The 144,179-nt window shown below is 36.1% G+C and overlaps 1 protein-coding gene across 1 annotated transcript; it reads left to right on the plus strand.

The window, feature by feature from the left end:
* Nucleotides 1-2,149: 2,149 nt before the first annotated feature.
* Nucleotides 2,150-58,472, plus strand: RFX6 (regulatory factor X6). Its single transcript, XM_033103143.1, has 19 exons — nucleotides 2,150-2,429; nucleotides 2,726-2,882; nucleotides 5,652-5,775; nucleotides 7,495-7,556; nucleotides 18,928-19,005; nucleotides 20,136-20,163; nucleotides 35,933-36,040; nucleotides 39,556-39,633; nucleotides 39,748-39,861; nucleotides 42,023-42,072; nucleotides 44,270-44,429; nucleotides 45,378-45,522; nucleotides 48,105-48,214; nucleotides 49,853-49,970; nucleotides 51,438-51,560; nucleotides 52,244-52,450; nucleotides 53,726-54,238; nucleotides 55,056-55,268; nucleotides 57,655-58,472. Exons 1-19 carry the CDS (start codon nucleotides 2,207-2,209, stop codon nucleotides 57,828-57,830), a joined length of 2,787 nt encoding a protein of 928 aa, XP_032959034.1. The 5' UTR covers nucleotides 2,150-2,206; the 3' UTR covers nucleotides 57,831-58,472.
* Nucleotides 58,473-144,179: the final 85,707 nt, after the last annotated feature.

Here is a 144,179-nt window from a genome sequence, read left to right on the forward strand (position 1 = left end):
TTATCATTATATGTCTCTAAAACATTGGTCTCTTGAACTCAAATTAATTATAATAATCACAAAGGGCAATTTAAGATGATGACAGCTCCCCCCCCAACCCCCCACCCCCGTTTTTTGAACACTGCTTTCATTGCTTCTCACAAGTTTGAAATGGGTTGGCATTAATTCTTCTTTAAACATTTGGTATAATTCACCACTGAAGACTCTCTTCCTGGGCTTTTTTTTATGTTGGAAGTTTTTTCAGTACTGATTCAATCTCTTTACTTGTTACAGGTCTATTCAATTTCTATTTCTGACTAGAAGGACAAAGAACTTATATTTTATTTTCTTAGGCAAATGGTTTACTTAAAATTAAGGCAAAAAGTTCATTGAGGGCCTTAAATGATCTTGGTTTGTGTTTCTATTGATCAATTCAAGTGGATAATTGCCAGGTATTCATTTAGTGGCTGTATGACTTAAACACACACACACACACACACACACACACACACACACACACACACTCACAATCAACCTGAATACCAAGTGGTCATTACTTTTAAAAATTCAAAAAGAAATCCCAGTAACTTTCCCAATGTTTCTCTGCTGATTATGTGATATAAGTCGGCAGTCTTTTTGTGTACACACAGTTAATCACCAGAACTTCCTTTACAGAATAAGTCTGAGGAGATCTCTATAAAGGGGGAACATTCTAAACCTTAGTATTACCTGGTATAGAGCTAAGCCCCATGGACTGAAAAAGCTCTGAGGCTTTTGGTGGCCTGGGTAGAGGAAATTGATATACAAAGTTATCCCTGGGGGGAGTATAGCCTCAGATCTTTGGGTGCATGGTGGGTAAAGGGCTCCAGCCTGAACCCAGCTGTTTTCTCAGTAAGGGGAAAACCTTTGACAGAGAGGTGATGCTTTTCCTAACAAGCGGTGCTAAAAAATGGGAAAGGTTTAAAGTACACCCATAATCTTGGCTTCTTAGTAGACAAGGTAATGTTTTTTCACTGTATTACTCCTTTCCATAATTCGCCCTTCAGCTATCTACCATTACAGGTCCTATTTTGTTTTTTTCTATGTTAAATGTAGATGTAATGAAGTTTCATATTAAATTCAAGTTCAAGGGTGACTTCTCTTTCTAATACCGAAAAGGAGGCTGACAGGTTGTGGGTTTTGGTAAGGCAACGTGAACCAAAACAGGATCCTTGCTTTTTGGATAGCACAGGGCATATTTGTCAAAAGAACAGACGATGGAAGGAGTGAAAGATTATGTGGTGGTCAGGCAAAATCGTCCTGAAGTTTCTACTGATTTCCTCGTCTTAAAGCGAGCACAAGTTATCATTTTTACCAAATGTGACTCTTGCGATTTTGGATTGGAAATGAGATATTGCGACTTCATTTTCATTTCAAAAAATGTCTGATGCACCACCTGGAGGTATAAGATGAGGGATCCTAGGGAGGCGTTTAAATCACAAAATACTGGATATGCAAGCGAATGCATCTTCCTCCAAGCTCAGGGCCAGATCCTCAAGGAAAGCATGGCCTGGGATTCTGAGCCCTTGTGCACCTGCGAGGGGGGCAGTCTGAACACGTGTGATGGGATGGCGTCTGTCCCCAAGTCACCGAGAAGAGCTCTCCCAACCCCTAGGATTGCCCGGGGAATAAATAAACCCGGCCCAAGTATTGCCTAACACATTGGTGCTCTGGGGTCCTCTACTCCCTGAGCCGGCAGTCAAGGCTGCCCGGGTAGGTGCATCGTTTGTCTCCTGAGACTAGGGATGAGGACAGCTGCTCTTCTCCGGAAGAAGACAGTGGAGCTTTCCCTGGTCTTTCTGGAAGTTTTAGTGTGAAAAGTGGCCTCGAGGCCAGCCCAAGCTGAGAGGAAGGGAGGAGAGAGGGGCTGGAGATGTGGGGAATGGCACTCCATTGCTCTGGCGAGACCCACGCAGGTGAGGAAGCGAGTTCCGAGTCCAGCATCTGTCAGGACGGCAGACAGGTGGAGAAGGCAGTCACGCCTAGGCGCACCCGGTTCCCAAGGCGATCTGGGTTGTACCTGTGGACAGCCTTCCGTCTCTGAGACAGACGCTGCGGGGATCCCAAGCCTGCGCCCCCGCCCCTGAGGCCCAGGTCCCCAGCCCCGCCCCGCCCCGCCCCGCCCGGGCTCCAGGCTCCTCCGGGAGCCGGCCGAGCTGCGGTGCCCAGGTCTCCTGCGGCCAGGAGGATGGCCAAGGTCCCGGAGCTGGAAGACGCCTTCCTGCAGGCGCAGGCTTCGCCCCAACTTTCCCCCGAAGTCCAGGACGAGTGTTGTGTGCAGCTCCTGAGCAAGGGCTTGCTGGTTTACCCCGAGGAAAGGGTATACCTGGCTGCTGAAGAGCAGCCTGGGGGCGTGCTGGGCAGCGGGGAGAAAGAAGACCACCCAGAGCTGCGGATGGGAGTTAAATCAGGTGAGTGCCGTGCTTCCTCCGGAGAAGCGGTTGAGACGTGGATGGTGTAATCGGAAAAAGGGCATCCAATAATAAAAACAAACACATCACAAAGATACAGATATGTAGAATGTACTGTTTGGATCTTTGTATTTCTCCCAGGAAAATATTTATTAACTAGAAATTAACTCTAAGGGATTTTGCATAGGTCTCCCCCCAGGCCCGCACAGGCCACCCTGTTTAATAGGTACATTTAGAGGGTACTTAATTGATTTTATATTCTGATTTTCTTTATTGTCCTTTCAACTTGCAATCAGAAATGCATTTAAGCAACGGTAACTTTTCCTCTGAAGAAGAGGATTCGGACAGTCCCGACAGCAAAACCAAAGCAGCCGATCCACACCTTTCTCAGAAGAAAACCATCACACAGATTATGAAGGATAAAAAGAAGCAGACGCAGCTCACTCTGCAGTGGTAAGACTCGCTCACAAGGGTACACTTAAGCACCTGTTGAGTTTTAAAAGTCAGTATCTTCAGAATCTTTGCTTTTCTCATTTTGCTTCTCCCTCAAACTTGTTTTGGGGGAATTCAAACTACTGATTAGAAATTTATCCCCCCAATATTTTTCCACTGAATATTTGACATAGAGACATACTCTGATACAGATGAAAAATGATCTGCAATACAAATAAAAACAACATCGCTTTGTTCATTATTTACTAAGACTAAAATTTATTCAAATGTAAGCAATTATGAATGTTTTTATGACTTATGTGCTTAATATGCAATAAATTCAGTCCTTATGTATGTATTTGGTAGCTTTGTGTTTATAAAACATGACTCTTAAAAACAATTTAAGAGGAGGAAGAATCTTACTACTGCCTTTATCTGTAGGAGGGCAAATTAAAAATTGTGTATTGGCTATAAGATGAAACGTATTTGAACTAGGAGACATAGAAAAATCAGTTAAGATATCACTATTAACTTAAATAAATGTTCAACTATTTTTATAGCACCTGTCATATATGATTTATTATAGTGAAATATCACAAATTGGATTTTGTGGAAAATCTTTTAAAACCAATAATTTATCAGTAGGCTCTCTACATAGAAACCTTTTGTAAATTGATCTAAAAGGAAGAGGGATCTGATGTAAAAACATAATATTAAAGTTCCCCACCTAGTGTGAAGAAATAGGAGTACAAATTTCTCCCTAAATTCCAAATAGTAAGCAAATAAGTAAAAAGGCCTGTTCACTGGTTAGTTACATTATCTGTTTTATATGATAGAAATGTATGATCTAAATCTTAGAAAAATGCAATAGAAAAAACAGGATACAAAATCTAGTAAATTTTTTATTTTTATTTATTATAACATTGAGTTACAATTTGCACACACTAAATTTTTGTGATTATATACCTGAACTCTTTCAAATATTTGCAGTATAAACCAATGGTCTACTAAAGTTATAGCTTTACTAATGAAGTTGATGCACACTCATTGGTTAAGAATACACTAGAGCAGTGTATTGAGCTAATAATCTGGAATATTTAGGATACAACTACTTCCATTAAGATAATTGGGGCAAAAGTTTTTTCATTTTAGATATGTTATGGAGGTCTTTTGAATTACTTCCATTTTTTTTTTTTTTCAGTTCAAACTGAGTGAATGGGAACAAACTTAAGTTTATATTTTATAAATACGAATGCATTATGATTATGGAAAAAGAAAGTCATACTCTAAATTAACATTGTACTTAAGTCTAGTATTATTCAGTAATTTGAAGACAAAGACAATGGCTACAATACATCAAAATAGCCAGGTGAAAAGTGAGCATTATATGCATGTCATTAAAATATAATTTGTAAATAGTTGACTGTTTCGCAGTGATTTTCATATTTTTTTTAACGATAAAATACTGTCTTTTGTTGTTGTTGTTGTTTAAATTTTCCACACTTTCTCCCAGAAAGAGTGGTATAAATTAAAATAAGAACCTAAGTGAGTTATTTGTATTTTGAGACTTTTCCCTTAAGGTTATAGATTGTATTGGGAATGGTAAAATTAGAACTGAAAATTAAAGTGGGAAATCGGGCTAACTCCAATTTTCATGTCAACGAGGTGTTTGGTTTTATGCAGGCAAATCCTACTTGGTTTTGGTTCTTTTTTTTTCTTCTTTTTAGAAAAATGGATGTCTGTTTCTTACCTGCTTAGGGAACTATCCTTTAGCATTTATCTCATGTACTTTGGGAATATGTTAAATCAAAGATCTTGAAGAGTTCCACTCAATTTTAATCTGAATGTATACTCTATACTGCATTGTCCCTATAGTAATAATTATGATTTTACTATACATAAAATGGGTATAAGTAAATTTTAGCCAAAATCACCTACTGAATTGTTAGGAAAACTGGGAATAGAATCTACAAATTTTGATTTCATGATTGCTGTTCAGATATTTGTAACCCTTAAATATATATCATTACGTTTATATAAATTGTGTTTAATTGCAATCATAGACATACAAATTAAATAGAATCATCTCTAAATTTTCAGTTTATATCATTATATTTATAATATGGAGTTGAATTTATATGTCATGTATGGAGGCATCTATAGAAAATTACATTATGTTTCCAGTGTACAGTATGTTTTAGATAATTATAGTGTGAGTATAGCAAAAAGGTGTAGGGATAATGATAGATCAGTGTCATTTCAGATTTAAATGAAGTGAGTTTATTTTATGTATTCTGCAAATAAATGCATTACAACATTTCCCTAATGCTTCAGGATTCAGAACTAGGTTTGTGACTGAAAGTAAGCGAATGTAGGTATTTGCCATCCTGAAGCCTGGCAGCCCTTTAGTGTTGAGAATGTTCCTTTAAACAACCATTGTCTTCAATTTCATCATTCGTGTTTGTATGTCACAGAGCAAACTGTGATCAACAGTGAGGGTTTATCTGGAAATAAGACCTATTCTTTGGGGTGTGGACCAGGCAGGAGTGGTTTTATGTTAGCAATAGCATTTTAACTGCAATAGTAGGTGTTCATTGGGATTTTTGCTCTTCTGACATTAATCCTTGTGATCTGATTTTGAATAATATTCAGAATAAAGGAAAGCTGCTCATGTCTACCCCTGAACTCATTTCTTGAAGTCTGTATTCTGGGCATTAAATCAATATGAAAGGAGAATGAAAAGGAGAAATAAAGAAAATGTTTGACCTAAACTTTTGGCTTTTTTCTTAGGCTTGAAGAGAATTACATTGTATGTGAAGGAGTTTGCTTACCACGGTGCATCCTTTATGCACACTACTTAGATTTCTGCAGGAAAGAGAAATTGGACCCCGCCTGTGCGGCCACCTTTGGAAAGGTAAGTGACATATATTGGCTATACTACTTTACAACTAAAGTCATATCAGTCAGATAGTGTGAAAACAAATTCATCTGAGGAAGTTTTATTACAGAATATTAAGAAATTTGTTTTTAAAGCATAAATGAAATCTCTTAAAGGGCTGTATTTGGAACTACTATATATTTTACCTTGATTTTGCCTACTATATGTTTTACCTTCAACTGTTATATGTTTTGAATATTAGATCTTTGGCTATCAGAAAAGTTAATGTGACCTTAAAGGAAACTTCATTTGAGCAATTACATTTCCTTTCAAAGAGGGATGCGTTAAAGAGTATGATGTGGCCTGTATTGAGAAGCTAAATTAGGTGGAGGTGACAAGTATCTTGTTAATGCAATTGTTGACTATGTTTATTATTTAGCTAGTCCAACTATGTGAGTTTTTAACAGATTTCTATTCTGTTACAAGTAGTACTCCTAATTCTCCATTTCACTCTGAGTATGTTTCCACTCCAGACTCCAAGATGTCGTGATGGGATTGGTTATGTTGTTTTTATTTGTAAATATTCCTTTCTACCCAACTTGTATGTTTAGGATGAGAATTTATAAAACTGACATTACCATACTTATATATGTTGATCTCATTTTGAGAATCAGGAAACCCTATCAATCTCTTGGGAAAGCCTTGTTCTTTGAGAATCTTGTCATGTTTTATTGTCTAAGAATCTAGGATATCCCAGAAAAAAGCTTTAGACAACTTAGGTCTCAAACACTGCACATCATATAAACGAAATCCAAATTCTAGCCTGTAGAGGGACTCATTGCCCAGAAAATAATGAATACCATGGTCTGACATATCAGTTTTTAAAATAATTTATTAACTTACTTAAAAACCCTATCTGTTTATGAGAGATAGTTTGATATGATGCATAGTAATCCAGTGATTTAGGTTCTAGCCTACTCGGTGACTTGTTGTGAGACCTTCTGAAAAGTAGTTAACCTCCGCAAAATTCAGTTCACTCATCCTATAAAATGAGGAGGTTGGGTAAGACAACTTCTAATGCCCATTTTAGCTGACTATTTTATGAGCCCATCTTATGGCAGTAATTCTTAACTGTTTGGTGAGTCATGAAACACCTTGAGAATCTGATAAAAACTACAAAACCAGTTCCCAAGAAATTAACACATACATAAAGATCATGTGTGGATCTCCTATGATCCAGGTTAAAACCCCTGTTTTACATAGAAGAGATTTTTATTCTTTAATCAGATGCTATGATTCTTCTTATTTTTAGCAAGTTGGGAGAAAGGAACACAGAAAAAAAAATTTAAACTGTTGGGGAGGTCTGGTGAAGCAGAGAATATTTCATATGCCCTTTTCAGGGTTGGAGATGGATATTTAATTGTGGGTAAAGCTCTGGATAGAATTATTATAAAGACACCCAAATTTTCCCACTAAGTAGATAAAGTAGTAATTTCTTTCGTAGTAACATCTAGCAAAAGCAGATATTGGTATAATTTACCTTGGAAATTGGGAAAAGGGCAGTAGAACAGTCTCATCAAAAAAATATCTCCCTGCTTCTGCTATTATTGCTTATCAATATGTGTCTGATACTACTTTTTCCAGACTAAATATTTATTCAAAGTTCAACATTTACTTTCTAGAATTAATTAGTTATGAGTGGCTTGCAATAGAGCCACACTTTCTAAAAACTAAACTAATTGACTTTCTTTTTAGACAATTCGCCAGAAATTTCCCCTCTTAACGACACGGCGGCTTGGAACAAGAGGCCATTCAAAGTAAGACACATCAATAAGCACATATCAGACATGTAAATACAATACGTTGTGTGTGAGGATTGACACAGTGCAAAATAAGTATTGTCTTTATCAGTGAATAGAGCCAGGTATTTTCTTCTTGATGAAGCAGACTTTTACCCACTGTAAGAACTAAAAAGAAAAGTGGATTTTAGTATAATGTTTAAAAAGCAAATTTTACAGAGAAATCATAATATATTCTCTGATGAAATAATTTAAGTGAATCATTTTCATAATCTTAAAGCCACTCCTGAAGGCACTAGCATCATGAAAGGGAAATGTACATGGCTAAATAAGTGACCAAATTGAATTCACAACACTCCGAAAGAGCAAGGCTGAAAAGCCGGGGGTTGAAGCATGGTTCAGGTTGTTCCTCTGGTTTTCTTTCCCTGATAACAATTTCTTAGTATCTCTTTCTTTTCCCTTCAAGACAAATAACATGCACAAATGACCCCTTTGGTCATCTATTAATGTAAATATAAACATAAAATAAGCTGTCACATATTCCCTGTCTTGGTAACTTGAGCTTTTCTATTCTCTTGTGGCAATCTCTATAGAACCCTCAGTTACAGGTTCTTATTCATGAATTATTTACCCTTTTCAGTTTTTCCTTTTCTTCTGCCTACAAACATATCCAGATCTCTTTCATGTTGATAAAAATAAAATCATGTCAAACATGCTACACGACTCTTCCTAACTGCTGTGTTGTTGTTTGTTTTTTTCCCCCTCTTTGCTATCTCTTGAACGAGTAGCTATCTGCTCACTTTCCTTACGTTAATCACATGTCTCTGTCTTAGTCCATTTCCTTACCTGGGAAAAACCCCAATGGCTCATTTTTACTGTAATTCATCTTCCTTGGCACCTGTCTAGCATTTAAACCTGCTTGTAATGTCCTCTTAAATAAGTACATAAAACTTCAATGGTGGCTTCTCTGTCACAGCGCTGCCAGGTCCTCTTCCCTCCTTGACCTCTCATTTTCTAGCTTGTCCAGTGTCTCCTGCCCTAACGTCTAGTTCAGCGCTGTCCAATGAAGTATAATGCAGCTGCTTAGTTACTTAAAAAATTTCTAGTAGCCACATTAAAGAAGTAAAAAAGAAGAGATAAAATTGATTTTCATGTCTCATTTAGTCCAACGTATCCAGAACATAATAATTTACTGTGTAATCAAAATAAAAATTATTAATAAGCTATTTTATGTTCTTTTTTTTTCCTACTAAGTTTTTGAGATCCAGTGTGTATTTCACATGCACAGCACGTCTCAACTCAGACTAATCACATTTCAAGTGGTCAATACTCACATGTGACTAGTGGCTAACCTATTGTCTAGCACAGTCTTAGTCACTTGCCAAAACAGAGGTTCCTTTTTTTTGGACTTCTCTTGAATCTGTCTCTCTTCATTCTAACTTTCATAACCTGGCCTTGACTCCATCTCTCCAGTTCATTCAATACCCTTTTTTCCAAACTGACCTTCCAAAGTTCAGGTTCAATTATATCTCTCTTATGCTCAGAGACGTTCACCAGCTCATAATTTCTACTATTAAAGACAAACTTTTCTCACCTTGGCATTATAGATCCGTTATGATTTAGTCCAAACCCATTTTCCTATCTTATAATCTAGCTCTCAGCATGTAGCGTATGCTTTCCCCAAATTATTGTCCCAGTTTTCATTGCTTCACCCTCAACTGTCACTCTTTTGCTTATGCTGTCTTCTTCCATTGAAAATTATTATTCCCTATAGGTATGTTGAAATCTTACCTATTTAAAAGAATGTCCCATGAACTTCTTCAGAATTTTTTCTCAGCCTCTTGATTTAGTGTAGGTTCTTTCTTTGTACTCTATAGCAATTTATTGTATTGATACTTATCTTAATATGAAATTAACTTATTTCTTCCCCTCAATAGATACTGAGTATTTTGAGGGTAGAGACTTTGTCTCATACTCATATCCCATCTGCTGTTTGATAAATAATACATTATCAATTAGTGTTTATTTACTTGATTCCAATTAATGTTAACAGTATTGTGGCATGAGAAGGAAAAATAAAAACGCCAGGTTGAAAGACAATATTGGTTTTATCCTTCTAACCAAGTCAGCTGTTTTTCAAAGTTGACTTAATTTATCTGGCTGATTTCTACTGAATTTGATTTCTGCTGAATTGTGTGTGGAGGAAAGATCAGATAGTGTTTGAAGTAGGTAGATAGTAGAAAAAGAGGCAAAGCAATGCAGAGAAATCCTCTTCACAGAATCTACAAGAGGGCAGTCAGTCAGGCTGTAGAGAAAGTCAATTAATCCTAGAAGGAGCCTTTAGGATTAGGGATGAATCATTAACCCTGTCCTTTGTAACACAGTGAGGCTCCAGTGTTTAGGTTTATGTAACAATAAATGGTGGTGACTTCAGGCCATTTGTCTGATAGCTAAGAGCAGACGTGCCCCGAGAGCACGCCGATTTGAATTTTCTTCTATCTTTCTGATGTGCCATTGCTTTTTATAAAAGCAACTTGCCTATTATATTTTTGGTATTTTGATATCATGGGGAAAAAGAAATTTTCCATATGTAAACTTAAGATGCTGAAAGATATGGCAGGGTGTAGAGTTTGTGAACCTTGTAATTGGTAATGTCTTGATGTAATTATTCTTAGTCAGGTAGTTTTCCTGTTTTTGTTTATTTCCAATACCCTTAGATTTTTGTCTTGAGAGACAGTATATATCAAAAAGCAGCATAGCCTAGTAGTTAGGAGCATGGGGTTTAAAGTTGGACAAATCTAAGCTTTAATTCCGTGCTTCCATTTAGAGCTGTATGACATTCGATGAATTGTTCAACTTTTCATCAGTAAAGTAGGTATAAAATATCTATCTCATAGGTTTATTGTGAAAAATGAAATAAAGTATAGGAATGGAGAAATGAATTTACGTACTTTCAAACTCACTACCCTTAGTAATATAAATAAATCACTCAATTCATCCAACTATCAGCAGTGTAGTTATTACTTATTGAGCACTACTTACACACACACACACACACACTGTAATCCGACAATACAAGATTGAAATTCCTGTGTTTTACAAACGAAAAAACTTGCAGTTCAAAGATTGACTTGCCCAAGACCACACAGATATTATAAAATAACAATATTGGTATTTAAATCAAGGTTTATTTGGCTCTAAAGTTTGTGCTTTGTCAACTAGTAAAGCCTACTTCTTATATTAGTCATAGCAACAAAACAATTGTTTAATTAAACTTTTCAGTTTTTGAGGTGTAAATTGTATTGTTTTTTTCTAAGTTTTTAAAATTTATTAATATAGTAGATTCTTTTTCAAAGAGCTAACAACATTTTCTCAAGCCTCAATCATAAGGCATTTTAAATTATTCTATATTTATGTAGATATATTTATATTTCATATAACAGCAAATTTGTAGTACAAACACAATTTTTTTTTCTGTTTTTCACTTTTGTTCTAAACATTTCTATATGTTGGTGTATTCACAATCATCATTTCTAACAACTATTTAGTATTTCAAAAATTTACATTTTATGAAATATTTTTATGTCTATAGAAATATTAACAATTGGTGAACCAGAAATATAGATGAAGAAGTAACTTTAATTAAAAAAAAAAGAAGTGAGCCTATTTTGGAAAAAATAGGAATTTATGATTTCTCCCAATTTTACTAGTAATTTTGCAAAATGTATTTTATTGTATCTAGTATAGTGCCCCAAGCATACTATCACTGCACGTTTTTTTGAATTATTTCAAAAATATAAATAAGTTTGGTATTAATTTATTTTAACTTCTGTTTATTATATATTAAAAATATTAATAAATGTAAATGACAATGGTCATTTAAAAATATGAGTTCTTAATTTTTGGCAAATTCTCATAGGATAGCTAGGGTATATCCAATCATTTCATTAGCGTCTTTCTCACAGAATTTATTTTAGGATCATGATTAACTCAAAAGATTCTTCTGTATTGTGGGCACAAGATGAACCACTGTTTCTAAAACTGTCCTTAAATGCTTTTAGGGTCCATGGAACAATGTCACTCTCCAGATTTTACTGGTCCATGTATGAAATCCAAAAGTTTGGGAAACACTGATCTATGGTGACAAAGAAATGGTTAGTAGAGTCTAAAAAATAGGAGTAAATTCTGTCTATTTTCAACTTCTGTTTCTCTAAGTTCTGACATAACTGAGTATTAAAATAGTCCTCACAGCTCACTTTTGTGCAGTAGTTATCTCTTTCATTCCTCAAAAAGTGAAAGATGAAAACAGTTTAACTGAATAAAATGAGCCCAAAATTTATTCAAAAGGAAGAGAGAAAATATTTGAAACAGGTGGATACATTAAAAACAAGAACAAAATAAAATGGACAGAATCACTATGTCGGGCCAGACATCACTCATTGTCAAAATTAGAAACAAAAACTGAATAATTTGTTTCCAGTGGCAAGTATGATGTTCCTCATAAGAAGCCACTACTGCCAATAGTTATGGAAAACGGTCTCTAAAGATTAACACTTGGGTCAGAAATCCTCTCCCTAGCGCATCTAACCGAAGTGTGCCTTTAGGACAAAGCCAGTCAAGTTGAAGGCAGCATTAGCAGCTCAGCCTCCATCTTTTCCTTCACTTTTACCATCTTCTCCCTGTCAAAAAACCCAACAATTCCAATGGTGTTTCTGCCCATTCTCAACCCCAAGATAAAAACTTACTTTACTTTTGTATTTTTTCAATCTTCTCTTTGATTTACCACCAATGCCAAAAATATACACCTGGTTTCTTTTTCTGTGCAATATTTTTAAAATGAGATTTTGAATAAATAAAAATGAAATAACATTCTATAGGTACAAAAGAATAATGAAAAGTAATTCTTGCTTATTTTATGTTATAAATATCTCAAGAATGATTGATCCATTCATATTTATATTGATATATAAAGCATGGTGCTAAAGAGTTTTTGAGATACAAAGAAAAGTAAGATAGAAAAAGTGGTGTCAAAAAAGTTTCACTATTAATATTCACTTATTTAATAAGCATTTTACTGAGTGTCCTGAAACTGACTAGGCCCTAGGGATACAATGATGAGCAAAAAGAGCCTACATTGCATCCTTACTCAGAATAGTGGAGTAAGGGAGAACACAGTTAAGTAAATTCTATGCACATGGTAGACTGTTTGATTTGAAGTTACATTTTAATTTCTTGTAGACTTTGATCAGTCGAATCTTGGTTTTCAGACATGACGGACAAAAGCTATTATCTCATTTATTAGTAGTGATTTAGTGGGTTAATAAAACTGATATGGCAGCTGCTCTTATCATAGTAAGTTATTGCAAGTCCCTGAACAGCTTAATCCCATCATTTCCTTATCAGTTATCATTTGTGTGGTGTAAACTAACATTAGGGCTACTAGCTCAGTGGGAACATATGTTTCAGGAATTCTATATAATGACTGAAATGGAAGAGAAGAAATATAGGTGTAGATATAAATAAATCAGCAAATGAAGAAAAGTTTTAGACACAATGTAAATTTTTATTAGTAGTAAGAAGAGCAACAATTATTTCATTTGTCCTATTAAGAATCTCTTATATTTTATAACATGTTAACTTTAAAACGTGGACACAAAAATTAATGAATAAGTCTTCTTTATTCCTAAAATGTAAACGATGTAAGGCTAAGGACAATTCATGTTAATGAATGAGTACAATTTTGTTATCACATCACAAAGACTACTTGCATTATGAAAACATTTTCTTAGAGAAATTAGCTAATCATACTCAGGGCTTTTAAGCACTTATGCATTTTCTTTATTAGAAATGGAAAAAATAGATTCTCATAAAGAGAGAATGAACTGTGAAATGTTTGGGAATATTTGTTCAGAGTAACCTACAAGATAGGCTTCAGGTAGTGGTATATAAATTAAAACAACTAGTTATCAAACAGTGAAAACGTCACTTTTTTACTGAATATGCATGAACATATGTTCTTGTTACACTAGAGTATTTCTGGCAAACATTTTCTAGCAAGTTTATTTTAGGGAAATATATTAATAACAAAATAAAGCTATAAAATGTTGCAAGTGAGATGAAAAATCCATGTACACATTGCATGAAATTGCTCCATCCAGTTTTATGAGGTTTATCTTTAGCTATTAAAAGGACAGAAAGCTGCTCATTTACTATCTCTTCTCTGTTCTCAAAGACACTAAATCATCACTCAGATTATAACATGTACCTAGTTAAAGTAAAAGGAAGATTGAAGGAGAAAAATTATATTATCGGCTCCAGAAAAACTGGACATAAAATGTGCTAAAACATTATAATGGTTATTGCAAAATAGAGATTTATATTCCTAGAAACATTCTTTCTACCTAAATACACAAATTCCATGCCCTTTATACATATCATTTAGGTATACAACTTTTATTCAACCCCCGTAATTTACTGGTAACATGGAAATACACAGTACTGAGAGGAGGTTATTGAGAAGTATTGGCTTTAAGAGAATTTGTGTTTGATCAGTTCCCAAAGGATACACTGACTCATCCAATAAATGAGAATTTTTCTTTACAGTAATGTCTAAGGGGGAATGAGGTCTAAGGAAAAGATGCAATTCTCTTCCTCCAAATCTTATAGTTCAGTGGGGCAGATAAGCCATGTATACACCTACCAGTGGTATATAATGTATACAGCTACATGGAATAAGTGACCAGGAGAGGAGTTCAAAGGACAGAAAAATTAGTTTTACCTGAGAGACCAGGCAAAGCTTCATGCATTAAAGCTATGCCTTGAGCTATGGGTAAGAAATGAAGACATGAAGGAAGCACGGCATTCCCAACAGAGAGCACAGCAAAGTAAAGGCACCAAGGTGGGAAAGTTATTTACTGAGTTCGCAGTTATTTACTGAGAACAAGTACTTCTGACAGTAATAGAGAAGTTTACACAGTACTAGTGCTGGGTTAAAGGAGTTGTAGATTTACTCACATCATGTTAGACAAGAGATTCTTTAATCTCTACCAAATATAAAATTGTGCTGATATTTTAAGTATGTGATACTATATGTATGCCTTTTATTGATAAATTTCTGTTTATAAAGTTTCCTTTATGACACATTGTTATTTTTAACTTTTTTATGTTACTAATTATTTATTCAACAACTGTTTATTGGTTTCCTCTTATCGGGAGCTTACCTTCCAGAGGGAGTCCTTGTTTACATATGGAATTTCAGATATGAAACATCCACATCAATGGTGTAGTTCTTAATGATTCATGTTAGTTGTCGGTGCTTAATATGATTCATGCTGAACTAGAAGAGGGAATGTGTATGCTGAGTGCAAACATATTCAAACTATATTTCACTTAAGGATTCCTAATTATAAATAAAATTGAGATGTAAATCTATCTATAGCTAGCTAGCTATATCTATCTATCTATCTGTCTCTATTAGCTATTTATCTATCTGTCTATCTATCTATCTATCTATCTATCTATCTATCTATCTATCTATTGCATCTTGAGTAAGGAAGCAACATGGTCTATTGAAACAAAGAGTGCTCTATGGAGCTGTGGGTTTGAATTGTGTCTTCAAACCCATAATTTCACGGAGACTTTTCAAACAAATCACAACCTTTTGAATCTCTGCTTTGAAATAGAAAAAATACTTTACTTGTAGGCTGATGTGGAGATTTGAGATGAAATATAATAAAGTTCTTTGCATGTAATTAGGTGCTCAATTAATGGTAGCTATCTCTATTATTACCTATTCTAGCACCTGCTCTAATTTTAGCTCATATTAATGAGGTATTGCAATTCTTTCTTTGAGTGCTTTTCTCCCCAACAAGACTGTCAAGTCTTCCAGGGCAGAGACCCTTTCTCCCTTTCTGAATCCTCAGCACCCAGCACATCATAAGCACTGAATACACGTTTGAGGAAAACAGAGTTCACTCTTTCACTTGTTTCCTATTGGCTGGCATGTTTATTAGATTGTACTGCTAGAACATGCTCAGCTACACCAACATATCTAGATGAGGTATTGCTAATGAGAAAAGGACACGCTGTTTCTCGTTGATAAGGTGGAGTGTAAGCCAACCAAGTTGTGTCTGATTACAGCATCATTTACATTGGAACTATGAATAAAATACATTACTTAAAAAGGACTTTTTAAATTTTGGTAGGTATAAAATCTTGACTCTGAATGTAGGTAGAGACATTAAAGTACGCGTATTTTTAAAGATATTTTGCTCTAATGAATGAAAGACAAAATAATATAGTCATTTTATTAAAAGAAGGAACAAATGAATTGTGTGATGAAAAGATCCTTTTCTTAAAAGTCATAAGTAAGAAAAAATTACAAATCCACATTATTCAGTATTTATTGGGTCCTAAAGGGTGTTACAATTTGCACCAAAAGTGATTCTCAGGTGACTTTAGAAAATGGAAGAAAAATGTGCCTTAGGCTTGGCCAGTGTGGTCACTGTTCTGTGACTGGCAGGTGGTCTGGTTCAGGAAGCTATGGACTAGGGTAGATGTCAGAAGCATACATGTTCCTGAACTGATTTTTCATGTCAGTGTTTTTATCATTGTGTTGATAACTAGCACAGTGGTCAGGACACAGTATACCCTCTAATATTTGTTAAACTCATGGTCATCCCTTGACCTGTCTTAATATTTTTGTCTACCAACTGTGAGGGCAATGTACTTTTGTCTCAATCTGCATAGCAAACTACTTTACCACAGCATAATATTTACATGTTGAAAAAAAGGTAAATGAGAAAGAAGATAAAGTTATAATAAAAGAAGATTATCAAGTTTTAAAGCAATGCTTAACATATATTGCTTCAGCAAGTGACTAAAATGTAGTTGTTTAAGCTATAGCATCTATATGACACACAGCAAGCTTTGCAAAAGAATATGAAATTACAATATACTGTATTTTCACTGTAATAGATTTCTTTGTTTTCCAACATTTCTTGCTTTATTTCTTCTAATATAAAGGCATTTCCTTTGGTATCTTAGTTCTAAAATTTAGTAAAGGAAATATTAATACTTATTTCAGACTCTTGGTTCATTAACTAATTCTAATATACTTGACTGAATATCATCAAAAATCTGCTTATTTGTTTATGATTTTTAGGCATTTTCCTTATCTATTCCTATTAATAGAGCTGCTTTTGGTAAGGTCTTAATGCTTTAAATAAGTTTCCTTCTTTTAGTTTCTAATTAGAGGTAAATCAGAACAATATTTTGGAGTTTCCATAAGGTTCATATTTTCTCCATTTCTCCCTTTGTTCCAACGTACCGTAGAGGTTCTTTCACATCATCTATCAGACGGTTATTTTCTGTACTGTAAAAATCGAGCAGCTATGATCCTCCTCTGTTCAGGGTAATAGGCTACTATTGTCCTTCTACCAAAATTGAGGACTTGAAAACTTGTTCCTAGTCTGCCACAATCACAAAATATCTTCATTTATCTTGATCACCCTCTGTTACTATTTCTCAAGTATAACAGCTTTCTCTGACAATGTTTCTTATTATATGTAATTTTTTTCATATTTAAACATTTTCTCTCCATCTCAAATGGCGCAGGGTCATTAGAGGCAGCTTCTGTACCACAGCCCTTAGAACCTAACGGGAGAGAACCTGTCTCAAGGCCTCAGACTTTAGCAATCTGTTACGGCTCGCTGTTCCCCTCCCTAGGAGTCAAGGAGTCCACAGCCTGAGTGAATGTGTCCATGCACAGACCACGCCCCTCTTCTAGCCCACAGTCCAGGTTCTTCAAACAGCGTATGGCCTGCCTCCTGGGCCTGTGCAGGGCTCTTCCCCATCAGAGGGCGTTCTGCTCCACCAGAACATAGACTCGAAGAATGGGCAGGGGACAGCTGTTTGGTGTGTATGTGGATGGATGTTGGACATGGAGGCTGCGGTGATCATAAGAGGCTCCTCACAGTGAACAGGGGAGCAGAGGCTGAGAGGAGAAGGGGGCTGAGGCTGGCTCTTCTCCATCACCATGCTCCCACATGGAACTCCAGGAGTCTAGGAATTCTAAGTTCAATCCTAGCTTCCAAAATATTATGGAAGTAAATTGCTAAGATAGGAGGACAGAGACATTTTATTTAGCAATATGTTAGCTTGATTTGTGTATTTAAAAAAAATAGATATATGGTATGTAGGCCTCCATTTGTGCTCTCATCCTGGACCTTGAATACATGTAGGGGTGGAATTGCTCTGCCAAGTGTCTTCTTTATTGCTGAGGTCAGAAAAGGGAGCTTGAAACTTAGATCCTTTATTGTCCTGTCCGCTTTAAACTCAGATGGTGATACTAAGAATTGAAGTATTAAATATGGTTACACTGGATTCCCTTTATTCTCTTTCATTGCATTCCTTCCCTAATCTTAGATCAATGCAAATTGAAATGGTAGATAACCAAATAGGTTTTGGTGCTACCTAGGGGAGGTGGGGAAAAGGGAGAGTGAAAGAAAGCAGAAGTCAGCAGGCTTTGGTCACCTTCACTAAATACCCATTTGACTAGCTTTTGTATAACATCTGTAGCATTTGTACTTGGGTGTATAATATGTCAGGAGTCTGCAACTTAGGAGAATATGCTACTTGAGACTAGGTGAGATGCTATTCTAGATGCTAGATGTCTGTGGCTCAGGATACATAGACACTTTTATAACAAATTACTCCTAACGCTGTTACATTCCATGTTTCCTATTTCCATTGATTCATGACATATATAGATTTTCCCCCATTGTTGCACAAATGTTTGAAGTGAAAATGACAGTGAGTTGGGCTTCTCATTCTCATGAGGAAAATGACTTTTAAAAACGTCACATGCTTGATACATATTCCTATTTATGACATCAATGTCTTCCTCACAGATAACATCACGCTCTTTTCTCCATCCAATAGGTACACTACAAAGGAAGCCTACCATTTTCTTATTCAATTGACTAAGTTCAAATTGCACAGAGCCATTTTCAAACAGACACACTCAATAGACTTAGAGCCAATGCCTACATTTACAAATTTAAGTGCCGACAGTTAAATGCTTACAATTACAATTTTAGTTTATTTTTGGTTTTTGAAACCCAATTTTTAGGGGTTTGAAAAGGATTGGCAGTAGGTAATTCTCCTATCGTTTTCAAGCCTAGAGCCAGAAATACGAGGATAAGTTAGATTCGTTACCATCAACGTGGGATTCAGCACATTAAGATGTTACTTGAAAATAATCAGGAAAGGAAGGTGATCAGTAGGTTGCAGTTCTTACTTGTGGGTTACTTCAGTTATACTTTAGTGTCTTTTTCCCCTTCAAAAAACTTCTACATTAACACAGAGCTGGTTCCTGTCCTTGCTCTAGGTATCATTATTATGGGATTGGCATCAAAGAAAGCAGTGCATATTACCACTCCGTTTATTCTGGAAAGGGCCTGACAAGGTAGAGTTCCACTATCTTCAAGACGAGTTCTCTGCATTTCTTTAAATATTCATAATATCTATTAAATAAAAAGACTTACTAATTTTGCGTATTGAAATGTTTGCTGTTAAGGATCAGACCTTAATTTCGACTTTGTATGGACATATACAGTGGTCTGGATTACTGAGATATTTACACAATTTGCAATCATTAATGAGAAATTAATGGTGAACCAGGTACATCAGAGAGATGAAAAGGAAAAATCAGGGAAGCAAAATTGCTTTAAAATTAGTATTTACTTATAGGCCGAATCTGTTTTCTGGCTGTATTCAATAAAAATAAAAGCAGAATATGTAAATTTTTTCCCTAAGAGATAACTTTTTTTAAAGATCTATGTCTTTGGCTAGTATTTTACAAAGATAAAAATTTTATTATAATCATCTCTAATCACATATATGTTGAATACCAGCTTACCTTAGTAAGGTAAAGCTACTGAAATGTTTGAGTCTCTGTGAAAGGAAAAACATAAATGAATATAAAGAACACACTAATCTCTCATTAACTATTAGGAAGAGGTTATTGACAAGTGAGGTGACATCCAATGAAACCAGTAATAATACACAATTATTATTTTTAAATTCTGGAGCTCTGAATAATTAAATCTGTATCTGAGATGACCTCATGGAATAATTTACCAAGAACTGCTCTTAACTCTCAAAAGAATGGATTAGTTTTCAAAGTATCCTCTGGAAAAAAATAATTTTAGTCACCTGAGTCATACTAAGATGAATTCAGATATTATTACAAAGAAGATAATGGTAGCTTACTAGCCACTACCCACTGTAAAGTGTAAATACAGGCCAGAACACACACTAATATTTAATATCAAGTGTTCTTTGTTTGCCTCAAATCTTACAAGATTCCCTAAATATTCTTCATTTTACTTTCCTTAATAAACTTATTTTTTCAGTCAGTTGAGAAAGATGCTTGGGTTCTTTTGAAAATCAAACAAATTTCTCTAGATTTATTTCATTAATCATGGTATGAATTTACTACTTTGTAGGTTCTCTGTATTTCCTTGAGTGCTTTACTGTATATATATATATATGTATATATATATATAACTAATGAAAAATGTACTGATTTTTAAGGTTTTCTGGAAGCAAGCTAAAGAATGAGGTAAGAATTCTTTTCATTTCTATTTTACATCTGCTGTAATATGTATTACAAGCTGAACAATAAGTGTTAATCACCCTCATTGGCAAATATAGACATAAATGTTATTTATTAGGATCCCCTTGAATGATTGAGGACTTTAGACAGAGCAAAGTTAGACTTGGGGCAACTGAAGATTCTTTACAAGGACCTACTGAACAACTTCCAATTAACCTAGTAGGGATGATTTTTCAATTTGTAAGCGACTGCAAAAAAAAAAAAGAAAAAAAAAATTACTGACCCAAGACATTTTTGTTTAATTATAAGCAGAAAGCCTAAAGTTGAGGTTACGGAAAGGACTGGTATTCGGAATATACCTATTTAGACAAAACCTTTAATGTTATCCAGAAGTCCAAATTTATGCTATGGTTTGTTTTAACCTCTCTCTCTCTCTCTCTCTCTCTCTCTCTCTCTCTCTCTCTCTCTCTGTGTGTGTTATTCAGTTTGCTGATCTCTTCTGCAATGGTGGGGTGTGGTTGGTGGAAGTAGGAGCTAGGGTATATCATACACACACACACACACACACACTTTTTCCCTAGACACCCCTCCTCCTCCTTGCACCCAACCAAATCACAGATCAGTAAACTGACTTTATCTAATTGAGTTAGATTATCATTAGGTACAGCATGGCTAATTAGACACATGATAAGGCCTTCATTATCCTCAAGTTAATGAATCATTAAAAAGAGGTGCCACAGAACTAAGGGCACATGATAATGTGTTGTGTGGTAAATCTAGACGTCAGGTAAATTGTAACTCCATTAGTTTGGTGAAATGATGCAAACATATTATCTTAATAAATAATATTAAGCCCCCAACCCTCTGAAATGACCAATTTCTTTCCACCAGTGTTTTTAATGCAGTTAATGGCTAATTACATAATAAAACCCTCTAGATTGCTCTTTTTATTATTAAATAATAGCTCTTTATGAGATAAACAATTGTAAAAGTGCAAAAATATTGACTTAGAAATATACTTAGAAATATTGACTTAGAAATACATCAACAGGAAATTTAAGTAACTTCTCTCAGGTGTTTTTTCTACCACTTTGGTGAAGCTGGTGGTACTGGCAAGCCAACGGCTAATATAGCATGTGTATGGCAAGCCTTGTTTTGTAGAACAAAATAAAAATGTTTCTCAAGTCTACTGTTTCCTCCTCAGAAGAGTACACTACAAATTTAGGTGTAGATTTTGTCAACAAAGTAAAAATAAAATACATTGGTTGGGCTATACAGCCTATTTTTCTAAAGATACCTGAAGCAGTAATAGAGTATCATTGTTATGATTATTTTAGAAATTAATACAATTAAGGACTTTCTAAAGACTCAGAACTATTCTAGATACTTTTCAAAAATGATAACAAACTATTTTTTTAACAAAGTTAAAGTAAAAAGCAAAATATATGGCGACCAACCATACTTTGCTCAGGATCTGAGACTTTCAGTGTAAACCTGCATATACTTCCAGTCATTTGAACGTTAATAACTGTGAGATAGCGAAAATAGGTGTGAACATTGCCAGTTTACAGCTAAGGAAACTGAGACTGAGAGATGTATTTGCTTTTCAAATAATATTGGGTAAAATTCTATTTTTAAAAACCATGGTCATGATAATTAATCAATAGATTACAGGCACTGGAAACAAAATAGTGAATGGATAGATTTGATCCTTTACAGTGTTGCAGGAAAATATATCTTATTAAACAAATAATTATAAGTAATAATAAAGAGTGTCGTGGGGGTTAACCTAGTTTAAGTGGTTAAGGACATTTCCCACGGTAAGTGACATTTAAGGAAAGAAGTGAGAGTAAGCGGGAGTTTGGAGGAGGAGTACAGTAGAGGAAGAGAGAGCGAGAGTGGTCCAGACAGAAGGAACATCATAGGTTAGGGTTTCTCAGCCTTGGTATTATTTACATTCCGGGCCAGATAATTAATTCTGTGTTTTGGGAGATGTCCTGTGCCTTGCAGGATGTTTCGCAGCATCACAGTGTCACTGGCGTCTACCTACCAGATTCTAGTAGCAACCCCCCTGCCCCCCTTGTGACAACCAAAAATGTCTCTGACATTGCCAAATGTCAGCCACTGGCATATGGGAAGGCAAGCAAGAGGGGCACTATGTTATAGATATATGGATAGACTGGATATGAAAATATCTGGACTTGGATAATAACCCTGGAGATGGAAAGGAGTGACTGATTTTTCACTAGGAAACACTTGGAAGAGAAGCAGGTAGAAAGAGTAGAAATATAATGGGTTCAATTTGGAACTTGTCATATTTATTGTGTTTGTGAAATATCCAGTGTAGACTTGATCCAGTGGAGATGTGGGCAGTTGGATACATGTGACTGGATAAGAGGATTGAAATATTTAGTTTGGTAGTGACTGAGGCCATGGTAATGGGTAAAAATGTCTAGGGCAAAAGTGAATGAGAAAAGAAGGGGTTATAAGAAAAAAGTTCTAAATAGTGGAGTAGAAAAAAAGGGCCAGCAAGATAACCGAGGAGAATTTAGACAAGTAAGAAAAAAGGAGAATATAGTGGCAGAAAAGCAGAAAGAAAAAAATGCTTTCAACAGAAGGGAATGGTTACTACTATTACCGAATTGTTGCTAAAAGGTCATCAAGACATAGACTGGAAAATATCTGTGGAATTAATTAAGTAGAGATAATGAATGACTTCAGGGAGAACATTTTCAGTGGACAGCTGGTTTGTAAAATGAGTGGGAAGTGGTATTGAATGTAGAAACTTCAGTCAAGTGGAGAGTGATAATTGGAGGAGGACTTTTGAAATTTAGTGGGTTTTTTTTTTTTGCAATTTTTTTTTTTAATTTAGTTTTGAAGGATGATTAGATAATTGTTCTTATGTTGATAAAACAGATCCAGTAAAGAGTAGAGATTATAGATATGACAGAGAGGGAGGGGGAAGTTGAGAGCACAAGGTCAGTGAAGGGTGGGCAGGAAACAGCTTCAGAATGGAGGAAGTGGCCCTAGACAGAAGAAACACTTCTTTCATTAAAACTGTAAAGAGGAAAGGGTAAGTTCAGATGCAAATATATTTGTAGATTTTGTGATAGAAAATTAAGGTAGTTTGGTAGTTTCAGACTTCTCTCAGGAATTAGTAGACAGGTCAGCTGCAGTGAGTGAAAATCACAGGAAAACAAAGGAATTTGAAGAGTTTAAAGAAAGTCCCAAGTTCCTCTCGATCAGGATGCCCAGACAGAATGTAGCCCTAATGCCATTGTATATAAGCAATGAGCTCTTTCATGCATCTAAAATGGTACTAGCTAAGCTCTGTCCTTGGGAGAATTGAGAAAATGGTAATCCAAATCCTTTTCTCTAGGACTTCCTTTTCTCACAGATCCCCTGTTAAGAAAGACTGGGAACAGTCTCTGAGGAAGGCAAGAAAAGTAGGACATTATAAAATTTAAATTGCAGACCCCAGCATAAATGCAAAATATTTAGGAGCAATCATAGTAAGGGAAGCCTATTACCTGTTTGAACAAAAATACAGGTATAATAGAAAATTTTAAATGAAAAGACGTACCACGTGCTTGGATAAAAGTGCTACATATTATAAATGTGCCAATTCTTCTTAAATGAATTTAGACATTTAATGCTCTAATAAAAATTGGAGTAATTTTTGAAAATGATAATAATGTCTATAAACATGAACTAGAAGAATAAGCAACAAGTAATATTTTAAAAGAAATGTAAACAAGAATAGTCAAAAGGGGATTTGTCTGGTAGATATAAAAATATTATATTATGACATGATGATACTGACCCAACTGTAGCTAGAACACATCAATAGCAGAGATAAAATACCCCCCAAAAGATCTTAGTATATATAAGAATTTAGTGTATGATCAGGAGACATTACAATGAATGAAGAAAATATTTTTCAATGAATTGTCTTAAGTCCTTTATGGAGGAAGATGGAATACCAAATAAATAAAGTTCTTCAGGGCACTGTGTTAGAAAAATAGACAAAATATTTCTATACCTCATACCTTTATGAATTTCATATAAATTATCAAATATAAAAAGAACAATTAGAAGAAACATGTATCTACATTTCTGGATGGATGGAGATTTCAAAGGAAAAAATAAAAACAGAAATTAAAAATTTCTTTGTATCAAAAGAATCATATACAAAATTTGAAGTCAATAAACAACTAAGAAAAATATTTTCAGCAAGTATTACAATGGGATAATATCTTTACTACACAAAGAAATCCTATCGATTTATAAGAAAAATATGAACACCACAATCAATAGCAAAAGACGTGAATAGACAATACACATAAGGAAGAAAGGCCAATAAATGCATGAAAAATGGACTACCAAACAAATAAAAATTAAAATAACATTTTAAGTTATAAAGTTATCAAATATTAAAAATTATGAAGCAGGTAAAACTATGGTAAAATAAGCTCTTTCATATCTACTGGTGAAGACAGAATAAATTTTCTGGAAAATAGTTGCAAGATCTGTATCTACTCTTTAAAGCCTCATACTCTCTCTCCCACTAATTTCACTTTTGTGTCAATCTCACATAAAGAAATAATAAATATGGACAAAATATTATGCAAAAAAATTGTTATTGACTACAGTGAAAAAATGTATGCAACCTAAATGTCTAATAATAAAGAAATGATTACATGATTTATATGACTTTTATGGGACCAAATATTGTATCATTTATTAAAAGCCTATTTTAATGACGTGAAGAAAAGTTAATTAAGAAAAACGGATACAAAAGCAAATACATGTATATGGCTTCAAATATGTAAAATAAAACTGGGTATTTAGATATCATATCTAAGTGGTAGAGGATTAATATCTCTAAGTATGCTGTGCACTATGGTAGCCTCTGTCCACGGGTGGCTATTAATTACATAAAACATTCAGTTTCTCTGTTACATTAGCTACATTTCAAGTGATTAATAGCCATATGTGGCTAGTGATTACTGTATTGGACAGTGCAGATATAGAACATTTTCATCATCACAGAAAGTTCTATCAGAGAGCACGGTGGAATATGTAAAGTATTCAACTCAAGAATAAAAGACAACTTAATAGAAATATAGCAAAGTATACAAGTAGGCAATTCACACAAGATGAAGAAGAATGACTAATAAATAGTGCTGGTGATCATGGCGCTCATTCTGATTGACCAGGTTCTATAACATTTGGTCAATAAATATTTTAAATGCCATTTCTGCCAACATATGTAAAGTACTCAATCTAAACTTTAATCAGGGAAATGCAAGTTAAAACTATAATGAGTAGTTATTTCACTATTATTGGAATAGCAGAAATTTAAAAAATCTAAAAATATAATTGAGAATGTGGGGAAAAGGAACTCTTGTAAATAGTACGAGGGATAGTAACTAGTAGAGTTAAAAGTGCACACACCTTATAACTGTATTCCTAGAGAAACCTTCACACTGTGTGTAAGGGGGCATGTATGAGGATGTTCATAACAGTATTGTTTATAATCTCAGAATATTGGAAACTAAATGTCCATTATGAGATAATGTGAAAATACATTTTTATGTATCTATACAAGGGAATGATATACTTCTTTGGAAATGAGTGAACTATAAGAAACAAATTCAATTTGTCAAAACCTAAAGTTGAGTGAAGAAAGCGCATTGAATTTAGAAGGATGCGTAATGTACGGTACGATTTTTAAAGCAATAGTATTTATTTATTAGTATTAATAGTATTTAATAAATAAGTAGTATTTATTATTTTTAAAGCAATAGTATTTAGCAATATTTAAGAATATCTACATATGAAAACCAAATCTAGAACATTAATTATTTCTTGTGAGGAAGGAAGGGAATGAGATTAAAGAGAGCTACAGAAGCTGCTTTTAATATTTCAAATATCTACTGTCTTAATCAGGGTGGTGAGTATATGGGTATTTATTACTTTTTATCTATATATATTTTAAAAATTTTAAATAGTTCATAGTATAAAAGCAAACAAAATCAACAACAAAGCAAAAAAAAGGAAAGAGGATGCTAAGAGTAATTATCAGTCAGTGTATAATTTTGGTTGTTTTCAATTTTTTTCACAAATGTAGTATTTTATATTTCATTTCTTTTAACTAGCTAAGGTACTGAGTTGCCATTATGTCTTAGGGAAAAGTCCCTCGATTTCAACAAGGAAGTTTTCCTGATAGCTTGAGTTTTCTTCTTCTTAACATCAACCATTCATGTCCAGTTTAACAACTTTGTACCAAGATAAATAACAAATCCTCCCTTCTTGGTATATGCTTTTCAAATATTTGTAGACTGTTATCATGCTCTCTTTTAGTCATCACTTAGACAAACTCTGCAGCTTAACTCCTTTAATCTTTCCTCATAAATCAGACCCTCTTGCCTTCTAATCATATTGTTTCTTTTCTGTAGGTTCCTTCTTATTTTCTTTTGGAAATAAGATTTTTAATAGTTTACTCAGGAGTACTGAAGTCATTAGTTGACCAAAAAAAAAAAAAAAAAAAGACCAGACTTGTGTAGCTGGTCTACGATATGGCGCTCCTCCTTTAGTGCAATTAAAATGGGAAACATATTAGTTGGAATTGAAATGATTATATTTTACTTTTTTTTTCCAGTTTATCAATCCCTCCATTTTTTGCATGTTACATGTTCTGGACAGATGTTATTATTTGATTTATACCAACTCTGTTCACAATTGTTAACATATATAAACAAATTACATTTTTAAAACTTTTTCTTGGGCACTTTTGCCTCCTATTATGTTTTACACATGTTGCTAGTTTCTGTTACACAAAACTGTTATTTAATCAACATGAAAGCTTTAAATAAGTACTAAAATAAAAGATATATACATATTTTTATTTAATATGTGTTTCCTTAGCACTCTAACATTTTTATTGGAAAATGTATTATTTGTAACACACACACATGCAGACACACACACAATTTAAAAAAATAACCATAAGATAAAGACGGAAGACCTACCCCATGGTTAAAAGAGAGAAGTTCTCTGTGTGCCTCCATCCCAATCATTTCCCTCTTTCCCTGCCTACCAAAAGTTTCTGCTTTCCTGAATTTGGTGTTAATCACTCCTTTGTTTTTCCTTGAAGTTTATGACTTAAGAATGAAAACTTAAACATTGTGGTGATGATTGTACAACAATATGAACACTTAATACCATTGAACTGTATAGTTAAAAATGATTAAAATAAATCTTATGTGTTATTTGCCCAGTTCATTATTACCCAATGTATTATTTATTATATGCCCTAGACAGAAACGGATTCATTTTTTTCTATGGCTTTCTGCTTTCATTCAACATTAGGTTTTGTGATTCATCGATGTTAATACATGTAGTTCTAGTACCTTTATTTGTACAGCTGTATAGTATTACATTTTATGAAAACATATCACAATGCATTTATTCATACCACCATTGGTGGAATTTTTTTTTTTTTCTGGAAAAACAATATTGCTATGAACATTCTTCAAGTGCATGTGTGTAGGAGTGGAATTCTGGGTCCTAGGATATACTTATGTTGAACTTTACTAGTTAAGGTCAAGTTGTTTTTCAAAACAAAATGTTGTATTAACTTATGTCTGTTGATCTTTGTGTGAGCATTACTTGTGCTTCACATTCTCATAACACCTGACATTGAACATTTTAGTTTTTGCCAATCCAATGGGTGTAAAATGTAATCTGTGGTTTTCATATGAAAACTGTTATTGAGAATTACATAAAAAATAAGAGCTTGAATAACTTTTTGGATTTTTATTGCCCAATTCTTTTCCATGACATAGTGGTTCAGATCACATAATTTTTCTATTTTAAAAATTTGATTCTTAGGAGTTCTTTATGTATTCTGGACACTAATATCCTATAGGTTATATGTTGTAAATAACTTCTTCCAGTTGGTGGCATGACCCTACATGTTGGTGGCATGACTGTACAGCCCCTTTTGATGAAGATAATTTTTAAATTTTATGGTTAGTGTTTTTTGTATCTTGTTTGTTAAAATCTGCATATATTCTAGATCATAAATGTATTTTTTGCATAGTCTTCTAAAAGTATAAAGTTGCTCTTAACACTTAAGGCCTTATTTCATCTACAATTGATCTGTTTTCAGTATTTTGTGCTAAAATACACATAAGATTTGCTATCTTAACAGTTTTTAGTATACAGTTCGGTGGCATTTAGTATACAGTTCAGTTGCACAACCATCACCGTCCAGAGAACTCTTTTCATTTGGCAAAACTGCAGTTCTATACTCATTAAACAATAACTCCCCATCTCCCCTTTTCCCAGCCCCTGACAACCACCATTCTATTTTTTGTGTCTGTGACTGTGGCTACTCTAGGTATCTAAGTGGAATCATATTATTTTTGTCTTTTTGTGTCTGGCTTATTTCACTTAGCATAGTGTCCGTGAGGTTCCACCATGTTGTAGCATATGTCAGATTTTCTTCCTTTTTAAGGCTGGATAATATTTCATTGTATGTATATACCACATTTTACTTATTCATCATCTGTCAGTGGACAACTGTGTTGCTATCATGGTTTAGCTATTGTGAATAATGCTGCCAGGAACATGCATGTACAAATATATCTTCAAAACCCTGCTTTCAATTATATATTTCAAATGGGTATATACCCAGAAGAGGAATTACGTATGTTAATTGCATCATATGCTAAGTCTATTTTTAATTCTTTTTTGAGGAAACGCCATGCTGTTTAACACAGCTGTACCATTTTACATTCCCATCAACAGTGCATAAGAATGTCAATTTCTCTACATCCTCACTAAAATTTGTTAGACCTGTATATGTATTTTTCAATTGTAGCTGTCCTAATGGATGTGAAGTGGTATCTTGTGTGGTTTTAATTTTCTTTAATTACTAATGTTGAATATTTTTTGATGTGCTTATTGACTATTGATATTTCTTCTTTGGAGAAATGTCTATTCTAGTCCTTTGCCCATTTGTGAATAGAGTTGTTTGGTTTTTCTATTGCTGAGATTTACAAATTCTCTATCTATTCTGGATATTAATCCCTTATCAAATATGGTTTGTAAATATCTTTTCTCATTCCATGGGACTACCTTTTCACTCTGCTGATAGTGTCCTTTGATGCACAAAAGTTTAAAATTTTTATGAAGTCAAATTTGTCTATTTTTGCTTTTGCTACCTGTGCCTTTGGTATCTTTTCCATGCAATCATGGCCTAATCCAATGAAGCAGGGGTGTCCAAACTTTTTTCAACGTTTTTTACCAAGGGCCATCTGCGGTAAAATACACAAACAGCCGGGCCACTCACTTGAGGTGAAATACATATTGCCTCATCTGGTTTATTTAAGCCAACTAAATATATTTTTGGAATTTGCTGCGGGCCAATTAAAAATGGATAGCGGGCCGCAGTTGGCCTGCGGGCCGCAGTTTTGACACCCCTGCAATAAAGCCTATGTTTTCCTCCAAGAGTTTTATAGTTTTTTGTCTTATATTCAGGTCTTTGATCAGTTTGGATAATTTTTGTATGTGGTGCTAGGTAAAGGTCCATCTTTAATCTTGCATGTGGATATCCAGTGTTCCTATCCAGTGTTCATTTGTTGAAATGTCCTTATTGTCTTTTTCCCATCAACTGGTCTTGGTGCCCTTGGTGAAATTCATTTCACCATATAGATGAGGATTTATTTCTGAGCTCTCTGTTCTGTTCCATTGATCTATTTGTTTGTGTTTATGCCATTACCATGGGGGTTTTGTAGTAAGTTTTGAAACAGGAAGTGTGATGCCTTCAAATTCTTTTTAAAGATTGTTTTGGCTACTTGGAGTCTTTTGAGTTTCTATATGAATTATGGAATGAATTTTCTATCTGCAAAAATGTCATTGGGATTACATTAAATCTGTGGGTCATTTTGGGTAACATTGACACTTGACATTATTAAGTCAACGTGGGATATTGTTCCAGTGTTTTGTGTCTCCTTTAATTGTTTTGCCATGCTTTGTAGTTTTTAGTACACAAGTCTTTCACCTCATTGGTTAAGTTTATTCCTAAGTATTTTATTTTTTTTGATGTAACTGTAAATGGAATTGTTTTCTTAATTTCCTTTTTGGCTTGTTCACTATTAGTATAAAGAAATGTAACTGATTTTTGTGTTTTGGCTTTGTATCCTGCAACTTTGCTGAATTTGTTTCTTAGTTCTAACAGTTTTATTTGTGGAATCTTTAGGGTTTTCTATATATAAAAACATGTTTATGAACAGAGATAATTTTACTTCTATTTTCCCAATTTGGATTATTTTCATTTCCTTTTCTTGCTTAATTGCTCTGGCTATGACTTCCAGTACTATGTTGAGTAAAAGTGACAAGAATGGACGTCTTTGCCGTGTTCCTGATCTTAGCAGAAAAATCTTTCAGTCTTTCACCATTAATATGAGTTATCAATAGGTATTTTACATATGCTCTTTTATTTTTAGTTTCTTACTTTGTAAAGTGTTTTTCTCGTGTCTAGGTGTTCTATCCAGTATTGGCATCTCCAACTGTTATTTTAGAATTATTTTTTCCTTTAATTCTACTAGTTTTTGCTTCATATATTTTGATGGTCTTTAGTAGATGTGTAAATGTGTTAATTGTTATATCTTTTGCTGTATTGAATCTTTTATTAAGATATAATGTCCTCTTACATAATATTTTATAATTTAAAGTCTGTTTTATATAATGTTAGTGTAGTCACCCTTGTTTTGTGTTGATTACTGATTGAATGGAATATCTTTTTCCATCCTTTCTCTTTTAACCTATTGTGTCTTTTAATCTAAAGTAAGTTTCTTGTAGACAGCATATAATTTTTTTCTTTTCTGCCAATGTCCTTTTTTTTTTTGATTGGGGGAATTAATCCATTTACATTTAAAGTAATTACTGAAAAGGAGTGACTTCCTTCTGTCATTTTGCTATTTGTTTTCTGCATGCCTTATATTTCCCCTAATTTCCTGCATTACTGTCTTCTTTTGTGTTTAGCTGATTTTTCTGTAGTGAAATATTTTAATTCTCCTATGATTTGCTTTGGTGTATTATTCTATAGCTCTTTTCTCTTTGGTTATCATGGGATTACATTTAACTCCTAAAGTTATAACAGTAAAATGAAACTACCAGCTAAAGTTCATAATATACAAAATTCTGCTCCTTTATAGCTCTGCCCCAACGCCTTTCAATTACTGATATCGCAGAATTTCTTCTTGATAAGTTGTATGTTCAAAAATATACACTTTTTTTTTTTTATAATACATCAGTGTCTTAAATTATGTGGAAAAGAACGTGGAGTTACAAATGAAAGTTACAATAATACTAGCTTATTTACTAATGCTTATTTTTTAGAAAAATATATATGTTAGATCATATCTTAAATCATATCTTAAATATATATGTTAGAGCATCTCTTAAATCATGTAAGAAACAAAAATGAAGTTACAACTGTTGTTGTAATAGCAGCTTGTATAATTGCACATGTATTTACCTTTTTTGAGATCTGTATTTCTTCATATGATTTCATATTACTGTCTAGTGTTCTTTCATTTCAACCTGCAGGACTCACTGTAGCATTTCTTATAGGATAGGTCAAGTAATAAAAAAGTTGTTCAGCTTTTGCTTATCTGTGAATGTCGTGTGTGTGTGTGTGTGTGTGTGTGTGTGTTTGTATGTATGAATGTCTTAATTTCTCCCTATTTTTGAAACATAGTTTTTCCACATACAAAATTTTTGGTTGACAGTTTATTTCTCTTAGCACTTGGAATGTATCAGCCTGGCCTACAAAGTTTCTGCTGAGAAATCTGCTAATAACTTTATTGAGGATCCCTTTTATATAATGAGTTGCTTCTCTTTTTCTGCTTTCAAGAGTCTCTATCTTTTGAAAGTTTGCTTATGATGTGTCTCAGTATGTCTCTCAGTTCATCACACTTAGAGTTTGTTGAGCTTCTTGGATGTTTGTATTCATATCTTTCATAAACTTGAGACATTTTCAGCCATTATTTCTTCAAATACTCCCCTCCTCCCCAAACCTTCTGGGACTCTCACAATATATTGGTTGATGTGCTTGATGGTATCCCATAGGTCCCTTAGATTCTGTTTACTTTTTAAAAATGTTTTTCTGTTCCTCTGACTTGATAAGTTCAATTGTTCTTTCTTCAAGTACACTAATTCTTTTTTCTGTCTATTCAAATCTACCTTTCACTCCTTGTAATAAATTTTTCATTTCAATTATTGTACTTTTCAGCTCTAGAATTTCTTTTCGGTTCCTTTTTAGGTTTTCTATCTCTTTATTGATATTTGCTATTTGTTCATACATCATTTTACTTTCTCCATATCCTCCCTTAGTTCTCTAAACATCTTTAAGACAACTGTTTTAAAGTTTTTGTCTACTTGGTATATCACATGGTCTTTGTTGGTTATAGTTTCTTTGGTTTATTTTTTTCCTTTGAATGGACTATATTTTCTTGTTTCTTTGTATGCCTTGTGACCTTTTGTTGAAAACAACATTTGAATCTAATAATGCAGTAACTCTGGAAATCAGATTTTCCCTCTTCCCAAGGGTCTGCTTCTTGTTTTGTTTTATTTTTTATTGTTGTAGGCTGTCTCCATACCAAGATCAGCCTGAGGTCTTTTAGGCCTTCTCGGGTCTTCTCAGATCTTTTCTCAGCCTGCACCTTTCCTTGGGTATGTGCAGTGACTTTCTAATTTCTCCCATAAATTCAGTTGCTTTTGCATGTCCCAGTGTTTAATATCTGGTTTTCAAAAGAGGGGAATAAACAAAACATGAAGGGAATGAAAAACAAACCAATCTTTTAAGTCTCCTAGAATTCACTATAGCCAGTATGGGGGGCTTGCAAAAATGGCAGGTAGGGTGAAAAATGGCTACCTGTCTCTGTGTTTGTACCTCCATGATGAGAAGCAGCAATTAGTGATCAGAACGAAGATCCCTGGTATTTGGAGCATAGGGTCCTTATTACCCACCCTGGTTCCCATAAGCTATGAGCAAGATGCTATTGCAACTTGTGTGCTCTCTGCTGAGGGTGGAGGATGGTAGCTACTACTGATCTAAAAGCTGAAATTGACCCACATTAATTGCAGTTTATGCTCCAAGACTTCACTTGGAAGTCTTCAACAGACTCCAGAGTTCCAAAATAGTTATATCTGATAGATCTTGCCAGTGCAATTGTTATCTTGGTGGGGAGACATATTCCTGTTACTTCCTACTCCACCATCTTTCTAGAATCCTCCTCCTCTAATTGATTTTTTTAGTGTAAGATGAGATAGAAAGCCATTTTTATTCCCATGATGCCAATTTTATCATGTATTCATGGACCATTTCTTGGCAAATTTTTTTCATTTCGTTTTTCTTTTAGCCTATCCCTATGCCAATATCACTGTTTTATTTATTTAAGCTTTATAATACATCTCCATATCTGGTAGGCAAATCTTGCCAGGTTTTTCTATATAGTAGTGTTGTATCTATTCTTGGTTTTTTGCATCTCCTCATACATTTTAGAATCAGATTGTTATATTTCACAGAAAATCCTGATGGCATTTGGAATTGTGTCAAAGAAATAGATCAATTCATGTTGAACTGACATTTTCACAATATAAAATATTCTTATTAATAATTTCTTTAATAACTTTGGTAAAGTTTAGTGATTTTCTTATGTTTTGCACTTCTTTTATTAGACTTAGATGTATTCTAATATTTATTATTTTATATAGTACCTTTTTATTGCATGATCTTAATGTTTGTTCCTTGATTTTAGAAATTGAAATGAATTTTACACTGATCTTGTATCCAGCAACTTTGCTAACAGTATTTGTTAATTGTAAGAATTTTTGTGTAGTTTATTTTAGTTTTTCAATATAATCAACCATATCATTATATTTCAATATAATCAACCATATCAAGCTAGTTTTGTTTCTTTCTTTTCAATACTTAATTACTTTTTCTGGTCTTATTGCTCTGGCTATTAACTCTAGTACACTGTTGATTAAAAGAAGTGAGAGTGGGCAACTTTATCTTATTTGTGATTTTTAAGAGAATGTTTACAGTATTTTACTATTGTGTATGATATTTGCTTTAGTTTTTTGATAGATATTCTTTATTGAATGATTAAGGGAGTTTTCCTTTCTATTTGTAGCTTACAAAGAAGGAAGGAGGGAGAAAGAGAGGGTGAGACAGAGAGTAAAGGACAGAAAGAGAGAGAGAGAGAGACAGAGATTCATCAATTGAGATGATTGTATAATATATGGTATCCCCCCTTTTTTTCTGTTAATGTGATGAATTTAAAACTAACCGGCTATTATCATTCTAATACAATGCTAGATTTGGTTTGTTAATATTTTGTTTGGTAATCTTTCAAGTATGATAAGTGATATTGGCCTAAATTTTTTTCTTTTTTTCCTGTTCTTGTCTAGTTTTTGGCATAAGCATCCTGAAATGAATTGGGAATGGTCTTTCTTTTCCATTGTCTAAAAAATTATTTTAAGTTTGAAATTGTCTATGCCCTGAATGCTTGATAAAACTCACTGGTTAAATCTTCTGTTTTTATTTTCTTTGTGGAAAATTTTTTTTATTATTAATTATATTTCTTGATGGAAATGAGACTATTCTCATATCCTTAAATTTAATTTAATACAACACTATATATTGTCATTTTTTGGTTTATATTTCTCTGTCTCACTTTTCCTATCTCACAAATTATATCTTGGGATGAATAAACATGATTTTCCACCCAAGAGAAAAGATATAAAAAAGTATAAAATTTCCAAAAATTAGAATTTACGTGCATTTTTGTTATGTTTATTGAATATTATTTTCATATTTTGCCAAACCTTTTCCTTCCATTAAAATTAAAATCTTTATTTTCTTGCATCCTATTATTTTCTCCTATTTATTGACAGTATCATTCTTTGACAGTGCAATGATAATTGGTTCATAAATGACAAATCCAAAGCATTGAAAACCTTTGAAACTTATCTTGAATTATTAAGGCTGATTAAATACAGTGGATTAAGATCAACTGTGTTTTTGTATCAATTTAGGATAGTTATTTATGTAGTAGTTCTTTACTCATTTATTAAAAATTATTTAATCAGAATAATCCTTTTCCTATCCATACTTGAAAATAAAGGCTAACAAGACTCACATCTAAAACTTGATAGAGATGTGCTTTCACAAGTGATTCAAAAGAAGAAATATCTGAACTTCGAGTGGGGAAAGGTTGAGGTGGGAAAGTCCAGAGTTTTACTTTGGGAATTAGAAGACTTAGACTCTAATTACAATCTACCACTAATTATCTCTAAGACTGAATACATTAATTAAGTTATCATCTCATTTACTTAATTCATAAATAAAGAAGTTGGATTTGGCAACTCTCGATTCTCTCTTAGTTAAAATAATTTCAATAGCTCTAAAAGTAAATCTTTCAAAACTTATGTCATTAACAAATGTGAACCAAAATCTCAGAAGTTATATAAACTGCTCAGAACTAAAATCCAGAATAATAGGAAAAATATCCTGAAACTATTTATGGTTTGGAAACAATAATTCTGCTAACATGTCTAGTTTATTCATTACACAGTTTATACATAGTTTGCAGGATGAAGAAGAACGAAATTTTATGGGTTTCTATTTTATTAAAATTGTATTTTGGAGCCATATAGTTGATAATGACTTTCTTTTCATTTTTCTAAATTATAGGGTGGCTTCACTCGTAAATACTCACTTAGCTCAAAAACTGGAACACTTCTACCAGAATTCCCCAGTGCTCAACACCTTGTGTACCAAGGATGCATTTCTAAAGAAAAGGTATCAATTAAAGCTACTTCTCTATTGATTTTCTGATATACTGATTCCATATCTCACTTTGCTAGGAATCTCATGGCACTTGCGGGATGCAATCAGAAATCTGCATAATCAAACGTAATTGACTGATTTATAGGAGTGGCAAGTGTTTACTAACATTGATTAAACACTTTCCAATTAATTATTTACCATCTCCATGCTAGTATGTCATTAGAAAGTAATAAAATAAACCTTAAAAGACTAAAGATTATTTTTTATTTGAAACTCAATACTAAGGAATAAAATACTAGAATGTGTCTATCACGTGCAGTTTCTTTAATTATAAACTTTAAATTTTTGATTAACTCCATTTAATTTTAGTAAATAGTCATAAAGCTCTCTAGGACAGAATCTGTGTCTAAAACTGAGGGGAGATACCTAGATGAATGTAAGAACTGCACTAGATGATCATAAAAGTTCTTTGCATTTCTAAAATTCTGTGCTGTCTTACATTTGAAAATTTTTTCTGAAAGGAAGAAAAATTTGTCATAGGATTCAGTTTATAAATAATCCTCAATGTAACTTTTCAATGCTTATGTAATAAAATCTCAGGCTAAATCCTCTATTTCTGAACTCTAGAGTCATTTACTGGGTACCTACTAGCTGACTAATAACAACATCCATTATTAAATCAGGGCATAATGATTTCTACATTCTTCTCTTAACTGAAGTTCATTTTTCTTTAGCATTTGAGGAACACACCTTTGATAGTATAGTATATTAAGTCAGCTCGTATTTCCGAGTGGCAAAGATGGAAGAATATGATTAACTAATGTCTAGCTATATTACTTTAGTAATGGCCTTTCTGTAGAAATTAGAAGTAAAATTACACATTAATGAAAAAGTCTATTGATAGATAAGTAGATAACCCCAGAAGAATGAACTTCTGGGGTTCATTCGGGTAACAGACATACTTTCCCAGTTAAGTCAAGGCAAATTATTGGCGGTTATTCTCAGGTGCTGACTCCAAGCAAGTCTCCTAAAGTAAGTCCACTTCCCACTATTCTCCTCTCCCGTCACATTTTTAAAGGTGATCACATCGTGTTTTTTTTTACCCTATGGATTTAATGTGTGATAGTATGATTTCAGATTTTAGACACCTCCAGTAAATTTAACATGTGGAAGTTTGTGAGGAAATCTGTGGAGATCAGTGGGACAGCAGGGAACACAGACCTTTGGGGGAAGGTATTGTGGGTTACCTTTGTGGACAGGGTTGCTTACATGCAAATATTATAAAGATGTTCACTGTGTAAATATACCTGGTTGGGGAGTGGGGTGGGAGAGCAACAAAGGTAAAAAAAAAAAAGAGGTGAGGAAAATGTTCCAATAGTTTATTCCAGTTTCTCTGCAGCCTCCAAGGAATTCCTTACCTGTCAACTTGATAAACTGGTCTACAGATCATTTTTCACTCAGGTATCCAGGTGCTTATATAACCCCTGGTTTCTAAATCCGTTCCCAGTGGTCCTCGAAGTGAGCACCAGGGACTAAAGTAACAGTCCTCGTTGTCCCTTGAGGGCACTGGGCCCTGCCTTTCACCTCCTTAGCAAGCAGCCAAGTTCCCCAGGTAACTTGACAGTTTCTAGAAAGAAGGGTGGGGCTGAAGCTCAGCACTTTAAACACCTACTTTCTTGAGGCAGAAAAGATGGGGACTGCCGAGTGAGAAGTTGGCTCCAGTGAGGGGTGTTGGCTTAAGCCAAAGGCCTGATTTCTGCCTTATCATACTGTCACTCAAGGCAGTTGCCACCCCCATCACATGCTCACTGCCTTTACCGGACACATGCCTTGCCTCTGCTCCCGCCCTCTGTAATATGATGTTGATTCTCAGAAAATTGAGCAAATTTGTGTTTATAAATAATGCCAAGTATAGTGCAATGAAAATTTGTTGTCCTAAGACTATGTAAATATTAGGTAAACAAATGAAGTACCAATAGTAAAATTAAAATTTTTTGATGATTTGTGTATAAAGAATACATTTTGACACAAATAGGTGGAAATAACTTGTGAAGGTAAATGCCTGTACTTTAGTAGACTTCAGGGTTCAAAAGGTTAATTTTTTGACAACCGTTATGAATTTCTTTCTATCTTTCATGCTGCCCCATCTTAAAATAAAATATTATCGCCTAGGTATAGAGCATGTCTCAATGCATTAATGGTGATATATCCTGTTAGAGGTATCCTGTAGTCAGCGTACATCCTTGAATGTAGATTGGTAATTTGCATGTCCTCATTATACAGCTTTGAGCTAAACCATAAAGATGTGTACTGACCCTGGGCTGCAGGGATAAAAGTTAGAGAGAAAAGATGAGATAGAAAATAACCATCACCATCACCACCCTAGATTCTATTGGTATAAAAATAGCTAACATCAGTAAATTTCTTAACATATAGTATGGATTACTCCAACCACTTGACAGGTGTTAATTCATTTAGTTCTCATGACAATCCTATTAGATATTTATTGTTATTGTCATCTCCATTTTACAAGATGAGGAAATTAAAACACTTACCCAACATCACATAGATAATAAGTGGCAGATTAGACCTGACATTCAAATCCAGGTTGTCTGTGGGCAAAGCTCATACCTTTAACCTCCAAGCCGTGTTCCTGTTCACGCAGACCATACAACCAGAAATAGGTGGGGACATTTCTAGCTTATAAAATAGTTTTAAATTTGAATATTGGTAAGTTGCTAGAATATTATCTAGTTCTAATCCATTCCAAATTTTAGAATATGTTTAAAACTTTATGCAATACAAATACCTGTGGTAACATGGAAAAAGACTTTTCATAATAGACCCTCAATTTTCAAATCTTTTTTGGGTAAATGAGTTATTTCATATTGTTACTAATTTTAGTTAATATCTGGTAAAGGCGTTACTGTGTACCGGGCACTGTTCTATGAGCATCGTCTTATTTCATCTTCTTAACACCATATCAGTAATATATTATTACTGTCCTACTTAAAGACAAAAGGCCTGGGGTTCAGAGACTAAGCAACCTGTACAAAGTCATACATGGGAAGCAGTTCAGTGGAACTGGGTACCCAAGTTTAGCTGACTCTAGAAGCAAAACTGGAAGCCACCACATCACACTGCTCAAGCACCCACAGAAAATAACTGAAGAGTTGGTGTAGTTTACCATTTCATGTTTATTTCTCCAATCAAAGGTAATTTTCTGATTAAGCAGGAAATGACAGTGTTGCTTTGGCATGTAGCTCCTTACACATCACCTCTTTCATTGTTTTTATAATACTATACTATAATTGTCCATTTGCTTGCCTTTCTCCCTTCATACAGCAGTAAGCTCCTTAAAATAAGAACTTTTTCTTCATTTTTGATCCCTCAGTATTAAGTACAATGCCTGGTACAAAACAGGAACTTAAAAACTGTGTGTTGAATGAATGAACAAATGAATGAATGAACAAATGAAGACAGTGTTGAAAAGGTGCTTTGGTTAAGCTTGTTCTTCCTTGAAATAGGTTGATACCCTCATAATGATGTACAAAACTCACTGCCAATGCATCCTGGACAATGCAATTAATGGAAACTTTGAGGAGGTAAGGGTGACAAATAATGCTTTGCTGGCTATACTATATATACTTTCTTGTCCTATTCTTTATATGAGTTCAAGAAAAAAATCTTAATGTACATAATCTTTCCTCTGCAATTAGATCCAGCATTTCTTATTACACTTTTGGCAAGGAATGCCTGATCATCTTCTTCCCCTGCTTGAAAACCCTGTTATCATTGACATTTTCTGTGTTTGTGACTCAATTCTTTATAAGGTAAGCTCTGGGATGTCTTAAACACAAACCATATGTTTCTTTTAAGAGCCTTCTATCGAAATTTTTGCAATATGTTTTCAATAAATGCGTTATTTCTGGCCGGAGAAACACCATTAATTTTTTTTTCAGATGAGAAAGTAGGCAGTTTAATAGTGTATGTTTAATAGTGTATGTATTTTAATGTAAATTTACATGAACTAAAACAAAATTAATTTCTGTTTACAGCTGAGAATAATTCTAAACATGACATACTAATACATGAACACTTTGTTAATTTTTATTAACTGTTTAAGATGTTTTCAGGTTAGATAACACAGTGGTTATCAATGTTTTTGGGAAAGCAGAATTAAGCACTCTCATGGGATTAATAACTTGAAAATCTTTGAAATTTCTCTCTTTAATGCATTAATGTCATTTCTGTTCTCAAACCAAGTAAAAGTCCCAGAGTATCTGCAAAATATCATGAAGACATCCTGAACAAAGATGAGATGAGCTGGTTGGCCTTCTAGCCAAACATTTAGCAGGAAGGCAGAGAGGCTAATTCCCTGACAATCTGTTCCCTAGTTAGAGCAGAACAAGCTAACGAGAAAACTATATTGAAATGTGGGTACTTTAAAGTGAGTTCGTCAACATTTACCTGATAAATTGTCATAAGAGAAAACCAAAGCTTTCCTTTGGCAAAAACAATCTGAGTTAGCAAGAAAACACAAGCTGGCACCTTGTTAAGCATTAAGGAAATAAAATCCTTCTAAGTTAGTTGCAGAAAAATGAAGCAGAAGCTAGATAGACTTAGTCCAGATGCAACTCTGCAGACCAAGATGTGATACATAGGGGGTCTTGAAGCAGAATGGGGGAGACCTTTTTTCATCCTCTGTTCCTCTCCCCTCATTACAGGGTAAGAGAATGGAGCAATATGTGCAGTATATTCTCTATCTTTAGTTCAAGTCAAAGTTGAAGGACAAAAGAGAGCAAGGATTGTCTCATTTTTCTGGGTTGAGTAAGAATATCATTATTTAGAGGGAAAAGGATTAGTTTGCACTAATATTTAAGATTTGAGAGCATAACCATGAAGGGGAAGGAAGGTAGCTCCAAGAGTATAAGAAAAAACTTGGGGGTTGGGGGGGGTCGCGGCCAGTTAGCTCAGTTGGTTGAGCGTGGTGGTAATAACACCAAAGTTGCTGGTTTGATCCCTGCATGGACCACTGTGAGTTGCGCCCTCCTAAAAAAAAAAAAAAAAAAAAAGACCCGGGGCTCATGCACACGTATTAACCACCATCAAGATAAAGCGGTTGGGACTGTCATTCAGTGACTCCAAGAGATATACTTCCCCCCGCCCCCCCCCCGAATGGTCTATTTCTTTGACTCCAACACAAAAATCCTGAGTTTAAGTACCTTTAAATAAACCAAGTTTCTCCTCTTAATGGAGAACCCACGGAGGCACAAGTGAGCACTGTAAATAGAGGAGTGAAAGATGAGCTTCTGCCAGATCTTCATCCCCCCTAGACAGTGATCAGCTTTTAGTCCATAAAACAGTACATCGTTGCCAAGGCCAATCCATTGGTGACTCACATACTGCATATATAATTACTGTACATGAGTATACAGAATATGTGTGCATTTTGCTGGTAGACTAAACAAGCCATCATAGATTAGTGTCTACCCACGTTTAGAAATATCTTCTATAGACCTCTTGGTCCTCTTTCCCAGGTTGGCCCACTCACTTCATTAGCCAGCCTAGAGGATCTGCACTGCTCCTGTCTCATCTGGTTCCCAACCTCCTTTATTCATCATAATTTTTCCTGAGCTGGGATCAGTCAGCACTAATTTCTTCTTTCCACTAGTTCTCATGTTACCCATGTTTAGGGCTCAGTCTAGCCCTTTCTTTTCAGTGCTCTTTCTGTTCTTATAATTAACTCTCTGTACCTAGTATGTTAGAGTCACTTGGTTAACCTAGTAATTTTAATGATTTTCCTCCTCCCCCTGCCTTTCACACACACACACGCCTCATGTATTCATTCATTTTAGAGATAAAAGTACAACTTTCAGAAAAGAGTAAACATGTTATTCTCTTGAAAACTAGGAATAAAAATAATTGACAAATAATATGTCTTTCTATAGATATTCTAAGTATTTATGTTAACTGTCTTTTGCTGTGATTAAGGTTCTTACAGATGTACTCATTCCTGCAACAATGCAAGAAATGCCTGAAAGGTAGGTTCAGTCAATAAAATATGATAGTTTCTTAGTATAGGGTTTAACATTATACATCACATTAAAGGAAAACATTAAGTAGAAATTGATTCATTTACCAACATTATCTTCCTGTTCCTGTCCCTTTGTTTTAGCTGGAAGAGATGTGTCTTAATCCTAATATTTGAACCTCAGTGAACAAAATTGATGGAACATCCTGAAATCCCTTTAATTTGAGAGGTGCCCAAGTGAAACATAAATATTTAAGTGTGGTTGACCTTCAAAACACTAAGTTTATTAATGGAGACCGGCTAGAGGAAGATAGATGGGGATAATTCATGGAAAATAACCACAATGATAAAACTATAAGGAAAATTATTTATCTTTATTATTAACTTTGTGCTTAATTGCAAACTCAGGAATAGCACAATGGAATTACTACCTCCTTTTAACAAAAACTAAGATCTCAAATAGTTTATTGACATAATACCTGAAGATTTTTCAAAAAGCATTTTCCACCGTGAGAACCAATAGAAACTTTAAAAGAAGCCATATTTTTCTTTGAAAACAAAGTGTAATTAAATAATGAAATTTATTTTCGTATTTTAGAGCACAAATACATGTGGGCATAGTTGGTACTCAATAAATATATGCTGGTTAATAAACAAGTTTTATTTTTGATTTACTCTTTCCTTCAGATTCTGTTTTTTTGTATCATAGTTGATAATGACCTGGTCAACAGTTTCTTTAAAATACGAATTTGTAGTCTTTAAACATCTAATCTATGCTCTGAATTAGGTACACTTAACACTTCCATGTCACAGCAGAATGGCTGTGCTTACTTAGTGGCAGGCATCCAGCCATGTGACTAATGGTTGAGTTTATTAAACACAACACAAGCTTTGAGACTTTGTATAAATTATTTCACATAGTTCCCACAATATGTCTTATTTGTTTCCATTAATCTTTCTTAAACGTATGTATCACACACATTTATTTCAATGTTTAATATTAGAAGTGTTCTGGGTCTTCATTTAGAAGTTTGGTGATGTTTCTGTGACCAGGAATTAACTCTTCTTTATATCAGTCTATGGTAAAATTGGTTTTGTTGTACATTGTTTTGCTTAAAGTAACAGATTCCAAAAATCTATTGATGATCTTAAGTGAGGACTTACTGTATACATTTTAAAAAATGGAACCATAGTATACATACTATGGCAGGATACTGTGAAAATCTTTCCTTATCAACAAATATAAGATCAATATTAACTTTTTAAATGGTTGTATAGATTTCTAGCATCTGAAAAATACTATCTTTAAATGTATTTAAACAATTCCTTATCATTGAACAATTGAAGTTTTTAAAACTTGTCTGACTATTCCAGAGTAGGTCTCATGATCCCAAATTCACAAATGAAGGATGTGGGTGCATAAAGAAGTTAATTTATTTGTTTATTGTTTTTTATTTAATTTATTTATTTTGAGTCAGCTAATTAGTAAGAAGCAGAGCCTATATTTTAATTGAGGTCTGTTTAAATCCAAACTGCATACTCTTTTTCCTGATCACATCTTTGTCCCCAACATATGCTCTATCTCAAATATATTTAAATTTGTTTTGTTGAGATATATTAGGTAGATTGTTGATTGATTTTTTAATTTTTATATGCACTCATAGTATAAACACAACAAACATTTGAGAAATAGGGTCCTCTAACTAGTACATTTTTTATTATTTACTGCACAGTTGTATTTGGATTACAAGAATATGTAACTAGAAACTTAATATTAAATACCTGAGATGATGTTACAGTCCCAATGTAATGGGCTCTTAAGAAGCCAAGATATGCAAAATCAACTGCATACTTACATTTTCTCAGAAATATGTTATAGAAAATGATTGAATCATGAGTTAATATCGATAATAAAGTATTATTTATTGAGCACCTAAGCACTTTCCATGATTTATTTCAAATTATCCTCATAATAATTTTGTGACATGGATAGTATTCTTATTCCCATTTAACACATGAGGAAACTGGAGCTTGAGAAGATTGTAATTGGACCAAGATGATAAATGGCAGGCCTAGGCTGACTCAAAAGTCATGCTGTTGGAATCATAGAATAATTGTATACCTCCATTAAACTACATTTATTTAATGTATTTTCAACAACTTAGCATTTAACATATAGTGTTTTTTTTTTTTTTTTTTTTTGGTAGCTTATTAGCAGACATAAGAAATTTTGCTAAAAATTGGGAACAGTGGGTTGTTTCATCCTTGGAAAACTTGCCAGAAGCTCTGACTGACAAGAAAATACCTATTGTGCGAAGATTTGTATCTTCTCTGAAACGACAAACCTCCTTCTTACATCTTGCTCAGGTACGTTAGTAAGCTGAGGATATTTGAGTCACCAAATCAGCAGAGTGAGGAACTTTCAGAGATTGGAGACGAAGTAGACAAGTAAATGCTGTATGAGATCACAGAGTGAATGATAGAGCAGAGGAATGATATTAGTGGATAAACTGATGAAATTAGAATTATTTCTATAGTTTAGTTAATAGTATCATACCAAGGGTAATTTTCTGATTTGGGTAATATATAATAGTTATATAAGATATTAACATTAGGAGAATCTGGATAGAAAGTATATGGAGATATGGTTGGTCCTCTGTATCCACAGGTTCCACATTCCCTGTACTCTACACTAACTTTGCAACATTTTTATAGATTTAAAATTACTTCAAAGTAAAAGTAACACTAAAATTCTGAATACAATGTAAAATGTAGAACTCTTATTTGCCACATGAATCCAATGAATAAAAATTAAGTTTTTAAGGAATGAGCCCGTATGATATTTGATATAATGAAACCCACGAAACCAACACATTTTTAAATTACCTTCTAATTTGGCTCTCTTAAATAGGGCAGAAAAAAAGTAATTCTTAAATTAGAAATATGTTATTTGTTTATTGTTAAGGTATACTTTCCCTCCCCTCGAATGATCATTTGTTTTATGAAGGTTTCTAGCTCTCTAAATTATAAAAGACTAGTTTGGAATAGTTCCAGATAAGAAATGTAATATATGTAAAATCCTTATTTTATGACCACGAATTAAAAAATTCATTTTCTAAGTCCAAAATAGTTTTCAAACCTTTAACAGAGATGATCATGAGTCTCAGTTACTGCTTTTTAGCTTTAAAATAGCAAAACAACAATTTATGATACTTTTCCCTGAAGGAACTATTTCTCTAGAAGCTAAAACTCTCCTTCAGATAGACTATCACTGATACAGTTTACTGATTTTTTTCTTTAACTTTTTCTACACAGATTGCCAGACCAGCTCTCTTTGACCAGCATGTTGTGAATTCTATGGTGTCTGATATTGAAAAAGTTGACTTGAATAGTATTGGATCTCAGGCTCTTCTCACCATTTCGGGCAGCACAGACACCGAATCTGATATCTACACTGAACGTAAGACTTCTTTTGTTCAGAGCAGGGTTTCCCACCCTCGGCACTATTAACATCTTGGGCTGGAGAACTCTTAGTTGGGTTGTTATCCTGTGCATTGTGGGATGTTTAGCAGCCTCCTTGGCCTCTACCCACTACATGCCAGTCGCAGCTTCCCCCCAGTCGTGGCAACCAAAAATGTCTCCAAGACATTGTCAAATGTTCTCCCCTTGGACTACAAAATCATATCTGTTTGAGAAACCTGGTTCATAGAAACATTTTTAATAAAAAAGTGTTCTCTATTAAAAAACAGTTGTACTTACTCATAGTGGAAAACCTGTATATATAGAAAAAATTAAGAGGAAATGAAAAGCCATCCATAATCTCATTGCCTAGATGTTACCAAAATAGAAATAACCTGGAAATAATAAGAATGGTCTCGAGTTTTGTGAGTTTTCCTTCAGTTTTGCATGACATGCATATACATTTCCATATGTTAAACACTGTTGGCATCATATGGTGTGGATACATATCAGAATATCTCCATACAATACTATTTTTCAAACAAAGGCTCTCTGATCACGTTTGGACCATCTGACAGAACTTACCAAGCTAATATGCATGACTAGACAACCAGACTCGATTTCCAAGGGATAACAGCCCATTATCTCTCCCTTCCTTTCTCTATGAAAAGACAAAAAAATGCAGCCTCATATAGGCTCTAATACCAACAGTGGACTGCTCTCTGGGACAGTCCAACCTCAGCCCTGCTTTTTGTTTCTTAACATAAAATTATACTATCCTTTGAAACTCAGTAAACCTTGAATTCTGTAATGAAATTATAATCCTAAACTGTTCTTTTATTTATTTATTAAATTGTTTTTATTAGTTTCATGTGTACAAAACACTATAATAGTCAGACATTTATCATTTATACCCCTCATAAAGCGATAACCCCCTCCCCCAATCTACTACCCTTCTGACATCGCACACAGCCATTATATTTCCACTGTCTCTATTCCTTATGCTGTACTCCACGTCCTGTATACATATTACTATCTGTATACATATTAAATTATATACATATTAAATTATAGTTGACATTCATTATTATTCAGCTTCAGCTTCAGGTGTACAGTGCAGTGATCAGGCATCTACGTCATCCCTGAAGTGGTCTCTCTAATAAGACAAGTGTCCATCGGATACCCTACAAAATCTTTACAACATTATTACTTACATTCCCCAAATTGACTTTTGTATCCCCGTTGCAATCTTGTGGTTACCGATTGTGCTTTCTAATCCCCTCACCTTCCCCCTTATCCCCACCCCCTTCCCATCTAGCAACCCTCAGTTTTTCCTCTATGTCTCTGAGACTGTTTCTGATTAGTTTGTTCATTTATTCTATTCTTTAGATTCCACATGTAAGTGAGATCATATGGTATTTGTCTTTCTCTGTCTGACTTATTTCACTTAGCATAATGTTCTCTAGGTCCATCCATACCATTGCCAATGGTAAGATTTCGTTCTTCTTTATGACTGTGTAATACTCCATTGTATAAATGTACCAGTTTTTTAATCCAGTCGTCTACCGATGGGCATTTTGGTGGTTTCCATGTCTTGGCTATTGTGAATAGCACTGCAATAAACAGGAGTGCATAGTTTTTTGAATTAGCATTTCGGAGTTCTCTGGATAGATACCCAAGAGGGGAATTGCTGGGTCATAAGGTAGTTCCAGTTTCAATTTTTTGAGATACCTCCATACACTTTTCCATAGTGGCTGCACCAATCTGCAATCCCACCAGCAGTGCCTGAGGGTTCCATTTTCTCCACATCTTCACCAGCACTTGTTGTTTGTTGATTTATTGATGATAGCCATTCTGACAGGAGTGAGGTGGTATCTCATTGTGGTTTTTATTTGCATTTCTCTGATGATTAGTGAGGTTGAGCATTTTTTTGTATGTCTGTTTGCCATCTGTATGTCCTCTTTAGAAAAATGTCTTTTCATGTCCTCTGCCCATTTTTTAATTGGATTGTTTGGTTTTTGGTGTTGAGTTGACTGAGTTTTTTAATAAATTTTGGATGTTAACCCCTTATCAGATATATCATTGACAAATATCTAAACTGCTCTTTTAAATTTTACATGATAAAAGCTATTTATGTAAGTGGCTTAATTCTGCAATGCAGAATTTAATTTTTGCTAAAGATAAATAACGTTTCATAAAGCAGGAAATCAATAAGCTTAGTTCATTCTTTAGCTTTCAACTAAACTGCTGCACTTAATGAAAGCATTGGATTTAAAACAAATAATCAACTATATTGACAATGTACTCTTCCCTAGTATATATATACTTATGTAATATATAAACCTATATTTTAATATAGGCCAAGGAACATACACTTATGATTAAAATTTTGAAGCGTAAGATACTAAGGATATTTTTGTTACTGTTCTCAGAATATGAAATTAATTTCTTTAACACATCTAACTCAATTCACCTGCCTTTCCCTTTTATGATATAACATTACTAATGATTCCTAGTTTTAGGTTTTCTCTGACATTCAAAGTAGAATGCAATATTCTGCCTTTTTCTTTTTTTACATTACAGATGACTCTATCACAGTGTTCCAAGAACTGAAAGATCTCCTTAAGAAGAATGCCACTGTGGAGGCTTTTATCGAATGGTTGGATACTGTGGTAGAGCAGAGAGTTATTAAGGTACTTTTTAATGACAGTCATTACATTTTTTTGGTTAATAAATGCTGAACTGGCTGTAATTACTTATTGAGGGGGCAAGGTGTCAGGCTGTGTGAAAAAACGCTTTCGAAGCTCTCCAAATAAGGCAGCCCAGATATCAAAATTAGGAATATGCCAGATTTGAGAGCACTGGGCATGGATTCAATTCTGTTTACCCTTTTATGATGAAAGGCTACCAGACACCACAGTAGACCCCCTTATCCATGATTTCACTTTCTGTGGTTTCAGTTACCTGAAGTCAAGCATGGTCCGAAAATATTAAATGGAAAATTCCAGAGATAAACAATTCATAAGTGTTAAGTTTTGCACTGTACTGAGGAGCATGATGAAATCTTGCACTATCCCACTCTGTCCTGCCCAGGATGTGAATCATCCCTTTGTCCAGCATGTCCATTCTGTACACGCTCCCTGCCCATTTAACCACTTAGCCGCCTTCTGGGTTATCAGATAGATTATTGCAGTATCGCAGTGCCTCTGTTCAAGTAACCCTTATTTTACTTAACAATGGCCCCAAAGTGCTAGAATAGTGATGCTGGCAATTTGGGCCTGCCAAAGAGAAGACATAAAGTGCTTCCTTTAAGTGAAAAGGTGAGTACAGTACAATAAGATATTTTGAGAGAGAGAGAGAGAGAGAGAGAGAGAGAGAGAGAGAGAGAGAGAGAGAGAGAGACCATGTTCATATAACTTTTATTACAGTATTGTTATAATTATTCTATTTTATTATTAGTTTTTGCTGTTAATCTCTTACTGTGCCTAATTTATAAATTAACCTTTATCACAGCTATATGTGTAGGAGAAGACATAGGATATGTAGGGCTTGGTAGTAGCTGCAGTTTTAGGCATCCGCTGGGGGGTCTTGGAACGCATCCCTCCCAGATAAGGGGGACTACTGTATGCCTTCCCTATCAGTCAATACAGTTACAGCTGAGTAACATCAGCAGTGAAAGATAAACTTAGAAATTGGAAAGATTCTCGCCTTTTCTAAAAAGCAAGTTTCCATAAGTGCTGACAGAAATATGGTTTTAAGTATTTACATTTTTGAGTTCTAGGAGCTCTGCATTTTGTGTTTTCTATGTAGTTTCTTCAACTCTTTGAATTAACCTCCAAGTCATCCATCATGAAACAAGACAATAAGAACAAATATATCCATCACAAGTTGATGTTAGCTATTCCATATCAAGAAAACTACTTATAGTGTAGGGACTTTTTTTCCTCCTGGAAGGAAAACAGATTATCATTCAGGACCAGAGAAGTCAGAGTTAATCATTCACAGAAATATATAACCCTTCCTATACACTTCACCTTCTGTTCTGTCAAAGGAAAATTAAGAGATAAAATATTTTGACAATTATTTTATTTTGTTGTCCAATTCTATTAGGTAAAAAAATCCATACAGAATAAAGATCTATTAAATTTAAAATTGACAACAAAGACGGGCTAAAAAGAAAATCCCTGGAGAGATCCTTTTAATTAACGAAACAAATGGCATCCCATGCCATCTGTCTATTTATCAGTTTATATACCCTTTGGTCTTATGTAGGATGCATGTAGTAACGAGATGACAGATTTTATAGTTCCATTTTATTTCTTTACTTTTAGACCAGCAAACAAAATGGAAGATCATTAAAGAAGAGGGCTCAGGACTTTCTGCTGAAGTGGAGCTTTTTTGGTGCTCGAGTAATGCATAACCTCACCTTGAACAATGCCTCCAGTTTTGGTATCCTATGTGCTTTATAAAACTCTTCTCAAATGATTTGTACCGTTTGTTCCCCAGTCATATTTCCCATCAATTTTTAAACATGTGGCATTGTCATCTCTTAAACCACATCTGAGTATTGAGCCAGTAGAAACTGGTAATTATGAGTCTAGGTTTTGGAGTCAGACTACATGCAGAGTTCAAACCTAATACTGATTTTCTTTGGCTTGGCCTTTACCCACGCTAGTCTGCTCATCATAGAAGGGGGAGAATATTCCTTTTTTTGGGTTGTGTGGGCATTTGAGTAAGATGATGTATATAAAAACATCACCCGGCATATAAAAACATTGCCTAGCACCCAGTAAACATTTAATGAATAACAGCTATTATCATTACATTCCATTAGTGCTTGGATAAATGTGCTCTATTAGACAAGCAAATAAACAATAATTAATGTTAATTTCCAGTGACACTACTCATTGCAATATGGCAAATTTTTGCATCTTTTTTATAACTGCACTCCACAAATCAAAGAGCAGATTAGAAGACATGCTCTCATGTTTCCGAACCATCTTTCATGATGTATATGACTTGTGAAACAAATTGAGCCCAATTAGCTTTTTCAAAAATTAAATACCTTTTTTTCCCTAAACTTTCTGGATTCGTATTAGTTTGTTATAATATTATTTCATAGACAGTACTACTCCTTTTAGTAGTTGCATTTTGAGAAATCTTCACATTATAAAATAGCTTATAATTAAATTGTTTTTACTGATTATTCAATGGAATTAAATAAAATCAGTGAACTTGCATTGACGGATGAACAAAATATTGAGTCTATATTGAAATATCTTGCTTAGACTTAAGGTTTCTTAAAATATACAACACTGAAGCCTGACTTTATAATGAAGAAAGACTCTTACTGGGAAATCTGTTGAATAGTTAAAAGAAGTTTAGGTTTGCCAAGATAGTTTCCACATGAAAATTACTCTTTTGCTTCTTTTCAAATCAAAGAGTATTTTGTTTCAGGCTGTAAAGACATCTTACTTAATACTTTTTTCAGAACGTGTTGGCCATTGTCTAATTATTTGGTGTAAAGTAAACAGAAACGGAGCAGAATAGAGCTTATTCTCCCCAGGTTAAAGCTTATCACACTCCATCCAGTGTGTGCCCTCTTAAAGCATAAAGCATGTCTCACTTTCATCCGTATTTTCCTTTGATGTAATTAGTGGCCAAAGAGCTGGCAGGACAGTACACACAGGGTGCTGGGCAGGCGGTGCACAGAAAGATTAGAGACCGAGGTTAAGCATGTTGGTCTTAGCAGGTCATTTAAAGTCCAACAAGTATTTGTTTATTTCCGTGGCTCCTTGTAAAGTGTTTCGAGATGGTCACAAAGATAACGCGATTCTCCCTCTTTCTCTTTCCTTCTCTTTCTTGCCATTATTTCATCTCACAATGCTCTCTCTCTATTCCCAACCCATAAACAAGGTTCTTTCCATTTGATTCGAATGCTTCTTGATGAATACATTCTCCTGGCCATGGAGACCCAGTTTAATAATGACAAAGAGCAGGAATTACAGAATTTATTGGACAAGTATATGAAGAATTCAGGTAACTGAAAATGTATACCGTGTTTTTCATATTTCTTTGTTTAAACCTAAGTTCTAAAATTCGTAAGCACATGTTAAGTGGGTTTATAACAGTCTCAGAGTTTTCCCCCAAACATGTCACTGCTAACATAGTATACTAACACTATTGGAGCACTATTTTTTCTTTCCTAGAGACTACTCTTTTCCAGAGTAGTCAAAATATTTTACTGGAAACTCTAAAGGCTACAAAATCAATGTTCTTAACTTCTGAGAATTTAGATTAAGTCAGAGAGTTGATTATAATACAAAAAAGAAATAACTATAATTCAAGACAACACATGTAGTATACCACCTTATAAGCAATGTAGAAGTAAGTTCTACAGGAGTTTAGAGAAGGAAGGGTACACATCTATTTGGGATGTGATGACTTGCAATTTGAAGGCTGTTCACTCCAGACTGGATTATTTAGTGTCACTCAGAACCTACCTACCCCAACAAATACACAGATTTAAGGTTTTTTAAAAAAACAAACCAGCACCACTACCAAGACCAAAAATCTGCCAGCCTTGTTTCCCATTGAGTGCAATTCTCAGGAGTTTCCAGATTTCTAGCACAACCCTAAAACATTTCAGTTTGTTTTCTCGGGCTCATCTACCAGGAATATGTGAAGGATGTTAACTTCCCCATTTAAAAATATCTTTCCAGATGCAAGTAAAGCTGCTTTCACTGCTTCTCCAAGTTCATGCTTTCTGGCAAACCGTCATAAGGCGAGCACTGTTTCCAGTGACACTGTGAAGAATGAAAGCCATGTGGAAACCACCTATCATCCTCTGCCATCTGGTCAACCTGGAGGCTTAACCTCTGCTCTGCACCCGTTCCCTGCTGGGAATACAGACAACATGCCACTTACAGGTAGGCTGAGAAACAACTTAGAAAACCACTTAGGCTTCAGTAGATCTCACAGGAGTCTCCTCCTTTGTTTTCTTAAAACTGTTAACCTTCAGGCATTCCAAGAATAAAAAAGGCTTATGTTAACTGACTTATAATAAAGGTTTATAACATTTTTGTGATTTTCAGCATTTGTTATTCACATTTTTACCAATATCATTATTAACACAGGTATCACATGTTCACACACTCTCTTAGTTATATCAGAAGTACAAATAGTTATCTTTATTTAGTGGAAGAAAAATTAGATTTTTGCCCATAAAATCCTTAAGGTACTTTGAGAGTCAAAAAAAATGAGCTGCTTATTTATTTTTGGCTTTTGAGGAGAATTTGTTTCTCCTCCATGAAAAGATGGATTTGGCCATTTTAGGATAACCATGATAATAATTTTCTTCTTTGGTCTGAGGTCCTTTTTGTGTCAGTCTTAAAGTTTAGTGGCTTGAACTCGCTACTAGATAATTTCTTAAGTCTGATTATTGACTTATGTCCTTTCTAAACCCTTTTATATACATTACTTCATTGGACACAAAGAATTTTAAACCTGGAAGAGTCTTATAGTTCAGGGGCTTAATTCCACCAGTGAGGAATTGGAGGCCCAGGGAGTTGGTGGCATTTGTAACTCAGTGCTCGTCACTAGTGTTTGCATAATATTTTGAATTGGCTGCTTTGAAGCCGTGGTCATTTTGACATTCTTGCCTTTTTCTTTTACCCTAAAAACCAACCATTTAACATTCAGCTTTTTTTTTTTTTTTTTTTAAATTTATCGGGGTGACAAGTGTTAGTAAAATTACATAGATTTCAGGTGTACAATTCTGTATTACATCATCTATAAATCCCATTGTGTGTTCACCACCCAGAGTCAGTTCTCCTTCCATCACCATATATTTGATCCAGCTTGTTTTTTAATTATGGAGAAATGTGAACAGGAGACCCCCACCCCGACCCTTTGCTCTTCCCGAGTCTGAGCTCTAACCGTCTCTGCAGAAGCATGAAGCCATCCCAGACTTTCTTCCACAGCCACTAATTCTAGTAGTCTCCCCTGTTGTAAAATATACATGTACTGTGATGGTGCTTTTAAACCTAGGTTTTTGATGTTCTCCAGTTCTGTTACTTTTGGAAGGTAGGAATGAACCAAGTTGGAAAAAAGGTATACTAATACATCTTTTGAATTATTTTTAAAGATGTGAGCCCATCTATTTCAATATGCCATTAGGTAATACTCTGACAATTTTTTCCTAGGTCAAATGGAGCTTTCCCAGAGCTCTGGTCATCTGATGACACCACCCATTTCTCCAGCCATGGCAAGCCGAGGAAGCGTCATTAATCAGGGGCCAATGGCAGGAAGACCCCCAAGTGTGGGCCCAGTGTTGTCAGTCCCGTCACACTGCTCAACATTCCCAGAGCCCATTTATCCTACTCTCCCTCAAGCCAACCATGACTTTTATGGGACCAACTCTAACTATCAGACTGTATTTAGGGCACAGCCTCATCCCTCATCAGGACTCTATCCTCATCGTCCCGAGCATGGTCGATGCATGGCCTGGACTGAACAGCAGCTTTCTAGAGACTTCTTCAGTGGTACCTGTGCTGGGTCTCCATATAATTCTCGGCCACCTTCCAGCTATGGCCCATCCTCACACAACCAAGATTCACACAGTATGCAGTTTTTAAATACAGGAAGCTTCAATTTCCTGAGCAATGCGGGGGCTGCCAGCTGTCAAGGAGCAACATTGCCTCCTAATTCACCTAATGGTATTAACATTTTTAAAGAATTTTTCCTGGCTTTTGAGTTGGCAATAAGACAAATCAGACAGTGAGTTCTACCTCTGCTGAGTAGCAAGTTATCCCATGTAAAGCTTTTAAAGATTATGGAATCTTAGACATTTAGAGCTAATTTCTGCCACATACAAACTTATCTCTAATTCTTGTGGCTTTATTAAAGTTGCCCTTTTAAATGCCACACATGATGAAAAAATATGTCAAACCATATGTTTGAGACCAAACTTAATAGCCCAAAAGAACGTCTGTCCTTTGGAAATAGTTTCAGTGAATTTTTGTTTTTCTCCCGAGAGAACTAGCAGCAGATCTTAAAGATTAGGACCAAAAGTATGTCCCCTGTAAAGCTGATAAAACAGTTAGGGAGCTGGAAAGATCTATGGACTTCTTTACCCACCAAATTAGGCTCTGTGGCCAGTACTTCTCTCAGAAACGTGAATCTATAAATAAAATTGGTAGCTGACAAGTATGTAATCTCTGTGAGAGGCTAATAGTGCTTTTTTTTTTTTTTTCCATAGGCAGATCTTAATAATTTAGCTAGGGGAAATATAAGAGAGATGTAGTTTTATATCTCAAAATTAATAATAGAATTTTGTTTCAAAAACAAAATACAGCATAGTGAACCATGTCCATATATAAGTACAAATTCAATTCTATGGTAAATTTAGACGTGAATGTAATATTTACAGTATGATATCTTTAGGGGTCTCCCCTATCATCTTGTCCCTTTTTTCCCTCCTGGAATAATCTTTGTAATAAGTTAACAGTCCGTTCTTGACATTTTCTGTTATAGGATACTATGGAGGCAATATAAACTACCCAGAGTCTCATAGACTTGGATCGATGGTGAATCAGCACGTTTCTGTCATCAGCAGTGTTCGCTCACTGCCTGCCTACAGCGACATCCATGATCCGCTTAACATTTTAGATGACAGTAGTAGAAAGCAGACCAGCTCGTTTTATGCAGACACATCACCTTCAGTTGCATGTCGAACTCCAGTAGTAGGTAAATTATTTTAGTTTTGAAAAAAACATTTTTAAAAGTTGTTAACCTCAGGTATGCAGAATTACTGTGGAGGGTTAACTGGGCACTCATGTTCCTGCAGTTGATTTATCACTTTGGTTCTGATGTTATATTTTGATATCTTTAAGTAACAGGTTTACCATTTCTCAGTATATATGGCACTGTAAAACCTACTGCAAGATCTGTTATTCTTTCCAAAAAGAATAGCTGGCATCTATTATGTAAGCAAAAATTAATATAACCTGTCAAAGACAGTCTAAAAGGCTATAAGTTTTACAAGGGCAACAATTATGTCTTTTTCTCACTCTCTTGTTCACGGTTGGACCTAGAGGCAGTGCCGAGAGGTGTCTTTAGAACCCCATAATCTCCCTAAACCCTAAAACCACTCCAAGTTTAAAAAAAATGGTGACTTGTGGTAGAAGTTACTATTACTTTCTCAACTGTATGCAAAATGTGATTAGCTACCTCTGTAGAAAATGTTGCTATTTTTATTGTTTTAGAACATACAGTTTCAGTAAAAATGAGCAAAACAGTGTGTTTGCCGTGAAGTCCCCTAGCATCTTTTTCCACCCAGGTTGCTGTCCCTAAAAAAATCCTGCAACTTGTACTAGATGCATCACCAGCATCCAGCAAAGTGTCTGCCATGTAAGAACTCAAGAAATCCGTGAGCTGAATAAGGGGCAAAACATATACATATAGATTCAGTTTCTAAAATCACTAACAAGGTATCACAGGGCAAGTATACATCCACAAAAATATCAAGGCAGAGTGTTAATGTTTCTATGAGATGGTTAAAATCTTCCAATGGAATTGGTGTTAGACTAGAATAAATAAAGGGCTTTGACACCCAACCAGAGCATAAGGGAAAGTGAGATAAATTCCACCTCTCCCCACTCAGTGTGCTTTTCCAATAATTCAAGAGGAAGCACTTCTGTTCCTGTGACCATCACAGATGCTCCCTGAGCAGTCTAGCAGCTCATCTCATGTTATCTGCGATGGTCATTGCTTCTAGGTTACTCTAATGAAGCAGAAAATTCCACTTCAGGAAGTTTCCTCACCGTGAGACTAAAATGTACCGTGTTGCTATTGTTACTATTAGTTCTGTTTACTTGCAGAGATAATAGAAGCTTTGATGGAACATAGCTTGGGTGTCGGATGGATTCTAAGCTTAAATTGTTAGAGCTGGCTTACAAGTCAATTGCATACGAGGCTTCAGGGCAAAAAGAGGGAATAAAGTAAGTGGGTAAGTAGTGCAAGGGAAATAAGGATCCACCTTAAGTTTCCTGAGTTATAAAGCTTAGTTTCTGGTGAGAGAAGATGGTAGAACAGTAAGAAAAACAGCAATGAGAAGGCAGCAACCATAAATGCAAGAAATGTAGTGTTAGTGCTCCAGTTACTCAAATTTTTTGAGAACCTACTATGCACCAAACTTCCTTCTAGGTGTGAGGACATGGTGGTTCTCAGGCTAGAATTCCTGCCTGTAAGAAGTTTACATCTTAGTCAGGGGAGATAAGGCAATGAATTCATAAACAAATGTATTAAAAAGATAATTTCAGGTACTCAGAAGCCAACTAAATAGGTTAAAATGACAGCTAGTAATGGAGGAGCTGCTTTTAGGTAACATAGTTGGAAAAGTAAACCTCAGATGGAAACATTGGAGTTGAAAGCTGAGTGATAAGGAGACAATGAGAAAATCTGATGATGGAGTTGTAGGCAGAAGAAAGAGGAAGTGTGTAGTCTCTGAAATGGGAATGAGATCGGGAAGTCTAATGTGCAGAAAGAAGGTCAGTGTGTTTTGAGCATGGTGAATGAAGAAAGGAATGGAGTAGAATAAGTCAAAAGGCAGAGATCAATTCATACAGCATATTACGAACTGGGGTAAGGAGCCTGGATTTTGTTCTAAGAGTAATGGGAAGTCATTGTAGTGTTTGAGAAGAGTGACACTCTGATATACACTTCAGCAAGATTATCCTGGCTCTCTCTGCAGGTGAGAAGGTAAGTCAAAGGTGAGAGTCACAAGACTAGTTAGGAGTTTGCTCTTCTGTTCCTGGTAAGAACCTGGTGGTTTGGATGACAATTGTGGAGATGCAGATGGAAAGAGGAGGTGTACTGGGTATATCTTTTGGTGGCAGAGTTATGTGAATTTAAGTTTTACATTGAGTTTTCATTGTGAACTGTAGGGAAGAAATAAATTCTGGAAGAATAGCAAGGGAAAAAGTAGAAGAGGATGGCTTTGAGAAACCACATACTCAAATTTAGTACAGATCTGGGAGCTAGATGCAAAAATAAATAGAGGCTTAAAGTAAGTGGCACTTGCAGAAAAAAGAAAATGCCAATTTTCAATTGCTGATTATATTTTTCCTTACAGCATCCAGCTTGCAAACCCCAATTCCTTCGTCCTCATCCCAGTGTATGTATGGGACTTCCAATCAATATCCAGCTCAAGAAACTCTGGACTCCCATGGAGCAAACGGGAGAGAACTGGTGTCCTCTTTACCTCCCATCAACACTGTGTTCATGGGAACAGCAGCTGGAGGCACTTAAACCAACAGTGTTGAAACTTTATGAATCTCTACTGCTCAAATATTATTCATTCAGACTGCTATCAGGGTAAAGAAAATGGAACACGCAGTGGCAGGACATTGCTTTTCAAGTCACTGGGACAAAACTATGGACAACTCCACAGTGAATAGAGATATCTGCAGAGTTTCCCTTGCACACAAATCGTTTAAAAATGTGATCTCATTATTAATCATAGTTTCAAATATTATCAAATGGAACCAACCTAGCTTTGAAGATGCAAACATTTCAACTATGAAGATTAACTGTTTCACTTCCTAATTTATTGAAAATCTGTGTGCTGTTTCATCTTCAGTTTCTAAAACAGTGAAAAGTTTATTTAATGCCTTTAAAATACCTGTAATTTATTAGGATCTCAGATTCATTGTTTACTATCCCTTATTTGACAGAAAGTCAAATGTGTATGTTCTACCTCCTATGGAAATGTTTACAAGGTCAAGACTTAATTCAATTCAGCCTAGACCAAAGTTGCTTGACTTTCCATTCCTGTGCATTAGTGTGATGATTTCTGTTACATAGCAGTATTCCAATTCTATGTAACTAATGGAGATTATAAATGCTTTCCCCCTTTATTTAAAAAAGATAAAAAGAGATAAAAGAAATAAAGTATGGAAATATTTTTAAAGGCTTGGTTGCTGTCAGGGCTGGGACTGTTTCTGAAGAATGCTGGGCAAAGCTGCTTTGGATACCAAAGAGTAAAGCTGGTTGGTCAAAACACCATAATGCACCATATATGCATAATATCAAATCTATGCATATAAATATGGAGAAATTGTGACTTATAGACTGTCGGAACTTCTACATATTTGGAAACAGTCTTTAATCAAGTACTTTGCTTATAAACTGAGAGTGAACGAGTGTTCAGGGATCATCTGGCGGCAAAGACAAGTTCAGAAGTGAAGGATTCATTACATATAAATTAATACAATTTGATCTCCCCCCCGCCCCATCTAGCTCTGTTTCTTTTTCATATGTCTTAGCTGAAGGGTCTGTTGTAAGACTCATGGCCTATAGTGGGAAACTTCCATTCACTTACAGGCTTCTCTTAGTCTTACGACAGGCCCCATTATTTGTATGAAGGGTTTGGTTATTCTATAAGCCCTGGGTACATTATAAAAAGATCTGTAAGCCCCAAATACCCATTACACATCATGATGTAATTTGGTAAAGACAAACTGTAGAGTTGTTTTCAGCAAACAATAAACAATTATCTGTGGACTTGGAGTGTTGCTACCATTTGCTCAGTAGTATGTAGTTCATAAACTAATTGTGAAAAATTTTGCAACAGTAACAAATCATGACAAATAGCAAGCTTAAAGCTCTATTCTGTGCTACCATACTATTTTAAGGGTACAAAGGAGAGTGAAACTAATAAGGACTTGGACTGAAGTAGAAAACAATAGCTTTAAGAAGTATTTGGAGGTAGGCCTTGAAAACCAAGAACCAAATTTCCTTTATAGTATAGTAATTAAGTCTATATTCATCATCTGTTTGGTGTCAGGCACATTGGAGAACACACAGATGAAAACGAAAATTGAAAGATGAAAAGACACACTGCCCATACCTATAATAAGTTTTGATGGAATGATGAAGGAAGTAGAAGCGCGCTGAGGATGTTTGAGTAGAAAAGCAATGTGGGAAAAATGACGATGAGGGCCATCCAGCAGCCGCTGGAGCTAGGGGGTGGGCTGGGTAGGAATTAGCCTGAGAATGGGCCATTTGAGAGGCTGTTTCTCCCATCCAGATGTCCAGCGCAGAGACTATGTAGAAGCAGAATGAGTGAGGAGGAGTGAGAGAGAAGCATGGGCATTTTTAAGAAACATGAGCATCATTCCAAAGAATACATTGAAGCACTGGTGACTGATTAGATGTATGGAATAAAAAAAAAGAATATGTCAGCAGCGTCTCTAAGTGTTTTCCTTAACCCTTTTCGCAAAGCCTTTCACTGTACATAGTCAACCCTATGTTGATATTCCCTTTGTATATGAAGGAAAATGATCTGGAGCAAGGAGAAGCATAATTATAAGACAAGTGACCGGTGTCTCTGGGTTTCTGTGCATCTGGCTGATAAAGTATTACATTTTGACTTCGAAAGGACTAACTCGCTCTTTTTCCCAGGCAGTGAGACTTGAGTTTATCTCTGTTAGATGTTTAACAGCGTTTCTCATTTGTTTCTCAATGCAGGCACTATTGGCTTTAAGGCAGGATGGTTCTTTGTTTCACAGGACTGTTCTGCATATTGCACAAGATTTAGTATCCCTGGCCCTCAAACACTAAATACCAAAGCACCCCCCACTGCCCCAGGCCTTGTGACAACCAAAAATATCTCCCATGTTTCAAAATGCCCCTGGAGAGGCAGTGCCACACCTGTATGAATTAAAGGTGACAGCACCTTTAATTGTACGTAGAAGGAACTCGAGACATTTCATACCTCTGTGCCCTTCAGCTACCCTCATCATTTAAGAATCGTTTCCTTCATGGATCTAAAGTTTGGATGCTCAAAGCATTTTCTGATCTTAGTATTCTTTAAATTAATTTAATATTGTTAAAGGATCTTGCCTAGCTTTTTAGTGTTTCTGTTTTTAAAAGTCTATATATTATTCTTCAAGTGAGTTTTAGAAGTTGTGGAGTATCAGTTATAAAGAAGTGACCTGTTCAAGCTAATGCTTATGTGAAATGCAAAATTAAGGCTAGAAATAAAAAATGCTAGACTAGGTTTGTAATTCAATTCTTAGGGTACTATCATTCCAATCTTATGTTCGGTTATAAAAGACATAATGAAAACTGAATGTTTCAATTAATTCACTGGATTCTTAATACAATTCAGAGACCAAGAATCTGTTTTGTAACAACTTGAAGAAAAAATGAAACCCAGCTACGTCATCAACATAGAATCACAGATCAGAAGGGATCTGGTGTATTTTCTTCCTCCACGCAGTGTTGTACTAAGAAAAGTAAGAGTTCTCCTCAATTACATGTTCCCAAGTATGCTTTCAGGACAGAAAGGGTTTTTGTTTGTTTGTTTTGTAATTATTTAAGCTAAATTTCAATCACAGTTATGATATAAAATCTTTCTCTTTGTTTCTGCTTTGAGAGAAAAGAGTCCATGAGGCTCTCAAGGTCCCACATGACGAGAGCCCATTCTGGAAACGTGAAGGGGGATATTTTTCACTGCCATAATGTGTAAGGGAGGCAGGTGCACTGGCATATAGTGTCAGGACCAGGGATGTGAATGCTTTGCAATGTGTAGGACAGATTTGCAATGTGTAGGAACGAAGGATTGTTCCACTTTAAAAGCCAGTAACATTTGTATTAGAGAGATGGAGGTAAACCGGTGGGCTGTGAGGTGATTGTCCTAAAACTTTGCCCAGTAGTGGTACTCTATATTAAATGGTATCCAACTCAATCAGATAATCTCGTCAGGAACTGTGACTGTGAAACTCAGACACACAAACTAGAGAAATAAACAGGCAGAGAAGTGAGGGGTGAGGGATAAGGAATGAGGGGTGAGGGGGGAGAGAGAGAGAGAAAAAGAGAGAGAGAGAGAGAGAGAGAGAGAGAGAGAGAGGAACTTGAGAGAAGCTAAGTTTTAAGAGGGTCCAGTAGACAGCAATGGGTAGGCCCCTCTAATGGGACACTGAGACAACAGGTCCCCAGAACAGAGCTGTGGCTGTGCCATCCTGACCAGTGAGGAACAATGCCCAATTCTCCTCAGTCCACTTGAATTTGTCCCTGGAGCGCTCAATAGATGCAGTCTCCATTTAGCTACTCAGAGCACAGCTGCTTTGATGTATCACCAAGGCCCCAACAACATGTGTTTCCTCTTCTTTAGAAAAACTGGATAAACAATAAATTAGAGACCCAGTGATTATGGTTTTGAACCACTGAACCTATGCTCACACAAATGCAATTCACAAAACTAGGACAAAAAATATGCTGATTCTTTAAAGTCAGCCCAGGTAGTGCACTACCCTCACCCCCCACCCCATACAGAAAGAGAGAGACAGAGAGGGAGGTCTTAGACATAAATGAATTCTGATACCCAAACCCAGAGTTCCAAAAATCAGGAGGCAAAGAGAGTGATATGTCTGAAGTCTCTGGAAAGGGATATTTCAGGTACTCAGATTTCTATACAACAGGTTAATATAGAACACCAGTTGTCCTACAAGTCTAACAATAACAGCTATGAACGCATAAGGTCTGGAGTAATAAACCGTTCATACTGTATTTTGAAGGTAGATTTACAATCCTAGGTGAGTTATAGAAATTTAAACAAAAACCTTCCAGAAAAGTAAACAATAGTGATTATGGCATACAGGACATTTTGTGCTTTGGGAAAGATAAGAAATGATGAATATATAAAAGGTTATTGTACTATCTCATTCAGTTATTGAAATCTAAATTAAATCCTCAGGTTTGTAAATGGCAGAGAACACAATTGTCTGTTCCAAAAGCACACTGATTAAGTGAAAATAAAATAAATTTCAGGTATTTCTTGATTGTAGGCATTAGCAATGGCTGGAAAAGATTGGTAGTTATAAGGAGACTCCATTGAATAATCTCTGCACTATTTTTGAGATATTTGATTATGAAATAAGGTCTTATCTCTGTTTTGCTTGGTAAAAAGGTTTTCAATTCATTTTCTAATGTCAAAAATCTTATAAATAGTGTTTAATTTCTGTTGATCTTGGCTACATAATACTATGGCAGAAATGTTTTCCATTATAAAAATAATTTCCAGAATGAGCACAATAATTTATTTAGTTTCTTTGTATAATCTAATCCAGTTGGAGAGATCTCTGATTTTTCCCCCCAAATTTCTCTTCTAGTGTCTATAATTTCAATCACATTCTTGCAGATGTTTATGAGGATAAAATTGACCACTGATTAGTTTGACCCTTTTACTTGTCATATCAGAAGGTTCTAGTAAAAGCTTTGGGAAGCTTTTCTCTGGGAAGATTTGGGCATATATATAAATGAAGACTACTTCTAGATTCCTTTTCCTATTGAAAATTTTATCTCATTATTTTTATCTCAAGACTTAAAAGTTATTAAGGGCTTGAGTATTCTTAATGAAATGTCTTGGTAGTGTCCTTAGGTTTGGTTAGGTTTTGTTAAGGAGTTAATGTGTTGAAGGTCTCAAGAGATACTCTGTTTAATCTCACATTTTAACAAATATGTCAGCTCACACTGGTGATAACAAGCACAGAAAAGGTCCTTCCTCTTATGGAGTTTACAGTTTATGAGGTAGGGCAGATATTAAACTAAACATTTATACAAGTAGTGACAATAAAGAAATAACTGAAATTGTGAAAAGAAGTGAAGGCTGCCCAGAGAAATAATATTACAAGAGTCGAGCTCATGGAGATGCGTACAGGGCAGGGGTGGGGTTGGGAGAGGTAGTCGGGGAAACTTCTTGGGAGAAGTGATGTCCTGAGACCAGAAGAATAGGTGGAAAGTAGGTGATATTGGGGAATGAAGTTGGGGGGGAGCGGGGGACAGGCAGGACAAGTGTTTAGGGCAGGAATTCAGCATGTAAGGAACTTATGACTGAATGTAAAAGATGAAAAGATCTGGCAGAGCATGGAGAATGTCGAAGAATGGCCAGAATGAGTTTAGAAAGATAGTCCTGAGGCTTTCAAACTTCAGTGATGGTTTTAGGGATTTGTTGATAAAACATGAAAGTCTCATATGACTGTAAAGATCTATGAAGTATTAGAACAGGAAAGTAAAAATGTCAAGCTGAACTTTTTATAAACTCTGAAATGTTGAAATAATTTCATGATGACGTCAGCATTGCTTTCCTAGAATCTGCTATTAAAAATAGTCTTTAAGCTCCTTTAATGTGTTTGATAACAACACATAGTTAAGAAAATTAATTTCATGGTTTTCATTATTTTTATTAAGATATAAGTGATTATCTTAGTTTGTATTAGTTTCAGGTGTTGGTTTTCTTAATGAGGGGGTGAATTTGGAACTCTGAAAATTATGATTTTAGCCAATAAATTGTTTTAATAGAATTCTCAATTCTTTCTCTACAAATTCAATTCCAGATTTCCTCCCTTGAAAAATGCATTTAAATGTCAGGGAAAGGAACACTATGTTAATGTTCTGTATTGCTGACGTGATTAATATTAACCCTAAAGTTGAAGGTGAAGAGGTCAAAACCAAGATTTCTCAGTGTGATGTGGGGACTTGACCTCTTTTCTTAAAATAGATGGAGAGTCTCCAACTAAGAATTAGGTGAGAAGCACATTTACCAAAGTGAAAAATTAACTACTCAATATGATACCTGCTCTAAAGTAAAGAGAAACCATTGTTTTTATTAGTTAAAAACCAGGGTGGTGTGCTTACCAATCAATAGTCAGAATGAAGGTCAGAGATTTACAGCCTTCAAGCATCTTTAAACACACCGAGGCCAATACAAGCTACGTGGGCAGTTTGTTTATCTAGATTTGTCATTTAACTTTGTGTGCTTTAGCTTATTAATGCTCTACACATGACCACTATGGAAAATAAAACGGTTTCCATATTTTATATTACAAAGTGGCAAGACTTCTTGCATTTGGGGGTAATAGTTTTGTACTATTTGCCTTCCCCTCTTCCCACACATACACTGGTTTTAACTCATTACTCATTGTCTGGATACCACTACAAATTATAATATTCATTTTAATTCTCCACCCCCCAAGAAACGTCACCTAGAACATGTGCCTGAAGATGGTATCAGATGTGTTTTCACAAGGAGCTGATTATTCAGTTGCCTAGGAGGATAGAGGCACTTGGACATCCAAGTAGCAGAGAAAGCCCTCTAAGAGCACATTGATCCTTCAATGCAAGATAACTCCCAGACATATCAGAGGTTCTTTCACATCCTGATGCTCCCCAGGGAGTGTCAGGGAAAAGTGGACAAGAACGGACTAGCGAACCCTGGAAACCAAGAAGAATAGCTTGTCTTTGACACTTGCTTCCGTGCTAAGTGGCTTGCCCTAGTGAGCCTCCCATGTAGTTGTTCCTGGGCTCCCTGCATTTAAGAACATGAGGCCCACAGAGATTCAGACAGGGTGCCTCAAGAAGTAGCAGGATGAAATGAGCTACTCTTGAGTTCTCCTAGGAAAGGCTTTGCCCCAAGACTTGCCTTTATATGACAGCATTGAAGTGCTTGTTCAAATTTTTGTTAAAATATGACGATAGGATTAACATAAAATATAATTTCAAAGTAGAGACAAAATATGTAGCAATTTAAAATGCTTACTACAGAGTCAGACAAATCTGTTTTTGAACCCATATTTACTGTGTGACAAGTTAAATAACGTCTCTGGGACTCATTTTTCTTACCTGTAAAATGCGCTTAATAATAGTTATATAACACAAAAGGTTTTTGTGAGAATTAAGTGAACTAATGCTCATAGAATATTTAGGACGATGGTTTCTGACACATGGCACAGGCTCAATAAATGGCAACTGTTATTAATTTTCATTATTATTCAAATCCCATGGAATCAGTAGTATTGTTGAAAGCAATGCAAACTGTTCTTGTGTGCCTTAGTGTGTAATGTACACTGCTCTATTGCTAGAGTTGTCTAGCAAGATAACCTAGGCTGGTGTAATTAAATAAGAATTTATTATGTCAAAGTAAAGGAAAAAAGCAAAATGTAGTAAATCATTAACTACCCCAATATGGGTTCATAGGAGTGACCCTCACGGGATACAATATATTCTGATTATTAGACATAAAAACATGATTGCAAGCAATATTTTAAAATAATAGGTGTTTATATACATTTTCATGATTTCATATAATGATGCAAATTATTCTTCTATTAATAAAAAATTCTGGGAAGGAACTGTCAATGCATATTTTAATCTGATAGTTTTTTCACAAACCTGTCATGAGTAGTCGTAAAAATATGAGATAATCTACGAAAAACTCTATTAAGAAGAAAATATTTTTTATCAATTAATTTATTCCTCAAAAGTCAGGGAAACTCGTATTTAAAAATATAAAAGGTTAAATTTTAAATCAGAAATTATTAATATGTTGGATATTTCTATAAATTTTGTAGCTGCAAGGTTAAAGAAAAGGTGCTTTCTGTTCTCTGTATTATTATTTAAGGAAAACTTTTACCCTAGCCAAAAGCACTCTCAAGCTACTAAGCTGAACATCCAACTGCTGATTATTGAACATCTCCTCCAAGATGTGCTGCAGTCACCTGAAGGTCAGCGTGCACACACCTGGGGCCCTTCTCTTTATTCTCTGGTGGTGCTGTCGCTGGTTTCCCTCTTTACATTGGAAGCCAAAACCCTGAAGTCATCCTAAGCTCCCTTCCTGCCCCCTCTTCCAGCCACTCTATTCCTTCCTTCATCCTCTTCCTCGTCATGCACAATGCCCAAAGTACTCTCATCTCCTGCCAGGATTATGGTATTAGCTACAACCCAATCAGCTTCTCCATCACTTCCAGAGGGATCTTCTTTAAACACAAACTACATCTCTCTCAAGATTCTTTTCTGGCTCCTCTGTGCCCTCAAAACAAGGCCCAAACTCATCGGCATGGGCCTAAGGCTTTTTTATTTTTCTTGCTAGGATCGAATGTTAATCAATATAATGTGTTTGCTCTTTGGAAGTTTGTCTGCACTTGGAAGGTTCATAGGATTTTTAAGTGTCAAAAGTAATCACTGTGTAGGTACTGGGATTTCCTTTATGTGTTATAGTCAGAGTAGAAACTATAGGAATATGAATAACTGGTCATAGAGATGAAATGCTTATAAAAATCAATGGCTGTAATGGCTCTAAAATATTTCAGAACATTAGTATTTGATGCAAACAACATTGAAGGAAACATTTTTTAATTGAAAATTTTGGCTCTATTCTCAGCCTTTCTAAAGTGTGACAAATTGATATTGAAAGACTGAGGAAACAGACCTTGATAGAACTCAATGACATATAGGCAGATAGAGGCTCAACTGAGGCTAAGACTGAGATTTTTAGGAAGTTAATACACAGAAATTCAATAAATGCGGTAAACTCTCTTATTCTTCATTCTGTTTCTCCTGTGTTTGGCTAGTTCTTACTCAACCTTCCAGTACAGATGTTGCATTCCCTGAGGAGTCTTTCCTGAAACCCCAAAGTCTAGGTTAGTGTTCCTCTTAGACTTTCTGTAGGTCCTACACTTCCCCAGCATGACACTTATCATGTTAGTTTTCTGTCTCCTGAACTAAACTATAAGCTCTGGGGTTGTTGAGGCAATTGTTAGGTTGACGTATTCCCACAATAAATACATGTTTACTAAAATTGCATGTAAAGAACAGCTTTAAACTCAGAATGAATAATCACCTTTGGGTCCATTGCTCAAGATGTTATGTACCAAACAACATAATGAAGACAGACCTGGGCTCGATCAACAGTCACTGGCACCTAACAGGGGCCCAGAACTGCACAATGTAGGAAAATGAGTCTGGGCTTGGCCTGACATAGTCACAGATCTAAGGCATTCCTTGGACGAGAAGGTTGGTTGTGCTACGTTTTTGTCTTTAAATTCTATTTCACTTTGAATCATAGATAGAGTTGAAACAAAAGGGGATTCTAAGAACTAAGATCTAGTTATTTATTTTAGTAGACCAGGTCCTCATCAAATATTGATTAATTTACTGATTGGTTGATTGGGGAGGGCTGGAAGATGCCTTTGTAAGTCACGAAGTATATATCCCAAATAAATGCTTGTACTTTTGCTCAAAAAGGCAGATGTTAGGTTGTTCATTACCGCATTATTTGTAATAGAAGAAAACTAGAATCAACTAAAATTACCATAAATAGATGGATGGATAAAAAAAACAGAATGCATGCAATGGAATATTTCAGGCAAAATTAATGAATTAAATGTACATGTATTAACAGGAATAAGTCTTGACAAGATCATGTTGAGTGAAACAAGCAAGTTCAAAGAACAAGTGTAATATTTATGTAAAATTAAAATACCTTAAAACAAAACTATCAAGTATTGATGGATATACATATGTGGTAAAAATATGAATACGTGGTTGGGAGGTGTATATATTATCTTCAGGATAATGATTATCTTTAGGGAGGGAGGACGGAGAATGAAACTGCATAAAGGATCATTTACATTTTAAATACTTTGTTTCTTGAAAACATATGTGAAACAAATATGGCAAAGTGTTCTATGTTAAAGTGTGGTGATGGATACATTGATGTATACTATATTATTCTTTGTATTTTTAATAAATTTAAATATTTCGTTATTATCTCTAAATTAAAATAGAGAAAAATAAGCCATTAAAAGGAACAGTCTATTTAGTTTTAAAAATTAAATCTTTAGTCACAGACATTGGTTCAGCAATGTAGCACTGAGTGGACGAAAATATGTTATTGAGAGTTAAAGGGTTATTTAGGTCTCATTAGCAAATGTTCATATTCCTGGGAAGTCAGTGAGGCAGAAATAAATTGTTTTTGTAGATAAGATGGAGAAGAACGTCTTTCCTTTAAAAATATATATATACTTTTTCCTAATTGCAAAAGGTACTTGAAAATGCCAAATAAGAGGGGTAATCCAAATACTCGTATACTCCTGCCTATTATAAATAAAATTCATAAATAGTTTTTATACACACCCAGATGCCTACCTGCATGATTTAAAGATACATCTCTGTGCCTACTGGTTTACACTTAGTATTACATGATGAATGATTTTTTTTCCCTGTTATTTAATTTACTTTGGCAGAAGATTTTTAGCAGCTGTGCGGAATTTCTTCATATAGATATGCTATAACTTATTTAACAAATTCCTTACTGTTGGATATTTAAGTGGCTTCTAGACTTAAAAAAAAAAAAAGAAGAAGAAATAGAAAATGATTTCCTGGTTCACTAGAAATAATATGACCTAGAATATTTTCTGAGCCCAGCGTTATTCTCATTGAACCCCAACATATAAACACACAGACTTGATATTTTTTTAACATAAGGAATTATTTCAGATGACTGAGTAAATTTCCCAGGTATTTTCTTATGTCCAGGAGACAAAACTATTATAACAGCCTGGTCAACTATGAGCATGTCTGGGAGTTGGCATGCCTAGGCTCTGAATGCCTATATCCCCACAACGATTTTTACTCGCCTACTTTGGAGGTGAGGGAAAGGGATGTCACACTGTCACACTAAACGTGTTCAAAATAAAATTCTTAGTGAATGACTACATTGTTTAAATATTCTTAAGTGGGAATTATTTCCAAAATATTAATACAGTTGATCATTGAATATGTTCTTTGAATCCTCACAACAACCTTATGTAATATATTACATTCACATTCATGCTGAATGTTAGCAGAAACTGCTTTATGATTCCTTTAGGATAATCACAAAATAGCCTTGTTGGCCTAAATGCCAAAACTGATCTTCTGAAATACACACATCCATGTTCTTATATCCATGACATTATGACACTAGATTAGGCAAGAGATGATGAATGCAATGTACAACGGAGAACACAAACGAGGTAAGGGTAAATACCCTTAAGTAACCGAGCTCAGTGAAATTCAGGCAGCATGGAGGTCATGATGTGATCTGCTGTCAACGTCAGTGTCACAGTTACTTCTTTCAAATTCAATTAATATTGATGAGGTTATAAACACATGGCTTCCTCCCTTGAAATTATTTCTCCATGCAAACACACCTCTCAATAGCCTAGCAACTCATCTGCCTTCTGCTTTCAAGGCTAGATGTACCACACATTCCCTTAGACAAAAGGAATGATTCAGATTCATTTTCCACATATCCTTATAAAGGAATAAAATCTAATTTTCCACCCAAGGTGAGTGCAAACAACAATGTCCAACAATCAATCTTTTCTAAGTTATGCTGAGACCAAGTCCTGCTTGACTGAAGCGGGTCTGTGTGTTTGGGTTTCTGCTGAATTACAAGTTACTCCTGGGTAGAAGCCCATGTGTCATATAAAAGCCAGACCTGGTATTTTCTTGGGTTACTACAGTCTGTATAAACAGTGAGAAAGATACTGCAATGTTCCAAGTAAAAGGTGGTTAAGGTCTCAACTTGTGATGAATTGATAGATTAAAAATGAGAAAAGATAAGACTTGATTAATTGATGTAAAGGTGGAGGTGGTACCAAGAGCCATAGGAGAGAAAAGGGCGATCTGGGAGACTGGGGATGTGATGATGCTAATAACTGATTAAGAAATATAGGACGAAGTGTAGTGTTTCTATCAGGGATATATGAGTGAAGAGTGACAAGAAGCAATCACTTTACGCAAAGTAATTTTGAGGTATTTTTGAGGTATGCCTGGATTGGCCTGTTTCTGGTCTAACACTCAGGGAGACCACAAAGGCTGGAAATATGCACTTGATGGTCATTAAGATAAGGTGTTAGTTAAAAACTATTCAGTGTCAAAGTTATTGTCCAGGGAGAGTTCATAGACTAGGCAGAGAAGAGAGCTGAAAGAAAATCCCCCCAAAATCCTGTGTTTAAAGAGAAGGCACAGAGAAGACATCCATGAAAGAGACTGAAGGTGAGAGCTAGGAGCAGCAAATGGAGAAAGTTGTGACTTGACATAAATGAAGTGGAGATTTTCAAGAATACGTTATGGTCACTAATGGCAAACAGTATAGTTTCCTCCTAAGAAAAGGCTTGGAAACTATCCATTGGGTTTGGCAATATGGAGATTTGAGTGAAGTTCTGAGCAAAAGCCAGCTTGTATGGGTTTGGACTGAATTGTAAATGGCAAGTGAGAAAAGGAGGACAATGAGTATGGAAACCTTTAAAAACCTTTCCTGGACTCCCTGCTTTTGAGAACATGGGGCTAGAGGGTTAAAAGAAGGCTGTTTGTTTTCTTCCTCTTTTTGACTATGAAACATTTATGTGTGCTATGCACTACAGAGAAACAATTAGCAGAGAGAAAGGAATTGAAAGTGCAGGAGACAGGGAGGTAACAGATGGGAATGACAGATCAAAAGAGGTCTTTACCCAGGCTAGGCTGCACCAGTGGAATGCACTGATTGCTACTGTTTTTCTTTTCGCTACCTTACCATGACTTTCTCTATTCACATGCTGCTCATTATCTACTCACATACTCTGGCAGGATCTGGAACACGATCCATCCATTTATGAGCCTTGTTCTTCCAAATTCTCCTGCAAAATCACGGAAGAAGGAAAATGGAATGGACCTGGTGATTAGTGAGTGAAAGCAGAATCTAACCAGAAAGTTTTCTCCATTTGGTTGCATACTTCTTTCTTAATTGCCTTATCACCAATAAAATGACCTCATGATTTGTTTTTCCTCATCCAAAAGACAAGCTCAGTTATTAAACAACACAGCCATGAAATTTTCATGATAAGGTGGAAATTTCTGCAAAATCCAAGTTAATGAGCACATATCAGGTAATTCCCTGACTGCCTGAGTTGCACTAGGGTAGATTTTAAACCACTGCATCACCCACACATATATAAAGACTACACAAAAATGTATTATTGTTTTGGTCCTTAGGTGAAGCAGGATGTTCTGATACAACAATAACAAGCCATACACACATTTTGATGAGTCTAAAGGCAGATGTCAAACTTCCAGTTTTTAATTACTAGTAAAATGCACAGTAGACACGCTTTCTCCATTCCTGACTCCCAGCCCACCCCTCAGGCTCACTCCTCCACCCCATGTGTAACCTAGAGGACAGAGTAAGGGTTAGAAACGTGGTGAAGGTGTTCTGCGATTATTATGTGGACGTTCTACAAGCTGAAAATTTAAGGCTTTTCCTTTTAATTTCATGAATGTACATAAAATTTAAAATAGTCACAAATTAAAAATAGCCCTGTTAACAATGACATGCAACTTCCTTAGATTCCTTTGTTCTATCTTCTCCTAATTCCTAATAATCTCATGTTCTATAAATGACAATTTCCTGCGTCTCTTTTCCCATATTTCCCTTCTGAGGTTCATAGCGACATGTCAATTCTTTATCCACTACCCTCACCCCAAAGCCAACTATGACTATCTTCCAACAGCAGTTCTAGAAGTCTTTTCTGAAGTAATCAGTCAATCTATCAACCAACAAGTATTGTTCAGCAACAGGCAATAATATCCTGATGGGTGGGAATATAAGGTTTCCAGAGCTAACAGCCATTGGCAGGTATACCTCATTTTTTTCTCGTGCTTGTCTGTACACAGAGCACGAGTCTATACAGAGAGTCTTAAAGCCCAGAGATATCACAGAATCAGATATGGTCAAGAAAGGTACCTGTAGCATCAGAACAGCCTGGAAGCCCAATGGTGTTTAATATGTTGTTACATTAGAAACTTGGGAAATCTGATGTATTAATATCATTTATTTGAATGACTTGTAACAGAAAAATAGTTAGAATTCATAGAAACTCCAAGATACTGTATAAAATTTCCTCAAGTGTTGGAAGAAACTGTTAGTGTCACAAATACATAGGGAGCCCTGGAATGAATTCCCCCTTGTTGTTCCTCGCAAATGAGGATCACTTGTTCTGGCAACTATGATTAGCAAACAAATTGCAGAGTACATATGCATGTTTTGGCATTTCTTGGTATAATGTCGAGAATTCTGCCCTCTGCTTAAAAGCTAAAAGAGAAAAAAGATAAATGCAAAGACAAAAATGATGATGCAGGAGAAGAGACGTAAAATTAGCTAAGCAAACAAACAACAAAGCAACCAATCTATGGCTCTTTTGATTCAAAGAAATGAGTAAAGGACACATTTTCATTCATAGAGTGGCAGTCCCTACCTATGCATATTCAAATAAAATTTAAATATTCAGTTCTTGTTGTATTCAGCCCCTTTATTTCTGTAGACTTTTCCTTCTTAATGGTGGCACAGATGGACTCACAATTGGAGAGCACGTAAAAAGATTATATTTCGCAGGTGAACTAGGAAAGCTGACCTACCTTCCTCTAGGCTTAGTTGATTATTACCCTTGATCAAATAAAGGGCCACATGTTGCAGTTGCCCTTATGCCCTGGTTACCACAGTGAGAGAAAGAAAGGAAAGAAAGAGAGAAATAGAAAGAAGACTTAAGACAAGAAAGATATTCTTATATAAATTTGCGTATCTTCTGAATACAAACATGCTCTATGCATTCAAATACTTCATTTTTTGAAAAGAATATTTAACTGGCATGAAAATGGTTCACAATTAATCATTTACTTTTGCTATAATGGAAACAATAATTTCTTGCAACAAATTCAAACTTTTAAAATCAGAAATGTCATGTGATACATACATAGGAAAAAATCTGACTGCCTGGTTAGAAGTGAAGAAGAAAAGGACAAGGGGTGAAAAGAAGAGATATGAAAACGGTTAGAGAACCAATACTTCTCGTGACTTCATACTGAATCCCTGCAGGATACAGATATTCAGGGATTCAAACAACCACCTCTGCAGTTTGCCCGTTTGTACAATGATGAGAAAATTCATGATTTTCTCCAACTTCTTTGAGCCTTTGGAAATGCTACCATTTAAGAAGGATTAGATACTAACTGAACAAGATCTTTTTGTTTTCCACTCGAGCTTATCTTTGGTAGATATTTGGATTTACAGTAGATATTCCTAAAAACAAACTCGACAAAATTAATTTTCCCCCCAAAATGAGTTTTAAAACCTAGTGCTCTTCTGAAACACATGGGAGCATGGAATCATTTCTATGTGGTGGAGGGTGGGGAAGCAGATTACAAATTATTACACATGACATAACACTTTGGTTGACAACATATGTTTTTATGGCAGACATATAAATAAAACATGTTGGGGAGGAGATCAGGCGTTGAATTCTTGATGGTGATTTTCCAGGAGGGGGAAAATTACAGAGGACTCTCTGTTTAATGATTTCCTGTCATAATTAAATTTTGTTACTATGGTAATTAGAAACAATATGAAACATCTTGTATTATAATGTACACATTATTAAGATTTAGGAATTGGTGATTAAAGTGTTGAATATTGTCTAGTGACCAAGGGCTAATGTGTGTTTTCTTGAGAATTCTTCTACTGAGCAGACCCTGTTTAAATGTGATGAACCCGATTTGTTGACAGAAAAATCCTGACTACTTGCCTTGTTTTTAAGGTACCCCTTTACGTTATCCCATTTTATTGGTCCCAAATTAAGGAGAAAAGACAGACATTCTATTGGCTGATCAGACTGTTGTCTGATCAACATCTGGCCCAAGGCGAGATGAAAACAAAACCCAGTAGACCATTTGTATGATACCCTGGCAACTAAAATCAAAATTGAAATGATAGCAGTTTAATTTAGACAAGAAAAAGTTTTTTAGAAAATATGTCCAGTGGAGGTAAATAAACAAACTTAGAATGTGAAAAGCTCTCGAACTGAATGACAAGAGGAGTGACTAGAATGACGTGAGGAGGTGAGAAGCCTCAAGCTGGCCCTAGAGTGACATCACACTGAACATGAGATTTCATGTCTTAAAGATAAGTATATCTGTTTTCAATTTTTAAAGGGAAGTGAAGCTGAGAAAGGGTTTCCATTTTATTCATTAACTTGAAAAGATTAAAGACTAAGATTTTCAAGTCTAGCACAAAAGAAATGTGATTGGAACGCAATGCCATTTTATTTGACATTTCTAGGGCTGCTGAGACAGGGCGGACCTGCCCACTGTGCAGTGAACCGAGCGAAACATGAAGGTAAAACTCACAGTCCATTCTTTAGACGACAGCAAAGTCATTTGTCCAGTTCTGACGGTATAATTTCAAATTATAAAGAGAAGGGCTTTGCACTTTAATGGCAACTTAAAGCCACATATATCTTGTAGTAAAGAGTACTTCACACTAAATTGTTAAAATGGCATTTCGCCTTCCACAGGTATTGGCCAAAGTGAAATGGGGATAAGTAAAGGTCAGTATGGGTTTTAAAGATTTGTATCATGTGCCTATGAGTTAACTGTCAGTCATCTGATTCTATTATTGTTGCTCACTTTCAACAGCTACAGGTGGATGTGTTCTGGGAAAAGTGGGGAGCATATTTAGCTGCTCAAGTTCATCATCAGTTTTTCTAGCTACTCCTTGAAAATGAATCTATTGATTTTATGGCATATACAAGTGTTACTCAGCTGTTCCTGTTCAATTTGGTCTTTTTGAGGGAGATTTTGTAATTCTGACAAATGGATGCCTTCCATTCCACGGTCGCCTCATTTTTGGGACTCCTTGGAACAAGCATATCCCAGGATAAAGAGATAGCTTTTCGTGTATCCATGGCTGGGAGATAGCGCTCTTCAGCATGGTATTGTCTGTAATCTGCTGTCTCCATGAAGAGCACCTGAAACTGGCTTTGTCAAATAGTCGGATTGAGATCAAAGCTGAGGCCTTTGTGACTGGCTGACTGGCAAGATGAGCACAGCCACAGGGGAACAATCGGGTGGCTGATGCCCAGCTGATGGGTTCCCGTGCTTTCTCTCTCGTCGGGTTTACCTCATTTTATCTACGCTGATAAGAACCAGAAAAGTATGTGAACTGGACAGAGGCCAATGATAGCACATTATTAACATATTCAAATAAAAATCTAAAGCATTACTTGTAACTCCCAAGCAGTATCAGTTTGATCTGTTAGCTGTGATTTGTGTTGGTGACACAGTTTCCCCTCCAGGGAGATTTTAAAACTTTCCATCCTACCTCTCCTCACCTCCCATGTTCAAAGAGAAGGAGTTTGTCCATAGCTCAAGGAGGCACCATTGACCTGTTGCTAAGCTGTTGTAGGAGGCCAGACACTGGCTCATAAAAGCACCTATTTCTTAACCAAGAGGAATTTCCTATCCCATGGGTATTGTAAACCAGATGAAGCTTTAAGGAAGATGGAAATGTTCCTATAATCTTCAGGGTTCTAGATAGTATTGCTTTCTGAACTGATTATAGAATGTGAAATAGGATTTTTTAAATTATGCAGAATAAAAAAATTTTTTGTCCAAGCAGTTAGAAATCCCTGTAGTTGTCAAAATATTTCCATTTTTAAAAAAGTTATTTTCCTCATTTCCCTTTCAAGCTATATACTTTTACATGTCTTCATAGATACTTTATAAGTTTTCTACCAGTTAGAACATTTACATATCATAATGTGCCCTGGGATTACGAGTTTACATAACACTTTTTATAAGTACCAGATTTTTTGAAATTATTATTATAAATGCTTATTATAAGCTCATCATAACAAATTAAAACTAAAATTATACATATCATGTTTTTCTTAACATAAATAGCAAAAGATTTTATGAAGATTTTGCTTGTCTTTTCCTATAATTTTTAATCAGAGCCATGGTGAAAACATACATGGCTTCAAAGACCAATTACATCATTGATGGAACTCAACTGAATGCACGCTCCTTAAGTAATTTTTATGTGCCTAGCACAGTGTGCTTCTAAAGGTAAGTTACTCGTCATCTTCCATTTCGGGCAAAAAGGCTAATTTACCTATTGGTTATCTGGCATCAACATGGTTTTTGCAACAGCTCCTGTTAATAATATGGTCACAATAACGTCATAGAAAAAACTAATCCTTGAATTTGGCAGAGGATGAGTTAAACTTGTAAGAGAAACTGGTGCTCTTCACTATTTCTGAACGTTCATGATGTCAGTGACAACTCTCTTATTTTGAATCCCAGGGTGCAATAGGCAGTCATCACATAATTATGGTGCTCTGGTAATAAAAATGAATCTAAGTGTCTGCTATGTGCCAGGACTGTGCTAAGGGCGTTATACGCATTACCTTTTGTAAACCAGCCCTAGGAGACAGGTAGTATTATTAGCTTCACTTCACTATTATTATTTCCATTTTAAACTGTGTACTGGCGATGTTAGGTGGGTTCCTCAAAGCTACACATCGAGTAAGCAGCAGAGTAAAGAGTTAAGTCAGGCACCATCAGGTTAAAGCTTGCATTCTGGCATATTACGGTTGTCTTTGGGATTGACACTGGGTCCTGCTCCTGCCCACCCTCTCTTCTCTTTACCGCTACTACATCCCCGTCCCATGCTCTAGTCAGCCATTGATGCTTGGCCTCCAGCTGTTTAGGAGGAATCTCTGAATTGAGCTCCAAAAGTCTCCAAATTATTTGCTAAATATTTTCAATTAATAATGAGTTTTATGATAGTTGGCAATTATTTTACTGCTTTGTTTCTCTGCTCAAATGAGCATATAAAATAGATGTTAAAGAGAACTTTGAAATTGCTTTACAAATGTATTTTAAACTATATATCCAGTTATTTTTATTGATAAACTACATTGAAACTTAAGATGAAATGTCTCAAGAATTTGTGCTCAAGTGGATGAATTGATTGAGATAGAAAGATGATTTTTTTTTTTATGCTTCCTATATGCTAGGCACTGTACGACATTATCTCATAAAAACCAAACAACAGTCCTGTGGCAGAATTACTTTTATTTCAGTATTTTATAGATGAAAGAACCTTGGTTTAGGGAGGTTAATCAACTTCCCCAAGTTGGTGATTAAAAGCGACAGGGCCATGACTTGGGCCCTGGTCTGACACCAAAGTTCGTATTTTTAAACCCTTTTTGCCACATCTCCCAAATGCAAAAGGTGAGATTTATGGTATTTCCAGACATTACTTGTGTCCATAATATGGAGGTGGAGAATGAGATTGATTTCATGCCCTTTAAAAAGGTTTAACAGAGGTGCAAATTAGGCCATTTTTCTGCCTCTTTTTCCTGGGAACATAAAAGCAGGGCCTACGGGTTCTGCAGTGCTGCAGAGCTACTACCTTTCATAAGAGACTTGTTTTAAAAACATTTCCCCTTCTCTGAACCTTCTGCTTGTGTTCAGGGGCCCTCTCTACTCATTGTAATAAAGCACCACACTAGCCATGGCAAGTGCGCATGCTAAGTCCTGACAGTGACATAGCGAGTTAGCAAGAAAATTTGCTGACACTATGCAGCATAGCAGAACCTGTCTTTAACATCAGCCTATTCATCCTCTAATACATTATTATTATAATTTAACTCTGTTGTTGTAATAATAACACTGCATGCACAAGAGGAAACAATACACCTTTGAAAAAGAGCAGCAGGTAAGAAGGTTCTCTCGTCTACATTTATTTTGAATTCTGTGACAGGCTTCCTTTTCCATCATTCAGAGGCAATTTCCCCCTTTTTTCCTACTGATTATGTTAGCAAATCAAGGCTCTAATAATCAGGACTCTGAAAGTTAAAAAAAAAAAAAGCCACTGTAGATTTTTTCTTTACCTTGAAAGGAAAAAGAGTTTACCCTCTCACCACAACAGATGGTTTTAAATGCAGTGATTACAAAATTCTGAGGATAAAATGGTTTAATTACAAAGTCAATACTGCCTCCAACCTGGGCTGAGTCTTTAGCGTAAAAACAACAGACGGAGCAGTGCAAACGCTAGGACAATGTTTAACCAGAACTTTGCATAGCTACTGCAGTAGGGTTTTCCATGGGGCTTTAGTAAACGATAGAGCACATGACTCTGCGTTCTATTCATTGAATATTCTCAGAGGACGAAGAGTTATATACCTGTGTATTCCTTTCACTATGCAATATTTATACATATATACAAAGAAGACTAATGAACCCAGTATTATGAGATCGGGTTCAATTTCAGCAAAAAAAGAGCAACTAAGGAAAGTTAAGGAGACCCAAAGAAGTTTGTCACAGGAATGAGTTTGCAGTTCATTAAAAAAGAACAACATTCTGAAATTATACATTACTAAGTCATGTTTCCAAACAAGAAATGGCCAGTTTTGGCTTAAAACTCAAAGAAAAAACAATGACATACTAAGACATGATTCAATTGCTAGACATTTGTAAAGTTGTTATTTTTGTCGTTTTTTTAATCACATAAGAAAGCAAAATTTAAGCTGACTTTCTTTGTAAAAATTATCATCTTTTTACTAAAACAGGAAGGGTTGGAGGAAAAAAAAAATTCATGGATTAAATCCTGATTCTAATTAAAGGTATGATACTGAAAAATAAAATGAAAGTATCTAGTGAAAGCTTTCCTATATGCCTAGCAATACACTCATATCACAAACAACTCAATTAGTAAAATTCTTTTCATTTTATCCATTAAATGGAATTAGAACCATCCATGAAAACTGATGTAAAAGAAAATGATATGCATGTTCCTTATCCTGGTGTATTCTTGCCTCATATCCTCTAAACATTTAAGGTAGGCAATTACAAGATAGTTAGGGTCACTGAGCTAAGCAGGTGTGGGAGGATCTAAATAGTTAAGTAAAATAAACATTTCTGATGGTCTTATCTCTGCACCTTCTGATGTTAATAAATGTCACCAGGATAACCTGAAACAACTCTTCTAGCAACTCTCTGTAGGGAATTAAAATCAGAAGCATTTCTAATCTGTTTAGGTTTCTCTGGAAGGAAAAATGCCTCATTCCAGCAGGAAGTGCCTGGGATTACATTCAACAACATTTGGAAAGGTTGGTGTTGAGGTTAAAATGTGGAGACGAGCAAAAGCAAAGGGAAATAAATACTACGTTCCAAAAATAAATACGGTAAAAAGCTGCAATTTTTAAAGCATTGCATTTTAAGGCAAAGTAAGTAATCTCTGAATCATAATTACTACATTAATTTCACTTTTGGAGAAGTATTAACATTTAATTGCCCAAATTCATAGTAACAAGACTTATATCTAATTGCTTACCTAATTTCATTCTCTGCCACACGTTTTCTAAAAAGCCCTGAAGCAAAAGGTAAACATCTTACTCTTCTAAAAGTCATAATAGCATTCAGAAATTCTTTCGTGATAAGTTTCTTTAGTGATAAGTTCTTGAAAACCATACATATGAAATTTATTCTTCCACTTCCCCTTTGATAGGCAACTATTCTCATGTATTTAACGTATAGCTATAAAAAACCCTTTGTACTGCAATATCATAGAAATATAGACAATTTCACTTATCCTGAGTGTACAACTTGGTGCAATCAATCTCAAGATCAAGAAGTAGATGTTGCTAGCTCTCCGTGAGCCTTTCTTGTACCCTCCTCTGGTCACTATGAGCTCCGGGGAACCACTATCCTGACTTTTAGCAGAAGAGATTAATTTTGCTGATTTTGTACTTTAAATAGACAGAACCATATCATTTGCACTGGTATGTGTCTGACTTCTTTAGTTCAACATTGTGTTTTTAAGATTCATCTATGTTTTTGTGTACAACTGTGTGTTTTTGTGTAAGTTGTTTTTGTGTACAACTGTGTGTTTTGTGTTTTTGTGTAAGAATGAAGATAGTTCATTCTTACAGCTGTATAATATCCTATTTTATGACTCTACCACTGTTCATTTTCATTCTGTTTTTGAGGGGCCTTTGGGTAGGTTCCAGTTTGGTTCTTGCTAATAGGGTTGCTAAGAATTTTCTGGTTCATCTTTTGGTGAACAATGTCCATATTTCTATCAGGCCTATGCCTAGGAGTGGAACTGTAAGTCACAATATACATAGGTACTTTTAGTCAATATGGTCAAAGCTGTATCACAAAGTATTTGTGCTGAGCCCTTTCCTTCTATGCTCTTGAACAGAGTGAATTGTTGTTTTGCATGTATACGTTTTTATTCATTAAAAATGGTTTTATGTTATACATCTCATTGTATTTCCTACTTTTATCCCACCCAGGATTAGGGGTTTAAGATTCATGCATGCTGCTATGTGAACACCTAGTCTGTTACTTCTAACTGCACATTACCATGTGAAGGATAGTGACATTTTTATAACAACAGGGGGAAAGTTTCGTTCAGATAACAAAATACTATAGGCCCACTTAAAACCAAGTTTTTAAAGACTATATGATTCTGTGGGGAATATTCACAAAAATTGATATTTTGGGAAATGAAGGATATAAAACTTTATAAAGTCTGATCCAAATTTTACTTTTAAATATATATACCTGAAAGGAACTATACCAGATATAATGTTTACTATGGTAAAGGATTTAAGGTGCTTTCTAGTTTCTTTGTATTTTTCTATATTTTCCAAAGATATTACAATCAGGAGAAGGTAAGTTAAAAAAATTATATATATATGTAATTTAATATATATGTATAATGCCAAAAAATGTATACAAGTGGACACTTTCGTCAATGATGCTCAAGCAGTAGTTTGCCGTAATCAAAAGTGTCTGATGGTAACCACTTTGAGCACCTCTTGTAATTGCAAAAGTCAAACGTGACTTGTATTCATCTTTTTTTATCGGTATATATTATTACAATTTTAATACAGTTTTCCTTTCTTAAAATGTATATACATTTTTGGCAACATATATATATATATATATATAGCACTATATATATGTATATACATATATGTACATATGTATATACATATATGTATATACATATATGTAAAACCTATGAGTATTGTTTTTACGTGAAGTGTTAGAAAACACTATTACTTTTCTATGTCTTGACCACTTGTTTTCACATCACTGTTTTCATAATCATTATCTGTAGTTTGTGCTAAGTCATTGTCTTATTCATCTTCTTGAATACTACCTTGTTTAAATATCTTTGTCTTTCCTCTCTATGAGTTTCTCCTATTCTGCATCTTCCTTTATTAGAAAGGCCAACTAGAAGTCAGCACGCTCCTCTCTTCTCAAGGAAGCAGGCTTCTCCCTCCCAAAGCTAACACTTGATATTTTTCATATTGTACAGTATTATGGAAAATCTACATCCTGTAGTTCTAAGATGTCTTTTCTCTTTTCATGTTCATTTCTTAATTAACTCAATCATTATTATCTAACTCACACTGAGAATATTTTAAATTATAATTATTAATGTTACTGAATAAAGATAGGGTCTCACATAAGACAGAGCCCTTCTCCAATTTTAATCCACATTAGAGCAACAATTCATGTTATTCAATTTTGCTTCTACTTTAATCTGTCCTTTGTTCTTGGATGCAAACCAAGGTGTTGGTGGACAGTCTCTCAAACAGGAAGGAAACCCACTGCTTAGGGTTAGAGAACTTTTCACAGTTTAGAAAGGACAGTCGTGATCATCCAATTCCACTGATGAACACATAGGCTGCTGAATGATCTTCCCAACCATTCCTAACTGGAGGCCTTGCCAGGAATAAACTAGAGATAGCATTTTGACTTCTTTCCAAAGCTCTTTCAACCACAATATTGTGCTTACATTTCAGTCTAATTTTAGAGATGGATTTGTTCTTTCTATTGTTGTTGTTGATATCTAACTTATGTGTTATAGAAAATTCACATCCGGCAATTTTGTTTTCACATGCCTTTCCTCTTATTTACCAATTAGCCAAATTATTATATCTAACCTACATTGAGAATACTTTATAGAACAGATTTAAATTCGTCAAATGAGAATGTACAAGTAGAGCTTTATCATGACTGTCATGAGCCTGAGGCACTTTTCTCTTTGTGGGATCCTTTCTTCACACAAAAATACTAAAAACTGAAAAGCTTGACAATCTGATTGATAGGATGGGGAAAAGAGATAAAGGAGATGAAATGGGAATACCAGGACAAGGGATATGACAGGAATGATATTTCCATGTACTTGGCAAGGTAGAAGGCTCCTAGCATGGGTTGACCCACATTTATTCACCCTCTGCCTTGCCACATCCCCTTGGAATCGCTCTAGGGAGCCTCTAGAAGGCCACAACCACCACGCTTCCAAACTAGCCTGCCTGCTTCCCTTTCTCTTGCAGAGTCTTTTCTGCCCCTCAGGGCCCTGTTCTCTGTATCTAGCAACCTAGAGGCCAGATAATCATACACAAATCTCTCCACTGAAGGTGCTGTACCAGGTGAGTGTCACCTCTTCATTATTTTTTGCCACTCTAGTGAAAGGCATGCCCTGGTGTTGACTTGTAGTTCCGTAGAATGATCTAATTCACCTTGGTTGTCTGACTTGCTGGACCAGCTAGAACTGAAAACTGGACAAAAAGCAGGGGCTCTCCCTGGCAGACCAGCACTCTTCTCACACATGGTGAGGCGGTTGGCTAGCCTCACCTACACCCAATGCTAAAATGTCACTGTATAGCATTTCTATATTTTTGATCCATGGAAAAATAACTTTAAAGCAGTGCAACCCAATGATAAACAAAGGAGAAAACCTATACAATTTTAAGGCTTCTCTTGGTTAACAACTTTTACTAATGATGGTAACAAAATTATTGGAACCTGCAATAAGCCATCCAGTGGTCAAATAGGTCACCTTATGACCAGTATTAAGATTTAAATATCCTTTAAAATTAAACACTTTGGGGTTATTAATGTTTCCTTTCCTCTCAAAATTTTTGTGTTGAGAGGAGGTATGGGAGGAAATGTATTAGCAACAGTAGGATGTGGAGAATAACTCTAAGTACATTAAACATCTGTTGATGGAGCTATTAGCACAGTTTGTAGATACCACCACCTGGCCCTTATTCCATTTTGCTCGAACTTTAGTACCTGAAAATATACTGCAGCAATCGTGTTCCACTTCTATTAAATCTTTTACTACTGCATTAAGTGGAACATAAGCGTCAATCAGTTCTCATTAAGAGAAAAAAGACCTACTAATGGCAAAAATCAAATGCCAATAAGAAAATGCCAAGGGTTAAACATCACTTAGCATCTCAAACTGGCTGTGTTACTGTCTGTGTGAGAGGAAGTCCTTAAAACAGCAAATGGAGGTGAAGGCAGCTAAAGTTTGTATAATCATGTTACTCAGGTGAGAGAATTTTAGCTCCTTCCTCTATCACCTCTATAGGTTATTTTCAAGTGCATCATCAGATTTATCATGGACAGGGAGCTAAATAAAATAGAATCTCAAAAAAAAAAAAAAAAAAAAGTCTCCATCTTCCCTGAATGCTAAGCTTAAACTGATTGTTCTTTTCTGGAGAAAGAATGTGAACAAGTGCTTGTTCTGAAGGCTCATCAGGTTTAGAGTCCAAATAAAGGCATAAAATGTTCTCTATTGAAAAGATGATTGACTTCCCTGATTTAAGACCACTCATCCAGGGTCTTCTATAAAACACGGTCTGCAAGCTACAAGTCACTTTGTGACTGAACCTGGCTTCCTTGTTTGTTGGCATCTCGGCTCTTATATTACCACTTTTTTGTATATAAAGAAACTCTCTTAAAGAGATTCACCATGTTTGCAGAGGTGCTTGAAGGGACCTAAAGGACTGCAATTTCATTTTTCAGCTACTCTATGAAACGTCCCTGCTTTCAGCTTGGCCACTGGAGATTAGAGGACTCAGTCTCTTGATGTTTATAGAATTAATGGACTCAGTGATGCACTTGTATTTTAAAAGGGACCACTATGGGCCATCCTATCCCATGCTAAATTGTTCTGTGCAACTTCTTCTGTAATTACATACCATAGATATATAATGTTCCTGGAAAATGTTCTTCTCAGCTCCAAAAAGAAGTGTCCTCCATCTGTTCCTTCTGTAGGTCCTCTGTGTTATCCATTAGATGTTCTATGGGTGGACACCTGTCCCGGTATTATGACTCAAAGATGTGTTTGAGGACCAAGGTTTGATGTAGTCAGAATGGTTTACCAGTCATAACCATATCAAAACATCTACTTTCCATTCTTACTGCAAATTAACGGGATGTGTTGTGGTGCTGTTTATGTCTTTGGTATTCTTTGACAATTCAATCTAGTTATTGCATTCATCTTCATACTGCTTTCATTAGATAATTTGTGCTTCAGTTTCATTCTCTGGAAAATGAGGAAAATAATGCCTGGGTTATATATTTCATGGATGATAAGTATATAATTTAAAAAAAAATGTATCTTGAAGCGTGATACAGCTAGCTATTGATAGCATTAGCTCAACAACAACAATGAAACCTCTCCTTTCTTTCTGCTAGCTGAATTACTGCTCATTCTTCAAAATGCAACTGAAATCCTTTTTTCTTGTTAGAGACTTCCCAGTTCTCCCAGAATTGCTTATTTACCATGTTTTGTATTACACTGTTAGCTTCTGGTAAGTCTGTCTTTCATTTAAATTATAAGTTCTTTGAGTGAACAAGTCTTGTTTTCATTATCTTTTCATCCTTCCCAGTACCTAGCACAATGTTTCGAAAAACTAAATTTCTTAAATTGAATTTAATTAACTAAATAAGGCTGATGAAGAGGTGTGACTCCTCATTATATTAAGACCAAAATTCTGTGACCCATTTTTCATCTTCATATTTAGGACCTCTTGGCAATGTATGACACAGCTGATCACCTTCCCTTGTGAAGCAATTTTTTCCTGTAGGTTTTTGGGACATAACATTCATCTTTTTCTGTTCCACTAATTTTTCCATCTTGCTTTCTAACTCCCCTTCCTCTGTTCATTTCTAAATGCTAGAACATTCCAGATCTCTGTCCTTAACCCCCACCCTCTCTACTAACTCTCCCTAGATGATATCATCCTGTCTGATGACATTAAATGCCATTGATATGCCACCAGTCTCATGTTTATATCTCCAACTCAAAGCGCTCCCTGAATTCTGGACTTATGTATACATTTGTCTTTGAAATTTCCACTAGGATGACCAGTTTTCATCTTAAACTTAACATGTCCAGTGAAGAATTCTTGATTCTCTTCTATTCCTTCCTAAATCTGATTAATCTCCCAGTTTACCCACCTTCCAGTTGAGTAGATCAAAAACCTAGGAGTGATATTTTATTCCTCTTAATCCTTCATATCGTGTATCTGATATATCAGCAAGGTGGGTCATATCTACCTGCAAAACATATCTCACACCTGACCTCTCCCCTTGGTCCCCACGGCTACACTGCTAGGCTAAGCCTCCATTGCCTATTGCTTGGACAGAGCGGTCTTCTAGCTTCCAAACTTGCTCACAGTCTCTTTTTCATACTAGTGTCAAAGTAAGCTGTTAAAAAGCTTACATCTGATGATGTAAATTAAACTCCCCAAAGCCTTCTCGTTTGATTAGAAGATAATCTAAACTTTTTCCTCGTAGACTGCAGGGCTCTGAACTCCACCTAAGTGTCCTGCTTCAACTTTTGCCCTTTCGTCCTAGAACACCTCACTCCTGCAGGGCACGCTCACCATAAGCTGCCTGGGACACTCTTCCCTCAGATTATCACGTGCTGCCTCGTCCTCACTCAGGTCTCCGCAGAGAGACCTTCTCTGAACTCTCTAGTACGGTAGCCTTGCCTCCTGCCCTATAAGCTTCTACCCCATTATTTTATTTTATATTCTTATTAGAAATGATCACTGTTAGAATTGTTCATTTATTTATTCTCACATTTAGGGTTTGCCTCCTCCATCCCTTCTTTGACTGAGGGACTTGTTTGCTGTTGTAACTCTAGCATTTAGAGTAATGCCCAGCGTTATTTTAAATACTGTAGATGCTCAACAAGTGTTTGTTGAATGAGTGGAACATGTACTTTATTTATTTATAAAACAATCATTGAGCACCTTCTATGTACAGGCCCGGTATATATTCTGATTATAGAAATGGGATAAAATATGGCTTCTCATTTCAGGAGTAGTAGAGACAACCAACTAAACAGAATAACACCACAGGATGGGCTAAGTTCTTGATGAGGACCACGTGGGAGCCACAGCAACATCTAGGTGAAATGTGTTACATAGACTAGGGGAGGCTATAGGGAAAAGACTTTCTGGAAGGGTGTTTTAGGTTTCTATTACTACCATAACAAATTACCATAAATCTAGCATTTTAAAATAATATCCATTTTTTATCTCACAGTTCTATAGATCAAAATTCCCACCAGGCTCAGCTGATTCTCAGCTTAGAGACTCACAGGCCAAAATCAAGGTGCCAGCAGGGCAGTGTTCCTTTCTAGAGGCTCAGGGGATACAACACTTGAGCTTTTTCAGGTTATTGGTCAAATTTAGTTTCTTGTGGTTGTAGGACTGAGGTCCACATTTCCTTGGCTGTCAGCCAGGGGCTGACTACTCGTATTTCTTCTCAAGCTTTCCATGTGGCCTCCCTAACCTGGAAATAGTAGTGATGGGTCAAGTCTCACATTTTAAGTCACTGCAACTTCTGCTTCTGCTGCATCTCTCTTCCGTCTCCAGTCAGAGAAAATCCTCGCTTTTAAAGACTTTGTGATTATGGTGGGCTCATCTGGATAACCCAGGATGACTTCCCTACTTTACAGTTGGTAATGTAAATTATATCTGTAAAATCACTTTCGGCAAGTAACGTATTCACACAGGTTCCAAGGATTGGAGTACAGACCTCTTTGAGGGGACACTGTTCTGCCTATCATAGAATAGATGCTTAATCTAAATATTTCAGATAAAGTAGGAATTCTGTAGGCACGAAAAGTGAGAAGAACATCCCAGACAATGAAGAAAAAGTCAGAGAATCACAACACCTTTGCCAGTCATTCCACATGGCTGGAACACTGGGATGGCAGGGTGGTGCTGGAAAGGTGTGGGGCAAGACATAAGACTAGGGAGGTGGCAGAAGCTAGACGGTAAAGACCTGTGTACCACATGAAGAAGTCTGGACTTTATCACAAGGCCAATCAAGAAAGATTATGGTGGGATTTGGGAAGAACAGCAATCTTGACAAGTCTGGGTTTGCTGCAAGAGCAGTGGAACTTGTATATAAAACCATGTGAACACTTCTGTGAGGAAGTGAGGAAGACATGGCTAATTGTGCAGAAAACTAAGGGAAATACTCTAAGAAGTCTGGGAAGACTCGAGTGCTATGATTTCCTACTTCTTGATAAGGACCACAAAAGCATCTTTGATTCCAAATTATTTCCCTCATGACCGAAAATCTTCATTTACTTTTAGTATTGATCCACATTGATTAAAAGGCATCTTTCTTTTTAAAACATGCTCTCCTTCCCATCGTGGTTCAATTCATTAAATTGGTGATTAATTTAACAAAAATACATTGAAAATCTACTCCGCCAAGAACTAAGTTAAGTAGTGTGGAGTGGCCATTCACACTTGTGAATTAGTATCACCACATGACCTCCTTAATACAATCCTTGACTTAGATCAACTATGCTAAGAAAAGCACCAGAATTGAAACGGTAAAGCACATTTCAGAAAGCAGCTGGGAAGATTGTCCCTAGATGGAAGGGCGGGGGTATCAGTGAGGTGTTCAGCTGGGGAATTTGAGAGTGTTTGAACTTGGGTCAGAAGGTGGGGTCCCAGTACAGTCACAGAAGTAACCTTACAGATTCAGGATTTGTCCCGGTGAGGTTCAATGACCAACTTTACCAGATTTGTGTGTGTGTGTGTGTGTGTGTGTGTGTGTGTGCATGTGTGTGTTTACTTAAAAACATCTAGATCTGGATCTGGAGAATGTGCAATTTTCCCCAATCCATGGGATGATTTTTATGCATGCTGAAGGAGAAGAACCCCTGGCCTCGGCCTGTCCTAGTTCTCCTCATTTGACATGAGAAATGGAGCTTAGGAAGGTCACCTTGTCAGAATCACCAGGTTGATGAGTGGCAGAACTGGTGCTACAAACTTTGGCTCAGGGCTTTCCACTGAGTATTCTGTTTACTGCCCCACACTACCTATTCAACAGAATTAAGGCCAAGGTGTCAACAGAAAAACCTGGTTTCAGCCAAGAGGACCTAAATAGAAGCCACAAACTGAGCTGAGGTGGGAGAAAGAACTCAGGAATGTCCTAGAAGCATAAACCAGAGATGACACTGATAAAAGTAACTAAACAGCCAAAGCTAGAGTGGAAGTCTATTTCAGAACAGATCACCAGGCCTATCTGCTCTCAGAAACCCCAAAGGAAGATAAGCAGAGGCTCAGCCTGGCTGGGGATAATGTCTCTATGGATTAGGGAATTAGGACAGCATTGATAGAAACAGTAGTTTCTATCTAAGGGGTGGAAGAGAAAATTATCATTGTACATGAGAGGATAAAGTCATCATGTGGAGGAGCACAGGTCTAGTTAACACAGAGAAGGAAGCTCAGGTCAAACAGAAGATGAAAAAGTCACTGGGAGACAAGAACAGGGCTGTCTGTGCTCACCTCCCACCTGGAGCTTATTCTTACTGCTGGCTTCTGCCCTATTGAAGACCAGAGATGATGTACAGGGAAATCCTGACCCCAGTACTTCCCCATCTGAGTAGTGTTCTCAGGGGTAGAGACAGCCTTACACTCACTGCTTTCTCACCACAGCACTGGCCCCAGAGCAATAATAACTAACCGTGTTGTTATGAAAACTGCCCCATCTTGAGAATGTAGACCTGCAAACATTTTGAGATCTCGTGGAGAAAATCTGACAGAAAGTGAAAATATCCTTTTGTTTATGCTGGTACCAGTCTGGTGAACTTGTCTCAAGTTTGAAGTAACAGAATTCCAGCTTGAAACATTGTCTCAGTAACATTTCCCCTGCAGAGGCTGACCGGTGGTGGGGAGGAGGGCCACCCATTCTCCCAGAGTCACTGCTCTGTGCTGAGACGTAAATAGATGCGCTCATGGAATCCTACAGCAATCTGATGAGGCAGATAATAGTGCCTTTACTTTATGGGCAAGGAAACTGAGACCTGGGGGCGGGGGGCATAATTTAGGCTCGGCAGAGGCAGCACCAGGATTCAAAGCTAGATCTGGAACCAAATCTGGGCGTGGGGAGGTTATTTGACCTCAACAAGGTGAAACTGCGTTGTAAGGAGGATCCAGAACAATTCAGAATGGGCTTCAACGCTTTCAAGCAGTGAGGCTCCTTCTTTAAAGCAACTATACCGTACTTCCATTTTACAGCTGAAACTGTGGCTGTGTCAGTGCCAAAAAAGGCAGGAAGCACATGGTTTCAGAATAAAGGCCTTCCCTGACAAGAGAAAAATAGTAAATCATTTGAACTGAAATATGTCTAAACAGTCGTCGTTTTTTTAATTTTTCCAAAGACAAATAAAATTCGTAAATTTGATCTCACTCTTCAGGCTGGCTTTATGACTCACTGACTCACTAACCTCTTACAGTACTTTCTATTGCTGCTTTTTTTCTAACTGGCAATTTCAGACATGGTTTCAAGTATTTCAGATAATGTTTCAAGTATCAATAAGCTCTCTATTTTTTATATATGTATAAATATAAAATTATATATAAAAACATATATATTTCCTTTACATACTAATATGTAAATACATTACATTTACATGTAAATATATATTTATATATAAAATTTTGTATATTCATGCATATAAAATTATACACATAATTCCATATACACAAATTATACATATACATAGATATAATGAAATGTATATAAATTGTACTTATATAACTTACATATACATATATAATTATGACTATAATTATATAATAGTATTATAACATAATTATTATGATACATTATGCCATATAATAATATATATTATACATTATAATTATAATTACATTATAATTATAATATATTATAATATATACATATTTATATTTAAGTATATAAAATACAATTATATATACATGGTAAATTACATATAATTGTATGTATACATATAATTATATATACATCTAATTATACACATAAAATTTTACACATATGTATTATAATTATATATTATATATAATTAAAATTTTTATCATATAATTTTATAACTATCTTTCCAATCTAATAGAGAATTATCCTAACCATTGTCTGGATGTTCACTTTCTAATCAAGATCATCTAACCCCAGATAACCATATGATTTCACTGATATGTGGTATATAAACCAAAAACAACAAAAGAACAAGGCAAAACAAAAACTCATAGACACAGACAATAGTTTAGTGGTTACCAGAGGTAAGGAGGGGGGTGGGAGATGAGGGTAAGGGGGATCAAATGTATGGTGATGGAAGGAGAACTGACTCTGGGTGGTGAACACACAATGGGATTTATAGATGATGTAATACAGAATTGCACACCTGAAATCTATGTAATTTTACTAACAATTGTCAACCCAATAAACTTAAAAAAAAAAAAAGATCATCTAACCCGATTGTCCTTGAATTTTTGTTGCTTACAGCTGAGTTTATGTATATAATTCCATGGTTTATGTCTTAATGAGAAAAAAACAAAAGCAGATCTAAGTGATTCATTCATGTCAAGTGAAGTTGTATGTGCTGTATGAATGACAGTATCACAATAGGTCAAAAAACAAAAAGTGATGAGAAACTGAGTCTTCACGTTGTCTCTCAGCAACAAGGACACACCCAGCATAAGAACCCACACCCCGGCAGTCAGCATCATTTCATGTTTCAAAGGGACACTGGTTTCAGCAAAACAAAACCATCTGTTACATTAAATTAAACGTTAATATGAATAGTGTTGGTTTTGTAGATTTGTTTATATATAATTTAAAACTTTCATTTTGTTTAAAAAGGTTTATATCTAGTTTTGTGGCTCTACATATTTAAGTAACACTATTATATACAAAGTTGATGTAAATTAACACTGGGGAGGGAGTCCTTAAGGATAATATTTATTTATAATTTAAGTTTCAGAAATGCAACTCCATTGTTTTAATTATTGACTGCTACCTCTCACAGGATGTGCCAGTCTTGTCCCTGAGGAGAAGATGGAGTAAAAGTGGGGTTACTTAGAGAATTGTAGTATCAAAACTTTTCTGAATTTGAAGGAAAGTTTATCTAGGTTCCTAGTGTCCTTTCTCTGTTCCGAAAGTTCTATACTACAAGTGTGCCCACTTCTCTTCATTATGTTGTATGTTAACTGCACTTTTACATACAAATGAAAAACCTTATAATTTTTCTTTATAATGAACAATCTGTATCTATTTTTGTGCTAAAGCTCCTTTATAGAGTATAAGAACTTCAAGAGTTAAAAAGACTGTTAAATTCCAATCACACACACACACCTGTTATTAAAAACAAACAAACAAACAAACAACAAAGCCTAGAGAAACCTAATGACTTGTAACACAACTTTCTGGTAGCTTAATCAGGACATATGTTTTCTACATCATAGACTCAGACTAAATCAGGTCTGCTTATGACCTGTGCTTAAAGCGCCTTACATTTCTAATCCAACTCAGAAACATTGAAATGACAAAGGTCTGCCTTTCCCGTTGAAATGAGAGCTCTGCAAAGACAGGGATCTCTCGTGCCCTAATTCCTACTGTATTCACAATTTTGAGCACATATGTAATGAGAAAGAGAGGAGAGGCAAGGGAAGGGCAGAGGAATGAGATAGGTGGAAGTAAGGAGGAAGGAAGGGAGGGGAAAAAGGAGAGAGGGAAGAAGAAAAGGAAGGAAAAAGAGAGATGGTTCAGGTTTCTAAACTCCCAATCTACTCTTTTTACTATACCGTACTCCATACAAAATCTTAATCTACAGTTTTTCCAGGCTTTACACTTGAAATTATAATTCTGCTGTCATGCAGAAAGGTCCACAAGAATTGAAGTCAGTTTACTAAAATATCATAATTGAAGAAAGCTCCATGGAGGCAAGGACCATGTATATTTTACTAAAACTACATATATTCCCAGGTCTAGCACAACATCTGGCATATAGCATGTACTCAAAAAATATTTATTGGATAAATGCATGTAGGCATTTAGGGGAAAGACTAGGGAAAGTGTTGTAGCTAACCCATAAGAATCTAAGTTTTCAGTCAAGGGATTCATCTGTCTATTTTTACAAGAATATCAAAATACCTCCTCAGCAAATGGATTACAGAAAAACTGTCTTGAGTCTGAGATTGCAAGATGAGAATTTTCCTTTGTGAGGGAGAACACAAATAAAGGAAATTAATCAGAGTGTGAAAAAATAAAATCAAATGCTTTAGTAAAACACTAGAGAAAGAAACTTGTTTCTTCTAAAATAAAGATTAGCCAGTTGGTAAACTTCTTAAGAGGACACAATGATCTCTCCCAACTGAGCCAAGTACAGAAAAACTACCCCCAGGAATGAATAACAGCTCTTAACCTGCTGTGTTGCACCAGGTCACATGCAGATGTTGCAGACAAAGCAAGTATCATGAAAAAAGAAGGAGTGGGAAGAGCAAGCAATGGGTGAGGCTGGAGGAGCAGTCAGGGAATCTTGCAGGAAGTCAGTGGTGGGATGAAGGAGCTGTTATTGTAGCACGAAGTGGCAAAGAGGGCTCAGTTGTGGGCTTGGTAGACTTGCATGGGGCATTTACCAGCTATCTAACTGTGGACAAGTCCTCTTTCAGCTTTAGCTTTTCGGGTGTAAAATGACAATGCTATCTGCATTAGATTTGATATGTATATAGTTGCTAGCGTGTAATATGCACTCAATGAGTGGTGTTTTAAAATAATAATAGCAACTGTCATCATCATCATCAGCAGCAGAATCATCCTGGAATCAGGGATCTTTGCACATACAGAGGCAAAAAAACCTGGTAGCACTACTGTACTTTTGCATTGCTACCAAGCTTCTAGGTGACACCAAGGGGGCTGGTCCGTGGACCACACTTTGAGAAGCCAAGCTGGACCATTTCAGAATCTCTGGTCTTCCTCTATTTCCCCCCTCACTTCAGTTACTTTTCTCATCCCACTTCCTGTCAATACCAGGTTTTTAACCTTTCCCCTGCGTCTAAATGGGCAATATCATTGGGACAGGAAGGGGAAACGTGTGTTTGCTCCTACTTTACATTTTTTTCTGGCCCTCCTCTAGAACAACAAACCCTCCAATGGTTCCTATGTACACTAACGTCTGAGAAGCACTAATCTAGAATGGAGATTTTTCTGATGCAAAGGGGGGTTCTTTTCACAAGAGTGACTGTGAGGACTAATTTACATTGCTATAAGTAAAAACAACAAAATGATTTTAACGGGGAACATGGTCTCAAGTTTTCTTCTTCTTGGGTTCTGTGGGAAGAATGGTCACTAGAGGAGGAAGCTGACGCCCAGGAGGGGCTAATCTGTTCTCACCCGGGAAAGCTAAGCTGGTGCCCGTCTCTCTTGCTTTTTATAGAATGAAGTTTTGATAGAGCTGGCTGGTGTGTTCTTAGAGTATTACCGGTGAGGCCAAAGTGAATCAGCTGTTACTGTGGTCCCTTTAAGCCAGGGGTGTCCAAACTTTTCTCAACGGTTTTCACCAAGCGCCATATGCGATAAAATACAAACAGCCGGGCCACTCACTCGAGGTGAAGTACGGATTGCCTCACCTGGTTTATTTAAGTAAACTAAATACATTTTTGGAATTTGCTGCGGGCCAATTAACAATGGATCATGGGCCACAGGTGGCCCGTGGGCCGCAGTTTGGACACCCCTGCTTTTAGCCTTTCTTTCTGTGGCCTGGTTCATTTTCAAAGGCAGCGAGTGGAAAAGGTGCTTAGTGTCTCAGCCTGTCCCCCGGAGCTAAATGACCCTCAGCTCTGCACAAAGAGCACCCACTACCGCCTGGTCTCTGCTGACTGAATGTATATGAAGAAGCTACTGGCCCACTTGTCTGGAAGGGTTTATTCCTCCAGTCTTTGTCTTAGGGGCCTGTAAAGGGATGCCTGGTTGGACGGAGCAGAGGCTGTTTTCCTGTCTGAGCCTGTCCTTAACCTACCGTGGGCAGTACACAAACGTAGAATGGCTCCTACCTCTCTATTGACCAGGCTTTGAGGAAATGGAGACAGAGAGGAGAAAGGGGGTATGGAAGAATTAAATGAGGGGAGATAATTCACAGGAAGTTTGTAGCTCTGAAGAAGATTTAAAATCACAAAAGGAGGAGAATTTTGACCCCTGGCTTCACACGACCACGAGAACCTCTGTATGACTGACTGTAGGGTAGGGACTACATAGGATCCGTTTATGGATATTCACTCATCCACCGGGATCTCCAGGGTCTGTAACACGGAGGTGAAGTGGGAAACAGTAACGTAAAGAAACAGGGTGTCTAAATACAATCTATTTTACTGAACGAGCCTCATACTCTTTTGAGTCTGCAAATCCATGCTCACTGCTCCCTCTGCTGGATCTACAAGAGTAGAGTACCGGATTTATAAACTCCCAAGTCAGTCATTCATTTGATCTGTCCTCTATGAACCTACTACCTAGAACCTAGGACAAAAGGACATTTTGATACGAGGCGAAGAACAAGGCCAACTGACATTTTCCTGACAGTTTATGACACTGGATGAAAAGAAAAAGAAAACATGACAGCATAACTTATTTTACACAGGAAAGCAAAATGTAAGCAAAGGCCCCCAATGGAGATACCTTCTAAATAGCATTGATACAAAAATATTTCTAGAAAGAATGAATAAATATTCTCCATGTGCTAGCGAAGCAACACATATGCCAACTTCCTCTTCCCGTTTTCTTTCTCACAAACCCCACAGCAAGGACAGCAAGTGCTCCCTTCCTCCTCACTGCACACCGAAATGCTTTGGCGTGCTGGCTTCAATGGCAATTCTGCATTATCTAACAGGGTTTTCAGAGAAAAACAGTCAGAATGAAAAGCTTACAATGAACACAACATCATCTATTAAAAAACATTTCCCTCTTTCTACCCTATTTCTTCCTTTGTTCACCATTTTAAAAATTGCTTGTGGTGAATATCCCTTTCCAGTCTCCCCCAGCTTATTAAGGAAGCACTTTTTTCATGAGAGAATTTAAAAAAAACATTTATTATGGATGACTTTAAGCCTACACAAAAGAAAAGAAAAAGATAGTACTCCCTTCTCTATATTCACCATGCAGCTTCCACAATTATCAACAGGGTATCTATCTATCATCCCAACGGTCAACACCCCCGTTTACTTCCCTCAGTTGCATTATTTTCAAGTAAATTTCACGGATGTTATTTTACCTATAAATATTCAGTATTTATTCTAAAAGATAAGTACAACTTCTGGCATAACTATAATATCATTATTACACCTGAAAATTAACTACCTAAATCCTTTCTATCAAATATTCAGGAAGTGTTCACATTCCAGTTGACCATAAATGTCATTATTATTTTTTATAGTGTGTTTGTTTTAATTAAATTCCAAATAAGGCGCACACATTGCGCTAGGTTGATATGTCTTTCAAGATTTTATTCTATAGATTCCTCTTCCAACTCGCCTTTTCTTGCAATTTATTTTTGATGAAATCATTTTGTTGGTCCTGTAGAGTTTTCTTCATTCTGGATTTTGCGGATGGTATAGTTTAATAAGTTTGGGTAGGTTTTTAAATTTTTAATTTTAATTTTTTTGTCTTCTTTATGTCTATATATTGGTATTTTGACTTAGAGTCTTGCCTGATGTAGGTGTTTTTTTTTTTTTTTTTTTTTTTAGGTAAGACTGCTTCCTAGTTGGTGATGTGTTCTTCCATCCAGAGGCATCTAATGTCTGATTATCACTCCTCTTGTCCTGTGAGCAGCTGTTGATGCTCAATGCCTAACCATTAATTCAGTGTGGGTTGAAAAATAATGATACACTAATTCTGTACTTTATTTTTCATTTATTACCAGAATAGTTCTATAGAAGTATATAATATTTTGTTACCCAGTGGTGTAGTTTGGATAGGAAAGGCAAGATAAATGACTGATTATTTCTCTTTATTTGCCAGTTATCAAAATAACTCATTATTTTCCTAGAATCCTCCAAAGTTGACCAATTATTTAAAAGGAATTTTAGAGAAAAAAACAATTTTGTTTCTAGTCATGTGGTCTTAAATAACATCTAAGGCCAATCTTAGAATAGTTGGGTTTGACATAATTCACATTTCTAAAAATTATTTGTAGATTTTTTTCATTATTCTTGTATCTATCATTTTTTTGAGCAGTGATATATATTTTCAGTCTTTCAATTAGATAGGTCTCTTTTTTTATTCAGCTTAGGTTTACCTGTTCTAACTTGCTTGGAACATTTATTTATAATCAGACTCTCTCTCACCCAGTCTTACATGTAAGCCTACTCATTAATGCATTTGTTCGTTTATTTGTTCATTTACTAAACAATGTCTCTTGAGTGCCAACTATATGCAAAACATTGTCTTCAAACAGATAAAAATCCCTTTCTTCTCGGAATTATATTCCAATGGAAAAGACAGGAAACACAGACACACACAGACGCAAACAGACCTGGACAAAAACACATACACAGACACACACACACACACACACACACACACACACACACACACACACAAACAGGCACACACACGCATTGAGGTAAAAAACCTCCCACTCCTGTTTTCATCCTCCTATTTTTGTTCCTCTTTCTTCATAACAGGGCTGACATCTATTTTGAGCCTTCTGAGTTATAGTAATGAAGCTGTGTTTTGTTTGGAAGTTGGCAGGAAGCTGAGGTGCAGAGGAAGAAGGAAGAAGAGCTGAATTATGCAACTGTGAATGTCTATGTGTTTCTTCATGTACGTTTGTACACAGTGCTGTGTTTATGTAGCGACCTGGCCTATGGTTAGCCAGGGAAATATTGGGACCAGAAACTGTCTTTGAAAATGGCAGTGCAGAACAAATGACAGAGACTACTGATCACTGGAGTGTTAAACACGCTGGGGACAGGGGTACACTTTTTGTTACTATAAATACGTTATTTCTGTGTCTTAACTAGCATTTCTTAATGCTAAAGTAATGATTTCTTAAATGAAAGATGCTTAAATCTCTGGGGAATCTTATAAAAATGACTGATGACAGGCCATATGTGAATAAATAAGAATCTTTGTCAGGAGCTGGGAATGAAGATTGTTTTAAAAGCTTCCTAGGTTTTAAAATTCTGAAGTGCAAACATGAACCTAAATTAAGACTTGGTGCTAGGTTCCCCATAACTATCAGTAGGGGGCAGCACTCCCCCAATAATTAAATCAAACCTGTCATTGACGTCCCATTGTACTAGCCTGGTAGATAATTTTCAGCATTTTAGATTAAATATTCTACTTCCATAAAATTGTGATTATGATTCCAGAGTTCTGTAAGCTTCAACTCTATTTTATAATTCTATAAGATTTAAATTAATTAAAAATGGAAATTCTAATATAGATTCTGAGTATAATCCAGCAATTTCAACTTCAAGAGGTCATTTTAAACTACTTTAATTTAAACAAACATTGTTTTAAACTACACATGAACAACTCAAAAATATTACCATAATAAATAACATTCATGCTTTGATGAAAGTTAGGGAAAATATTTCTGGATTTGGTAAATGATATAAAATTTTAAAAAATAACATGAGTTTTGGGCCCGCCGGGTGGCTCAGGCTGTTAGAGCTCCATGCTCCTAACTCCAAAGGCTGCCGGTTCGATTCCCACATGGGCCAGTGGGCTCTCAACCACAAGGTTGCCAGTTCAATTCCTCAAGTCCTTCAAGGAATGGTGGTGGGCAGTGCCCCTGCAACTAAAAAATTGAACACTGCACCTTGAATTGAGCTGCTGCTGAGCTCCTGGATGGCTCAGTTGGTTGGAGCACATCCTCTCAACCACAAGGTTGCCAGTTCAATTCCTCAAGTCCTGCAAGGGATGGTGGGCTGCGCCCCCTGCAACTAAGATTGAACATGGCATCTTGAGCTGAGCTACCGCTGAGCTCCCAGATGGCTCAGTTGTTTGGAGTGTGTCCTCTCAACTACAAGGTTGCCGGTTCGACTCCCGCAAGGGATGGTGGGCTGTGCCCCCTGCAACTAGCAACGGCAACTGGACCTGGAGCTGAGCTGCGCCCTCCAAAACTAAGACTGAAAGGGCAACAACTTGAAGCTGAATGGCACCCTCCACAACTAAGATTGAAAGGACAACAACTTGACTTGGAAAAAACAAACAAACATGAGTTTCCAGTATGATTGATTTCTCACTCCTAGAGATTCAAAGTACAAAATCCAACAACAAAATCTGGAAAGAATTCCTGTAAATGTCTTTTACAAAACTGCATTACTGCATTGGTGTCTTAGAATAATTGATAAGTGTTTGCTGTATAATTTAGGTTAAGCAGATGGCAGAATTCGTGAGCCAATAACCCAGTCTCATTTTAGGCAAAGATTCTCATTTATTGAAAATACATGGTATTTTTAAAATGTCTTTAGCCTCACATTGTATTTAATATGAGTGGGGTCCAATAGTAATATGGTAGAGAGCGCAGTCAGTCTGATAATGATTAGGTTAAAAGTGATCATTTCCTAACAATTCTTAGAGAGGAGGGGTGTGGCCATCAGTTTGGTGGGGTACTGTTTGAGAGGTAGGATTACGTTTACATATACAAATTTCATGGCATAAAATGAATCTTCCTGCCTTCTTACCTTCACTCATTGTGAATATATAATCATTTAAAAAAGATAGTATCACTTCTAAGAACTAAAAAGTCCCATATCAGAAATTTAAAAATCCAGGGCCTCATTTTATAATGGGGCCTGTTATTTACCTCATTGGTCTGTACTTTGTCACATTTTGGTACCATTTCAGGTGAGTATTAAATCTAGTTGTCTGAAGAGTTAATAGAGCAAAATCCAGCAAAATTAACACTCTTGCATATTAATATATGTACATACACAGTCATTTGCACATAAAAACCATCCTCATACATACACATGCACACACCACACATCTTTTTCTTTACCCGTTGACACTGGACTTCAACAAAATGGTGTTTCCTTTACAATTTCAGTCCCATACATAGACTATACTGAAAAACTCTCATTAATGTAAAATTTATCATTCAACAACACAGCCTTAAAATTTACATAAATTGCAGTTTTTTTTTTAAACTCCAGATGTCCTGACAAATGCAAGCAAAACTTAAGATGTTTTGCTATATCCTTACTGCTATATCCTTACTTTGCTATATCCTTACTTGAACTACGCAGATAGAAGATTATAAATGAATCATATTCACATTTGTTTGGTGGATAAGAAAGGTGGCAACCATCAGAGACAGCTCCCCTTTTATAAATAATATCTCTCTTCTTGAGCAACATAACTTTATACCTGATACCACTAGTGGAAAGTAATACTTTTCATCTCTAGAGATGCCACATCGCCTCTCTGTGTACATGTGGCACTCAGGTTTTAGCTTGTATAAATGAAAACAAGATAAAGTGCAATTGTAACAGATAGCCAAAGGGATTTCCACATAAGGGTACAAGGACAATGAGCATACGTAACACCATTTCTGGAACATTCTGGCACTCCCAAGTTTGCTAGTCTCTTTTCCTATTGTCATGGAAGCACTTTGGTCATTTTGCTTTTAGCGTACAAGAGTCAACTGACTCCCCACTCCCTTTGCCACAAGCCTGCATGCTTAGGATGGAAAACAATTTCGGCATTAGCCACTTGGTCTCTTGCCCTTAGCAATTGTATTTGTTGTTCATACATGGTCCTCGGGTTGCCTTCTCTCCCAGCCATCTGTTAAGAAAGGCATTATGCCCGTTCGGATGCGATGGTGCCACTATTTCTAAGAGACTCTCACAAAATATATGTGTGTAAACTACTTTGGTTTCACAAGTTTCAAAGTACATTTACTGACTGGAATTGCATTTTAAAACTTGGCAGAGCTGAGTACTTAAGGACAGAATTCTGTGTCCAGATAACTTGTGAGATTCCCAAAAGAATTATTCTAGACTTACTTTCAATGGGTGGACAATGAAATTGAAATAGAATGCTGCATTTTCCATGGTTAAATACAGGATATAAATACAGCTGTAGACATCATTGCTTTCTCCTTCCATGTGGCCAGCTCTGAGAAAACAGTGATTACACACCTGTTATCCTCTCATCCTTAGAGCCGCACACGTCTCATTGATTCACCAAGATTTTTATACACTTGGAATATTTGATTTGTGAATAATTGGTTATGGCTCAGACCCTGTGAGCCCCATTGTTGTTAATGAAGCAGTAGTAACAATAATAGATTTACTCTATGAAATCCTCTAAGACACAGATGGCCTTTTCAAAGAAGGTTGGGCTGAATATTTTGTACCTTCAAGCTAGTACATTTCAAAGTTCACCATTTTCCCTTCAGGTTTAAATGGGCTTCTTACTGGATTCTTAAGCATCCCAGGTGGAGGTTGAGCCTGTCTCCAGGTCTTTGTCAAGTTTCGTCTTTCCACTACATAGACCATCATGTTTGCAGCCAGTTTGTGTATCCTACATCTGGCTGAAGACCATTTCACATATCTACATGGATCAGAAAGTAAAGCTAATTTGGGAAGCAAGCCTAACAAAGCCAGTTAAATACCACCTGAATGAACTCTAGCTATGAATCATACAATACATACTGTGGCTGTGTATGAATATCTTAAGATCTTATCATTTCTAAATCTTTTTCCTCCAAAATTCCAGTTAGAAATATAATAATTATTTAACTAAAAACTAACTTTAAAAAGAAATACCTGAAATAGTATTTATTTTGTTAAGGATTACCAAATTCATAGTATCATGCTCCTGCTCAGGACTAAATGAATGTTAGTACCTGGATTTTATGTAGAAAACAGAATTTATAATTTTTTCCCCCAAAGGATGTGGTAGTGATAAAGAAAACTAAGTCACTTGCTGCAGGGAGGATTGGGGGCAGGTGATTTGCAGCTTTGACTAAAGTGGCTGCACTGTGTGTGAGGGGCATTGTGCACAGAGTGAGGAGATTGTGCAGGTGAGGTGATGAACATGGAGGGGAGGGATAACAGGATGGAAAGGGCAAGCAGCAGAAGGAAGTTCTCATGAGCTGAGCAGAGGTTAGGTGATAGGGAACACAGTGAAATGAGTCACTGCACCCTTCAGGGGAGTGTATTATAGGGGCCTTGTCACTGAGGGTAAGGAAGCTGGTGCTAAAGCCCATGTGATGGGAAGCCATGCTGGTTCTGTGACCTGGGCGGTGGTGTGGTGATCCAGGCCAAGGCTGAGGCTGAATGTAGCCTAAAGAATTAGTCACAGTGGGATAGGGCCTTGGAAGGCCGACTGCTGATTGCTAACCTAAGGTGTTCTAACTAAGATGGGCAGATGTTGCCGTTGACGCTAAGCTCTGTGAGGGGAAGTACCCTGTAGACCTTATACATCATTGTATGTCCAGGCTGAACACAGATCCTTGTATGTAGTAGTGGCTCAGTAAATATAATTGATCAAATGAGGGGATAAGAGGAAAGAGTTTTGTGTGATGCTTTGAAGCAAAGAGCAGTGACATTCGGCAATGGAATGACTTTTATGCATGAATCACTGTTACCATTACAAAGCTTCTCTGGTTAGAACCAAAGGTGGATTTACAAAAAACGGTATGAGCTTAAATTTCAGGGCCTGTCACTTGTACAGGCTCTCTTCCAAGATCCTGGGAGTGACCCTAGCAATGTGTCTATGGGTCCTCTGGTTTTATAAAATTATCAAAAGAAATATATTTTAACAACAATCGATAAGATTACTATGTTTTTCCATTCTGGCTTTCCCTTACTCACTCTTACCTTCACAGTGGGGGTGGTATTGCAGAGAAACTACGAGCCTTTTGGGAATCTGGCTACCAGGAAGTTGAATTGAAGATATAGTTTTGGTGTAGTGAGATGCAGTTACATGGTTTGCAGTCATTTTTGAGTGTAGCTGAATCCTGGGAATACTCTTTCTGCTTGTGTGATAACACACCACAGGTTGTGACACAAAGGCCAGGGACAGAGGAAATATCAAACAAAATAGCTTGCGATCAGAGACAATTCTCTGACTGTATACTAATGGCAGCACCTGAAGAATGTGTAGGAGACGAGAAACAAGGTTAGGAGATAGAAGCTACTTTACAGAAAACTTCCTCTTATCTGATGTGTAAAATTATAAGCCATGTTTTCAATTTTCATTAGTGCCTAATCAAAAGAGAAGTTATTCCCCTGGAGAATATGTTGAGTAATGCAGTGCATAGTATTGTAAATTCACCATGTATTTTTTTCTTTTCAATGGGAATCCCACAAAATAGAATTCATCACAATTATTTTATTGGTGGGGTATAAACTTTTGTCAAAACTGCAAATAGTGAGTTTGTGTGTGAATTCACATTAATTTATATATCCCAATTATCGATAATAAAAACAAATTTCTATCATTCATGTGAGAAGAAAGACTGAATTACTCTTCTATTCTCTTTATAGGAAATATCTAAAAATTGCTTGTCATCAGGTAATGGAATACAAAATAAAACGTTATTTTTCTTGATTTTTGTAGCGCTTATGATATTTGTCAGCTTTTTAAAATATGTAATTTGTTGGGATTGCATTTTTCATTCTGAATATTTGACTAATTTACATTCCTAAGTTTGCATTGTGTCTCTTAAAGAGTCCCTCTCCCCAAATTGTACCTATAAATTTCAAGACACACAAAATCTAATTAAAACAGAGGGGGTGAATCTGATAAAAAGAGTTTGAAAGAAAGGCAAAGAGAAATGTTGTTGTATATTAGAACAGAAAAAGTCAGTTCAAGATATCTGATGGGCATATTGGGAGGTAGATTATAGCAGAGAAATTGAGGATCAGACCATGTAAAATCAACCATGTCCCTCATTTGCATACAGAGGAACCAAGATATTGAGGGATTTAAAAAAGTTGAATTAGGGAATGTAGAGACACAAATAAAAATGAATACTAATAGAAATAGGCACAGATCTGAAGCTGAAAGACTTCTATTTTCAGTGGACAGTAAAGGGATATAATTCTTATGAGGAAATTATCAAGGTAGAAAGTAAAAGTAAATTTCTGGAAGCTAGGATAAAAAAGTACAATACTGAAAGGCACTATGGAATACACAAATGAGCTATACATATATTGTGTACTGATAAAGGTGATTTAAGATGAAATTAGTTTTTTTCTTTAACATTTTGTTAATACTAGTACTAATGACCACTATAATAATAATACAAATACAAATAATAATAATAATCTATTGAGAGGATTTTTGGGCAGAATAAAAAACGCGTTAGAAGTGCTCAACGGAGTGTCTGGCATACAGCAAATGCAAATAGTAAATATTTGAATTATGTAACATAGTATTAGAGTAAGTAAAAATTAAATCAGTTGAAGTCTGCAAGAAATAAGCACTCATGATAGAGTAGGCTTAATAGATGTTTACAACCTCATTGGATATAAATACCCATGCAGAGTAAATTTTGCAAAGTAAGTTTTCACTCTATGAAAATGTCTATACTTGAGGAAAGTTTGAAAAGACTAAAAGGAGTGAAAGAGTTGATTTTAAGTGTTAGCTGTTTGAAACAGCGAGGCTTTATTTCCACTAATAAGATACCACTTACTATGCTATGCTAAAACTTAAGGAAAATTCACAAAGCCTAGATTCATCTTATGGGTCCTTTCCACTCTTAGACAATATCTTAATTATATCAAGGACAAATCTTTATAGACAAACTGCAGAAAGTCCATAAAGACTCTCACACACAGAGACAACTTAAAACTTCCCACCATGTATCTTTCAAAATGCTAAAGCTGTAGCTAACACAATCTGCAGAGGGGTAGTTTCCATTTTTCTTCATCCTGATTTTTCATATCAGAATCTCTGAGAAATGAGATAGTGCCCAGACAATCCCTAATATCTCAAGAATTAGATAACTGGGCAGGGTGAACAATTTTTTATGGATTAATTATAACCATTTTCTCATATACTTTATTTCCAGTCTTTAGTTCAACTAAACCAGCTCCGTATTTATCTTTCATCACGTAGCTTTTAGAAAGAGGAGTCAGCTTCTTTCATTAGAGTAGTGTTTCCCAACTGGAAATAATTTTGTACCTCAGGGAACATTTGGCAACGTCTAGATGCTATTGATACTTAGTGAGTACAGGTCAGGGATACTACAAAACATCCTACAATGTATTGGATAGTCCCCACAGCCAAGAATTGCCCAGACCCAAATGTTAATATTACCAAGGTTAAGAATCCTGCATTGGGCATTGTGAGGTCTAAATGTGATGATTGTTTTGCAACCAGGAGAATTAGCTGATGTGTTAAAGATGAAAAAGTGAAAAAAATAGAAAGATTCTAAGGATGTAATGATACCTTTGAGCTGCAAAATCAATCAACTTGTTACTTATAACCACTTTACCTTAGAGCCACTTGTTACATAAACTATTATATTTGTGTATATTTTAGGATATTTTGAGTTAGACATATGGCAGTCTGGAGTCCAGATCACAGAGGATCTGTATTTGAGAGTCATCAACAAATGAATGCAATTTGGAGCCGTGGGACTGGAAGAGAACACAAGCAGAGACCCAGCCCCAGAGAATGCCATCGTTTATAGGCTAAGTTGAATGAGCAAAGAAGACTAAGAAAGAGCAGTCAGGAACAGCTAATAATAATAATAGCTAACATTTTTATAGCATTTACTATATTCCAGACACTTTTCTAAGTGCTTTATAAATGTTAACTCACTTAATTCATACAACAACCTTATCAGGTAAACACTATGAGCATCTCATTTTGCACATAAAAATGTGTTATAAATCAATTAAAACTAATTTGCCCACGATCACAGAGTCAATAAATGTATGAGCTGAGATTCAAACCCAGGCAGTCTGGCACCAAAGTCTAAACTGCCTTGTCATATAATATGTCTAGAATCAGAAGCATGTGGATTCATAAAGGTTAAGAGAAGAAAGTGTTTGAGAAAAGAGAAAATAATCAACTGTGTTGATTGCTATTAATAAATCAAGCGACATGAGGATGGGGGCAGGTGTCCCTGGGTTTGGCAACATGGAGAATATTGGTGAATTATACATGAACAGTTTCAGTTCCTCAGATAAGAAAATGAGCTCATTTGTAAGATTGAAGAGTAAATAGGAGGTGAGAATTCTAGACCTAAATCTAGACTTTTATTTAATTGTTGCTGTTTTGTGTGTGTGTGTGTGAGTGTGTGTGTACTGTAGGAATTAAATAAAATTCTATACTTTAAGTAATTAAGGCCCAAGATAAGTAATATAGACAATTATAGCTAAATTAGATACCTACTAGGATACTTAAATTTCATGTATAACTCACAATAATTATAGAACTGGTATGTGATTGCTTTTGCTACTCACCAAATATTAGCAATAATTTTTCATTTGACTTCTTTCCTAGATCTCTTCTTTCACCTTCTCATTTTTGCCTGTTTTAAAATAGAGGCCTGTGCCTCTCTCAGAAACACAGTCCTATCTGTCAAATAATGGCCTTGACTATCACTGAGGCATTGAATTCTACGTGTACATGCCTCCTAGCCTGTCATGAGCAGCAGGTTATTGTATTCTGTGTGCGAATTTCTGGGATAAACAGGCGTTTCTCTCATTGGTGATAAATATCTAGGAAATATCACTGCAATCTTGGTATAGTAAATCTTAAATCCGAGTATATATTAGAGCCAAATTATGAGGTATTACACAGGTGTTATAAACAAATTAGATAAAGTTTTGTTTTTATCTACCAGTTTTAAGAAGGTATCTTATGGTATCAACATATTCTTTAGAGAATTGGCTGGTCCTATAACATTCTGCCAAATCTTTATTATTGAAGTAGCTGGTGGTTCAAATTCTTAAACTGGACTTTAAGCATGATGGATATAAAACTCCACTTTCAGTAATAATAAAGTTAATTTTAAGGATTAAAAGAATGTTCCAAGTGGGGATACACAGAAGATGAATAAATTAAGCATATTATGTTTGATTATTATTTCATCTGAATAGTATTTCCTCTGTGGATAAAGTCACAGCCATGATTCCACAGAAGTGGTATTACACTATGATGCCAACTATTAATACATATTAATTAAGTTCTGTATTCACAAAGGTAGAATTATTACATTTTTATATAAATAAAATGTAATTATCAAAATGTGAGATATTGACTTTTGTTGTTGCTCTTGTTCTAGATTTTCATTTAATAATCACAAAGGAAAAGACAACACTAGGCTGCAGACGTAGAGCCCAGAGAGAATGTTTGCAACTAGCTAGTAGTGGTATGACTTAGCCCATCTAAGTCTCAAATGCTTTCTAATCTCACCTTTAGTGGGCTGGTAGCATCATATTTGTGTACAAAAATCAATATATTTATGTACAAAAATCCATGCTGATTTTTGTAATGATCTCTACCATTTTGGTGGAGCATGGCAATGGGCTGTAGATCTGGTCCAGAAATCTTTAAGCACACAGAAGATATTTATTTAGACACATACAAATCTAAGCCTCGATTAAAAAAAAAAAATGAGATGTGTTATGAGATCTCTTCCTTTTCCAACTGAAATAAAAAGATAAACATCTTGCCTAAATAAATATTAATCTAAGTGCACAAGGATGCACATTGAGATAAAACTGTTAAGACTTGACTGATCGTTTAGGTCTGTTGTATTATCAGTCAATATAGCATGACTCTTTGGCTTTGACTTTTGGCACTAATGGTGATCTTTGAAAAAAACCCAAAAAACCCATAAATTCATTTGAATGAGTGTCCATGGCCCAGATCAAGTTTTGACTGGTAAAGCCAAGTCGTGCTCTTTTCTTTTTCTTTTCCTTGGCTCTCTCACTGATATTCCTGCTGCTCTTCTCACAAAGGACAGTGACTTGCTTGGCTTCCAACCCACATGGAGCAAGAGGCTTATTAAAGTTCAGATGCAGGTTTGTTTCTGACAAAACCAATGCCCCCAAATAAAGAACTCATTCTGTCAGACTCTTTGGTGAAAACTACTGGTCTGATGAATGTTTTCATTAAATTTATACACGTTTAGTATCCTGAATATAATACATGTTGCGGTTTAACAGAAAGAATATGGACACAGGAATCAGGAAGGCTGGGCTGAAAATCTGGTTCTACTCCTTATAAATGCTTTAACCTCTCTGATGCTCAGGTTCTTCAACTATAAAACTGGTATAATCGTATACATTCCAGAGTGATTTTATGAGGAGTGAAATGTGGTAGCCTATGTAAAGTGCTGAAGTTTTAAAGAAAGGCAACAAAAAAAACTACTACAGAGGAAAAGAAAATGGGAGAGGGGTCCCAGTTAGGGAAATAAGTAATATACAGGTGAGAGACGATGAACATATAATAGCAGTGGTGAGAGATTAAAAACAAACCCACAAAGTTTCTGGAATCTACTTCAGTTGAAGAAGTAGTAGGGTGGTCAGGAGAAAATGGAGCAATAAACAGGAGGATTGTGGGAAAAATAAAGTGGAAGGTGACCAAGAAGGTTTTGCACATGTTAAGTTTAAGGTGCACAATGGATATCCAAGTAGAGTTCAGGGAAGAGATACAGGCTAGAAATACACTCATGGGAGTCATCATTATATAGGTGGTATTTAAAGTCAGGGGTATGAATGAAGTCACCCAAGAAGTATATACAGAAGAAAAGAGCAGAGGACCAAGGGCTGAGGCTGAGACTTTTAGCAACAACATTTACACCAATGAGGATGTACCAGTAAAGGAGACAAACTAAGATTAGCTACTTTTCTGAATCCATTTATATTTTCTGTGTCCTTGAACATCTCTGTGCTATTGGAGTAGCCAGAATGATTGCCATAACATTCTTCAAGAAAAATCTAGAAAAGAAACAGCTGTTACAAATTACGTTATAAATTAAAGGAATAAAGAATAAATATGTGTATTGTTTTCATAGTATCCCAATTCATGTTTCCTTTTATGAAAAAGGTTTAATTTATACTGAAGTTCAAAGGTACAAAAATAAATCGTCAACATGTATCTTTCACATCTCAGTTTCTGTGTCTTTCATTTACAGCACAAGGTACACAAAAGCAAAAAGTTCACCTCAGAGTGTGTCTGTCCTCCATGGTAGCTTAAACATACAAAGGTTCTAACTTTTTTTTTGAAAAACAGAGTCTATTTCAACAATTTTCATTTTTCTAAGGACACTCATTCAAAAAAAAAAAATCATATGGTATACCAGGAAGACTTTATGAAAGATTTTATTCTGTAGAAGGGTGTTCAGCTTTCTCTCATTTGATTCCCTTATTGGCAACTATTCATAACACAAATGCTTTTGTCCTTCTCTCCCTCTCCCTGCCACAATAGACCAAGTAATTAACCAAGTGAAGAGGCTGTCAATTAAACACTGATACTAATCTAGGCATAAAAGCTTCTTTAGGGAACATTGGTTTTGAACATATTTTCAGCATTATCAGCATTGATTTTATTCAATCCAATTCTCCTATAATCGAGTGCTCCAAATGTTTACATGTCAGCCAGGCAACGCTTGCAACATGGATGACCCACACTGTAGAAACAGCGCTGACAAAGAATGCACAGAGAATAAGCTCTCTATTGTGCTTCCAAGGCCTATTTTTCCAGGAATAGATGTTCCATCATTAATTAATGTCCCACATCTTTAATGATAAGATTGTCAAGAACAATTAAGGAAATGATTACAAGCGTCCTTGGCAACTGGAATGCCCCACTGATTTTAGCTTACTTTCCCCAAGAGTGGCTTAAAGGTCATTTCTTTGAAGTGTGAAGATTTAAGTATGCCTTGCATTGGTGTCATTATGTACAAATGTTACACACAAAAAAGAGACATCTTTTTAGCTTGATTTCTTTAGCATGTCTAAGAAGATATTTAAAAATAGTTAAATTTTGAGCCATTGCTTCAGCAATTAACTAATAGCTAATAGTAAACGATCTTCAGGAATTGCTAGGGTTTATTACCTGTCTTGTTAACCTGTTTTGATTAATTCATATACTATACACTGTAATTAGTTTCCTTAAATAAATCCATTTTTGGCTACCACGAGGTATCAATGATTTCCTCATTTTTCTTACTTTCACTTCAGCTTGTTGATACATCCATTCAAAGACATAGCCTTGACCAAGCCTGTAAGCCCTGGGGGCTTCAAGAAAAGCCCTCTCTTGCAAACCATTGTCAAAAACTGTGAGGTGTCTGAAATTTTACCCTATTTTCAAGCTAATAAGTTAGCCTGCCATTTCATGGTTGCTAGCAGAAGACATGAGTTCTAAGTAGAACTCAAAAACTGTATTACTATGGCGCACAGGCTGCAGAAGCATTTTACCAGGATTCTCCTCATTTCCCAAGTCCCACAAAAGGTGACATAGAGGCTCCAGTGGATGCTGCACTAACAGTGAATTTGAATCACAGCTGAAGAACGCGAAATTGAAACAACCCTAATCTTTTCTAACGGGCAGTAAGCAAGCCTGTGTGACTTTTGCTCCAGAGGGAGCAATTATCTTTAACATACTGGACAAGAAGTAAACTTGCCCTCTGCTCTGGAGGGAGGCACTATCTCTATCCTCCAAGGCTGTCCAAGCATCCTGTTATATATATAAAGGTAGTCGGTGGAGGACATGCAAGAAACATGAAAGACCCATGGAGAGTTTTCTCCCAACACCCATTTCTAGAGATTAGACAGTAATTCTGTGCGGATTTCTAGCAGAGAAGTATTAACCATAATCACCTTTTGAAAAGGACGTCAAACTACACGTGCTCCATTCTCTATTCTAATAACCCTTTCTCCACTCACTCCTTTCTCCTTCTCAAGCCTGACATTTCCTTTCTGATAATAAGACCCATGGCATTTTCAATGGGTTTCTTTTTGTGCTAGTCACAGACATATGAGTCAAGTTAAATGCTCAATCATGTAAGTTATGGCAATGCCTATTAATAGCTTATTTGCTTCTTCCTTTTCTTTTTTCACTAGCCCTGATTTTCCATTTACATTTTATAACTTAGTACACATATTCTGTATTGTAAACTGCCTTAAGTTATTTTAGGAAAAAAGCTGCTATTTATTTTTTAAATTAAATACCAAACAATGGAACTAGTACAAGTACTTTAAAAGTTTCAAAAACAGATAAATCACCAGTGTTCTCTCCCAAGACACTTCAAAACACTTCTGCGTATTTATCATTCATTCCATAGCTACTATCCAAACTACTCGAAAACATTGAAAAAGGTAAGAATAAAGAACATCATGACAATTAATAAAACCCGCCATGTAATTTGAAAATTCATATTGTTTACTGATAATAAGAGTGACAAATCTTTATTGTATTAAAAATATATAAGAGATATAAGGAGAAAAATAAAATTATTCAAGCACACCACCACCTGATATAAACAATGTTAACTTTTAAATGTAGTTCCATGTCAACATTTGTATATATCGTGTTTCCCCGAAAATAAGACCAGGCCCTATATTAAAGTTTGCTCCAAAATACTCATTAGGGCTTATGTTCAGGGGATGTCATTCTGAAAAATCAGGCTAGGGCTTGTTTTCTGGTTAGGTCTTATTTTCACGGAAACAAGGTATCTATCTATATTACATAAAAAAGTTGTATTTGATTATTTACTGATTTTTTCATTTAACATTTTATCACAAGCATATTAAAACTATGCCATTGATGTTATTTAAAAATGTCTGAGTTTTTGTTTCTTCGTTTGTTTGTCTTTTTCTTTTGTTGTTTTCAGTTTTATATACCACATATCAGTGAAATCATATGGTTCTTGACTTTTTCTGTCTGACTTATTTCGCTTAGCATAATAATGTCAAGATCCATCCATGTTGTTGCAAATGGCACTATCATCTTTTCTTATGGCAGAGTAGTATTCCATTGTGTATATAAACAAACAGAAACTCATAGACACAGACAGTAGTTTAGTGGCTTCTCAGGGTTCTAGACCAGATAGAATAGAGCATTATTTTAGAGTTTATTGATATAGTTACACTTACCAGAGATTTTTGGATTTACTATTCTAGCTTGAGGAGCTTGGAATTATCTTAATTGTTTGCTTAATTGATAAACCAAAATTGGATTCAACAGTGGCCTAACCTGAATAAACTTGAGATACCAGACATCATTTGCCTTAATGCAGAGATAATGTACAAACAATTAGGGATATAAAGATGGGTAAAAGGCAGATTCATTCTGTATAACCAGTTCCCCTTCCAACCTATTTCCTGAGAGGTCTTAGAAGACACACCCTTCATCAAGACATGGACACATACATTAGATAAGGGGAGTGTCATTTCCCTAGAAAAGTGCTTTTCCTAATCTTATGCCTTTCCCCTATGGAAGGAAGACTTCTAATTATCTATTGGAAATGATTCCTTGATTATCAGTCTTAATATTCAGTGTTGACGTGATTTTTTTAACCTTTCTCTGTGTATTCACAAGTGTTTTGTTGAAAAATTGGCAGCCAGATTGCTACCCAGACATACCCAGATATCATTTTAAACTCTAAATCAAAAAATTAATTTTAAATTTTATATTTCCCATTAGTACATCAAACAAGCTCTAAAACAGATGAGAAAAAAAAAACTACACTTTAAAATAAATTCAAAGTCTAATGAATGCTAATTCGTATCAAGAGATTTTTTCCATAATTTTTGTGTTTCTAACAAATGTGTGTGTTTGGACAGGTTTTAAGTTGTTGCTCTCATTTGTATTTTCTCTTTGGAAAGATGATGTGCAGTCATGCATCTAAAGGTTTTTCAGGAAGCTGAAAAAGGTTTCCATTCTTTCCATTTGTTTACCAAACATGCTGCTTCACAGAAAACAAAACAATCCTGATGTTTGTTTCAAAAAGTAGCTATTTTACCAGAATGTGAATTGCTTAGAAAGATAATCCTGTTCTTTTAAATGTTCAAGGCTAAATACTCCTTTTGTACATTAAGTGAACAAAATTCATTATCAAAATTTCCATTTTACTTAAAGTTGATATCTTTCTAGTGAACAACCTCAATAATTTTTCTTCTAAGAATTTTTATTAATGACAAGAAACTCAAAATTCAGAGAACTCAAGAATAAAATTAGAGTAGAAATGTCAAAACTTGAGATGCTTGCAATGTAAAAATCTATTAATTCTTAATTCTGTAATTACTGTGAAAATCCAGGTAGAGAATTCTAATGGTTTAAATAATAATCTTACTATGAATCAAATAAAAATTACTAACAACCGAATGTATATTTAACATTTTTGATAACTAAATTGTGTTCTTTTGAAAAATAAATTTAGTTGGTTAAACAAAGTTAGCCAAATCTGTCTACACTGTAATATAAGCTCTTACATACATAAAATACTAACAGTGATTTTTAAAATGAAAATACCATTAGAGCTTTAAAAATATAGTAATAAGGTATACTTGCTTCATCCATGATGTAAGGCCAAAAACATATTGAAAATTGATATTGAAAAGCTTATTCATTTTTTTATTTTTATTTTTTTTTAAAAAAAACATCGCTCTAAATCTTCAGATGGAACCAAAATACAGAATCTGGTCAGTGTCTTCCACTAACTCAGTGACACTTGACTTTAATTTTGTAGGTAATTAGACATTAAAAAAAAAAGATGTTAGTTTTAATTTAAAATCTAGTACTAGTTAGCATTTATGGAGCATTTGCCATCTGCAGGGAAGTGTTTTAATGGTTTACGTGTATTAATTTTTCAATAACCCTATTCAAGGCATGGCTATTATTCCATTTTACAGAGGAGAAAACTGGGGCACAGAGAGTTTATGTAATAGAGAACATTTAATGAACATATATTCCCTGTTAAAAAAAATATTTAGTCAGAAAATAATTGTTGTAAATAATCAGTTGCTCGGAATAAAGACAAAAAAACTTGTGATTTCATAGAGTAGATAGGTGTGTTTATAATTAGATGGAGGTTAAGAATTAAGCAATTACTTCTGATGAGTCCCATCAGCAATGGAGGACCAGAGGAATCTCATGAAAATACTATTAAGAGGTTTGCAGGGAAGCAGACAACAATTTTTGTCTTTAACTCAGGAAAGTCAAAAGTCAGTAATGGGAAACACCTAGAAACAAACAAAAATCCTAACTCTGTAGAGGCAAGGGGCTTAATTTTTCAAGTAGGAATTTCCATTGTGAATAAAGACAGCTCAAGAAAAACTTGAGCTCTTGGCACAAGAGCGCCTGTACTGAAGAAACGGTCCATGGCTTTTTTCCATTCCCTTTCCTTATACCTACTCTACTCAAGCAACTGGAGAAATAAACTGAAGTTAGAGCTATTGATACACTTGTTGTAACTACTAATACACTTGCTCCCATGTCACTATATTAAAAATTGTTTTTGCTTCGTTTGTGCTAGTGCCCTTTCAATGACTGAGTAAATTAATTGAATGACTTAATAAAGTAAAGTAACGTGAAAGAACAATCCTTATTTTCAGCTTTAAAAACTATTCAAGGATGAGAAGAATGAGAAGAAATTAACACCTCCAATAAGTATTCCTTCAACACTTGACTTTGTTCAGAATGTGAATACGTCTATATTATTGTTTGTTTAAAATTGCTTCAATTGGTGTATTCTGTTTACTTTGAACTTCTTGGAATTCCAAATCTGTAAATTGCATTCCAACCAAACAGCAATACACCATTCACAGAGTGAAATCCCTCTAAGAAGAATGAGATTAGCTCATTTTAGTGAAAGGTAAGTTCATTAAGACACTTTGAAGGTTGGTGGAATGTCTGGTGTTAGAGTTCTTTTCAAGTACCTTGAGTTCAACAATTTAATTTATTGAATGCAAATTTATTGAACACTTCCTATGAGCAAGACACTGTGGGGATACATACCGATAAAAGTTGCTGCCATTAAGAAACTCATGATTGTAAAGCGTAAATAGGTCCACTGTTAAATATAACGTAAGGAAGAATGTAACAGTTCTCTGAACACAAAGGATGGATAAGTCAAATTAGGACCAGAGAACTGGAAAGCTACAGAAGACTGTAGCTTGGTACTTCAGCAGCTATTTTTTAATCATTAGGGAGATATTACTGACACACTGAGAATGGCAGAGCAGAAAGATAGCAAGAGGTCTTTGATGACGTTGTTCAGTTGCTAAACAATCTAGCAACTGCCTACCTCTGGACTTCTTTCTTGATTAGGAAAATAAAAATTTAATTAAGATAGTGCCACTTTCAGTCCATCATTTTTTCTTGCAGCTGAAATCATTCTACCTTTTGTTTTAGGGACCAGAAATATGACTGAGTTGTAACAAGGGTTGAATGAAATTTATGGGTTACAATGAGAATGAATAGAAAGGTGGGAACAAATGCAAACATGTAAGATAGAGAGGAATCTGCGTTTCTGAACGTGGAGGGTTGGAGAAAAGAAAGAGCCAAAGGTACCTGAAGTTTAAGATCTGATGGATTGCATCCACGACTGCTATCCACCTCAGTAGGGTAAGAGAGAAGGAATAGGTTTGAAGGCAGAACGCACTGAGTGTAATTTTGTTGTTAGGAAATGCAAGAAAAATCTGACATATATTTTGCCAAAAACTTTTGAACCAAATTGTACCATAATTTATGAGGAAATCAGCATGACATTATGTCCAATAGGTTAAGTGAGCCTTGTTCACTCCACATGGAAGTGACATTTATTCAACGTTGACTTTAACGTTGCAAATAAATCACTGGTCTGCTTCTTACTGGTTGAGCAAAACATATTAAATAAACATATTAATCTCTGTTGCCTTCTGAAACCTGACTAAACTGAGAGCAAGCTAAAAAAAAAATGTTTAAATCTGCAAGGACCAATAAATGGGCACTCTTGCTCAGGGGTTACTTGAGCATGTTAATTAGTAAAATGAGGGAATGATTCAAGAGGACAAGGTGTCTGGAATCAGGGCATCCAGCAGAGGAAAGAGGTGAAGGAAATTCCTAAATTGATGATGAAAGAGCAGCAGCCAGTACTTACTGGAACAAGAGGCTGGCAAGGAGGATTGTGTTGAGGAAAAGATATCTAGAAAAGTGTAGATTTATCTGCTGTGTCATTTTCTGCTCACATGAGTAGATCTTTCTTTGTTTTAATGAAACCCTCAGGGAGACTAGGAGTCTTTCCATGTACCCTGGAAGAAGGCAAAGTTGAATAATCATGGCATAGCCATAAAAGCTTAGATGGAAATACAAAGGTAGATGACAGCAGAATAAACAAAGAGTTGAAAGCAATTAGTTTGGGGAGTTGGAATCAGCAGTAGGGATGGGGATGGGAGGGGCATGAGGAAACGCTGTACAATTTATTGTAATAAGCTTTCCAGAGTAATTTGATCTTTTAAAGGAATCATGTAAATAACTTTGATGAAAATTAAAGTTTAAAAGAAAATGAAAAGGTACAGAACCCATCCAGAGAACTGGCTCAGATAAAAAGAACAGTCATCATTGCTGAACACTTTATTTAACCCTTCACTCTGCTGCTGGCTAGCCTAGTGATTTAGCTGAAATGCTGATATCCCCTCTCGAAATCTTACCAGAACAGACTAAACAATGGAGAGCACCTTGCAGGGATACAGGAAGGATTTGCTTTCGGAAAAGAAGCTCAGTCACAGTCTCTAATGGTGAGGGCGACAAAACACACTTTAAATCTCTATTCAAAACTATCATTGGCATTTCTGATCCAAGTATTCTAGCTAGCGTAAATAATTCTGGAAATCAAATCAGAGCTATTTTGAGCTAGAGGAGGCTTTGCTAAGTCACTGCTAAGTTCTTGGGAATACATAAAAAACACGTTGTACACAATTAAAATGTTGAATTACACATGAACAGAATCTGACTCTTTAAAAAATAAAATAACACATGAGAAGTTATCTTCTTCCATCAAGAGATGTAAAAAAGCTGCCAAAAGGAAAACAGAAGGATTTGGATTATAAATATTGCCTACTGATACTATTTTGCTATGTAGAAATCTTAAGTTATAGAGAAGAAACATACCTTAACAGTCAACCAGTGCAACGGCCTTGATTTACAGATACAGAAGCAGAGGTCCGGGGAGGCAACGTGACTTGTTTGGGCTAAAAAACTATTTATGGAAAAGCGGGAAATAGAACGGAGATTATCTGACTAGCAATCTATTGTCAATTCACATTAAGTGTCAGATTCACTTGCGTCTACTGATGCGCGGTCGCCAGGCTGGAGGATAGGGCTCCTGGCACAAGCGCTCACGAAAGGTGGACATTTCAACCAGGCAGCAGGTGAAGTACAGCACAAGCGCTGAGTTAATGTACCGCACGCCACGCAACTCAGACGTGTATGTCAGGAGGAAACTTCACAGTGTTTTCAAAAGACAGTGAAGTGCATGGGAGCCTGTTTTAAAGGATCAGAACATTCCTACCTTTTCTCTGTTCCTTTCATGTGCACAGTAAAAGAGCAGAGGTATTCTCTTTCCAATGTAGGAGTGTGAGACCAAGAAAGCTACTGATGCAAAACTACTCTTTAGTAACATAGCGCTTCTGCAAGGCGTCCTCAGGGAACCTGGGAAGATGGCCTTTGAGCCTTCTTTTTAGGCATCTGACATCAGCTTGAAGACAGCCTCTCCCTGAATGCAAGTTACACATGTTGTCTGTAGACATGCTCCAATGAAGGAAATCAGCAGTTGTAATTTTTGTATTTCCTCCACATTCCTTTTCCAACATACCCTCTTCAACCACAACTATAGATCCTGGCTTTCCCCTCCTGCCACTTCCCAAAGCACAGAAAAAAGTCATTCTTTTTTGTTATGTCTCAGTACTGGCTCCTTGCCCCTTATCTACCAATTTCCCTTTCATTCAATGAGTGCAATAAAAATGTGTTCTGATACTTGCTTTCAATCCCCTGGTTCTGAGGAATGTTTCATTGTTAAGGGTTTTCCTTCCCCTCTAAGGTAAATGAGCTTACCATAGTCCATTACAATTGTCATTTTGTCTGAGGACCATGGACAAACCTTGTCAGGTAGTGTTTCACTCTTATCTCTCTGTTGATCGGAGAGGAAGTCTTGCTAGTCCCTCTTTAGGTGAAGCTGATTGTTGGCCTCACAATCACACAAAAGGAGATGTGGTGCTTTCCACACCTGAAGGCATTTGAGGTGCAATTTGTGTGGTACTTACAAGCCCTGCTAAAAGGAATAGCTGCCTATTTTCCTAATCTGTCTGTTTGCATTTGTGGGCATTGAGAATGCACAATGAAGAAGCTAAAGTGTGGATGCTTTCACAGGTTTGTGTTGGTCAGTAACTACCGGTAACAAAGAAGAGAAAAGCTCTCCGCAAATCTGTCTTTCATCGGTGATACACGTTTGAGGATATCCTTCGGTAGACCTTCTAAAATGGTCAGAAGTTGCCATTTCCACAGACATGGACTAAATTGAACATAACTGGAAAAAGATTTTTCATCTTCTAATTTCAAATATTCTGTCCTCATTTGAAAACATATAATGTGTTGCATATAAATATAAGATGCTAATCTTAAAGTGAGTGCTAGAGAGTAAGGTAGACTGTAATGAGAAATTGGTTCATGAGTTTCTATAGGACTTAGGAAAGGGGAAGAGTTTTAACTCTCCACAATGGTTTAGTTGTTATTCTGCTTAAAATTTGAATTAGGTGAATTTGAGTGAAGTCCTCTTCAGCATTATGATTTTCTTATTTTACAATTCTCTGTTTTAGATAAGTGTTTTAACTGTATTAAAAACCTGTGGAATCCTTCGTCAGAATCTCAGCAGACAAAGTCTGAGAATCGATACTGATATAATGTTGCACTGTGATTGTGATGTCCAGCTTCTGAACACTCCTAGATCCATCAATAGTGTCTGACATGTCCCTGACAGTTTGAGATGGTTACATGCTTGCGAGAAAGATGTTCCTGCTCTTCACTAATCAGCTATCTATAGCTTCTATATTCCAGACGACTACAGGAAAAGTTGAAACTTTGTTACAAAAATAAACTGCTTTGATTTATATCTTTGGTACAGAAGCAGATGCAGAATGGATCAAAAATTTTCTAAGGAATATTTCTTTAGGGATCTCCTCAAATGTTTTAGCAAATATTCTATTGAAATTCCAAATTTATGTATCAAAAAACAAAGAACACTTGACCTTGGCCTGGAAAACTCTGACAGTTGCAGAAACCAATCAGCTCATTCCACTATAAAAACTTTGCTTCCTGCAAACAAATGAATTTTTGAACAGGAATACGATTAAAAGATGAAATAACATGTTAAATAACGTTGTTTGAAATTGTCTGTAAATATCCTAAATTTTATCTGCTTAAAACAATGACTTGGATTGTCATATACTTTATATTAAAATCTTGTTTCTGAAACTAATTATCCATTCTGTTCAGTTGCTCTTGATAATCCTGTAATGCTGACAGGTTAGAGTAAGATTCTAATCTCCACTGTGTTAATGACCAGAGGATTTATATTTAATACTTTATCATTGATTTATTTGTTAATTCAACAAAATTATACTGTGAATTACTATGCTCCAAATTCTGAAACGTTCTGGGAATTCAGCAGTGACTATGACTGATGCAAGTTTTACTTTTTTTAGGGCACTGTAGGAATTGAATATGTCTGGCTTGGATTTTCAAGTTCCAGGATCTGAAGTCGATCCTCAAGAGTATAATTGTATTAATGTCTTACAACGATATTAAGAAAAGGGCTTGGAGGGAGTCCTGAAGTATGTGAATCTGTTACATTCAATTTATAAATGGTTCCTCTCTAAGGAGGTAGTGAGTATCTCATGACAAATACATTCTGGAAAAAAAAATTGAATTGTTCCCAATAATCTTATTAATTAGGCGAAAGAGGGCACAACAATTCTCAAGGGCAAAAGAGTTATGTATAAAGCCGACCTGCTTCTCATATAGGATGCTAAATTTAAAGGTCCAGACTTGCACTATTTTTAGAAGTAAGATGCTTTTGAATTTTGATGGGTTATTTAAATTAACTATATTGAGTAGAATTAGCAAATCTAGTTAATGAGTATGCTGGGTCTACAAATCATCAGGTGACTATTATAGAGCTATAAGGTTCAGTAGAAATAAGTTCATAAGTTGGAATAGAAGTATCAGTGGCATGACAATGGTTAGTAAAGTTACATAGATTTCAAGTGTACAATTCTGTAATACATCACCCCAATAAATTTTAATTAAAAAAAAGTTACCCAGCAAGAAAAAGAAAGAAATATCAATGGAAATTTGTTAATTTTTTCAATGAATATTTGTTGACCTTCCATTATAAGCCATGCAATATACTAAGATACTGAGGATATAAAGATGAAGATAATTCTTCCCTCAAAAACTGTGCAGATGAGGGAAGTCTATAGTGGAGGAAGACATATAGCTGTGAAAGAAATGTGTACTGGGCATAAGGACAGTTAAAAGAGAATGATGATTTGGGATTGGATTCTCAGAGAAGATACCAGCTACCCTTCTTAAAAAACAAGTACTACATGTTCAACAATCAGGTGAACATATTGGCATAGAAGTTGTCTCAGAAGAGGGAGACATGTGAGTGAAATAAAAGAAATGTGAGGAGCACGTTTAAGCAATGGGAAGTAATAAGTTTGTTTAGAAGGTACGATTCAAAGGGAATCATGATGAATAATGGATCTGGAAAGAATCCAATATACAAGAGAGAAGGGCAGAAGAGATGAGTAAGCCAAGTAGTCTGAGCCTGTTTAGCCATCGAAGCATTTATTGAAATCAAAAGCAATGCGGACTGAGAGTCTGAGAAGCACAGCATAAAGCAACCATCAGGAGGCTGAGAACTTGAGCAGAGCTACTGCAATATCACAGCGCTGGGAGATAAAAACCGGACTGTGGAGGCTATCAGGGCAGGGAAGCCTTGGTAAACATCCAGAGCTATCAGTCTGGAGCCCGAAAGGACTACTCTCTAGCAGTAACAGCAAATCAGAAATATAGATAAGACCTTACCAAGACTGAAAGCCAGTCTTGAACTGGCTGAAAATCATGATTAGATTGAAGCAATATATAACTACACTTAGTGCCTGCCACAAATTAAACAAATCCAGTATGGAGGTAAAGAATACCATTTAGAGCTTGTAGGATTTTTCATACACAATGTCTGGGATTTAATAAAAAATTACCAGGAAAACCAAAAGATAAGAGCAAAAGATGGGGGAGAAAAGACAATAGAAATAAATTCACAGGTGATCCAAGTATTAGAAAATTGGATATCTATGATTAATATACTAAAGAAAATACAGGATTCCTCCACTATCCAAAAGTAGAGCATTTCTGAAACGGCGTTAAAGTGAAGAGTATCTCCCAATTTCCAAAAGTTCACCTTACACCACTTCACTATAATGAAAGACCTACATTAGTGTGGCAACAGCTTTTTCATAAAAGCAAAAATTCTCTTCAGATGTCTTTCAGTTAGTGAAAACAGATATTAATGTAGGTCTTTTGTATAAGCAGTGGCATAATGCGAACTTTTCAAAAGCAAACCTTATCTGTAGATGGAAAGAAGGATAATTTCATCAAAGAACTGATGTCTACAAGAAAGCAGCACATGGAAATACTACACTGAATAAAACCAAAATTAAGTTAAGAAAGCGAAGGGTGCACAAAACAGGAGATTGAACACAACAAAAGAATATTCATGACCTTGAAAATAGAGCAGCGGAAAATACCCAGACTAAATAATGAAAAGAAGAAAGGATGGAAAGTACAGAAAAGATCATAAAAGACATGTGGAACACAGTGAAAAGGAAAAATATACATGTAATTGAGGTCCCAGAAGAAGAGGAGATAATAGAAGCAATATCTGAAGAGATTATGGCCAAGAATTTTCCAAAACTGAAGAAAAACTAAAGAAAGTCAAAAACTCAAGAAAACTCAAGCAGGAAAAGTAAAAAGAAAAATTCAGGCATTTTAAAATAGAATCTCTGAAAAACCAAAGAAAAGAGAAAATCTTGAAGAGTAGAAAAAAATTACCTAAAAAAATAAGAAAATGAACTATTAAATTTTTTCCTAAGGCAACAAGTCAGAACCTAAGGAATGATGTCCTCAATTTGTTGTATGAAAAGTCTGCCATCATAAAGCAAAATTTTCCAAAAAAAAAATAAAGGTGAAATAAGGATACTTTAGATGAATAAAAACTGAATTCATCATCTCTCTAAAAAGAATACTAAAAAGAGTTGTTCCAGTAAAGATAAATGATCCCTAACAGAAGATTTAAAATGTAGAAAAGAATGAAGTCTGCAGATAGACCAAATTTGATGTTCTGTGAACAGCTAAAACTATGAGAGAAAATCCATAGTCTTTCTAGTTAAAAAACCACAGGATAAAGTTCAGGGCAATCACAGCCATTGGAAAATGAGATGAAAATCCCATAACGGAGAGATCCAGACAAAGGGAGCCCCAAGTTCTGTCTATAATTCCGCCCGAGTCTCTCCCTGATCCCTGAACTATACGTGCATGGGACAGATTCCAGATAAGAATTAAAAAAAATAACAAACCAACAACTGATCCGAGATTGGAGCTGTCATTCAACAGAAGCTTGTTGATGGTAGAGGCCAATCAAGTTAATTGCTTTATAAAACACTCCTGAAGGTTAAATAAAACATAATTCAGTCTCCACAAGATAGCATTCACATTGCTCCGGATACAATCAAATATATCTCAAAATATGAAGAAACCTTGTTTTGGGGCTTGTTCTGCCTTCTATAAAATAGCAGCTTAAGAATCTGTTTTCCAATAATGAATGCTATGTTGGTTTGAATGAAATGATTTTAACAAATTGTTGGTAATCTATATTTCAGAACATTTGCCATCTAGTTCCAACAATATAATTTCTTAAATTATGAAAACTGCAAGTTACAATTCCCATAAACATAGATTCCCAGGGACAAAAGTGTGGAAAAATACTGGGGAAGAACTACAAGGCCATCCGCAGCAAATAGTGCTTTTGAATCAAGAAATAGAAGCTCCCTTAACAAAGGACTGAGGGGATCTATTTGTGGTTTCATGTCCACATATTGAAAGCCCCCAATTGTGGTTTCAGTATCAAAATAATGAAGTGTCAATGGCATTTCTCCTCATAGTAAAGAATTAATTAAACAGCCTCTATAACGATCTGGCTTCTAATAGTGCTATTTCTGACATGAGACCCTTTTACCTTGGTTCTGAATTATACGAATCCTTGTAAATGCTCTAGTTATAAATACTCATCTTGCTTCCTCATGTGTGATATGAATTTCTATGATCATAGGATCACAATTATCTCCTTAGTCCTTTCAGAGAATTTGTATAGCCCCTTTGATAAGAGAAACTCAAAATGTTTTGCAAACACACTGTTTACCCGAGCCAATGTGAGTCACATTTTATAAGGATAACAATATCACCTTTCAAATTGTCAGGCAAAAGAAATCTTAAATCACATCTGGAGATAAGCTACACACACAGCAAGAGAGCTAAGTTCTGCAAATCAAGTCATTTTTCCATTATCAAATATACCTTGCTTTATCAATAGATGAATTTCCTTAAAAATTTTTGTAAATGAATTGTTTTCAAGTCCAATCAAACTTTCATGTGCTCTGAAGACTTAGTCCATAGCAATGAAGCTTGTTGATTACAGCCATTAAATTTTCCAAAAGGAGAATAAAATGTGTACTACATATTTCAGAGAAAAAATTCACTTTGAATATGCCAAGAAAAACCTAAATTTGCAATTTGTCTGAAACATTGCACAAGAGTCACAAAATCCAATGGTTATAGGGCAAGACAGGAAACATAACCTAATAGAGTGAGGCTAAGTACAAGGTAATAAAGTGGGGTTTGGGGGGTGTAGACACAGAGGCACACAAGTAAGGTCATACCCCATCTAAAGTGGCAACTGTCGCTCAGATCTCAAATAGCTTGTGTGTAATATTTGGGAATACAAGCTCATTTGACCAAATCCTCTGAATTTTCAAGAGACAATGGAAACCCGCAGGTTTATGTGAAATTTCCACATATCTGAATGCAGAATCTTTTAAAGTCACTGGACAGGACAGACAATGCATTACTACACGTAGATTAGAACTGTATGACACTGCACTGTGATCTACATACACTGACACAGTCTGAAAAAAACGTAATCAGTCAGAAGTTGACACTTTAGATGATGACACGAAAAGGAAATCCCCAAAGGTCGTTTGGCACAGATCTTCTATGAAGGTAGGTCTGTATCAAAACTACTGAAGATGTTCATTCAATGAACATTTACCATAAGTATCAACTCATACCAGGCATTACGCTAGGTGGTAGAGATATGACACTGAACAGGATGCTGTCCTCCCCCTATTGAGGAGGTTGGGGGATAAGAGCCATCCCATCCTTTATGTTGCCAAGTGGAACGGTGAGATCTTCACCAGCATAACACTTCTGACCTCTAGTCCCATCCTCTCTCACTCTCTTTTCCCAGGGGAGTAGGAGTGACTTCCCCGATTGGTGAATTTTTGAGAAGGACCTGAGAAATTATAGGTTGGCTTCTCCTCCTCTGTCCTTAGCGATTCAACTGCTCCTGACCTCACCTGGCAGGGCAGTGGGAGTGGGGGTGGGGACAAATAACATTCTGAAGGATATGTTCAGTTGAAGAGAGAGTTAGAAAACCACTTGTCCTCATCTAAGCCATGTCTTCCAATAGTGTTAAAGGTTAAAAAGTTTAGGACAGAGAAGTTTGTCTCCTCTGTCTTCTTTTCTCTGTGGTTCCAAGCCAAGACAGAATAGAGAGGTGTTAATTAATGTGTCTTATCCAAATTTCAACAATCTTCCCAGTGAACCCCAGTACAAAGTGATTGTCATGGTGGTAAGAGAAGTATATTGTGCTATGAGAACACATAGGAGGGGCGTCTTAACCAGGACTCAAAGAGTCATAAGGGCTTGTTGCAAAAATCATGAAGAATAATTATGCATTTATCCAAGTAAAGGCATGAGTAAGTATGGAAACACAACATTCCTAGAATAGGAAACAGCATGTACAGAGACACTGAGGAAACATGGCATCTGGCAGAGTCAACAGCAGTTTGATAGGGTGAAAGTGTAGAGAAAAGCAAAGAGAGGCAAAGGGGTGAGGCTAGAGGAGCCAGCAAGTTCTGAAGGAACCTATAAATCACATCAAGGAGTGACTTTCTGAGGAAAATGAGGGATGCCTTTGAAGTGTTTTCGGTGGGAAAGTCACCTAATCAGATCTGTGGTATTAAAAGATCAGCCTGAGAAAACAGCTCAGTCTGGCCACAATGTTATAAATGTGTTGCCTAATTAGCAAACAAACATCTTCATTCTCTTTGTTCACTGCAGCATTATTTACCATAGTCAAGATATGAGAGCAACCTAAGTGCCCATCAATAAACGATGGGATAAAGAAGTTGTGCTACGTATATACAATGGAATATTACTCGGCCATAAAAGAGAATGAAATCTCACCATTTGTGACAACGTGGATGGACCTGGAAGATATTATGTTAAGTGAAATAAGTCAGACAGAGAAAGACAAATATCATATGATCTCACTTATATATGGAATCTAAAGAACAGAATAAACAAGCGAACAAAACAGAAATAGACTCATAGATACAGAGAAAAAACTGATGGTTGCTAGATGGGAGGGGGACGGGAAGGATGGGTTAAAAAGTTGAAGGGATTAAGAAGCACAAATTGGTAGTTATGAAATTGTCATGAGGATGTAAAGTAAAGCATAGGAAATATAGTCATAATATGGTAATAACTGTGTATAGTGCCAGGCGGGTACTAGAATAGTCAGGGGGATCACTTTGTAACCACTATGCGGGACACCTGAAATAATATTGAATGTCAACTGTAATTGAAAATTTTTTTAAAGGTGAAGGGGAATAAGACGTTCAAATCTCTAGGTGTAGAATAAGTAAGTCATGGAGACATAATGTACAGCATGGGTAATATAGTCAATAATATTGTGATAGCATGGTACGGTGTCAGATGGTTGCTGCACTTATCATGGTGATCACTTCTTTAGGTATATAAATGTTGAATAACTATGGTGCACACCTGAAACAATGTAACATTGTATGTTAGCTATATTTTAATAAAAATCTTTTTAAAAATCCCCCAAACCACCAACTTAGCACCAGCATGTTCATCCTCCTTATCCTTCAAGAAGTAGAAGCCAAAGGGGTTCAGAAATACGTATAAGCATTTCCATTTGATACAGTATAAAGTTCAAGGCAGCCTTTGCTTTGAAAATTGTTGTTTTCATGTTGTAAAAGATCTAAGACTATTAATCCTAGTGGCAATATGCAAGGAGGGAAACCACTTCAATACTGTTACAATTCTACTAATGGAAGCATTGTTTAAAGCAAGTGCTTTGAGTTTTCTCCCGAAGCAGTGTTTACCAGAGAGAGAAAACATTGACCTTTAGCTCATGTTGGGCAAATGTTATATTGCATTTTAGCAAGGCCTCATTGAAAATTTCTCTAGTTTTCTTTTCTTATTGTTTAAGGCACATGGCTTGCCATTATTATTTTCCTATTTTAGCTGTATGGTACTAATTTTTAAGCATTGCCAGTGCACTAAAATGATGCAATATAGGCATTATTTGTAAAGCAAGCCAAGAAGGTGTAATGTAATTTATAGAAACTTTTTCGAGAAGTTATTGTCTGAGTCGCTCGTATTACTCTTAGCACTTTTTGCCTTATATTCTAGACATTTGAATATTTTTCTGAAAAAGATATTTCTCTTTATGTCCCACCCCAGACATATTTTACATAAAACAGAAATATCCTAACTGAATACGAGTTACCAGAATCCAGAGACAAAAAAGAGCTATTTGGAGAGAGCCTGCAGCTAGGAGTTATAACCTTTGGTTAAAAATGATGCAGCCAACTTATGACAACTTCACAGAGAGGGAGCCAGGGGAATAAGCACCCTGATCTCACTACCTTCCCTGTCTCCTATCTACTCCTGTCACCCACTTTATACAAACTGATTTGTACGTTACTGGACGGGGAGCTTATTAATGCAGATCAGAATACAAGGACCCAAGGCAGGGTAGAGAAGGTTTTTAGCCCAGAGAGGTTGGAAAGCTAAACACTGCATCTCACTAAATTCCTGGCTCTACCAATTATTTGCACATAAGTTCTAGAACAGAACGGTAAGTATCTGAGTTAACTCCAATAGATGTGATTCTTAGCAACCGCTGGACATTAAGTTCCATTATCTGTCAGCAGCTTCATGGATGGAGGGCAGCTAAGGTAGCAGAACTGTCCAGTGGCAGCAGCAGTAGCCATCTTCTGGCTCTGGGTCACAGTTATGGTGTTTCTGCTGTATACTTAACTTAGCTAACGCCCAATCCCACAATTCCCACTCCTGTAAGGATGCTGTTTCTGCTTATAATTTCTGGAGTGGTTTCTGTTTACTGAATTGAACTTGGACATCATATCATGACAGTAGGTGAAAACATTGTAATTTACTTGCCTCAAGGTGTTTCCGTGCATGTTTTACTTTCGCACTTTTTTTTAACCTTTTCAGTTGCATTAGATCCATGAATGCCCTACAGGGTCTATTATTAAATAAAAGACTTGAGGAGAATGTGGTACATACACCAAATTAACATAAATGGATATAATACTAATACTTTACTTGAGTGTTATGACAAGCTAATCTTAATTGTGGTTTATTTTAAGTGAATAGGAGATTTTTGTAAAATATGGGGAGAAAACACAATGTTTGAGAGAGATGAGTGTTGGCATGAATTTGTAATACATGACTTATTTATCCATCCTCTATGTTCCTTAAGAGGGACCAGAATACATGTTCTTCTCCAGGGCCTTCAGTGCACATTTGCATGAAGTAAACAAAGCTTTCGGAAAAGCTTTTTAATTGGCTATTCTGTGTAGTTCAGAAATGTAGGTAAGAGATACTGCAGTTGAAATGAGCTGGTTGATTACCATGGAGATTGCCACCTCAGCGTGGAAAGGCAAAATAGTGTCACTCTTCCTGCAGAGGCTACATTAGTTTGGTACTATCGTAGATAGCAAAGCCATGCAGTCATCAAAATTGACTGGCCCAGATAGATCTTTATTGTAGGTCAATTAATCATCTTAGAAGAGTCATATTTATACTGTCTAATAAAACCAAATAAAATCTCCTGATGAAGAGAGAGACTGATGTAACACACTGTATAATAGAGAGTTGCATCTCTTCACACCATTCCTAGATCTGAGTCAATTCAGAGTCCCAATATGCCTTGAGTAAAGAGGAGGCTGGGTATCATTGAGGAAGGACCCTGAAAGACTATCACAAGACAATTGTATATATACCTTTTCATCTGGTTGAAATAGATCTGCAGCCATTTATCAAGGTAAGAAACTCGGCAATATAAATACCCTTTAAGGAATATTAAATACTGGCTCTGAACCAACATGAGTCCTTGAATGTTACTGTAGTTTACCAGTCAGATTGAGGTCAACAAAAGTCATGAAATAAATGGAATTTCAACTTAGGTATACCTCATTGCAGAAAACAAATCCTTTTCCAAAGTTACTTACCTACTATCTGAGCACATAGTTGGAATAAAAATGCTCATTAATTTGCTAGAATCCTCACATTCGTGTCCCAACTATGATGGTGGGAAAGGCAGAAAGGAAGACCGAAGCACCGATGTCCCACCACAACTGTAACTCAATAGCAATAGCCCGGGCTAGCCTTGGGGTAATTTCAGACTTACAGACTATTATCAAAGACTTACAAAATTCAGAGATTATAAACTGCATCCCTATGTTGTTCTACAGTTTTCCAAATGTGGAAGATTGATGGGTCTTTAAGTACAATGGTTTATTTTATACTTACACAGCAACTTATTAAGCGATTAATTTGAAATTCTAAATGTGGTCTCCTTCTTGGAGCAAATTAATACAGCACCTGTCATCTAACATATGAGGTGTGATCAAAACATACGGTGAATGCTGCTGCCAAGTGCCAACAAATGATGTTAATTGTGTTTTTTGACCTTGATGGAATTGTGTGAACTGGGTTTGGACCCAGGAACACTCCGGTGAACTCTGAATATTATAAGGGCTTATTACAGCATTTAAGAAATGATGTGTGTAGAAAATGGCCTGAGAAATGGGCAAATGGTTTCATCCTCCATCATGACAATGCTCTGTGTCATACTTCGCTTTTAGTGCAGCAATTTCTGTCAAATAAAAACATTACAGTGTGTCCTCACCCACCTTATTCACTGGATCGGGCACTGTGCGACTTCTGGCTCTTTCCCAAAGTCAAAGTGACCATGAAAGATAAATGTTTTGAATCAATTCAGGACACCGAGGCAGCCACAACAGTGCAATTAAAGACTCTCATGAAAGAGGACTTCCAGAACTGCTTCAGAAAGTAGCAAGAATGATGGGATAAGTGTGTTCGAAGTAAGGGGGAGTATTTTGAGGGAGATTAATGGCAATGTGTCTTTTACTGTAATAAATTGTTTTTTTATTTACACATTCACCGTATTGTTTGATCACACCTCGTACCTCTCTGATCTTCTTCCCATAAATCCATAACCCTGGTCTAATCAAGAAAGAAAAGATCATAAAAATTCCAGCACAGGGGAATCCTATACAACACCTGACCAGTACTCCTCAAAACTGTCACCATCATCAAGAGCAAAGTCTGAGATATTGTCACAGCCAAGAATTGTCTAAGGAGACATGACTAGTAAATGTAATGTTGTATCCTGGGTGGCATTCTGGAATAGAAAATGTACGTTAAGTAAAAACTAAGGAAATGTGAATAAAGTATGGACTTTAGCTATAAGTAAAGCTATAGCTATCAATAATGGTTCATTAATTGTAACAAATGTGCCATACTAATGTAAGATGTTAATAGCAAGGGAAAACAGGTGCAACTATGTGGGAGCTTTGTATTATTTTCTCAATTTTTCTGTAACTCTAAAACTTTTCTAAAAAATAAATTGTATTAAAAGTAGTCAAACCAAAAAGCCTAGACCAGAAAAAAAAATGTTAAAACATATAATTTGAAATGTATGCCATCAGATTTTGATATAGATTACCCCATTTTGTTGTCACACTCACTCTCCCTTTTTCAGTTTGACTGTAATATCTGACTTGGTGACTTCCATTATCGGTTACTTCTACATCCACGTGGATAATCCCTGAAATGTGCTGATATCTCTCAGCCTTTGGACCTGCAAAGATTATTTTTTCCATCATTCCATCTAAGCCATCCATTCTAGAGTCACATTGTTTGATTTTGCCATCACTGATGATAGCACAAATCTCTAAAAAGTTTGTTTCAAATATCCCATTCTAGGTTCCCTTGACCCTGTCCTTGTAGACCACTTACTGCAGAACTCCTACTTAAGCAATTCTTTGCTCTCATCTACATTGCCAGTCCATGAAATCGACCATTCTTTCAACAGGCATTAGCACTTTATGTCCCTAGTTCCCTCTTACCCAGCTTAGATTCCATTTCTCCCATAACAACACTCTTAATTCTCTCCCATGCTCTCCTTCCATCAGTCTAACCTGCCAAAGGGCTAAACACATGTAATCCTATCTGCCCATTTCAGGCCTGCATCAATGGCTGAACATCGCTGGAAAAAATATGCAACTCTTCTCACTTATTTTAAATCCAGGACCCCTCTCTCAAAAGAGCCCTCAATACTATTTATTAATTCTACCGCATTTGACCAGAATTTTAAAAATCTTTACTCTCCAAATAAACTATTTCACACTTTATCCCCCTCTCCTCAAACCTCCAAAATCCTCTCCCCTATGTCCCGTTTACTTCTGAGGATCTTATGCTTCACACTTTACCACTCTCATTAACGTCAAGGCACACTGATCTTCTCTCTTGTTCTGTAAACACCAACTCAATTTCAACCTTAAGCCATCCTCTCTACCGGGAATGCTCTTGCCCTTGATCTCCACAGGGTTGCTTCCTGGACCTTCAGGTTTCAGCTTTCCTGGCACCTCCTTAGAGAGAGCTTTGTAAGTAGCCATTCAATCACTTTCTATCTCATTACACCATTTTAATTATCTGCATAGCTCTAATCACTATCTGACGGTCCTTTTATTAATTATTCATTTATTTGCTATCAATCTCCTGTCTCTAGAATGTTAGCTCGATGAGAGCAGAGACCTTGTTGGACTTATTCACCAGTGTGGATCTAAAACAGAACTGACACAAATTAGGCACTCAAGAACATTTTTTCAATGAATGAAAGAATGAATGAACACAGTCACCATATGCATTTAAACATCATGTGAAAAGGTAACATTGTTATAGGTCACATTGCCCAAGGAGAAGACTATGGCATGAAGATTAGTGTGCAGGGCGTTTGTTAGAGGTGCTGTTAGGATCAATGCCTGTGAGAGGAGAGAAGGAAGCAGGACAGGGCAGAGGGGAAAGTTGGCTGTGATATAGTCACAACAGAGGTTTCTGTCGGTCCTGCAGGGAGCTCTGGACCCAGGATGACCCTGGGTTGGGGCAGAATGGCCATGCTTTTGTATCCAGTCTCCCTCTCTTGTATCAACCAATCATTGGATGCAGGTCCTGGGAAGGGGATGTGACCTGAACTAAATGGCTCCTTTCAGCCAGGGGCAGTTTCCAGAGAGGGCAGATGGCAGAGGGCTGAAAGCCATTAACTGGCAGCACTCTTGGAACTGCAGGGGGCAGATCCATAACACCTGATGGGAACATGCACCACAGTTATCCATTTCTTTCTGTATGCTCTGAGGGTGGCTTCTCCAGAATTCTGGAAGGCTTCTTTTTCTGGAGTGAACATGCAGGGGGAGGGTTAGTTGGCCAGCTATATAGTCCTTTCTACTGCAGTCGTTCTCAGGGCCACACATCATACTCATCATTTTCTTCCTCTAATTTTCATTCTAGATTCTCCTCATTAGCAGCAGTACCTCTTGGCTTACCTGGAGGGAAGAACCAGATGCTCATATTTTAGGGATCTGAGTTCATGGTTCCCCAGGTTGTAATCAGGCTGAGGTTGCTGCACTGGTCCATGTATCATCAAAATTAGGCCAAGGAGAACCCCAAAATGCCCAAGTGAATCCCTGGGGTCCCAATATATTCCTCCTGCTACCCCAACACAGCAGCAGCCTTGCCTCCTCCTGATGAGCAGGGTAAAGTACTCCTGCCAGCATGGTGACTCCTCTTCTGGTCTGCAAGTCCCTGGCATGAGGAGTCTGAAATGCCTGGGCAGCAGCCACAGCTTAAAGTTCAATGGGATATTTGCTGAGTCCTCTGTTGGAAGCATTCCCTCTTTGTGAACCAAGATCTTAAATCTACAGAGCCCAGAGTTGTGGAGAAGCTGTCAGAACAGCCCTGTGATTGGTCCTCAGTCACCAATGCTCACAACTTCACTCACAGTGGGCCATGGGGGTGTAGCCACTGCCCAACACTCTTGCCATGCCTAGAATCTCTAAAGTGTAAGGAGTAAAGGATTAGATCGGGTGCCAATTGCAATATCGTGCTTAAGGATACACTTCCTTTGAATGACTTTTCCTCCTTAAAAATCAAACTTTTATGTAGAATTGTTCTCATCCGATTTTATCCTCCCAGAAGCAAAGTTTGCACACTTTTTGAATTGCATGTTGCCCTTCAGAGTCCCCATGAGAAGGTGTGTTAGTGTCCTAGGGCTGCTGCATAAAAGTACCACAAACCAGGTAGCTTAGAATAACAGAAATTCATCCTCTTATAGTTGTAGAGGCTAGAAGTCCCAAATCAAGGCGTCAACAGAGTCATGCTTCCTCTGAAAACTGTAGGGGAATACTTTCTTGCCCTCGTCCTAGTTCTGGTGGTTTGGTATCAGTCTTTGGTGCTCCTTGGATTATAGCTACATAACTCCAACCTCTGCCTTGGTGGTCACATGGCTTTCTCCCTGTACATCACTCTGTCTTCACATGATTGTCCTCTTAGAAGGACACCAGTCATATTGGATTAGGTGTCCACCATACTCCAGTATGACTCCGTTCTAATTATATCCACAATGAACCTTCCAAATTTGATCATATTCTGAGGGACTAGGGGTCAAGACTTCGAGATATATTTTCCAGTGGGGTACAGCGGGGTGGAAAGAAGGACATAATTCAACCCACAACCAAGGGAAATTGGTGGAGAAGAGGATTTGGTTAGATATTACTCTAAACTGTACCTCCCATCTGCCCCCACCCCCAACACATTTCAAAATAAAGACATCTAAATTTATTTGGTTTATGTACTGGGGTTTACCCCAAGCTTTCATTTGAAGAAAGAGTCCCTAAAAATAGAAATGACTGGACTAGATAAATTCCCAGGTTCACCAGTAAAACCTCTTGTTTAATAACTCAGGAACTAGGGTTATATAACCTAAGTTTGAATCTCAACTTAACCAATTATTGAACTGTGTCCTGGGAAAGTTAATGAATTTCTTTAAATTCACTTTCCTGTTTATAAAGTGAGATCCCTAGTTACCTACTTCAGAGAGTGGCTGCCAATATTAAACAAAATAATCCAAATAAAGTGCTGAGCCCTATGTCCAGCACATAAAAAGTCCTCTGTTACTGTTAGCTCTTATTAATCTTTTCTCTGCAAATATTGAAATGTCTGCTCAATAGAATAAAGTACAAGGACTCTAATATGGATGTGTTAGGTGGCAGTGAAGACTCAAGTAAATTTCCCTGTGGTAACTTAAAGAGTGAATCATACTAACAAAATGAGAGTCCCTGACCCAGGAAAGGAATCCAGAAGCTTTGTAAGGCACAGTCTACACATTGCTTCATTCTCCTGCAGCCAAAGACACCCACGGAATGCTGAAAAACACCGCAAAGGTATTGGAAACAAAAGGGAAATCCCTCTTACTCCCATGTAAGGGAAGTTCCTTGCCTCTGAGGAAGGAGATGGTACACAAGTGAGGAGAGAGTCAAAGCCGGAACTAGGGTGAGGCAAGCGAGGGGTGTAGAGGGCAGAGTTGAAGGCAGCACCCACTGTGAAGGTCTGCAGTGCCAACCGTGCAATGGCGCAACCCTGAGAGTGAGCACCTCCTAAGTGCAGGAACCAGAAAGCTTTCTGCAGATAAATATGAAAGTGTGGCTTTAAGTATTAAGAGAGAGAAAGAAATTGTCTAAAGAGAGAGGAGAGCAAGTAAAGCTGAAGAGAAGCCCTTTTTTTCAACAATGAGGAACGTGAGGCCAGGGGCGGTGAGTGAGTCCTTCCAGCGCACACAGCTGGCCACGGTCAGAGCCAGGATCAGAACTCACTCTTCTCACGGGCAGAGTTCCTTCCACTGTAACATGCAGACACCGTGAACCATCAAGAGAATGTGCCAAAAATCCCAAGTATTTTATGTGGAAATAAAATGTATTTGTAAAAAGAGTTTAAAGTTATGCATGTTGATAATAGGTAAATTTTAGTAGAAAAAGATCTTTGAAAAGAACAGGGTTTCGGATCTACTAATGTACTATTGATTGGATAAATAATTTGTTTTCTTTTACTCCATCACTTTTGCCTATGTCAGGTACAACAGCCTGGACATGACTTGGGCATTAATTGTGATACTAGGTATTGAGAACATGTACCAGGAGCTGCACGTGGGTTATCTCTTTAGTTTCTCAGTACAGATCTAGGAGGTAGGTGTTATTACTCTCATTGTTACTAACAAGCAAATAGCAAGAAAGCAGTAGTAAATAACTTGAAAAACAAAAAATAAAAGATCAGGATTTGAATCCAGTTCTCCCTGACTCCAAAACCTGTGCTCTACCAAAGATGCCCTTCTGCCTTCTAACATCCCCATTCTCCTCCGCTTCTCCATGTAGGTCTGGGCAAAGGTCTTTTAAAATACTCCCAGGCTCAGCCTCTTATTCCACTGTTTTATGACCTCCATACTATTGTGTTTTCTACTCTCCTGGGGCCTTGTGATTTTCCCAGCAGCCAGTTCCATTCCTGTTCTCATTCTATACTCTCCTTCCTATCCCTCTGGTTATTGCTAGTGCCCCACTGGAATGGAATGCTCCATGGGTTTCTTCTGGTCTTTTTTTTTTTTTTTTAAATTCATCATACCACACACTAGGATATGCACCTGGATACCTTCTCTTTCCTTGGCTGTAGAGCCTCCTCACTTGTCTACCATTTCCTATTTTAGGAGTAAGAGACTTTCCATACTTGGGAACAAATCACTTTGTTTTTAATATTTCTCCAGCTTTTTAATGCAGCATTTTGTAAGCATGTTTGGCTACAGGGGCAGAAATAGAGCCTATTTCTGAAGACCACAGTGAACCTATGAGAGCTACCAAAAGAGAACCAATGCTTGGATGACAAATGAGAAATACATAGAATGAGTGCTATGAGCTCCTAGTAGGAGGGATGGTTAGGGAAGCCTCCAGGGAGGAGGGAGAATTTACATAGACATTAGAAGAAAGAAACAAACTTCTAGGAGGGACAGTGGCACAGAAGTTGAATAGTTGGTTCAGAAGACAACAAGCAAGTTACGTAGTATGTTTGAAGCAAAATATTCGCACAGGGGAACTGTAAAAGACAGGTCTGAAAAAGCAGGTTGGGCATGGGGTAGAGTACCCTTGAATGCCAAACTTTATTGCTCTAAGTTAAAAAAGTCTAGCTTGACACTTATTTTTATAAATAAAGTTGTATTGGAACACGTGTGTGCCCCTTCCCCTATATGTTATCTATAACTATTTTCTCATTATGACAGCAGAGTTGAGTAGATCCGGTAGACACGGGCATGGCCACAAAGCCTAAAATATTTACCATCTGGACTTTTACAAAAATAGTTTACTTAACCCTACTCTAAATAACTAAAAGATGCCAGCATATTTCTTACCTAGAGGATAACACATAATAATGACAGAAAATTGTGCTCATTTAAAGTTTTATAAATTATAAATTTTATCGATAAAATTAATATTAAGGGCAAAAAAAAAATACATGTTAAGACTTTTTTATTTAGAAGCAAGAGCAGAATTTCTTTATATGTTTTAACCGATTTCTAAACGATTATTGACAAGAGAAATTTGTTTTGCAGAGATCTGCTTTTTGTGTGTGATCTAGAGTATTTGGCAGAGAAAGGAGAGCAATATATTTTAACTGAAAAATAAATGCTATGCATAGAACTAGTCACCAAGGAATGGAATGACCCTAAGATATGGTGCAGTTCCTTTGTTTTGTACTGAAAGCACAGGAATTTTAGGAATATGTTACCTAACCTGGCAACTTAATCCCTCTCTGCTGCTTCTTAAAGTCATTCTTCTTGAATCAGGCCTTGGTAACAAAAACAAAAGCCTTTTCCTTGAGGATCTTTAGTTAAAGCAGGGCCGAGTTATGTGACAAGGCTAACCAGGTAATTCCGTGTTTTGTCTGCCAAGGTTTTCTCCTGACACCAACAACCGGGTGCAATTGACTCAAAGGAGAGATGGTTGAAAGGGATTGCATTCTTTTTCAAAACACAGAATTGATTTATTAAAAAATAAATAAAACTTTCAAAATTAGTTTGAGTTTTATTTTCTTTAAATCCTCAACCCACAATTGGATGCAAACGACAGCAATAACACCAAGAGAACAGCATCATGAGATGAAAATGCTAAAAGTGATCAACACAGTGCAATTTATATTTTCTCTTTCCCAAGGTTGTTACAAAGATAAACTCACAATATGCTAAACAATCCTGATAATTATAGCAACTTAAAATTAATATGCTTTAAAGTCAGATTACAAAAGGACAAGAAATAGGACATTTTCTTGTTATAAGAAATTAAATATAAATGGGTACTAAAGGGAATAGAGATAACAATGAAAGTTGTTTTAAAAAATAAATTTGGTGGATTTTTTTCTCATTACAAATTGTTATGTGGTCATTGTAAAAATTTAAAGTACGGACAAACAAAAAGAAGAAAATAAAATTCCTCCCTGTAAGTCCACACTCATAGGTAACCACTCTTGCCACTGTGCCAATCAACCTCATGTCAAATGATTGGAATGAACGATTAAATCAATATGACATTTTTGTAGTATGAAAAGTTATACCAACAATGAAGTCATTTTTTTCAAGAGATATTTAATGATACCGACAAACTTTCATGATATAAAAACAAATGTTAAAAGCCTGATATAAAATTGTATATATAGTGTTATGGGTTGAAATGTATCCCACCAAAATTCCCATGCTGAAGTCCTAACCCTCAGTACTCCCGAAATGTGAATTTATTTGAAAAAAAAAATGTTGTAGATGTAATTAAGATGAGGTCACACTGGAGAAGACTGGGTCCTTAATCCAATATAGTTGGTGTCCTTATAAAAAAGAGGAAATTTGAGGACAGACATACACACAGGAGAATGCAATATGAGGATAAGGGCAGAGATCAGGATGATGCTTCAGCAGCCAAAGTGCCAAAATTGCCAGCCAATCACTAGAAAAGAGGAGAGACAAAGAACAGATTCTCCCTCACAGTCCTCAGAAAGAACCAACCCTAGTGACACCTTGATTTAAAATTTCTAGTCTCCAGAACTGCAAGACAATAATTTTTTGTTGTTTAATCCACTCTGCTCCTAGCAGTCTCTTTAGGGGACTAATATATACAAGATCCAATGAATTTTGCTAAATCGTGTGTGTGCGTGCGCGCGCGTGTGTGTTTGTGTGTGTGTGTGTCTTTCTCAGTGACTCTTCCCTGGTCTTTGCTTCCTTCATGACCCTGTCTAAAACTGCAACTCTCACCATATATATATCTATTTTTAATTTACTTGCAATGATCAATATCTAACATACTACATATTTCACTAATTCATCTCTCCCATTGTCTGTTTTTCCCATCAGACTAAAATCTCCATGAAAGCAAGGATTTTTGTCTTTTTATTTTCTTCTGTCTCCCCATTACTTAGGACAGTGCCTAGCACATAATAGACACTCAATAAATACTAAACAATTAAATGACTGAGCAATATTTTAAATTGGAAAAAATGAAATGTCCCATAATATAAACAGTAGTCTTCTCTGGGGAGTGAGAATGATGTATTGGTGTGTGTGTTTTTCAAATAATCTGCATATATTACTAGTAATAGCCATAAGTTTCATTATACTTTATCGTGCCTAGCTATGAATACAATTTCTTAACTATTTTGTTAAGAAATAGTTGTGTCAGTTGCACTATTATTTGCATTAAGACAACACATTTATTTACATGTTACCATATTCTAGAAGTAGAGAAGTGCACATTTTTGTGTAGAAACTAGGGAGAAGAGTTATTTGAGAAATTAACTTCTGGATTTAAAGCCTTGTTGCATTTATCTCATGTCATGTAATTGCTATCCTTAATCTGACGGGGCTGCAGAGTCTACATGTATACACCTGACTTACTACTGGCCCACATGTGCAAACTTTTCTGTACTACATGCCCACTCACCTATGTATCGTTCCTGCTGCTGGCATGAAGCCAGTGACAAACAAGGCACTGAACCAGGTCCTTAGTATACGATGAGAGATGCATACTTAGCCTCCAGAACAAATGGAAATAGACTGCAAGAATTACACAGATAATCACTAAACAGAGCAGCGTGTGTGTTAAATGCCATGAGAGAGACACAAACAGAACAATTTGTTAGACAGAGGGAGCCATCAGGGAGATTAGACAGTATTTTCTGATATTCCTACAGAGAATACTTCAGAGGCTTTTCCCAACCTTCCATACAGCAGCCTGGCATTCAAACAAGTTTATTCTCTGGTCTGCTCCAAACTTCCCACCATTATGTCCTCTAAATACAGTAGTCGTCCCCCCCTTATCTGTGGTTTCACTTTCTGCGGTTTCAGTTACCTACAGTCAAACACAGTCCAAATATTTTAAATAGAAAATTCCAGAAATAAACAATTCATAATATGCTGTCAGATGGGTATTAGACTTATCAGGGTGATCACTTTGTAAGTTATATAAATGTCTAATCACTGTCTTGCAGACCTGAAACTAATATTGTATGTCAACTGTAACTGAAAAACAAATTTAAATAAATAAACGAACATTTCATAAGTTTTAAATTGTGCACCTTTCTGAGCAATGGGATGAAATCTCTTGACCTTCCTGCTCCAACCCACCTGGAACACGACTCATCTCTTTGTCCAAACTGTATATACTACCTGCCTTTTAGTCATGTAGTAGCCATCTCCGTTGAGAGAGAGAGACCACATCACATAACTTTTATTACAGTATATTATTGTAATTGTTTTATTTATTAGTAGTTACTGTTTTTAATTTCTCACTGTCCCTAATTTATAAATTAAACTTTATCATAGGTATGTACATGTAGGAAAATCATACCGTGTTTCCCCAAAAATAAGATCTAGCCAGACCATCAGCTCTAATGCATCTTTTGGAGCAAAAATTAATATAAGACCTGGTATTATATTACATTATATTATATTATATTATATTATATTATACTAAAGACACGGTCTTATATTATAATAAAATAAGACCGGGTCTTATATTTATTTTTGCTCCAAAAGACGCATTAGAGCTGACTGTCCAGCTAGGTCTTATTTTCGGAGAAACATGGTATTAGGTTGGTGCAAAATTAATGGCGCTTTTTGCAATTATTTTATCCTTTTAAACCGCAAGAACTTTTGCACCAACCTAATAGTACATATAGGGTTTATGTTATCCGCGGTTTCACTCATCCACTGTGGGTCTTGGCAAATATCCCCTTGGGATAAGGGACGATACTGTAGGTTCTCTGTTTTTCCAGATATGCAGTCTGTTTGCTAGACCCAATGTCCACCTTGTTTCCTTCTTCATTCTATTGATACCTCCTGCAACTGCTCTCCTGGATTTTCTCTGATGATTCGTGTTCTATTTTCCTCAGAAGTAGAAGTGTGCTTGTCAGGTCATGCACTTAACTTGAGGGTCCAGAAATGGATCTGAGCTCATGGCTTTCCTGACAGGGTCTGGCCCTCCAGTTTCAAAGCCAAAAGGCTGTAATAAGTCCCCAGAAGGTTGGGTAAATGATCTCCCATTAGGACTATTACCACAGAACGGTGACTGCCTGCAGAGCTGATGCATCAGATCATTCTCTCGGCCTGAACTGGATGGGTTGTTGGTACGTTGAAGGACACGGCAGTTCGGAGCAGCAGAGGTGGAGAGAGAGTCAGGCAGCTTGAGGCTTAGGGAGACTCTCATGAAGTCTGTGCTGTGCCTGCTACTGCATTTCCCTCATGTGTGGTTTCTTTACTCCTATTGATTGGCAACGGGGTCTTGCAACCACAAGACCACTCCTGAAAAGTCCATTCCTTCAGAGGATCCACTCAAGGCTCAGCCCAGATGGAACTTCCTACTTGAAACCTTTTCCAACCACACCAGTCAGAAGTGACTCCTTCTCTGGGCTCCTTTTACATCTTCCCACAAATCATCTCTACTGCAAGCATATATGTGCACCTTTGTAAATGTAAGTTCCTTGAGGCTAAGAACATGTTTATACACTTAGTGCTTTCCTTGCTGCCTCGTACAAGGCCTTTTGTGCTTAATAATTTTGGTTGGACAGGAATTAATATATGGCCATTTTCTGATTATACGGGAAGGGGTCATTCAGTGTCGTAGTCTGGAATTGCTTGGTTTTACAAAACAAAACCATGGAAAGAAGCTCATTTAAAAAGACCTACTAGAAGGATACCAGGGAATCTCAAGGAACCTAACTGCTGCATGACAGTCTGAGTACTGTGTTTTCAGTAAGCTGCTGTCAGCTCTCTCCTCTTCCTGTGACTGCGGTTCTCTTCAGTCCAGCTTCCGGTTGTGCCATTGTCTCTTGCAGACCCCTCAAGGCTGTTTCTGCTTCCCCATCACTTCAGCTTATGTGCAAAATTACCTAACAGTGAAGCATACTCTGGCCTCAACTTGATGTGATCTTACATCTCTATGGAGTCACCATCGTTCACTAACTCTGTATTCTCTAAGTCTTTAAAAGTTGTCATGGGAAAGAACATCGTTGGCATTGGATAGCCAGGGTGAGATTAAGACATATAGAGGCCCTAAGCACTAAAAAGATTATTGTGTTCCACATACATAATACAGATTATTCTAAACAATGAAATAAGTATGAGAAAGTACACAACATTCTGATTTTATTCCGATGACTACTTTCATTTTTAAAATATGTCCAATAATAAATACTTTTAAAAGAAATTTGGGGTTTCCTCAATTTTGCTGGTGCCACAATCATTACCTATTGGGTAATCTGGCTCAGAGTCCACCCAGTGGATTGTCTCCTGCTCCAATCAGCTGTGGGGAGGAGAGAGAGCCTTGTAGTAAGGAGGGCTGCCTCTCCAAAGGCTGCAAGTCAGGGAGGTTGGTTTAAAGGGCAATCAGGTGAGGCAGACAAAAATAACACATACACTACATCAAGGGGTGTTCACTGTAGAAGGATATATGTCCTGACTGCAGTTTCCTTCCTCTGGGTAAACAATTCATGGGTAAAATAATGTCATTCATTTATTAGGTATATATTTCTGTCCACTAAAAAATGTCATGATCAGTTGTAACATATTTTTTTTTTTTTATTTATCCTAGCACTTTACAACCTAATCCAAAGATTTTATTGAATTTTCCTTATGTTTTATCTCTGGTAACTTTCAAACTAACCATGAAGACTAGTCTTTATATTTTCAGACTAGACTTTCATCGTTTACAATATCCGCCCAGTTTTTAAAGGTTATTTCTCTCTGTATGACTAAATAAACAATATCAAAATCTGTCCTGTCTCTATTGCAAATATGATATTTCTAGGATATAAAATCCCTCAAAAAATGTTTTTGGAAACATCAACTAAAATATTAGAGTTGAAAAATCACAATAGAGGTAGACAGGATTGTAACAGTCTTGGCCTCTGTCATTCAATTAAACACTAACCTAGGAGATCCTGAGAAGGGATTTTGCATGTGTAATTAAAGCTCCCAGTCAACTGACTTTAAGATAGGAAGATTATCCTGGGAGGCCCTGATTTACTCAGTGGAAGCCCTATAAAAGTAAGTCTAGGTATTTATTCCCTGAACCAGATTCCAAATAGCACCAGGGACTATGAGAGCTGGGTTTCTCTTCTCTCTGGATCTTTCTTTTGGGACTATTGACTATGGACAACATCTTTGACCTATGCCCATAGCACGCATCCTGCTTGTGCTCTTCCCTTCCTGTCTGCTGCCAGTCCTGTGGGTTTCAGACTTGCCCAGCCAGATCCCGTAGTTATGTCAGTCAATTCCTTATAATATGTAAATAAATAAGTAAATGTATATGTAAAATAAGAGTTCTGGCAGTTAAGTTTGCAAACTTGTTGTCACGATGCTGCTAACATTTTTTGATACTAGAAGGATTATTCTTCATGAATTTGTACCAACTGGACAAACAGTTAACCAACTTTAGTATTTGGAAGTGCTGAAAAAGCTGCTTGAAAAAATTAGACGACCTGAACTTTTCACCAACAGTTCATGTCTCTTGCATAACAACAATGCACCAGCTCACACGGCATTGTCTGGAGGGAGTTTTTAGCCAGTAAACAAATAACTGTATTGGAACACCCTCCTTATTCACCTGAGCTGGCCCCCAATGACTTCTTTCTTTACCCAAAGATAAAGGAAATATTGAAAGGAAGACATTTTGATGACATTCAGGACATCAAGGGTAATACTACAACAACAACTCTGATGGCCATTTCAGAAAAAGAGTTCCAAAATTGCTTTGAAGGGTGGACTAGGCGCTGGCATCAGTGCATAGCTTCCCAAGGGGAGTACTTCAAAGGTGACAGAAGTGGCTTTCAGCAGTGAGGTATGTAGCACTTTTTCTAGGATGAGTTTGTGAACTTAATTGTCCGACCTTGTGTGTGTGTGTGTGTGTGTATATATATATACATGGAGGATATATATATATATATGTATATATATATATATATATATCCCTTTTAAATATGCATCTAGAGGTCAGAGAAAGGAAAAGTCAGAGATCTGAAGCATGAGAAGGTCTTTGTTGCTGGAAGCAGTCACATGATCTGTCAAGGAGCAAGGGCAGACTCTAGGACCTGAAAGCAGCAAGCAAATGAGAACCTCAGTCTCACCCCCACGAAAATCTGAGTTCGGCCAATGACTGGACCCAGTTTGGAAGCAGGTTCTTCCCCAGAGCCTCCATATGGAAACTCAGCCCTCCCAACACCTTTGTTTCACCCTTGTCATACCCTGAGTTGAGAACCTAACTGTGCCATACCAGACTTTTGACATATAAAATCTTGAGCTAATGAACAGAGTTGTAAGATGCTATGCTCGTAATTTGTTACATAACAATAGAAAACTAAAACAAAAATACTATAAAGTTTGAGGAAATACTTAGGCAAAAGAGATTGGTTCCAGAATGTAGTGAACAAGTGTGTTTTTGCTTGTCCGTGATCCATTTTTCCTCTTTGTGGTTATCCTAGAAGATCTGCCCTTCCCCTTTTCTCATTGTGATTCCCACGGGTTGACCCCTCCGTTCACCTCCAGAAGTAGCCACATGACCCAGTCAGAATTCTGTTCTAGAGCTTCCTTTGGAACTATAGGGTAAGAGAAAATCATTCAATGGAAAAAAGCCCTTCAGAGAAATTTATTACAGAATAGTAGAGACTAAGAGATGGAGAGATACCTAATCCTGATTGTATCATTTGCCCCAATATGCAACATACCTGAAAGTACAGTCCCATTACTATTTAGTTGTGTAAGTCAATACATTTCTCTTTTTGCTTAAGTCAACATTGAGACCCAAAAGAAGGAACCAAAAGAAGCCTGGGAAAAGTACAGCCTATAACCTCACTACAGCTTAAAAACCAAAACAAAACAAAAACCCTCAAACTCTACATTTTCAGTGTACAAGCATCTGAAAGAAAAATATAAACCACAGTCCACAACTAAAGGTAAATATGTGTGACTTCTGTTATATGAAAGACTGTAATATTTAAATGTCACTTCTTCAGGGCAGCCTTGGTGACACCTCCCACTGGGTCAGGTACATGTGTTATATGCTTTCATGGCACTTACATTTCCTTTTCCACAGCACGTAGCTATGATAAGCATCAAATATTTGCTTACATAATTGCCTGCTTAATGTCAGCCTTCCTCAGTCAGTCTGAAGTTCCATTTGTCATGTTCACCATTCCGTCCCTGAGACCGCCACACAACTCGTGCCCAATTATATTAAAGGTTGAGTGAATTAGAGAACATGAATGTGACTAAAGTTCATAAAGGGAAACCTTATTTTTTTAACCTACTTGAGAGAATTCATGTATATACTATGTGTCTGCAGTGTAAATTAGTTGTTTTTACTGTATGTGACTTTTGTTTCATCACCATTCTTGAGATAATCTTACACAGATTGGCTTCAGATTTTCTTTCACAAATTTAATTGAAAGTAAGAGCAAACACGTGTAAATCGTTTTACAAATTACAAAGTGCTTTTATATACATTAGCTTCCTTAATCCTTATATAACTCCTGAGACTAAGGACCCGAGGCTGCAGGACGCTGAGTGCCTTGCCCAGGGTCACACGCATATGGTGAGGTAGAGTCAGGCACAAACCCCCGTCTCTCAGCTCAAAATTTAGTGCAGTTCTGAAGATAATGAGCAGATGAGTCCACATTAATTCTTCTTTTGCATTAGTCATTTCAATATTATTTTAAGCTGTATGTGTGTGAGTGTGTGTGTATTAATTCAGACATGACAGAAAGCTGAAAAATACGGAATGCACTGGAATTATG

Source organism: Rhinolophus ferrumequinum, chromosome 3 (genome assembly GCF_004115265.2).
Source record: "Rhinolophus ferrumequinum isolate MPI-CBG mRhiFer1 chromosome 3, mRhiFer1_v1.p, whole genome shotgun sequence".
Classification (NCBI taxonomy): domain Eukaryota; kingdom Metazoa; phylum Chordata; class Mammalia; order Chiroptera; family Rhinolophidae; genus Rhinolophus; species Rhinolophus ferrumequinum.

Coding starts and splice junctions, on each gene's coding strand:
- RFX6 (XM_033103143.1), top strand. CDS start 2,207: ATGGCCAAGGTCCCGGAGCTGGAAGACGCCTTCCTGCAGGCGCAGGCT. Junction 36,041..39,555: donor GATGCATTTCTAAAGAAAAG/GTATCAATTAAA, acceptor TCCTTGAAATAG/GTTGATACCCTCATAATGAT. Junction 49,971..51,437: donor GAACAATGCCTCCAGTTTTG/GTATCCTATGTG, acceptor CCCATAAACAAG/GTTCTTTCCATTTGATTCGA.